This window comes from Polistes fuscatus, unplaced genomic scaffold (assembly GCF_010416935.1).
Source record: "Polistes fuscatus isolate 324 unplaced genomic scaffold, CU_Pfus_HIC Scaffold2, whole genome shotgun sequence".
Classification (NCBI taxonomy): domain Eukaryota; kingdom Metazoa; phylum Arthropoda; class Insecta; order Hymenoptera; family Vespidae; genus Polistes; species Polistes fuscatus.
In genome coordinates this window covers 17,914,694-18,049,117 of record NW_025113096.1, presented here as the reverse complement: position 1 = coordinate 18,049,117, position 134,424 = coordinate 17,914,694, and the positions used below count along the sequence as shown (strand labels likewise).

The 134,424-nt window shown below is 33.7% G+C and overlaps 3 protein-coding genes, 1 long non-coding RNA gene, 57 other non-coding genes and 1 pseudogene across 61 annotated transcripts; 60 read left to right on the top strand and 2 right to left on the bottom strand.

Annotated features, from left to right (window-relative positions):
* Window positions 1-29,467: 29,467 nt before the first annotated feature.
* On the bottom strand, window positions 29,468-29,758 carry LOC122516538. Its single transcript, XR_006303595.1, has 2 exons — window positions 29,622-29,758; window positions 29,468-29,542 (listed from the first exon to the last, which is right to left on the bottom strand). It is a non-coding gene; the product is annotated as an uncharacterized LOC122516538 (long non-coding RNA).
* Window positions 29,759-43,155: 13,397 nt separating this feature from the next.
* LOC122517246 lies at window positions 43,156-43,274 on the top strand. The gene has a single exon (XR_006303753.1). It is a non-coding gene; the product is annotated as a 5S ribosomal RNA (ribosomal RNA).
* A 299-nt stretch (window positions 43,275-43,573) lies between these two features.
* Window positions 43,574-43,692, top strand: LOC122517244. The gene has a single exon (XR_006303751.1). It is a non-coding gene; the product is annotated as a 5S ribosomal RNA (ribosomal RNA).
* Window positions 43,693-43,990: 298 nt separating this feature from the next.
* On the top strand, window positions 43,991-44,109 carry LOC122517243. The gene has a single exon (XR_006303750.1). It is a non-coding gene; the product is annotated as a 5S ribosomal RNA (ribosomal RNA).
* A 298-nt stretch (window positions 44,110-44,407) lies between these two features.
* LOC122517242 lies at window positions 44,408-44,526 on the top strand. The gene has a single exon (XR_006303749.1). It is a non-coding gene; the product is annotated as a 5S ribosomal RNA (ribosomal RNA).
* Window positions 44,527-44,825: 299 nt separating this feature from the next.
* LOC122517241 lies at window positions 44,826-44,944 on the top strand. Its single transcript, XR_006303748.1, has one exon. It is a non-coding gene; the product is annotated as a 5S ribosomal RNA (ribosomal RNA).
* A 299-nt stretch (window positions 44,945-45,243) lies between these two features.
* On the top strand, window positions 45,244-45,362 carry LOC122517240. Its single transcript, XR_006303747.1, has one exon. It is a non-coding gene; the product is annotated as a 5S ribosomal RNA (ribosomal RNA).
* A 299-nt stretch (window positions 45,363-45,661) lies between these two features.
* LOC122517309 lies at window positions 45,662-45,780 on the top strand. The gene has a single exon (XR_006303810.1). It is a non-coding gene; the product is annotated as a 5S ribosomal RNA (ribosomal RNA).
* A 298-nt stretch (window positions 45,781-46,078) lies between these two features.
* Window positions 46,079-46,197, top strand: LOC122517308. Its single transcript, XR_006303809.1, has one exon. It is a non-coding gene; the product is annotated as a 5S ribosomal RNA (ribosomal RNA).
* A 299-nt stretch (window positions 46,198-46,496) lies between these two features.
* LOC122517307 lies at window positions 46,497-46,615 on the top strand. Its single transcript, XR_006303808.1, has one exon. It is a non-coding gene; the product is annotated as a 5S ribosomal RNA (ribosomal RNA).
* Window positions 46,616-46,914: 299 nt separating this feature from the next.
* On the top strand, window positions 46,915-47,033 carry LOC122517305. The gene has a single exon (XR_006303807.1). It is a non-coding gene; the product is annotated as a 5S ribosomal RNA (ribosomal RNA).
* A 299-nt stretch (window positions 47,034-47,332) lies between these two features.
* On the top strand, window positions 47,333-47,451 carry LOC122517304. The gene has a single exon (XR_006303806.1). It is a non-coding gene; the product is annotated as a 5S ribosomal RNA (ribosomal RNA).
* Window positions 47,452-47,750: 299 nt separating this feature from the next.
* LOC122517302 lies at window positions 47,751-47,869 on the top strand. The gene has a single exon (XR_006303804.1). It is a non-coding gene; the product is annotated as a 5S ribosomal RNA (ribosomal RNA).
* A 298-nt stretch (window positions 47,870-48,167) lies between these two features.
* LOC122517301 lies at window positions 48,168-48,286 on the top strand. The gene has a single exon (XR_006303803.1). It is a non-coding gene; the product is annotated as a 5S ribosomal RNA (ribosomal RNA).
* A 299-nt stretch (window positions 48,287-48,585) lies between these two features.
* LOC122517300 lies at window positions 48,586-48,704 on the top strand. The gene has a single exon (XR_006303802.1). It is a non-coding gene; the product is annotated as a 5S ribosomal RNA (ribosomal RNA).
* Window positions 48,705-49,003: 299 nt separating this feature from the next.
* Window positions 49,004-49,122, top strand: LOC122517299. Its single transcript, XR_006303801.1, has one exon. It is a non-coding gene; the product is annotated as a 5S ribosomal RNA (ribosomal RNA).
* Window positions 49,123-49,420: 298 nt separating this feature from the next.
* LOC122517298 lies at window positions 49,421-49,539 on the top strand. The gene has a single exon (XR_006303800.1). It is a non-coding gene; the product is annotated as a 5S ribosomal RNA (ribosomal RNA).
* Window positions 49,540-49,837: 298 nt separating this feature from the next.
* On the top strand, window positions 49,838-49,956 carry LOC122517297. Its single transcript, XR_006303799.1, has one exon. It is a non-coding gene; the product is annotated as a 5S ribosomal RNA (ribosomal RNA).
* A 299-nt stretch (window positions 49,957-50,255) lies between these two features.
* Window positions 50,256-50,374, top strand: LOC122517296. Its single transcript, XR_006303798.1, has one exon. It is a non-coding gene; the product is annotated as a 5S ribosomal RNA (ribosomal RNA).
* A 299-nt stretch (window positions 50,375-50,673) lies between these two features.
* LOC122517295 lies at window positions 50,674-50,792 on the top strand. Its single transcript, XR_006303797.1, has one exon. It is a non-coding gene; the product is annotated as a 5S ribosomal RNA (ribosomal RNA).
* A 299-nt stretch (window positions 50,793-51,091) lies between these two features.
* On the top strand, window positions 51,092-51,210 carry LOC122517294. The gene has a single exon (XR_006303796.1). It is a non-coding gene; the product is annotated as a 5S ribosomal RNA (ribosomal RNA).
* Window positions 51,211-51,509: 299 nt separating this feature from the next.
* Window positions 51,510-51,628, top strand: LOC122517293. Its single transcript, XR_006303795.1, has one exon. It is a non-coding gene; the product is annotated as a 5S ribosomal RNA (ribosomal RNA).
* Window positions 51,629-51,927: 299 nt separating this feature from the next.
* On the top strand, window positions 51,928-52,046 carry LOC122517291. The gene has a single exon (XR_006303793.1). It is a non-coding gene; the product is annotated as a 5S ribosomal RNA (ribosomal RNA).
* A 299-nt stretch (window positions 52,047-52,345) lies between these two features.
* LOC122517290 lies at window positions 52,346-52,464 on the top strand. Its single transcript, XR_006303792.1, has one exon. It is a non-coding gene; the product is annotated as a 5S ribosomal RNA (ribosomal RNA).
* A 299-nt stretch (window positions 52,465-52,763) lies between these two features.
* LOC122517289 lies at window positions 52,764-52,882 on the top strand. The gene has a single exon (XR_006303791.1). It is a non-coding gene; the product is annotated as a 5S ribosomal RNA (ribosomal RNA).
* Window positions 52,883-53,181: 299 nt separating this feature from the next.
* LOC122517288 lies at window positions 53,182-53,300 on the top strand. The gene has a single exon (XR_006303790.1). It is a non-coding gene; the product is annotated as a 5S ribosomal RNA (ribosomal RNA).
* A 299-nt stretch (window positions 53,301-53,599) lies between these two features.
* LOC122517287 lies at window positions 53,600-53,718 on the top strand. The gene has a single exon (XR_006303789.1). It is a non-coding gene; the product is annotated as a 5S ribosomal RNA (ribosomal RNA).
* A 299-nt stretch (window positions 53,719-54,017) lies between these two features.
* LOC122517286 lies at window positions 54,018-54,136 on the top strand. The gene has a single exon (XR_006303788.1). It is a non-coding gene; the product is annotated as a 5S ribosomal RNA (ribosomal RNA).
* Window positions 54,137-54,433: 297 nt separating this feature from the next.
* On the top strand, window positions 54,434-54,552 carry LOC122517285. The gene has a single exon (XR_006303787.1). It is a non-coding gene; the product is annotated as a 5S ribosomal RNA (ribosomal RNA).
* Window positions 54,553-54,851: 299 nt separating this feature from the next.
* Window positions 54,852-54,970, top strand: LOC122517284. The gene has a single exon (XR_006303786.1). It is a non-coding gene; the product is annotated as a 5S ribosomal RNA (ribosomal RNA).
* A 299-nt stretch (window positions 54,971-55,269) lies between these two features.
* On the top strand, window positions 55,270-55,388 carry LOC122517283. Its single transcript, XR_006303785.1, has one exon. It is a non-coding gene; the product is annotated as a 5S ribosomal RNA (ribosomal RNA).
* A 299-nt stretch (window positions 55,389-55,687) lies between these two features.
* LOC122517282 lies at window positions 55,688-55,806 on the top strand. The gene has a single exon (XR_006303784.1). It is a non-coding gene; the product is annotated as a 5S ribosomal RNA (ribosomal RNA).
* A 299-nt stretch (window positions 55,807-56,105) lies between these two features.
* On the top strand, window positions 56,106-56,224 carry LOC122517279. Its single transcript, XR_006303782.1, has one exon. It is a non-coding gene; the product is annotated as a 5S ribosomal RNA (ribosomal RNA).
* Window positions 56,225-56,523: 299 nt separating this feature from the next.
* LOC122517278 lies at window positions 56,524-56,642 on the top strand. The gene has a single exon (XR_006303781.1). It is a non-coding gene; the product is annotated as a 5S ribosomal RNA (ribosomal RNA).
* A 299-nt stretch (window positions 56,643-56,941) lies between these two features.
* On the top strand, window positions 56,942-57,060 carry LOC122517277. The gene has a single exon (XR_006303780.1). It is a non-coding gene; the product is annotated as a 5S ribosomal RNA (ribosomal RNA).
* A 297-nt stretch (window positions 57,061-57,357) lies between these two features.
* Window positions 57,358-57,476, top strand: LOC122517276. The gene has a single exon (XR_006303779.1). It is a non-coding gene; the product is annotated as a 5S ribosomal RNA (ribosomal RNA).
* A 299-nt stretch (window positions 57,477-57,775) lies between these two features.
* Window positions 57,776-57,894, top strand: LOC122517275. Its single transcript, XR_006303778.1, has one exon. It is a non-coding gene; the product is annotated as a 5S ribosomal RNA (ribosomal RNA).
* Window positions 57,895-58,193: 299 nt separating this feature from the next.
* LOC122517274 lies at window positions 58,194-58,312 on the top strand. The gene has a single exon (XR_006303777.1). It is a non-coding gene; the product is annotated as a 5S ribosomal RNA (ribosomal RNA).
* Window positions 58,313-58,611: 299 nt separating this feature from the next.
* LOC122517273 lies at window positions 58,612-58,730 on the top strand. The gene has a single exon (XR_006303776.1). It is a non-coding gene; the product is annotated as a 5S ribosomal RNA (ribosomal RNA).
* Window positions 58,731-59,029: 299 nt separating this feature from the next.
* On the top strand, window positions 59,030-59,148 carry LOC122517272. Its single transcript, XR_006303775.1, has one exon. It is a non-coding gene; the product is annotated as a 5S ribosomal RNA (ribosomal RNA).
* Window positions 59,149-59,447: 299 nt separating this feature from the next.
* Window positions 59,448-59,566, top strand: LOC122517271. Its single transcript, XR_006303774.1, has one exon. It is a non-coding gene; the product is annotated as a 5S ribosomal RNA (ribosomal RNA).
* Window positions 59,567-59,865: 299 nt separating this feature from the next.
* On the top strand, window positions 59,866-59,984 carry LOC122517270. Its single transcript, XR_006303773.1, has one exon. It is a non-coding gene; the product is annotated as a 5S ribosomal RNA (ribosomal RNA).
* A 299-nt stretch (window positions 59,985-60,283) lies between these two features.
* LOC122517268 lies at window positions 60,284-60,402 on the top strand. Its single transcript, XR_006303771.1, has one exon. It is a non-coding gene; the product is annotated as a 5S ribosomal RNA (ribosomal RNA).
* Window positions 60,403-60,701: 299 nt separating this feature from the next.
* Window positions 60,702-60,820, top strand: LOC122517267. The gene has a single exon (XR_006303770.1). It is a non-coding gene; the product is annotated as a 5S ribosomal RNA (ribosomal RNA).
* A 299-nt stretch (window positions 60,821-61,119) lies between these two features.
* LOC122517266 lies at window positions 61,120-61,238 on the top strand. Its single transcript, XR_006303769.1, has one exon. It is a non-coding gene; the product is annotated as a 5S ribosomal RNA (ribosomal RNA).
* A 299-nt stretch (window positions 61,239-61,537) lies between these two features.
* LOC122517265 lies at window positions 61,538-61,656 on the top strand. Its single transcript, XR_006303768.1, has one exon. It is a non-coding gene; the product is annotated as a 5S ribosomal RNA (ribosomal RNA).
* A 299-nt stretch (window positions 61,657-61,955) lies between these two features.
* LOC122517263 lies at window positions 61,956-62,074 on the top strand. Its single transcript, XR_006303767.1, has one exon. It is a non-coding gene; the product is annotated as a 5S ribosomal RNA (ribosomal RNA).
* A 299-nt stretch (window positions 62,075-62,373) lies between these two features.
* On the top strand, window positions 62,374-62,492 carry LOC122517262. The gene has a single exon (XR_006303766.1). It is a non-coding gene; the product is annotated as a 5S ribosomal RNA (ribosomal RNA).
* Window positions 62,493-62,791: 299 nt separating this feature from the next.
* LOC122517259 lies at window positions 62,792-62,910 on the top strand. The gene has a single exon (XR_006303763.1). It is a non-coding gene; the product is annotated as a 5S ribosomal RNA (ribosomal RNA).
* A 299-nt stretch (window positions 62,911-63,209) lies between these two features.
* On the top strand, window positions 63,210-63,328 carry LOC122517251. Its single transcript, XR_006303756.1, has one exon. It is a non-coding gene; the product is annotated as a 5S ribosomal RNA (ribosomal RNA).
* A 297-nt stretch (window positions 63,329-63,625) lies between these two features.
* Window positions 63,626-63,744, top strand: LOC122517250. Its single transcript, XR_006303755.1, has one exon. It is a non-coding gene; the product is annotated as a 5S ribosomal RNA (ribosomal RNA).
* Window positions 63,745-64,043: 299 nt separating this feature from the next.
* LOC122517245 lies at window positions 64,044-64,162 on the top strand. The gene has a single exon (XR_006303752.1). It is a non-coding gene; the product is annotated as a 5S ribosomal RNA (ribosomal RNA).
* Window positions 64,163-64,461: 299 nt separating this feature from the next.
* On the top strand, window positions 64,462-64,580 carry LOC122517303. Its single transcript, XR_006303805.1, has one exon. It is a non-coding gene; the product is annotated as a 5S ribosomal RNA (ribosomal RNA).
* Window positions 64,581-64,879: 299 nt separating this feature from the next.
* On the top strand, window positions 64,880-64,998 carry LOC122517292. The gene has a single exon (XR_006303794.1). It is a non-coding gene; the product is annotated as a 5S ribosomal RNA (ribosomal RNA).
* Window positions 64,999-65,297: 299 nt separating this feature from the next.
* On the top strand, window positions 65,298-65,416 carry LOC122517281. Its single transcript, XR_006303783.1, has one exon. It is a non-coding gene; the product is annotated as a 5S ribosomal RNA (ribosomal RNA).
* A 293-nt stretch (window positions 65,417-65,709) lies between these two features.
* On the top strand, window positions 65,710-65,828 carry LOC122517247. The gene has a single exon (XR_006303754.1). It is a non-coding gene; the product is annotated as a 5S ribosomal RNA (ribosomal RNA).
* Window positions 65,829-66,127: 299 nt separating this feature from the next.
* LOC122517269 lies at window positions 66,128-66,246 on the top strand. The gene has a single exon (XR_006303772.1). It is a non-coding gene; the product is annotated as a 5S ribosomal RNA (ribosomal RNA).
* Window positions 66,247-66,542: 296 nt separating this feature from the next.
* Window positions 66,543-66,661, top strand: LOC122517239. Its single transcript, XR_006303746.1, has one exon. It is a non-coding gene; the product is annotated as a 5S ribosomal RNA (ribosomal RNA).
* Window positions 66,662-73,273: 6,612 nt separating this feature from the next.
* LOC122516416 lies at window positions 73,274-91,450 on the bottom strand. Its single transcript, XM_043634203.1, has 6 exons — window positions 91,337-91,450; window positions 87,107-87,363; window positions 86,437-86,706; window positions 80,954-81,084; window positions 79,977-80,142; window positions 73,274-73,691 (listed from the first exon to the last, which is right to left on the bottom strand). Exons 2-6 carry the CDS (start codon window positions 87,359-87,361, stop codon window positions 73,290-73,292), a joined length of 1,224 nt encoding a protein of 407 aa, XP_043490138.1. The 5' UTR covers window positions 87,362-87,363; window positions 91,337-91,450; the 3' UTR covers window positions 73,274-73,289.
* Window positions 91,451-98,381: 6,931 nt separating this feature from the next.
* On the top strand, window positions 98,382-99,675 carry LOC122516144 (annotated as a pseudogene).
* Window positions 99,676-108,942: 9,267 nt separating this feature from the next.
* LOC122516418 (cytochrome P450 4C1-like) lies at window positions 108,943-109,745 on the top strand. The gene is made up of 3 exons (XM_043634205.1): window positions 108,943-109,045; window positions 109,153-109,243; window positions 109,479-109,745. Exons 1-3 carry the CDS (start codon window positions 108,953-108,955, stop codon window positions 109,712-109,714), a joined length of 420 nt encoding a protein of 139 aa, XP_043490140.1. The 5' UTR covers window positions 108,943-108,952; the 3' UTR covers window positions 109,715-109,745.
* Window positions 109,746-110,337: 592 nt separating this feature from the next.
* LOC122516417 (cytochrome P450 4C1-like) lies at window positions 110,338-111,502 on the top strand. Its single transcript, XM_043634204.1, has 5 exons — window positions 110,338-110,418; window positions 110,498-110,566; window positions 110,684-110,858; window positions 110,957-111,133; window positions 111,221-111,502. Exons 1-5 carry the CDS (start codon window positions 110,407-110,409, stop codon window positions 111,382-111,384), a joined length of 597 nt encoding a protein of 198 aa, XP_043490139.1. The 5' UTR covers window positions 110,338-110,406; the 3' UTR covers window positions 111,385-111,502.
* The last annotated feature ends 22,922 nt before the right edge of the window (window positions 111,503-134,424 follow it).

The following is a 134,424-nucleotide window of genomic DNA, read 5'->3' as shown; positions in this document are numbered from 1 at the left end:
GTCAACGCGTGTTTGCTGTGGGGAATAAAGGATACTGTAATCACTTGTACGCCCCGCGTCAAGAACTTGTGTCGTCTGTCTCTGTAGTACTATTTAAAATATACGTGATTCCGTTAGGTTGTTTATTTCGTCAGCTGTTTCATTGAGGACGTTTGTATTGTCCCTAGTGATGTCAAGGTCACTGTCTTCGTATCGGTCAGACTGTCTCCGGTTTCGAATTGCAACCCGGCAGTCGCTAGAGTTATTCGCACCTACGGGTAGCACCTTGCTAACATCCGAGGGATTTCTTGAAAGAGCGTCCGCGTTTACATTAGAGGAACAGGTCGATAGACAATTTTGTAGTAATAGTCCGTTAATTTGAGACTCCACTTTACGAGCCGTGAGATGGGTCTTTAACCGATTTAAGCCATACTAAAGGTCAATGGTCGGTTACCAATGTGAATTCTCTACCATATCGTCCCCAATGGTCTTCTCGTTTAAATTACGATAATATATTACCATTCGCCATTTGGGATTACCCTTTGAATCGATTTTTTTTTGTAGCGATCCATATTGGAGGGTTATAGGTGAAAGAGAAGGCCGAATTATACCGTCTTTAAGCAATTCCGAAGTTTGTCTTTTTACTTCTTCCTTGTGAACCGGAGGAAATCTGTACTGTTTGGTATGAACGGGAGCATTGTCGCTCGTAATGATTTTGTGCATTAATATGTCAGTACACCCGAGTGGTTCGCTCGGTAAAGAGAAATGTCTGCATTCTCTTTTATTAATTTGCAAACATACCGTGCCTCTTCTAAATTCAAGTGATCGAGGCGGAGAAGAGCCTTGACGGATTCGGCTCGAGAGGAGGTAAGGGAAGGTTTGGCCTCAAGAGTATTTAACTTGGGAATCTCTTCTCCATTCTTTTTGGTAAAAATGGTATGGATAAGAAGAGGACCTCGGACGTGTCAGGATTGTCAGTTTCATTACTGGTATTGGATCCTGAATTTAGAAGGGTATCTTCTTTAAAGTCCGAAAGTTCTAAACACGGGATTTCAAACATACATGGTTCCGACGTAGTGTTTGAAATCTTGAAAAATCCTTTACCGTTATTTTTTTAATTAAAGCCTCGCCAGCATAAATACCAGCTGGAAGCTGTAAGCGGGGCATGTAACCTTCTGAAATTTCCGTATTTTTAACGTAGCAGTAGGAAATTTTGGACGAACGTGACGGAATGCAAATACTTTCGTTTTTCAAAAAGGGTACTGACATATTCTTAAAATTTAAACATCCGAGGGTATTGTCGATAATAGCGGATCTGGATCCTAAGAAATCCATCCCTAAGATACCGTCGAAATGAATGGGGAAGTTCTCGTCGACTACGTGAAATAAAACGTCTTCCCCGAATATGCGAATAACTGAAGTACCCAATGTACTCTGTTTCTCAAGAGTTATTCCTGTCAATTGTAATATGTCCGTCTTGTCAATTTCTGTCAAAGGTTCAATACAATTTTTTTAAGCAAATTTATTTCAGCGCCAGTGTCAATCATAAGTGTCACTTGTCCAGTCAGTCGAGGTGAGACCCCTGTGACACAAGGGGATTCCCACCTTGGGTTATACCTTACTTGCTTGAGAGACGGTCCCGCTTTCGGACTCGGGCTCCGTGGACGCTGTTTCGGTGTCGGGGAACGACGAGCGTCGTCCGTCGCTCCCTTCACCCCGTTTCCCGGATTCCGTTTGTCTAATTGATATTTTAATTTCCGACAATCAAATATTATGTGTCCTAAGTTTTTACAATAAGAACATTTCTTTGGACTTTTGTATCCCGTCTTTGTTTGGGATGTAGGACGATTTGGGGAGGTACGACCCGACTTATTTGAATTATCCTGTCTTTTTTTTAACATCTATCTTCCGTGTGTCCTTGTCTTTGACGTAGTTACATACCGCCTTTTTAAAACAGTCATCTTTTTTATGACCCGGCCTGTGACAGTGCTCGCAGACTATGTTTTCTTTAATTTGTCGTATATTAGCCACGCGATTTCTAGATGTAGGTGAGGCGTTTCTTTTTGCATCGTCTTTAAATTGCCTGTCGATTTTTAAAACACTCATCAAAGCTGCACGGAAATCTGTAAGCTTCTCGAAACGTATCGCGGTACGATAATTGTCTGGTAACCCGCGAATGAAGGCGTCGAGGCCTTCTTCTTCGATTCTTCTTTCCACTCTCCTTTCAAGACGACCGACTTGTTTCGCTTCTTCTTCTATTATCGATTGTGTTAACTCCCTAATTCGACTAAAATAATCTAGGACGTGTTCTTCCGATCTTTTAAATTCTGTAGCTAGTTGTCCCCTAAAATAATTGGAACTGTGTGTAGGCGAGAATGCGTCTTTAAGTATTTCAATTAATTGTTCGACTCTTGTAAATTTAAGACCTTCTACCACTATGTACGCGTGTCCGATTAATTTAGATACGATCAAACTGGTTAATGATGTCTCTGTTTCGTCAGTATAGTCGGACGAAGAGAATCCAATACCCTTCTACAGGCTCTTATGAATTTCGAAACTGGAATATTATTGCCGTCGAATTTTGGTACAGCTTCTGCTATTTCCCGTAATTTTAAGGATGTATTCACCGTTCGTGGTGCGGGTAGGGGTGGAGAATTCTGATTAACTCTCCTTAAAGATTCCAATTCGCGTCTTAAATACTCGATTTCTGCTTGTTGGTCGTTATTAGTTTCTACCCTGGTTGAATTTAAATTTTGTCTCACGGATGGGTGTGGAGAGTCTGGTCGTGATATGTTAGGTTCGGGAGAGTGTGACGTACGGATCTACCGGCGTTGGTACCCTTTTTAGCACGAAACCCACCAACGTCCGCACCTAAGGATCCCTGTAATCATTCTCCCTAAGTTCGAGTTGGCGAGCCCTTAATTATCTATCTTTTTCTTTGAGATCTTAGTTCTTCATGCTGTTTGCTTAAATCGATCTGCATCCTAAAAAGTTTCTCTTGGTATTGTACGATTTCGTCAATTTTTTTATTTAGTATAAACTCTTTTTCCATAATCCCTCCTTCAATACCTGCTAAGTCTTCGAGGGATAATTGTGTGTCAGATCTGACGTGTCCCTGTTCAGGTTCCATTTTAAGTATAATTATTGTGAAGTTAAACTTAAAATTTTTATGTTACTATGAATTAAAATTCCTTTTAAAACGAAAAATTAATATCCGTATGATTTTAAATATGTATATATATTAATTTCTATTAGTCGTTCGAAAAGTTGAAATGGCAAATACTCTTCTTCCTGGCTATCTCAAGAGTTTAAATTTTATAATAGAATTTTAATATTTTGAATCTATCAGTTACTCATGATTCTGAAGTGTTAATTAATCAAGCAAACAAGCAAAGTTCCTCGCTTTGGCGATCCCACCGCTGCCACCAGTTTTTCACATGTGAAGTCCCCGTCGTTTAAACGAGTAACCCCACAAAAAAAAACAAAAATGCGTTCCTTATCCCGGTCAATTTCTTTTAAATTTAGAAAATCTACACGGTTTAGAACTATGTTACCCTATTTTGGTCAGTCCGTTCAGCCGGTACTCTACCAGGGATCTGGGCTAGAGGAACCCTTACCCAAAATAAGTAAAATCTTTTACTTACCTTGGCGTTGCCGCTGCTTGATAGGTGTTGAAGATGGTTGATAGATGTTAGTTCTGTCAGTAATTTGGATTGACTTCTCTGAATATGATTTAGGATTTTGGCCAACAGGAGTTTAATTCCAATTCACAACACACGATATTAGGTAAAACAAAATATATTCTAAATAACAGTAATATTCAAAATTATACACTGAGTTTACACAAAATTATGTTCACAATATTAAAAAGAAAACGACGTGTCACAAAGCAAACGTAAACTAAACGTAGTATTATAAAGATGCAAGAACGTACCCTTATATTATACTTGTACAATTAAGTAAAATTATAAGTTGTGTAAATTATTAACTATTAGTCAATAATTTACGATAACTAGTGAAAAAGTCTGTCTTCCAAGTTAACTGAATAATAATAAAGAAGAGTATTTATTTATTTATTTATTTAATAATATTTTATTGACCCTAGAGCCTAGGTTCCCTAAAGGCCATTAATTACAGTAAAGTACAATATAATGTATAGATAAAACAAAACAAAAATTAAAATTATGTAGTTATTATTAAACTTATCATTATATTAGTAGTAACGCACAGTAAGTAGATAAATGTAAAAAGAAAAAAAAAAGAAAATAGTAAATAATACATAAATAAAAGTATAAAAAAGAAAATAGTAAATAAAAGAAAATAGTAAATAATACATAAATAAAAGTATAACAGTTCTATATAGTGGTATAGTAATATTGGTTCAAAGCAATAAACATATGGTTTTAAAGAAAAAAGAAATTAAATTAAATTAAATCGTAATTCACAAAACACGCTGAATATCTCTATCAATAAAGTAGGTATAACATCTTAATCTGAATTCTTTATAGTCACTTAGAGCTACGATATCTTCCGGTAGTTGATTCCACATACGAACAGCAGTAACCAAAAATGATTTGTCATAAGTCCTGGTTCTTGCATAAGGTAAACATAATACATCCAATTGCCTGACAGCACGACCACGAACAGAAGTAAGAATACTAAAGTACGTTCTTAATATTTTGTCGTGCTGAAGACGCAACAGTATCTTGAAAAAGACTGCTCTTTTGTTGAGGTTCGTTGACGTATAATGAAGACTGTCTTGAAAAAGACTTGTCTTAAACGAGAAGTTGTTGTATTGGAAGAGAGACTTTCTAGTAAAATTTTATAAGTACAAAATATTCAAGATTTATATGTTAAGAGTAGAGTTTATGTGTTATAAGTATAAGGGTTGCCGAATAGACTGACTGTGAGGAGTCTCTAAGCTCCCTACGTTGGGTCCCGTACGGCTGGGTGGGAGGTACCCCACTCGCGCTAGGTGCTTCCTCCACTACCGACCCTTACCATCCCGTGGGAAAAGAATGTGCTGATTTTTTAGTTTTGCACGTGCGAAATATTAGTTATCATTAAGCGCTAAACCGCTGTCGTCAGCTGGGAATGGAATTGCCTCAGAAAAATATCAGTTGCTATCAACCGCCAATTCTCCGTAGCGACTAAGGTGTCAAGTTACTATCAGGCAGAAATTCTCGGAACTGCACGTGCGCCTTATTACGACGGTAGAAATTTTATGTGCAAGCTAGCATTCACCACTTTATATAAATGTTACTAACTATTTGTTTTATTAATTATTAATAATTGTCGGAGTTTATTCCTAATTAGAAGAAATCTTAATTAGAAGAAAGATGAAATATAATAATGTTATTTGCAGCAATCATTTAAATAAAGTTAAATGCTAGTAGTAATTGTTATATTATCTGAGTGTTAAATAATAAGTGTCGGTAAAGCAGGTTTTCATATGAACGTCAATTGACATATATTTTATTATTACTGTTAAAATGATAATTATCGATGGTCGTTCATAAGAGTGCCTAATACAAAATAGGATTACAGTGAATATAACATATTATCGTGCGGTTAAGAGTACTTAATACAAAATAGGATTTATAGTGAATATAATATAAGTTATTGTGTGCGGTTATTTGTTATACAGAGGTAAATTATCAGTAATCGTATCGTAATTATGCGCAAATCCAAATAAATATATAAAATGACAAGAATTTTTAAAATTTTTCGTATATATGACAGGAGGACAAATCACAGCCGTTGGATAGTACAAATCGTCACTAGGACGTGACATGTGCAAGGAACTATGCGTACAAACCTGAGAACTTACACTGGAGCAATTAAAATAAAGGAAAACCTTATTTCTCTAAAAGGTCACGTTTGTTGCACCTTTTCTAAAGGTTCCTACCCCACCGACGAAAACGGGTCTGCTTTTTGGACGGTTTTTCCGTCTTCATCGTGCAATTTCGATCAGTATACAGCATTGTACTAAGGTCTGGCGACAAACATCACATCAATAACGGAAAATAAACACTCAGCTAATATGTACACCGTTACGGAGGGAGAAAGGGTATTTGCGTTAATTAGAAAGGACGAACATCATCTGTGTGGGTAGTTGTTCATTCAATATATATATAGTATTCGTACTATAATCAAATAATTCCAATCTCTAAATTGCTAAAGAGACGGATTTCGAAGTCATGTTTATAACCTTAAAATATGCTTTCCCGTTTTCATTTCTAACTAAAGCTTCACCTGCATAGACTCCAGGTGGGAGCTGTAACCGAGGGATATATCCCTCTCTTACCTCAGTGTTCGCGACGTAGCAGTAGTAAATTTGTGGCATTCTCGAAGGAATGCAAACACTCTCGTCTGCGACAAACGGTATTACCTTTTTGCGAAATTTGAGACATCCACTAGTATAATCAAAGGAAGCAGACTTTGATTGTAGGAACTCGGTTCCCAAAATACCATTTGATTGAATAGGGAAATTTTCCTCTACTAAGTGAAATTTAACGTCCTCCTCAAATATGCGAACCTTGGCAGTGCCAAGCGTGCTGTGTCTGTCTTTGGAGATACCCGTTAACTGTACTGTCTCTGTAGCGTCTGTTTCCGTCGTTTTACGTGTAATACATTAGACTTTATCAGATTAATTTCCGCACCAGTGTCGATCATCAATGTCACGGTGCCAGTCAGTTCTTAAGAGGTACCAGTGACACATGGAGCCCTATTAACCGGTTCGTATTTTATTTGCCTGATTGCGACTGTCCCGGTTTTGGTTGCGGAGTTCTTGGACGCGGCTTGGGAGAGGGGGAACGGCGTGCGTCCGCCGCCGGACACTTCCCGTCATTTCCCTTGTTCCGATTATTTTGTTTATCATTGTTATATTTTAGTGATCGACATTCGTACTTCCAATGTCCCAATTTTTTGCAATAATTACAATGCCCTTCCCTGCGTTTCCCCGATTTACTAGATGAATTTGATGGACTTGGTGAACCTCTTCCTGACTTTCTTTTTAGCCAGGAATTATTTTCTTTATGACCCTGCTTTTTGCAGTGCTTGCAGACTATTATCCTTTATTTGCCTGATATTCGCGACGCGGCTCCTAAAAGTAGGAGAAGCCGTTCTCTTTGCGTCTTCTTGAATTTGTTTGTCAATTCGCAGCAAACAAATTAGGGCTGAACTAAAAGTGGTGTACCGTTCTTCGAACGCAATGCAGTTCGGTAATCCGATGGAAGACCGCGAACGAAGGCGTCAAGGCCTTCCTCTTCTATTTTGCGCTCCACGGATCGTTCCAAATGCCCAATCTGCTTTGATTCCTCATCAATTATTGACTGAGTTTAATCACGGACGGGGCTAAAGTAATCAAGAACGTGCTCCTTTGGCTTTTTAAACTCGGTGGCTAGTTGTCCGCGATAGTAATTCGACCCATGTGCTGGCAAGAAAGCATCCTTCAGCCGATCTAATAGTTGTTCTACCTTAGTTATTTTCAGATTTTCTACGACCACGTACGCGTGTCCGTTTAACTTTGAGATAAAAGCCTGGTTAGTGAAGTTTCTGTTTCGGCAGAATGCGGGCAAAGAATAGAGCTTTGTTGGCAAGCTCTCGCCTGAGCCGAGATTTGTGACCATCGAACCTCGGTACCGCTTCCGTTATCTCACGCAATTTAATCGAAGCATTCGTTGTACGCGGAAGAGGAGAGGGCGGACGAGGTGCAGCAACTGCCCCCTCAAGTAATCTAATTCACGCTTTAGTCGTTCATTTTCCGTTTTTAAATCGTTAATATTTTGCAAAGGAGTAATGGTAGTTTGACGCGGTGGAACAGGCCGCGGAGAACTAAATCGCGACAAATTTGGCGTTTTCGATACGGTGATAAATGAGTCTACTGGAGTTCGCGAACTTCAAATCCTCGAAAACCGCCAAAATCTTCGCCCATAGACCTACGAATTTCTTCTTCCTTTTAATTCTAGTCTACGCTCTCTATGTGCTAACTCTTTTCTTCGATTTTCAATCTCGCTCTCTTTTCTATCTAGTTCCTCCTGTCTTTTATGTTTCCAACTGTAAATTACTTAACTGTTCTTGGAACAAAATAATTTCTTCCATTCTTTTCTTACTAATAATTCTATTTCCGCTATTTCGTCATCGAATCCACCCATCGCCCCGTCAGATATGGGAGAATAAGCCCTAACGCGTGTACGGTCTGACGCCATTTTAGTTTCTATAAAATTTTTCCTTTTATATGTGAATTATTGTAACGATCCCACACTGAGGATTCGAGCTAAACTAAGTTAAGACTCTCACTTTCTTTTTTCTATCCCACCGCTGCCACCAGTTTTTCCCTTCCTGTGACGTCCAAGAACAGGACTGCCAAGAAACAAGAACAAATTTAGATAATTCTCTGATCCGACACAGACTTTCTTGCTGTCTTCTCGGCAAAGAGAATAAATGCCCTATTTTGGGTCAGCCTGTAGAGCCAGTACTTTACCCAGGATCTGGGCCAGAAGTGGAACTTAACCCCTGTAATGAGAAAGAGATGACAACTTACCTTGATGTTAATATTGCTCTATGATTTTAGGGAATCCTCGGAATGTGGTCCCCTGTGCTGATTTCCGGAGTTCCTTAATTCCAATTGTGCTAGCGTTGAATTTTGAAGATAGGTACAAGGAATCAGGTGTGAAAAGGAGCTTAGTTGTTTGGTTCGAAAACAATTCCAAAAACTTTCGGTAAAATAACAGTATATTCTTAAGTAAACTTTAACAAATAAACAACACAAGTTATGCACAGTATAAACTCACGATACGAACACGGATAGTAGCAAATGTAGAAACTTTTAAAATGTAGAGATTAAGAAACAAATATCGAAAAACTCGGTTACAAACGTAACAAACTTAGTAATAGATGTCGAACTCAATAACAGATGTCGAACCTAATAGCAATTGTCATACTCAGAAACAAATATCGAACTCAGTCGACGCGGAAATAGTAGACAAAGGTTCGACGCGAAATACTCGACTTACGGTGTTGGGTCTTACTGATCGACCCACGGTAATAGATATTAAATTGTAAAAACCGTCAAAAACTAAGGTTTATGATACGAATGTATGCAATAGACTAATCTATGACGCGAACTAATCAAATTGTTACAGTAGACAAATTTGACGCGAACTAATCAAGGTGTTGCAGTAGACTTATTTATGACGCGAACTAATCAAGGTGTTGCAGTAGACTAACTTATGACGCGAACTAATCAAGGTGTTGCAGTAGACTGATTTATGACGCGAACTAATCGAGGTGTTGCAGTAGACTAATTTATGACGAACTAATAAAGGTGTTGCAGTAGACTAATTTATGTCGCGAACTAATCAATATGTAGAGAAAAATATTGAGTACTAAAATATTTAGTATAAATATAATATAAATACAAATTTTGTTAATGTAGAAAAAGCAAATATTAACGCTAAATATATAGAAATATGGCAAAATTCGGATTTACGATATATACTTGAATTTCGAAATTAGTTGTCACTATGACGTGACACCTCCCCCCTTTAAGAGAAGCACGTGGGAATTCATTTTCTAGTGCTTCGTAAAGAGCGAAATTTCTGAAGGATTTGGTCGTCTGCGTAAGACCGCAATTGCTTACCAGATGATTCTTCGGTTTGCGAGCTGATTGTAGCCCTAGTTGGTTGACTGTTATTGGCTACACTACTTACTGTTTCGGACTGCTCCGCGGTGATTTCACGGAGTTCAGTTTCCTCTGCTGACCTTGATGCAGTCCGGCGATCCTTGCTGTTCCTTAACTGGAGGAGTAGGCACGTTATTGAGCTCCAAATAGCACCCAATAGATGGATGCTCCACCCATATACCGTGTGTAGGGCGTAATCACGCAAGATAGAATCAACGACTATTTTTATTATTTTAAATATAAATATAACCCCTAATATTGCCGCACTGACTAACCCAAATTTCAAAATTCCGTTCCAAACTCTCGAAGTAACACTTTCCGCAAATTTGTTAAATTCGTTCTTACTCACAAAGTTCATAAAGTTTAGTGATTCTGTTTGCACTTTTTGACAGGTTGCCCCCCTGGCAATACTGTTCAGTATTGAAGGCTGTTCTATAGGGAACATTACGTGGTCCCTAAGGTTATCCAGATCTGCTTGTGAGTAAATACCACTCGTTGCCAAGGATCCTGCGTCGGTATACTTCCACAACACTTTCGTGTCTGGTTCCAAAATTTGTGCATCCTTTACGTAAGTCGGCTTTGGCAGCAACTGGTACCAAACACCTTCGACCAGATATTCCTGCGGTAGTAGTGCGTTGCAAAATTCTTCGGTACCTTACTTACCAAAATTCTGGATTTTGGTTTAAGGTACATGCTGGTGTTTTGATATGTTACTGGGAGTTCACGGTAACATTCTCCCGCGTGTCTCACCCTTACAGGAACCGGGGTGCATTTGATAATATGTGCAACTTCACCGCCTATCACTGCCATGTATCCGGTTTTTTTATTATCGTATACGCAAAGACATCAGGAAGGATTGTTGCCAAAGCTAACGCATTTCTAATGACTTGCTGTTCCAGATTGCATCTTTGTTGTAGTACACTGTGGTATAGAATTTCTAACTGGTCACAAAGATGTTTTTCTACGTACACAAATTTCGAGTTCACGTAGGCGAACAAATCCATATTGTTGGGTGTTATTTTCGCCTTTGATGTGAACGTTCTTCTTCGCTGTGTCTCTAAAATAAATAGCTTCGGATGTTCCGTCGTGATCAAACTATACCCACAGAAATGGTGTTCTTCCTTGCTAATCAATGCGAAAGTCGTATCCCCCTCTGTCACCGTATACATTGTTGACAATAGTGAAATGGTGACAGGTGAAACTATTTTCGTTGCTGTGCCTTCGTACAAGGCTGTGTACTGTTCAAAGTTGCACGCCGATTTAGGAATTATTTTCCAAAAAGCACTCCCGTTTTCGTCCGTGAGGCACGTTCCTTCTGAAAAGGTGCACCGCACATTTCCCCTTAGTGAGATCACATCATCTTTCACTCTCACTGTTCCCGTATATGTTCTAATATTTGTTCGTACAACACTTTGCACAACTACACCGTCCCATGTTCCGTCAGTATGTGCATATTGTGTGCCGAGGCACTTACCGTCAGTGGCTATAGAGCCTGATAATGTAACACTCCGAAAATCGGTCGTATTTACGCGAAGTCTGGTTAACTGAGTGAACGAATTTAAGGAAAGCGTACTGGTATTAATGATTGATTTGCAAACGTCGTCAGACACGTCCATCAGATATACGCGGCGCCCGTTATGAACAGCTGATATGTGTGAGCTCATGCCGCAGTAGTAAATGACACGGTCAACTTCAATCTGACACTGGTATACCGGTGTTGTATCGTAGTCAGTCAGCTGCAACAGCTGTATGTACGTCTTTGTCTTATTGGGTGTTGTGGTGGCGAGATTGCAGTCCCCTGTCTCCAGCAGTGACACAGATGTTATATTCGCAGCTGTCCCGCCGCAATCGTATCCCAACAATGCCGAAGCTATGGTGACGTAACCGATGATGATGCAGTAAAGTTCGGAATGCATCCTTTCTGTCGCAGATGTACAAGTTTTTACAAAAACTTCTTATAATAGATTCATACGAAAGGACATTTACATAAATATATGTGATAATTTTGCAAGGATTTTCCGAATTTTTATTTCTAGTTAATTTTACTTTGTCTCGATGGACAGTCTTACTTCTATTTTATAACTAATTTTTATGTTATTATTAGGTAGAATCTCTAGAATCTGGAGGGGGCCAGTGTATTGGTTTCCAAACTTAGAAGTTGGTTGCTTCAACAGATAAACGTTATTTCCGACCTCAAGTTTTTGGCCGCGAGCATTTCGAACATAATAAAATTTGGATTTTATTTTCGCGCCCACCAGGTTCCTTCTTGCTATTTTCTGGGCTGACCTAATTTTATGAACTAAATCTAAATAGTAACTCCGCCTGCATGATCGCTGGACGGATCAAGGTCAGCGATCATGTTGCCGGTCCTAAGCCCGGGAAAAGGAGGAAGGTTGTTGGATCAGGTTAGCTCCCTACCCAACGTAAAAAAATTTGCGGCTCATAGAAACGACACTCTGTCTATTAGCAGAATGGACAACAAGAATCGGCAGAATTGCACGGAATAAATCACCGATTGGCCGCAGAAGTGCGGGGCGCCCACGAAAACGATGGTGCGACAATTTAACAGTGCAATAGGCAGAAAAACGTCGTTACGAAACAGGCAACTTGCCTAAATTAAAGAATGAAGAAGAAGAAGAAGAAATCTAAATAGTATTCTAAATAGGTATTTTCCAGGGCAACGTTAGTAAGCACCTCTCCCGAAGGAGCATTCGCTTGTCTTCCGAATACCAATTCATGAGGTGTGAACCTAGTTCCCTCATGTGTGCTAGTATTATGCGAACATAGCGTGAGTGAGCAATTTATCCCACTCGCTCTTCTTACTAATAAATTGTTTTAAATACTCTATTAAGACAATGTGCGAACGCTCAAGTGATCCATTTGACTGTGGATGAAATGCTGTGGTTTTTATTTGCTTACAACAGTATTGTTTAGCAATTGCCCTTAGTAGGGAGCCTGTGAAATTTTTTCCTTATTTAGTCAGAATTGAGCGTGGCGCTCCGAATATATTACAAAAATTATGGACCATGCCTTCCGCAATATCAACTGATGTAGCTGTCTTCAGAGCTACTGCAATGAAAAATTTTGTTAATGAATCTTGTATAGTGAGAATATATTTATTGCCCTTTTTTGTTTCCGGAAGTGGTCCAACAATGTCCATGGCAATTTTGTCGAATGCCGCTCCTGGCATATCGGTTAGTATCATTGGCTCCTTAGACTTTATTCGAACTAATTTCTTTAATTGACAACCTTCGCAATTTCTAATGCATTCTTGTATGTCTCCTTTCATATTTGACCAATGATACTTTTGCCTAATTCTGTTATATGTTTTTGTTACGCCTTTGTGTCCACCGATAGCCGAAGAGTGGCATTCTGCAAGAATGTCATCACGCTTTTCCTGTTCTGGGATTAGAATTTCATTAAGACAGATTATAATTTTGCAAATTTCAGATTCGAAGGTATTTTGAAGTTTCTTTTGGACGTGCGACCATGGGATGCCATCGATATTATTTGTCTTAGAAATACTTACAGATTTAAGGCCCAATTCACGGGTAACAGAAAGTAAAGCGCCAATTGCTTCTACTAGAGTTTCAAATTTTGTAGAGTTCTCAGCTTGTTCTTTTATAGGTATTATTATTAGTATATATTTTCCGATGTTAGTTACCCTAGCGCGAGCTAACACTAATTGTTCTTATTTCGGGAGCCGTTTGGCTTTATTCAAAAGTTTGGCGCCCTCGTCACAAGGTGTACTGCTAAGATCCATAAAAACTATCAAGTTATCTCGCCTTAAATTCAGGGAGTCCCTTGTCTCGCCCACATTTTCCGTTATCATTCTGAAACGCATGTCTATTCTCGTCGGTGTGTACGGAGAGAATAATTTATCGTAATCAGCTGAGTCACTGGCACTCTCGACGTCAGAGTATTCATTGTCTGTTTTCGTTATCTTTGCGTCAGCTGTTGAAGGTGACGTCACGTCGAGATCGTCCGTCCCATCAGCTGTTTCGTCGAGGTCATAGTCTTCGTTTTCTGTCATTGCGCGTCTAACATTGAACCCAATCGGGCTGTCGTCCGAATCGTCCGCATATACAGGGAGTACGCCCCTCGTCTCCGTTGGATTTCGGGATAAGGCATCTGCATTGGCATTAGCAATTCCAGGTTTATGCACGATTTTAAACTAATAGTCAGCTAACTTCAAACTCCATTTTACGAGTCTCAAAGTCGGATCTTTAATTGACTTCAGCCAAACAAACGGTTTGTGATCAGTTATCAGAGTAAACTCTCGGCCGTATAAATAAGTCCTAAAATAGTTTGTTGCATATACTACTGCCAGAAGTTCTCTTTCAATTGTGGAGTAATTTATTTCTGCTTTATTCAAAATTCACGAGCGGTATGAGACAGGCAGATCCTTCCCGACAGGACCTTGACTCAAGACGGCACCAATTGCATAACTGGATGCGTCCGTTGTTACGTTAAAGGGCAAGTTAAAATTTGGAAACTGCAGTATCGGTTCCTTGACCAATGAATCCCGTAACGAGCAAAATGCATTTTCTTGGGTACTTTCCCAGCGAAATAAAACATCCTTTTTTAATAAATCTGTTAACGGCTTAGCAACCTTAGAGAAGGCAGGAATAAACCTTCTATAATATCCGGCAAGTCCTAAAAATTGCCGAACAGATTTAGCATTTTTCGGTCGCGGAAATTCTCTGACAGCGTCTAATTTTTTTGGATCAGGTTAAACACCGTTCTCTCCGATGATGTGTCCCAAATAGATTACCTCCCGCCTTAAAAATTCACACTTATCAGGTTGTAACCTCAAATTGGCCTTACGGAGTCTTTGCGCGAGCTTATCAAATTTCGCCTCATGCTCGCTAAGTGACCTTTCGTAAAGAACGATATCATCCAAATAAACAAACATTTCTTCGCCCTGTAAACCGGTCAAGACATGATCCATCAACCTTTGGAAAATTGCTGGAGCGTTTTTTAAGCCAAATGGCATTCTACTAAATTCAAAATGACCGTACGGGGTCGAGAACGCTGTCTTTTCGCGGTCATACGGATGCATTTTAATTTGGTGAAATCCAGATTTCAAATCAAATGTCGAAAAATATCTTGCCGCACCGAGTTGGTCTAATATTTCGGTTACATTGGGTATAGGATACACATCCCCTACTGTTTTTTCATTTATGTTCCGATAATCGATCACCATCCGCCATTTGAGATTTCCTTTGGAATCCGCCTTTTTAGGTATAATCCATATTGGAGAATAGTACGGTGAGAGAGATGGCCTAATTATTCCGTCTCTCAGCAACTCAGATGTCTGTTTCCTGTCACGTCCTAGTGACGATTTGTACTATCCAACGGCTGTGATTTGTCCTCCTGTCATATATAAGAAAAATTTTAAAAAATTCTTGTCATTTATATATATTTATTTGGATTTGCGCATAATTACGATACGATTACTGTTAATTTACCTCTGTATAACAAATAACCGCACAATAACTTATATTATATTCACTATAAATCCTATTTTGTATTAAGTACTCTTAACCGCACGATAACTTATGTTATATTCACTGTAATCCTATTTTGTATTAGGCACTCTTATGAACGACCATCGATAATTATCATTTTTAACAGTAATAATAAAATATATGTCAATTGTCGTTCATATGAAAACCTGCTTTACCGACACTTATTATTTAACACTCAGATAATATAACAATTACTACTAGCATTTAACTTTATTTAAATGATTGCTGCAAATAACATTGTTATATTTTCATCTTTCTTCTAATTAAGATTTCTTCTAATTAGGAGTAAACTCCGACAATTATTAATAATTAATAAAACAAATAGTTAGTAACATTTATATAAAGTGGTGAATGCTAGCTTGCACATAAAATTTCTACCGTCGTAATAAGGCGCACGTGCAGTTCCGAGAATTTCTGCCTGATAGTAACTTGACACCTTAGTCGCTACGGAGAATTGGCGGTTGATAGCAACTGATATTTTTCTGAGGCAAATTCCATTCCCAGCTGACGACAGCGGTTTAGCGCTTAATGATAACTAATATTTTCGCACGTGCAAAACTAAAAAATCAGCACATTCTTTTCCCACGGGATGGTAAGGGTCGGTAGTGGAGGAAGCACCTAGCGCGAGTGGGGTACCTCCCACCCAGCCGTACGGGACCCAACGTAGGGAGCTTAGAGACTCCTCACAGTCAGTCTATTCGGCAACCCTTATACTTATAACACATAAACTCTACTCTTAACATATAAATCTTGAATATTTTGTACTTATAAAATTTACTAGAAAGTCTCTCTTCCAATACAACAACTTCTCGTTTAAGACAAGTCTTTTTCAAGACAGTCTTCATTATACGTCAACGAACCTCAACAAAAGAGCAGTCTTTTTCAAGATACTCTTCTTTATTATTATGAACAGGGACACGTCAGATCTGACACACAATTATCCCTCGAAGACTTAGCAGGTATTGAAGGAGGGATTATGGAAAAAGAGTTTATACTAAATAAAAAAATTGACGAAATCGTACAATACTAAGAGAAACTTTTTAGGATGCAGATCGATTTAAGCAAACAGCATGAAGAACTAAGATCTCAAAGAAAAGAGATAGAGTTAAGGGCTCGCCAACTCGAACTTAGGGAGAATGAATTACAGGGATCCTTAGGTGCGGACGTTGGTGAGTTTCGTGGCTACAAAAGGGTACCAACGCCGGTAGATCCGTACGTCACACTCTCCCGAAAACCTAACATATCACGACCAGACTCTCCACACCCATCCGTGAGACAAAATTTAAATTCAACCAGGGTAGAAACTAATAACGACCAACAAGCAGAAATCGAGTATTTAAGACGCGAATTGGAATCTTTAAGGAGAGTTAATCAGAATTCTCCACCCCTACCCGCACCACGAACGGTGAATACATCCTTAAAATTACGGGAAATAGCAGAAGCTGTACCAAAATTCGACGGCAATAATATTCCAGTTTCGAAATTCATAAGAGCCTGTAGAAGGGTATTGGATTCTCTTCCGTCCGACTATACTGACGAAACAGAGACATCATTAACCAGTTTGATCGTATCTAAATTAATCGGACACGCGTACATAGTGGTAGAAGGTCTTAAATTTACAAGAGTCGAACAATTAATTGAAATACTTAAAGACGCATTCTCGCCTACACACAGTTCCAATTATTTTAGGGGACAACTAGCTACAGAATTTAAAAGATCGGAAGAACACGTCCTAGATTATTTTAGTCGAATTAGGGAGTTAACACAATCGATAATAGAAGAAGAAGCGAAACAAGTCGGTCGTCTTAAAAGGAGAGTGGAAAGAAGAATCGAAGAAGAAGGCCTCGACGCCTTCATTCGCGGGTTACCAGACAATTATCGTACCGCGATACGTTTCGAGAAGCTTACAGATTTCCGTGCAGCTTTGATGAGTGTTTTAAAAATCGACAGGCAATTTAAAGACGATGCAAAAAGAAACGCCTCACCTACATCTAGAAATCGCGTGGCTAATATACGACAAATTAAAGAAAACATAGTCTGCGAGCACTGTCACAGGCCGGGTCATAAAAAAGATGACTGTTTTAAAAAGGCGGTATGTAACTACTGTCAAAGACAAGGACACACGGAAGATAGATGTATAAAAAAAAGACAGGATAATTCAAATAAGTCGGGTCGTACCTCCCCAAATCGTCCTACATCCCAAACAAAGACGGGATACAAAAGTCCAAAGAAATGTTCTTATTGTAAAAACTTAGGACACATAATATTTGATTGTCGGAAATTAAAATATCAATTAGACAAACGGAATCCGGGAAACGGGGTGAAGGGAGCGACGGACGACGCTCGTCGTTCCCCGACACCGAAACAGCGTCCACAGAGCCCGAGTCCGAAAGCGGGACCGTCTCAATCAAGCAAGTAAGGTATAACCCAAGGTGGGAATCCCCTTGTGTCACAGGGGTCTCACCTCGACTGACTGGACAAGTGACACTTATGATTGACACTGGCGCTGAAATAAATTTGCTTAAGAAAAATTGTATTGAACCTTTGACAGAAATTGACAAGACGGACATATTACAATTGACAGGAATAACTCTTGAGAAACAGAGTACTTTGGGTACTTCAGTTATTCGCATATTCGGGGAAGACGTTTTATTTCACGTAGTCGACGAGAACTTCCCCATTCATTTCGACGGTATCTTAGGGATGGATTTCTTAGGATCCAGATCCGCTATTATCGACAATACCCTCGGATGTTTAAATTTTACGAATATGTCAGTACCCTTTTTGAAAAACGAAAGTATTTGCATTCCGTCACGTTCGTCCAAAATTTCCTACTGCTACGTTAAAAATACGGAAATTTCAGAAGGTTACATGCCCCGCTTACAGCTTCCAGCTGGTATTTATGCTGGCGAGGCTTTAATTAAAAATAATAACGGTAAAGGATTTTTCAAGATTTCAAACACTACGTCGGAACCATGTATGTTTGAAATCCCGTGTTTAGAACTTTCGGACTTTAAAGAAGATACCCTTCTAAATTCAGGATCCAATACCAGTAATGAAACTGACAATCCTGACACGTCCGAGGTCCTATTCTTTATCCATACCATTTTTACCAAAAAGAATGGAGAAAAGATTCCCAAGTTAAATACTCTTGAGGCCAAACCTTCCCTTACCTCCTCTCGAGCCGAATCCGTCAAGGCTCTTCTCCGCCTCGATCACTTGAATTTAGAAGAGGCACGGTCTGTTTGCAAATTAATAAAAGAGAATGCAGACATTTTCTATTTACCGGGCGAACCACTCGGGTGTACTGACATATTAATGCACAAAATCATTACTAGCGACAATGCTCCCGTTCATACCAAACAGTACAGATTTCCTCCGGTTCACAAGGAAGAAGTAAAAAGACAAACTTTGGAATTGCTTAAAGACGGTATAATTCGGCCTTCTCTTTCACCATATAACTCTCCGATATGGATCGTACCAAAAAAATCGGATTCAAAGGGTAATCCCAAATGGCGAATGTTAATAGATTATCGTAATTTAAACGAGAAGACCATTGGGGACGCTTACCCAATTCCAAATATAACGGAAATTTTAGATCAGCTCGAAGCATGCACCTCCTTGGCGCCATTTGGGGATGATTGACTAACTTATTATTACATCTGAAAAACAGAAACGAGCGTCAAGGTACACCAAAAGATGTAAAAGAAATAGAATTAGGAGAAATCGTATCAGAACAACCGGGAGTTCAAATCACAAGCGACTCGCAACCTCAAAATTCGGGTAAGCATGTACGTTTTAATTTAGAAGACGATCTCCCAAATAGTTCTGATCCTTTACGAAGCACCAGAAAATAGTTTTCCTGGTTGCTTCTTCTTTAAGGGGGGAGGTGTCACGTCCTAGTGACGATTTGTACTATCCAACGGCTGTGATTTGTCCTCCTGTCATATATACGAAAAATTTTTAAAAATTCTTGTCATTTATATATATTTATTTGGATTTGCGCATAATTACGATACGATTACTGATAATTTACCTCTGTATAACAAATAACCGCACAATAACTTATATTATATTCACTATAAATCCTATTTTGTATTAAGTACTCTTAACCGCACGATAACTTATGTTATATTCACTGTAATCCTATTTTGTATTAAGCACTCTTATGAACGACCATCGAAAATTATCATTTTTAACAGTAATAATAAAATATATGTCAATTGTCGTTCATATGAGAACCTGCTTTACCGACACTTATTATTTAACACTCAGATAATATAACAATTACTACTAGCATTTAACTTTATTTAAATGATTGCTGCAAATAACATTATTATATATTTCATCTTTTTTCTAATTAAGATTTCTTCTAATTAGGAATAAACTCCGACAATTATTAATAATTAATAAAACAAATAGTTAGTAACATTTATATAAAGTGGTCAATGCTAGCTTGCACATAAAATTTCTACCGTCGTAATAAGGCGCACGTGCAGTTCCGAGAATTTCTGCCTGATAGTAACTTGACACCTTAGTTGCTACGGAGAATTGGCGGTTGATAGCAACTGATATTTTTCTGAGGCAAATTCCATTCCCAGCTGACGACAGCGGTTTAGCGCTTAATGATAACTAATATTTTCGCACGTGCAAAACTAAAAGATCAGCACATTCTTTTCCCACGGGATGGTAAGGGTCGGTAGTGGAGGAAGCACCTAGCGCGAGTGGGGTACCTCTCACTCGGCCGTACGGGACCCAACGTAGGGAGCTTAGAGACTCCTCTCAGGCAGTCTATTCGGCAACCCTTATACTTATAACACATAAACTCTACTCTTAACATATAAATCTTGAATATTTTGTACTTATAAAATTTTACTAGAAAGTCTCTCTTCCAATACAACAACTTCTCGTTTAAGACAAGTCTTTTTCAAGACAGTCTTCATTATACGTCAACGAACCTCAACAAAAGAGCAGTCTTTTTCAAGATACTCTTCTTTATTATTTTTCAGTTAACTTGGAAGACAGACTTTTTCGCTAGTTATCGTAAATTATAAACTCATAGTTAATAATTTACTCAACTTATAATTTTACTTAATTGTACAAGTATAATATAAGGGTACGTTCTTGCATCTTTATAATACAACGTTTAGTTTACGTTTGCTTTGTGACACGTCGTTTTCTTTTTAATATTGTGAACATAATTTTGAGTAAACTCAGTGTATAATTTTGAATATTAACTGTTATTTAGAATATACTTTGTTTTACCTAATATCGTGTGTTGTGACTTCCCTGCAGTTTAAACGAGTAACCCCACAAAAAAAAATAAAAATGCGTTCCTTATCCCGGTCAATTTCTTTTAAATTTAGAAAATCTACACGGTTTAGAACTATGTTGCCCTATTTTTGGTCAGTCCGTTCAGCCGGTACTCTACCAGGGATCTGGGCTAGAGGAACCCTTACCCAAAATAAGTAAAATCTTTTACTTACCTTGGCGTTGCCGCTGCTTGATAGGAGTTGAAGATAGTTGATAGATGTTAGTTCCGTCAGTAATTTGGATTGACTTCTCTGAATATGATTGAGGATTTTGGCCAACAGGAGTTTAATTCCAATTCACAACACACGATATTAGGTAAAACAAAGTATATTCTAAATAACAGTTAATATTCAAAATTATACACTGAGTTTACACAAAATTATGTTCACAATATTAAAAAGAAAACGACGTGTCACAAAGCAAACGTAAACTAAACGTAGTATTATAAAGATGCAAGAACGTACCCTTATATTATACTTGTACAATTAAGTAAAATTATAAGTTGAGTAAATTATTAACTATTAGTTAATAATTTACGATAACTAGCGAAAAAGTCTGTCTTCCAAGTTAACTGAATAATAATAAAGAAGAGTATCTTGAAAAAGACTGCTCTTTTGTTGAGGTTCGTTGACGTATTATGAAGACTGTCTTGAAAAAGACTTGTCTTAAACGAGAAGTTGTTGTATTGGAAGAGAGACTTTCTAGTAAAATTTTATAAGTACAAAATATTCAAGATTTATATGTTAAGAGTAGAGTTTATGTGTTATAAGTATAAGGGTTGCCGAATAGACTGCCTGAGAGGAGTCTCTAAGCTCCCTACGTTGGGTCCCGTACGGCCGAGTGAGAGGTACCCCACTCGCGCTAGGTGCTTCCTCCACTACCGACCCTTACCATCCCGTGGGAAAAGAATGTGCTGATCTTTTAGTTTTGCACGTGCGAAAATATTAGTTATCATTAAGCGCTAAACCGCTGTCGTCAGCTGGGAATGGAATTTGCCTCAGAAAAATATCAGTTGCTATCAACCGCCAATTCTCCGTAGCAACTAAGGTGTCAAGTTACTATCAGGCAGAAATTCTCGGAACTGCACGTGCGCCTTATTACGACGGTAGAAATTTTATGTGCAAGCTAGCATTCACCACTTTATATAAATGTTACTAACTATTTGTTTTATTAATTATTAATAATTGTCGGAGTTTATTCCTAATTAGAAGAAATCTTAATTAGAAAAAAGATGAAATATATAATAATGTTATTTGCAGCAATCATTTAAATAAAGTTAAATGCTAGTAGTAATTGTTATATTATCTGAGTGTTAAATAATAAGTGTCGGTAAAGCAGGTTCTCATATGAACGACAATTGACATATATTTTATTATTACTGTTAAAAATGATAATTTTCGATGGTCGTTCATAAGAGTGCTTAATACAAAATAGGATTACAGTGAATATAACATAAGTTATCGTGCGGTTATTTGTTATACAGAGGTAAATTATCAGTAATCGTATCATAATTATGCGCAAATCCAAATAAATATATATAAATGACAAGAATTTTTAAAAATTTTTCGTATATATGACAGGAGGACAAATCACAGCCGTTGGATAGTACAAATCGTCACTAGGACGTGACACCTATATATGACAGGAGAACAAATCACAGCTGTTGGATAGTACGAATCGTCACTAGGACGTGACAACGCGAACTAATCGAGGTGTTGCAGTAGACTAATTTATGACGCGAACTAATCAAGGTGTTGCAGTAGACTAATTTATGTCGCGAACTAATCAATATGTAGAGAAAAATATTGAGTACTAAAATATTAGAGTATAAAAATATAATATAAATACAAAATTTGTTAATGTAGAAAAAGCAAATATTAACGCTAAATATATAGAAATATGGCAAAATTCGGTTTTACGATATATACTTGAATTTCGAAATTAGTTGTCACTATGACGTGACAATACACAAATAATCAAACAATAGCAACAAAATGTCAATGTCAGATTGCTGCTTCATACCCAAAGTGATGATTACTAGAAAAATGCTTATTTATTAATCGGATTAAAAAAATAATTAAAAATATTGTTCCAATTATAACATGAATTCTATGAAATCCTGTGGTTAAAAAAAAAATTAAGCTAATAATTGAATCGGCAATTGTAAAAGAAGTTTTAAAATATTCATGAGTTTTGAATAGAGTGAAAAATATACCAAGAATAACGGCTTGTATAAAAGTTAAAATTAAAATAAAATTTTTATTATTTAATAATCTATGATGAAATCTTGTAATTGTAATCCCAGAAGAAATTAAATTAATTGATTTAACAAAGGAATTCTATAAGGGTTTAACATAATAATATTTTTAAGAGGTCATATAAGGAACCAATTTCAATTCTTGGAGATAAAGTCGAAGACAAAAGTCGAAATTTCGTCCGTTATAGTGGGCTTACTACCTTAAACCACATAGGTTTATAGATAAAATAATGATAATTCTAAAAACCAAAGTAAATATAATTCGGTGACAAAATCTGAACTATTGTAAATATATTTGACTGCGTATAAAAATATGACAAAGTGTGATCAAGAAATAGTTTAAAAAATTGTAAGGATAAAAAAAATTCAGAAATGAACAATAAGCAGTTTTTCGTGTCTCGTGTGAATGTTATAATATAGAAAACAACAAAAGAAAAAGAGAAGAGGAAAGAAAAAAAAAAAGAAAAGAAAAAGAAATTTAAGTCGTATATAACAGAGGATAATTGCTATTGGCAGTGCGTATATATATATTTTTAGAATAACTAAAGACAATTTTTCTTGAAAATAAAGCTACAGGAAATGTTTTTTCATTTGTCCGTGTTGTATATTATATAATTATGACTGTATGAAAAAAGTGTGTGTGTGTACTTATCGCGTACGAAACCGAAAACAGAGCGTAATAAAATATCGATTGTCATCTGCGATGGAGCGGAGTAGGGATTTCAAAGAACGGGAAGATTAAGGAAAGACGCCGAAAAGATATGACGATAGAGGGGGGAAAAAAGATAGTTAAGGTTGGAAATCGATTAGAATTTTAATACAATGTTAACATATTGCGTATAACTCGTCAGGTTTTATCGATTCATTATTTCAGGAATAAATAAATTTTCTTGTTACGTTACCATGGCAACGAAGTCTTGTATATTCTCCTAACAAATGATTAGCGAAAAAAATTGTCGACATTCCGAGAGTGTAAAAATCCATCGGTTATTATAGCCATTATATCGGTAGTTCTTTATCATACCTTATAAAGTTGCAAAGTATTTTGTTATTTCAAAAGTCGTGTTTTAATTTGTAAGGAAAATAGCTTTTTAAAAATCAATTATATTTTCAGTCTCTTTTATGATAATTTATAATATGAATTATTAGTATATAAAATGACGTACATAGAACAAATGAAAATGAAAGTCAAAGTAAATTTTTGATTGATAATTTATTGGATGCACTAAATAATACAATAGACGAAAATGAACTTACTATTAGTGATAATTGCAAAATTTTTTAATTGATTTTGAATTGTTATTAAACATAAAATAGCACCCAAAAATATAGGATTTCTGAAAGAACAAAGCTGCGCACATAATAGTTAGGAATTAAAATAAAATTCTTACCTATTTCTGTAGTGGCTCGTGGAATTTGGCCTCTGACACACCTTCGTTCAACACTAACAAAATAATACTAGTCGCAGATAGAAATAACTAATTTTACTAAAATATATTCTTTCAAATTCGATTATCTTCAAATTTATTCTTTCACGTTAACGATCAATTATAAAAAAGACAATTCACTGACTTTACAATAAAGCAGATGTATACTTAATAACGAAAAACAAGTACAAGAACCAACAAGACAAACGAAAATGACTCCTTAAGCTCCCTGATCCTTTTTATAAGTCTATTCCTGTCCCCTCTTCCTTGACCAGTTACTTTCTTTCCACAACGAATCAGTTTTCAGGATATGCTAACTTATTTCCTCATTGGATAGTCATACTGACGCCCACGAGGCTCATTGGTTTAGGAAATTAACAAAGAACTGACAATTGCCTTCGCGACGAAACTTTCGAGCGTAGCAGATAAAAATAACAAACGATCTAGAACGTTACAATAGATATAATTTTTCGCGTAAAAAAAAATTCGTGTATAAAAAGGGTCGCGTAAATTGTAAACATAAGCGTATATTACCGTGATAAATTTAATTTCTGCTACTTGCTACTATGATACAAGGAACCAGTTTCAAAGCTAGTAGGTTTCGACTGTAAAGTCGAGCGTCTTTTGAAATGTATATGTTACTGCATAAGTGCAGAAATAAATTATTTTGCAAATTACTTAGGTATATGCAGATTAACCAGGGTGATCCGTTAGAGTATCGAAAATTATTTCATTATTCAAATTATCTAGGTAATCTGCTAATTATTCAATTAATCAAATTAATACAATCTAACAATTAATAAATTAGTTGATATAATTAATCATCAATCAATTAAAAAACTATAAGAGAAAGAATCAAACGGTTTAAAATATTGTTACAATTAACGAAATGAATTTGCAAAACATATGATAAATTTGTGAAATATTGAATTTATTTTGTCAAATGAGAGAGTGAATAGTGTTTATATATATGAGAAAAGGTTGCTAGGAAACTAAATATGACTCTTTTGTTGTATACGAGTGTGTTTGTTTGTCAGGTGACGTCTCTTGAGATAATCGTCTGAAGTTTAGTCGTACCGAAACCTCCCGAATATTCTCGATCCGGAAGTAAGGAAGAATCTCGAATTAATATGTACGGGAATAGTCGGGAAACTTTGATTAAGAATGCGAGAAAATAACAAAAGATGATGGAGGGGAAAATGAGTATATATAAGTGACGAAAATTTTATATTGTTTTTATGATGAGTGTATGCGTGTGTTTGTGATTTATATAGAAGAAATAAATAAGATGATATCCTCATTAACATTAGCAAACAGCACACTTACTTTAATGTGTATATTACCTATATAAAATGCGGAAAACTCTTGTTCCGCACGTTAACGGAACAAATCAATTATACTGTAGATTAACAAGATAATGTGTACATTAACGACTTTCGAGCTTTAACGGTAACATATACATTGTTGAAAGGGATTCAGTCTTAACGGGTTGGATTTCTTAATATTCTGTTTAAACGCTTTTAAAAGAGTTATTTTGACGTGAAAGACAAAGAACGTCTCGGATAACTGAAAAAATTAAAAAATTTTGAATTACAAAAATTACTCAATAAAAATTCAGTTCAAACGATTTTAGAGTTTTTGAAAGCATAAAATGTTACTTTAATGACTGTTTCAAAACGTTTGCATGTAATGAGAAAAATTCATAACGAAGAAAAATGGCAATCACACCTACAACGTAGGATCTAAATTTACCACATAATATATTTGCAAAAAAATTAAAAAGAAAATATAAAAAAATATTTATTTACATATCTTTTAACTTCTATTTAATGTCAAGTTAAAAATATTTTTATAAAAATGCATAATTAATATTATAAATATTTATACTGTAAAAAAAATTAATAATAGAGACTCACTTCATTTGAACTAATATTTTTGACTGCTATATAAATTTAATTAAAATTAAAATAACTAAATAATATTAAATACAAACTTTTTAATAATATTTGTTTAAGTATCTATTCAATGTCAATTCAGATTTAACAAAATATTGTTAAAAATATACCTACAATTAAACATATTTATATGAAAAAAAATAAACAGATAATAGAAACTAGCTTTACTTGAACCAGTAAATTCGACTAACTTAGTTCGTGTAGTTGTAGTATTAATGCTGTAAGCACAATCTCAAAAGTTATGGATATTAAACTACTAACTGTGATTGTGAGCACTTGTTACATTACTCGCTATTTGATATACATATTTTAGATTACATTGTTAGGGGCTACGTCGTTTGTACCAGTAGCTGCACTGTGACTACGTGAGATGTGACCTAAAACTAATTGTGAGTTATAATTTCTATATTAAAATTAATAATTTATATAAATTAGAACAAGAGAAAGGAAAAAGTATGCAGAAAAAATCGTAGCTCAGAAAATGATGAGAAAAGAGAAGAAATAATCCCTAATTGATTGGACGTGTTAGGTTGTCAAATTGTTCACCACGAATATATTTAAATAAATTATAAAACTATAATCCCCCTTATATACGTTGCTTAATTCAACCGATTTATTTTAATTTCGTACACGTTTGTAATATTACATAAATATTATCAAGCATCTCTCTGTTTAATTTATAATAAGCGTTTCGAACATATTCAACCATTTCATTAATTGTATTAGACGAAGCTGATTATTGCATAAGCTATATACAATTGAAAAATCCTAGATTTTGATCGTATAGTTCGTATTCTATGTTGAAACAGATTTATTGATATAATATGCGAACTTAAAATCCTTTCTCTGCTTAGGGATATAAAAAAATGAAAATTTAGAAATTTAGAAATTTAGAAATGTAGATAGCGCAACGTTACAAGTCTTTCTTCGACGAGTCAAAGGAACACTTTTAATTTTAGTCAAACTTTCAGACTAATCCTTGCATTTTTTCTGGAGGGAATTTTTTTTTTATCTTTAAAGAAAACTTACAAATACTTTATCTTTCTATTGTGATGATAAGAGAAATTTGAGAGAGAACAAAAAAGCAGTATTTCCTGTCTCGAAAGAACTATACCAGTCAACGCGGGCCAAACATCGACTTTTTTATCTGACAGCTTCAAAATTTGACCTAAGGGTAAGTTGACGACGCTTAATCGAATGGTGCTAATTATAATAAAATCAGCAACCGGCATCTTGGGGAAAATAGGAGAAAAAAGGGTAAAATATAGACTTATCTTAGAATCTAGGCATTTAATCGAAAAAAGTTTCAAACAGAAGTTGTGGAAAATTGAAAAATACATAAAAAATGTTCTAAGATTTATCTTCGTATCTTTATTATTTATCGGATTATCATCGTAAAAAAAAAAATAATTCATTTTAACAGGAACTATTATTATTTAGTGGAGAGTAAAAATAATGAATTAATTTTGTGTCTCGCTATAAAATTAATTAGAATAATTAATTGATATAAATTCTTTGCCTCACAAAAATTTATTTGTATATAAAAATTGAATACGTATTCTCTTTAAGACGAAATTTAAAATTTAAATATTTTTCCTATTAAATTATGTATTTTATAAAATTTTAAATTACTGACTTTTTGTCTCGTAAAAATTTATTAGTTTATCAAATTAAATACATATTTGAAAAAGAAGAATTTTATATCCACACATAAAATTAATTCAAGATATATATGAAAGGATATTCTAAAAACGTGGAATTTATTTTTTGTCTATACATAATTTTAATTCATTTTTATTATGTTATAAAAAACAGTAATGCATTCTGATTCATCTTCGAAGTATTAAGAATTGTACGAAATAAATTGAGCTACTATCAAGTGGTGCGTTAGCGTAAGTAGTAATGTCTTCGCTTCTCGCGCTGGTTTTTAACGTTCGATTCTTTATGGGGGAATTATTTGATATTTGAATACAAGATTGTTGTATAAGATATTCATCGAATAGTTTCTACTATCAGAAGACAATTATTTTTATATATAAATTACCGTTAAAGTAAAGAGATCAATTATTCTGCAGATTATCCAGGTAATGTGCAAATTAACCAAGATGATTCGTTAAAATATGAAAGATTGTTGTATACGATAGTCATCGAATAGTTTCTACTGCTATTGGGCAGCAAAACCTAGAGAAGGAATGTCAATCATCTTTCGTTGTCCTTTCATGGGCCTTTTTAGTTTCAGGAACAAAAAAAAAGTCACAGATGATAAGATCTGGAGAATACGGTGGCTGCGGCATCATTATTGTGTTGTTTTTAGCCAAAAATTCGATCACAAACAATGATGTGTGAGCAGGGGCGTTACCATGGTGCAAAAGCCGAAAAATAGACAACATCAAAGACGAGCCAAAACAAGCAAAATAGCTGTCAAAAATTAATTAAACATTCAAAGTATCCGAACTTGTCAGCATAAGTGAGGGACATGAGTACCAACATAACGCCACAAAAAAATTCAAAAACCCGCGGGAATTCAAAATTCGCGATACTTTTGGAACAGACCTCGTATGCAAACCTGCGAAAAGTATTGAACGTTTCTTTCCGATTATTTAATATTTTTTCCTTTTCGTTTATTTTATTATCGGTAACAAATAACGCGAGAAACGTTATATGTCCTCTGAGAAAGTTCTTTTTGAAATGTTGTTTATATAACTTTCCTAACATTGCGCATGTGTGCAACGGTAATAATATACGTAATAAATAGAATTTAATATTGTAACGTTCTGATTTTAATTATTTTTTCATTTTTATGCAATTATTTTAACGTTTCTGTGCAGTGATGATTTCGTTGTGGTAGGGTAAAATTTTCATTTAATAAAATATCAGATCGAAATTCTTTAATATTCAAAGTATGTTAATAATTATGTATTGTTCAAAATGATATGAATGTTTCTAAACAATTTGAAATATAAGTAGAGTGTGTTAGAATATTAAAATAATTGTTAATTAATCAATAGAAGTATCTATTGTTGTTTAAAAGTTCGGAGTATATGATCTATTTACCGTCCTTCTCGAAATCCACTTTTAAACTGATGGGGAAGATGTGATAGTGCTTGTAGAAGTTGGAATGAATTCAGCAGGACTAGAAGTAGTCGCATTTGCTATAGTTGAGTCACGACATGCGGGAAGTGATTTTGATGTTTCTAATTGGAAAAGTGTATCTTGGATCCACTTTATATGATTGGATATACGTGTGTGAAGAGAATACGAATTACAATCACAAATCGTTGTACCACCCGTTAATGTTTTACCAAGAGAGAGACTAACGATTCCTCTTAAAAACCATACATTTCCAGTTTGAAATACCAATCCTCCACCGCTATCACCATCGCAAACAGATGTTCCTGAAATTCAAATAATAATTGGTAGGTACAGTTTTTAAATATGTTCATTTTCCTATATTAATTTTGATTTTATATTCACCATTTGTATAACCAGCACAAAATTTATCCATCGTTATAAGATTTTCAGATTCTACATAATTTTCTGAAGATTTGCATTGACTAAGAGGAACGTAGGACAATGATACAGATTGCAGAACATAACTGGAGTATCCTTCATGGGTTCTTCCAAAATCTGAAGCTACCCCTAATCCAGATTCAATGAAATCACCATTTAAACAAGCCAATCTTAAAGAAGATGACAGTACAAATGGCCTTCCGATTTCCAAAATAGCTATGTCATTAGCATAATTTCCTTCGTAGCCCACATAATTACAAGGAACATAAATGCCTTTCACCTTTAAAAAAAAGAATATTATTAACTTTGTTACAATTGATGTATAAGCAGCATATATATGTATAGCATTTCCAAGTTTAGTATCTGATTTTTTTTTAATAAAAATTCTTTTCTATTTTTCATACTCTGGCTTTTTTTAAAGAATCTCTCATCGTGCAGGTTAGAATCATAGTCACGAAAAATATTTCCAGTTGCTATATAATATTTATTTTGGTTCTCTATCCTTCGATACGTTTCATCATAGATGCAATGTGCTGCGGTAAGAAGGAATTTTTCTTTTATTATAATAATAATATAAGAATATATAGCAATAGCTCCGCAAACAAAATGTTTCAATCCGTTTGAAATTTTTTCTTTATACAAAGTAGCGTGCTAGGGAACTTGTGAGAGTTTAGATAAATAGCCGATTACAGCTGCTGTGATAGCAATGGATCTTTTTATTGAATGAACAACCACCCCGCATTCTAAAACATGTAAGGAAACGAACATTAAAATATATGATTATAATTAATGTTACTAAATTATTAAGTAGAAATTCATTTTATTATTATACAGGTTTATTCAATTATTCTATAGAAAATCTATCACTTTTCAATAATATATTTTAGTATATATTACAAAGTCAAATATTTAACAAAAGATAATTCACAATTGTAAACCTGAAATTACACACAATTAATAAGTTTAAATATCCAATTTTTTAATTATCAAGTTTTTAATTTTAATTTTTGTTTAAGTGACATAAGAAATTAGCGTTAGGGTTAATAAATTAATTTAAAGAGTTAATGCTGCATTAAATATGGCATAAATAAATAACTCTTTACACTATTTCAATGAAATTTGCTACACATTGTACTAGAACCCTTGTAATTATAATTATAGGTAATATTTGTATGTTTTTTATCTGAAATTGTTAGATAATTAAAATTTAAGATATATTATCTAGCATGCTATATTCTAATAATATGTTTATAAAAAATTTTCCTTTAATATACTATGATATTATAAAAGAATAAGTACCGGTCTAGGTTTTTCAAATTGTTTCAAAGCTTTCAACGTGTTAAGTCACTTAACATAGATATCAGGATATTTCTAATTACAAGTATTTGTACATATTATAATTTTGGTTACAAAAAAACGGTTATTTTTCCTCATAAAAGTTAGAAAAATTTTGCTGACACCCCTAACATAAACTACATACTTGGTAAACATCGTATTGGTTGGGGTTCCCAATGACCAGTGTCGTTACATTTAACTTGATTTTTTTGTTTCAATTGAACTTTTCCAAATTCTTGATAATTGCTGCGACAGCTGAGTTCTGCGATGGTTCCAGGCAAAACAGGATATTCACAAGATCCCCATTTACCATTCAATGTACATTGAGCGTTAGTCGATGCTGAAGTCAATGACTGGCAACGTATTTCTAAAATAATATGAGAATCATTAAGAAAATGATTAGTAAAGAATTGTCGTTATAAAACAAACGTATGTAATCTTACCTGTACAAACTGGATTATTTAACCAGTTTCCTTCTGGATCACAAAATACATCACCGGAATTGCTTATTTTGTATCCAGGATTGCAGGTATAAATTAAAATAGATGAAGTTGGTAATTTTGTACCCTCCTGCACGTCGCAATTGCTTTGTTGTGATTGGCATTGCAAATTACATGATTGTCGATAGCAATTTGCTAACTTGGGAGACACCGTATAAACATTTGTTTCTACTGCAACGATTGAAAGAGTTATGAATGTTAAGAAGACTGTGAAATAAAACTAATTGTTAAACTACTCGATCATTCGTCAACTAAATTTTCTACAAGAATCATACAAAGTCAAAAATAAAAACATTTTTTAAATAACAAGATTCTTTTACTATCAGGTAGTTGATTAACGTGTGAATTACATGTTTACGAATACTATTTATAATTGATATTACCAATACTCTTGTTTTCTTAGTTCAATATAAATAATATTGTTCTTTGAGTTCAACGGTATTCTGTAATTTTACACAAATCTGATTTCTGATTTCTTGGAATGAGATGCGTCGTATATTCGTTTATTGAATAATTGATTATACCATAATATATATAATATTTGTTTTTCCTACTAAAAATATTTTCAATTTTCATGCTAAATTTTCGGGTTATTTAATCCATGAGATGAATTTGTATTTCGCGCCGAATTGGTTTGGTTGATGCGGCGCTAGTGGAGTTGCGAGGGCGTTCAAGGGCTCGAGAAGGTGGGGGTAACGTACCTTTGGCCACGTATATGGGAAGAACATCTGACCACTTCCGTTCAGGACAAGGTACCTGCATAAATTTTTTGTGCATAGGTACAGTTACGCCATATTGGCTTTGTTCTAAGTTTTTCGACTAGCGTGCGGCTCTTCTTGTGCGAATTACAAATAATTCCTGATTTCCTGATTTTTGGGTTTGATATTCAGGTATCATAAACATTGTATACAAAATCATTCCTGCTATAAAACAATTACATAGTTAGCATTTTCACTGCTAATTAGTGCTATTAATAACGATTACTTCTATCGAATCAAATCTACACAACAGTACGAACTATTTATATTTATTCCGATTGGTCTACAATCGCAACAAATTACGACCAGACTGATATATTATAATCAACGTTAAACATTCATATTCATATGTTTTTAGTGGTAATTATTGAAGGTGAAACAAAGGACACAAAAAATAAATTCTAACAAGTTTTCAAATTACCTGTTATAAAAATACAGAAACCTTAGTTGTTATTTAAACAATAAACGCAATGGAATCAATGGAAAATATGGAAGAAACTGAAACAACGGAAACAATGGAAACAACTGAAACAATAGAAACAACAAATTCAACGGAAACAACGGAAAAAACAACGGAAACAACGGAAAAAACAACGGAAACAACGGAAACAACAGAAAAACCGAAAAAAAAGGAAAGAATGACAAAGTTAAGTCTCGATGAAGTAGTAAAACTTGCCAAACTTAGGAATTTCATGAGCTTTGGTCTATAATTCAAGAATTTCTTTAGAAAACGAAACTAATTGGACTACATATTACTAGAATATAAATAAACACAGGAGGAAATAAATTTGTATATATATAACAATAGTTTTAATCACATTCATTTTATGAAGATAATCGATTAATCGAAAAACACCGTATCATCACAACATTCTTTACAAGAGAACAAGAAGTTTTTATTTCTAGTGTGTATTGTTAGATACGTATTGTTAGCCAGCGTATTTTTTGGTAAAATAGATCTTGAAAATTATTTCGAAGATTACAAATAGAAATTCTGATTCTTATTTGTTTATAACACCCCATTGAGATATTGAAGATGTAAAATTTTGTATTAATTGTCAATGTTCGATAGACGAAAACGAGTATTGTTTATTATTCTTCGAAAAAAATGATTATTACTTATAATAGCTTTCCTAAAAATAAAAAAACAGGGATTATTTATGAATTCAAAACATTGAAATATTATAGCAAAACTAATCACTATTGAACTACTAATCACAATTGAACGATGATAATGTAAAAGATTTTTGTCATTTTATAAAAGCATCACATTGTAAAAAAAGAATATTAATCAAATCCGAGACAGTAACCATTTTATTTGGGTGACGTTCAATTTCATAATACTTTACTTATTGATTATAATTATCATTTATATTATTATTTTAAATAAGAATTTAGGTAGGACGATAAGTCCTATCTTTTACACACCTCTCCTGTTTAAACAAAATAGTTTAATTTAGATATTAAGTTGTTCAGCGTCCGTTAAACAATTATTATATCAGTAGATTTTTATACCTGCCGACAATATACTTTTTTTAAAAAAATTCTGTATCTTTAATACGACCCTGCAACCCTATACTAGCATGTAATTGTAAACCAAATATTTTTACGAATTGAGTATATGTAACTATTATAATTAGATACGGATAGGCAGTTACACAACGACGTAACGATAAATTAAGCATTATGCAGGAAATATTATATTTTATTAATTATAATAAGTGTATTACAGAACATTTACGGACATATTATTAACATTGGATGGAGGTTTGACTCTTTAGATTATACAGATATAGTTTCAAGCAAATCGAAATATATATAAAATATATATGATTTATTTCTTACAAATGTAACGATTGCTAATTCCACAAAAGTATTTGGAATATCGAAATTTAAAATATTACTAATAATAAAAAATATTACTTTATTCCAGAAGGATACATCTTTGCTAGTAAATTCTTTGGCGAATATTAATCTTTTCTTCTTATTAATATCACTAATGTATGGCTTCTTTCTGGGCACCCTAGCATAATAATCATTTTTACGTAGCACTCTTCTACATAATTATGGATGTACATCTTTCTTAAAGTACAAGTTAACTACTGTTGCAAGTTTTGCAGCAGTAATTTTTGGATTTTTTCTTATTTCAGGGATCAAAGTTCTTTCTTTTCGTTCCGCTACCTTCTTTGGTCGACCTAAATGGTATTTATTATATTTTTTATAATTCCTTCAGATTTCGATTTTTTAATAATGTAATGTATCATAGATCTATTCATATTTAAAAATTTACTTATTTCATCGTATGTTTTTCCTTCTTTGCGCTACATAACAATTAATATTCTATTAACTTCAGAAAATTCAGATCTTTTCGGACTCATGATCAATATCGTAATGTTTCACCACGAATACTGAACTGTGACTGAGACAAATGTACATAAGGCAACAATTAACGACCTTTCATGTATCCATTTAGTTATGGAAAAACTTTTATTTCCATTATTTCTTGATCTTATTGTAAGTGCTAAGGTGTGCAATACGAAAGTGTAGCGCTGTGCAGGTTTTTTCGTAAGGTATAGTTCAATGAGAATATATAAGGGAAGATTATGGTAGGGCCCACTCAAATTTTTTTTAAATTTTGCACACTTCTAGTAGTCTGTAAGAATATTTTTCGTTCCTTTAAACAAGTTATATATATTCAGTTGTTTGATTGAAATTACATAGACTCCTTAAATTTTCACGTTCTCCAACCCGGAACGTAGCACTCACCACCTTACGAGCGAACACGTAACAGGAGCACTAAAATATTTGATGTTCTAAAATTTGTGATTTACTCGAAAAGTCAAGGCGATCTGAGACGAGGGAAAGTGTGTCCCTAAATTAGATTGCTAACCGAACTACACCTAGTGGCTTCCACAGGTGTCTGTTTCTTCGAATAAATTTTAATCCGAAACGAAAAACTGATCTACTTCGAATGTTAAACAACATTTCCCTAAATTTATGAGAACTTCTGGCAACAGTAGAAATTCCTATAACGTTGTGTTGGTATTTGATTAAAAAATTATCTTCTCAAAAATAAATGATTTGTTTAAAACTACTACTAGGTTCTTCTGAATCCTTCGATAGATTTGTTTGTCCAATTTGTATTTCATTGATTTATGATGTTTTATAATTCACTTTTGTCTATTGTATTGTCGAATAAAAAACACACATATTTTCGTAAAGTTCAATGTCCTGAGAGATCATTATTGCGTCGAAGAAATCTAAATTTTGTATTGTAAATAAATGATTTTGTATTCGATAACTTATTAGCCCATATATAAATCGGTTAACCAAATAAAAACTATCCATATATTCATAATTGCATTGTCGAATTAGTTGATTTAAAGTAAATCCATAGTGTCGTATGCTTTTACCTTCGATTTGATCACGATAATATAAACGATACCTAGCTGCACTCTCGTTCCTGAATTTGGAGTATAAATTCTCTAATATGAATATAAGTTGGTCGTACGTTAGTTCAAAAAGATCGGTAGGAAATAAAACCATCCACATTATGCCATAAGCCGAGGATTCTAACATATTTAATAAAAAAGGCACTTTTTGGTCATTTGTTAATTCGAGTTCATCGATTGCATACTCAATGTAATTTTGCCATATAAGAAAGTCTGTAAATTTCGTATTGAACTTATCAATCATAAGAAGACCTCATGATACTAATTGCACCATTCTATCCATTGCAATAAATATATTTCAAAAACAAATAAAAATTATAGATTTATTTTATTGTATGAAAAGTTACGATCCGTTGGAAGTTGCTCGATCTTTGTTGTTTTTGTTTTCACTTTAACTGATTAGTTTCATGTATTTAGTGTATGTATTTCGCAAAGTTATTAGACAAGTAAATCTCTCTGGTGAATTAACATTTACGCGTGTTATGCTAGTTGTGTTTTCTCTTACGGAAGAGAAATGGGAATAAGAGGAGAAAATACAGACTTGTCACGCTCTTCTATTGTTCATCCCCAGTTTCTTACAGCAGATTGCTTACAGCGCACGAGGGTTAAAATTTTCGAAACGTGGCACAAATGTCGGAAATAATAGACATTCATTTATAACTTTTAACGAATAAAAAATGTTATGTGGACCCAGTGGTGCTGTTTCCAACTATTTATACTAAACAATTAGTTATGCACGAGTGAAAAATACAATTTAAATGTGTCCGTCAAGCTTATCGCGTGTGTGAATAACGTTAATTTAAAAAACACATTGTAAAGTTACTATTTTACCGATTTTAAAGTACAAATAAGTTATTTATTTTGAAAGTGACATAAGTTCATTTTCCCAAAAAATCGAGTTAGCTACTCTAATAGTTACATTTTTTCATGATATTTTCATAATGAAGCCACTTATTACTAATATATTTAAAATTATTAAAATTTTGTAGAACGAAAAATTGCTGATTAATGTTTAAAGTTTATTTTAAAAGTTAAAGTAAAGTTTAAAATTTATTTAATGCTAAATAATGTTAAATTATACACTTTGCGATCGGAAGGCGCCTTCCCGGCCACAGCTATTCGGTCCACAGGTCGGATTGCGAGTAAGCGACGACAACGGTGTTTATGTTAGATTACGTTATATCCAAGAAATAGGAATGCCGTATTGGTACTTGAAGAGGTTCCTAAAATGTTGATATCCATTCGTATGAAATGTAAAATAACACATCTTAACGAAGATAAGATTAGAATTAGTAAACGGTCCTTCTAAAACATGGACAATGTTTTGTAAATTATATTAACAAAAAAAAATACAGAGATAAGAACAAAAAAAATATATTGTTAATAATATAAATATAGATAAACTATGAAAATATAACATTTTTCTAAGATAATTTTTGTAGAAGGTAATTTTCATGTACCTATAACGTGCCTAATACATTCACGAATATAGCGTAGACTAAACCACCTTAATCGGCAAAAAATGTAATCGACCACAAAAACTATCGTCAACGGCCATACCGCGATTAAAGTACTAGTTCTCGTCACTTCTCCTCGAACCATCGAGGCGAGTGGATCGTGCCGGAGTTCATACGTGAGTGAAATCCGATGTGAATTTTCACGGTTAGGGCAAAAACTGGATCGACCAGTGCTATAATAAGAAAGAAATTATTAGAAAAAGCAAAGAAAATATTAATCTAACCATCGATAATTACTTTCGATTAACATGTCAGCCTCCTACAGAGGAGGTGGCAGTAACGGATGTATATATAAATACTAGTAATATGGACAGTGACAAAACTGATATGGAAACACAGGGAAATACAATGGCCAAAAAACGCGCTCGCTTGAATCCGAAACCTAAAATACCCGCGAAGAGGAACAGAAAGGGGGAAAAACATTTGAAGACACTGATGAAGAAAAATCTCGGAGTGTAAATGAAGAAAGTACTGACCTTTAGCGTTCAATAATGCAAAAGAAAATTGACAATCTCTCGGAGACCATCGAAGACCTAAGAAAAATGAACAAAGAATTAAAGGACGAGAACGAAAAATTGAAGAAAACTGAAAAGAGAAGAACAAGCTCCACGGCGGCTTCAAATATAATCTCTGAATCGAACAGCGTAAAATCATTTGAAGATAATATAAAGCTTAGTAACAGATTCGCTCCGTTAACCCCCAAGGACGATGTAAAAGCGAAGCAAAAACAAACCGAAGTAAGAAAACAAAACACCGATACACCGAAACAACCGCGGCTTACCGCACAAGAACGAACTACGGAAAAATAATGTAAACTACCTCCGATAAACATCGTTGGAAAAAACGCGCAAACGATAACGACAGCTCTGAAGAAAGAACTTAAAATCGAGAAATTCTATGTGAGAGACAATGGAGAAAACAAACTGACGGTGAGCGTATCCAGTTACGAAGACTACGATAAAGTCAAGGCGGCCTTAGACCAATCAAATACAAGGTATTTAGCATACACCCCAAAAACTGAAAAGAGTCAAACGTTCATCCTTAAAGGAATGAACAACAGCTTCGAACCAGAAGAAATTATCAATGAGCTAAAAGAAATGAATATTAAAGACCTTGAATTCATCAAAGTATCGAGATTCACAACAGCTCATGCATTGAAAATGAACAAGAAACTTCCAATGTTCATTGTGCAGATATCGGCAGCTAGCGTATCGTCAAAATTGCGTAGCATTAAATATGTCAACCATCAAGTCATAAGATGGGAAAAATTGCGAAAAACCGAAATCATCCAATGCAAAAAATGCCAAAGTCTCGGACATGTAGCATCCAATTGTAACATGGGGTACCGATGGGTCAAATGTGACGAGAACCACGAGCCAGGTCAATGTAAAATCAACAAACAAGACAAAGAGATAAACAGAGAAATCCTCTTCTGTGTATTGTGCAACAATCATGGACACCCTGCATCGTACAAAGGCTGCCCGAAGAGACTAGCATTGCTAAAAAAAATCAAAGAAAAGAAACGAGTAGAACAAGAAAGGAGGCAACATAAAATCATACAAATAAATATCAATGTTAGACCTAACCTCCGATACTCTGAAGTCGTAAAAAACAACCTGACAAACAACAGAGTGGGTCGCAGAGAAGCATTCGCCACTAACGTTATCCAAAACCACCAACCGATAACAGAAACACAAAAAATCTCAGAAATAGCCGAAGACGTTAAGAAGACTCTCATAGAGGTCTTCCAAAAGCAATTTGACTGGCTTAAAGAGAGAGTCATCGAAAATTCAAAACGTATGGACGTTTTTTTTTATATCATCGAACAAAATGACAATGGACACGCATATTAATAAAAAAATAAAAAACCGACAGCAAAGACTCAACATAGTCAGCATAAATGTAAACTCGCTCATACAAAACTACAGAAGAGCAACTCTTCTTAATTTATGAAAACACATAAACCCGACATCATTCTCATAAGTGAAACCAAGCTTAATAGCATCCATAAAATATCATTCCAAAACTACGACATCATAAGAACAGACAGACCAAACTCCATTCAAGGTGGGGGTACCGCTATAGCAATAAAGAGAAACATCAAGTACACCAATATAAATCTGCAAGCACTTACGAACTCGAAAATAATAGAAACAACTGTGATAAAACTCAACCTCACCGATGGCGTTTCGATATACATAATTGCAGCTCACGCGGCAGGTAACCACAAAAAAGAATTCCATCTCGAATTCGCGAAAATGTTCCGATACCTGAAACTGGAAGCATCGAATAACTACTACGTAATAGCAGGTGACTTGAACGCGAAACACCAATACTGGAAAAATAACACATGCAATCCAAGAGGAACATTCTCTTCAATTGGCTGCAAATAACGACATAGAGTATAAAGCTTGTCTAAGGAGCACAGATATCCCCTCATTTCCCAGAGGAAACTCATACATAGATATCTGTATAGCGGACTGTAGATTAGAGTTCCACAACACCGACAAAGACGGAAACTTGAGATGTTTACCCTACGATAGCGACCACAATGCGGTATCGATGACGATCTCCAAAAAAAAGATACTCTTTTTACTCTAGAAGAGCAGGACATTTCACATTCTTTAAACTACAGACAAACCGACTGGGACAAATTTCGGAGATTTTAAATAACTATTGCAGAATAAAGATACCCAGAGATATAGAAACCTATCGAACAACGAAATAATAGTTATCTGGCAGTGATGAACGAGGCTATAAAAAAAGCAATAAACTCAACGGTACCGAAAATAAAACACCGAGACTCAATGGAAGTATACTCTAATGAACGCATAAGAAAGATACAGAAGACAAAAAGCTATCTCATAACGAGAATAAATCGGGCGTACAGGAGGTTCGAATATCATGTAATCCAGAACTTACGATGCTGAAAGACACATTATCGGAGGTTAAACAACAACTCAAACAAAATACTCAATATCTATAAATAAATATTGGCGAAAGAAAATCCGTGATATTCCAAAAAACGATCCAGAAAATATGTTCCCAATAATAAACCGGATATTTAGACCACGTGGGAAAGCAGCGATCGCGAATCTACAGATACCAGAAAATAATACAGACTTGCTGGAGAGAGCGGGCATCGATATAGAAACATTAAGCAAGAACCAATCGAACAACTACATCATAGCCGAACCGAAAGATAAGCTCAATGTAATAGGGGCACATTTTGAAAATATTCATACCCAAAATAGCGAGATGGGTAAGGAACGTCTATGTAGACTGATTGAAGGGACAGTAAATAATCTCAAAAATGAAATTGTTGAAGAAGAACGCAATAAGACTACAGTGACAGAGTTCTCGGTGAACAACCGTTCCGATAAACCCTCGAACGAAACTTGTAATTACTTCACCAACAAGGGAGAACTAATAAAAATATTCAGAAAGCTAAATAATAAAAAATCAGCAGGCATAGACAACATACCAAACATCGCTCTGAAAAACCTACCGGTAAAAATGATTGACCTATACGGAGTGCTCTTTAATAACGCACTGAACAACAAATATTTTCCGGACAGCTGGAAAAAAGCAAAGGTAGTAGCAATACCAAAACCAGGAAAAGACGCTACGGAACCATCGAGCTACAGGCCTATCAGCTTATTACCTAACATAGGAAAAGTTTTCGAAATCCTCGTTAACAGAGCACTAACTAATTTCTGTAACGAGAACGATATTATACCGGAAAGACAATTTGGTTTCAAACACAAACACTCTACTCTACACGCAGTCAATAAACTCACCTCGGACATCTGCTGGGCACTTAATAATAACGAATGTGTAGGAGCTTGTTTAATAGATCTTGAAAAAGCCTTCGATACAGTATGGACAGACGGACTTATATACAAAATGATCAAGAAAAAATTTCCAGACCATTTGATCAAATTAACGTACAACATGATACAAGAAAAAAGTTTCGTGACGACCGATGGTAACGAGATAACAAATACTGTGTTCGAAGTGAAGAATGGTCTCCAACAAGGAACAGTCAACTCACCAATACTCTTCAACATCTACAACAGCGACATACTGAGACTTTTTGGTTTTAACTCGAACAATAATAAATCTGCAATAGCATTCGCCGACGATTTGATCATCTATAACAAAGGGAAAAAAGCCACGATTATCCAAGAGCAATTAGAGAAAGCCTTTCACGAAGTATTATTCTACTGCGATTCCTGGAAGCTGAAAATAAACACAAGTAAATGCGAAACGATACTATTCAGACCACGACTCGACAAAGCGAACCGAGATGTGAAGAAAAATTGGAAGAGCTTTGGAATCAAAAAAGCGAAAGACTCGGATGATAAAATACCACACAAAACCACGGTAAAATACCTAGGAGTGTACATAGATACACATTTAACCTATAGATATCATATGTATGAGAAACTTGAGAAAGCAAAGAAAGGATTCCAGAAATTGGGGAGACTAATGCATAATGCTCACTTAAACCCAAAAATTAAAGTTAACTGCTACCTGACGATAATCCGCCCAATATTGACATATGGAAGCCCGATTTGGTTCAACCAAAATGCGGCAACGATGGAAAAAATCAGGTCATTCGAACGAAAATGTCTACGTGCCTGCCTGGGAAAATATAGAACAGCTGACTCGAACTACCAAAAATACATAAGCAACGAAAAATTATACGATTTAGCAAATACAAGCAGAATAGATACGCATATTCTCAAACTGAATAGAGATCATTTCGCCAACACGAGGAAGGTACCTGGCAATAGTCTAATCTCAGCAATAACATATCCAAACGACTCTTACTTCAAGAAAACGCTAATGACGGGATATATACCACCCGAAGCATTCATCTACCTGGATAAAATGGGATACATCCAGGACAATAATAACGTCCCTATAATATACCACATAAGTAGAAAAGCGAGGAAAACGACAATTGAATATGACCAATTCTTGGACAGCAGGAATCAATCCAACTGCTGGACATACAAAATGACGCTATCTAAGAAAGATCGTAAGGACCAGCATCGGCGGAATGTAAAGAAATATTGGTGGTTAAGCGATTGAAGGGAAAAGACAGAATAGATGAACTTTGATACAAAAGTGCCATAAGAAGAATCGACTAGTCAAGTCCAAAGACTGATAATAAAAATTGTAAATAGTGTATATAAATATAGAAATAAGTAAGTTAGGTTAAGTAAAAAATAAATAGAACAAGCGAACAGTTTTGAAGCCTTTCTGTTCGATGAATGAAAGAAACGGAACAAAAGCGTAAACGTAAACCTTGTGAACGCTAAAAATATATATATATATATAAGGATCACGGATAGCCGTATAGCACTAAGTGTACCATGACTGTTCATGACATTGCGAGCCGCGTAACCGGCCTTTATGTCTCAACAACAACAAAATTATTATTTTATCTTTTGTTTATTATGAATCAATCAAACAATATTGTACTCTGTGGCTTAAAAAGAAACAAATAAACGTTTTAAAAAAATAAAAAAAAAAAGTACTAGTTCTCGTCCGATCACTAAAGTCAAGCATCGCTGGGCACGGTTAGTACTTGGATGGGTGACCGCTTGGGAACACCGTGTGCTGTTGACATTCTTCTTTTTTTTTCTATTTTTATTAGAAGAGATTGTCAAGATTAAACAAAAAGTAATATATCTCTATAATATAAATTTTATTTTTTTCTTCAGGAAACAATTTACTGAACGATTCCTTACCATCTCACCTACCATATTAATTGTGTCTGAACTTTTTCACGATCGAAAATTTCCATATAAACCGTGTTTTCCGAGACTCGTACGTATCAGGCGTCTTGTAGTATTTTCTTTTGTTTTTTCCATAGTAGTGCTACGAATTAATGGTTAAGAGCAATTAATAGATGTGTTGTTCTCGTCAACGGCCATACCGCGATTTAAGTACTAGTTCTCGTCCGATCACTAAAGTCAAGCATCGCTGGGCACGGTTAGTACTTGGATGGGTGACCGCTTGGGAACACCGTGTGCTGTTGACATTCTTCTTTTTTTTTTCTATTTTTATTAGAAGAGATTGTCAAGATTAAACAAAAAGTAATATATCTCTATAATATAAATTTTATTTTTTTTCTTCAGGAAACAATTTACTGAACGATTCCTTACCATCTCACCTACCATATTAATTGTGTCTGAACTTTTTCACGATCGAAAATTTCCATATAAACCGTGTTTTCCGAGACTCGTACGTATCAGGCGTCTTGTAGTATTTTCTTTTGTTTTTTCCATAGTAGTGCTACGAATTCAATGGTTAAGAGCAATTAATAGATGTGTTGTTCTCGTCAACGGCCATACCGCGATTTAAGTACTAGTTCTCGTCCGATCACTAAAGTCAAGCATCGCTGGGCACGGTTAGTACTTGGATGGGTGACCGCTTGGGAACACCGTGTGCTGTTGACATTCTTCTTTTTTTTTTCTATTTTTATTAGAAGAGATTGTCAAGATTAAACAAAAAGTAATATATTCTATAATATAAATTTTATTTTTTTTCTTCAGGAAACAATTTACTGAACGATTCCTTACCATCTCACCTACCATATTAATTGTGTCTGAACTTTTTCACGATCGAAAATTTCCATATAAACCGTGTTTTCCGAGACTCGTACGTATCAGGCGTCTTGTAGTATTTTCTTTTGTTTTTTCCATAGTAGTGCTACGAATTCAATGGTTAAGAGCAATTAATAGATGTGTTGTTCTCGTCAACGGCCATACCGCGATTTAAGTACTAGTTCTCGTCCGATCACTAAAGTCAAGCATCGCTGGGCACGGTTAGTACTTGGATGGGTGACCGCTTGGGAACACCGTGTGCTGTTGACATTCTTCTTTTTTTTTTCTATTTTTATTAGAAGAGATTGTCAAGATTAAACAAAAAGTAATATATTCTATAATATAAATTTTATTTTTTTTCTTCAGGAAACAATTTACTGAACGATTCCTTACCATCTCACCTACCATATTAATTGTGTCTGAACTTTTTCACGATCGAAAATTTCCATATAAACCGTGTTTTCCGAGACTCGTACGTATCAGGCGTCTTGTAGTATTTTCTTTTGTTTTTTCCATAGTAGTGCTACGAATTCAATGGTTAAGAGCAATTAATAGATGTGTTGTTCTCGTCAACGGCCATACCGCGATTTAAGTACTAGTTCTCGTCCGATCACTAAAGTCAAGCATCGCTGGGCACGGTTAGTACTTGGATGGGTGACCGCTTGGGAACACCGTGTGCTGTTGACATTCTTCTTTTTTTTTTCTATTTTTATTAGAAGAGATTGTCAAGATTAAACAAAAAGTAATATATCTCTATAATATAAATTTTATTTTTTTTCTTCAGGAAACAATTTACTGAACGATTCCTTACCATCTCACCTACCATATTAATTGTGTCTGAACTTTTTCACGATCGAAAATTTCCATATAAACCGTGTTTTCCGAGACTCGTACGTATCAGGCGTCTTGTAGTATTTTCTTTTGTTTTTTCCATAGTAGTGCTACGAATTCAATGGTTAAGAGCAATTAATAGATGTGTTGTTCTCGTCAACGGCCATACCGCGATTTAAGTACTAGTTCTCGTCCGATCACTAAAGTCAAGCATCGCTGGGCACGGTTAGTACTTGGATGGGTGACCGCTTGGGAACACCGTGTGCTGTTGACATTCTTCTTTTTTTTTTCTATTTTTATTAGAAGAGATTGTCAAGATTAAACAAAAAGTAATATATCTCTATAATATAAATTTTATTTTTTTTCTTCAGGAAACAATTTACTGAACGATTCCTTACCATCTCACCTACCATATTAATTGTGTCTGAACTTTTTCACGATCGAAAATTTCCATATAAACCGTGTTTTCCGAGACTCGTACGTATCAGGCGTCTTGTAGTATTTTCTTTTGTTTTTTCCATAGTAGTGCTACGAATTCAATGGTTAAGAGCAATTAATAGATGTGTTGTTCTCGTCAACGGCCATACCGCGATTTAAGTACTAGTTCTCGTCCGATCACTAAAGTCAAGCATCGCTGGGCACGGTTAGTACTTGGATGGGTGACCGCTTGGGAACACCGTGTGCTGTTGACATTCTTCTTTTTTTTTTCTATTTTTATTAGAAGAGATTGTCAAGATTAAACAAAAAGTAATATATCTCTATAATATAAATTTTATTTTTTTTCTTCAGGAAACAATTTACTGAACGATTCCTTACCATCTCACCTACCATATTAATTGTGTCTGAACTTTTTCACGATCGAAAATTTCCATATAAACCGTGTTTTCCGAGACTCGTACGTATCAGGCGTCTTGTAGTATTTTCTTTTGTTTTTTCCATAGTAGTGCTACGAATTCAATGGTTAAGAGCAATTAATAGATGTGTTGTTCTCGTCAACGGCCATACCGCGATTTAAGTACTAGTTCTCGTCCGATCACTAAAGTCAAGCATCGCTGGGCACGGTTAGTACTTGGATGGGTGACCGCTTGGGAACACCGTGTGCTGTTGACATTCTTCTTTTTTTTTTCTATTTTTATTAGAAGAGATTGTCAAGATTAAACAAAAAGTAATATATTTCTATAATATAAATTTTATTTTTTTCTTCAGGAAACAATTTACTGAACGATTCCTTACCATCTCACCTACCATATTAATTGTGTCTGAACTTTTTCACGATCGAAAATTTCCATATAAACCGTGTTTTCCGAGACTCGTACGTATCAGGCGTCTTGTAGTATTTTCTTTTGTTTTTTCCATAGTAGTGCTACGAATTCAATGGTTAAGAGCAATTAATAGATGTGTTGTTCTCGTCAACGGCCATACCGCGATTTAAGTACTAGTTCTCGTCCGATCACTAAAGTCAAGCATCGCTGGGCACGGTTAGTACTTGGATGGGTGACCGCTTGGGAACACCGTGTGCTGTTGACATTCTTCTTTTTTTTTTCTATTTTTATTAGAAGAGATTGTCAAGATTAAACAAAAAGTAATATATCTCTATAATATAAATTTTATTTTTTTTCTTCAGGAAACAATTTACTGAACGATTCCTTACCATCTCACCTACCATATTAATTGTGTCTGAACTTTTTCACGATCGAAAATTTCCATATAAACCGTGTTTTCCGAGACTCGTACGTATCAGGCGTCTTGTAGTATTTTCTTTTGTTTTTTCCATAGTAGTGCTACGAATTCAATGGTTAAGAGCAATTAATAGATGTGTTGTTCTCGTCAACGGCCATACCGCGATTTAAGTACTAGTTCTCGTCCGATCACTAAAGTCAAGCATCGCTGGGCACGGTTAGTACTTGGATGGGTGACCGCTTGGGAACACCGTGTGCTGTTGACATTCTTCTTTTTTTTTTCTATTTTTATTAGAAGAGATTGTCAAGATTAAACAAAAAGTAATATATCTCTATAATATAAATTTTATTTTTTTTCTTCAGGAAACAATTTACTGAACGATTCCTTACCATCTCACCTACCATATTAATTGTGTCTGAACTTTTTCACGATCGAAAATTTCCATATAAACCGTGTTTTCCGAGACTCGTACGTATCAGGCGTCTTGTAGTATTTTCTTTTGTTTTTTCCATAGTAGTGCTACGAATTCAATGGTTAAGAGCAATTAATAGATGTGTTGTTCTCGTCAACGGCCATACCGCGATTTAAGTACTAGTTCTCGTCCGATCACTAAAGTCAAGCATCGCTGGGCACGGTTAGTACTTGGATGGGTGACCGCTTGGGAACACCGTGTGCTGTTGACATTCTTCTTTTTTTTTTCTATTTTTATTAGAAGAGATTGTCAAGATTAAACAAAAAGTAATATATCTCTATAATATAAATTTTATTTTTTTTCTTCAGGAAACAATTTACTGAACGATTCCTTACCATCTCACCTACCATATTAATTGTGTCTGAACTTTTTCACGATCGAAAATTTCCATATAAACCGTGTTTTCCGAGACTCGTACGTATCAGGCGTCTTGTAGTATTTTCTTTTGTTTTTTCCATAGTAGTGCTACGAATTCAATGGTTAAGAGCAATTAATAGATGTGTTGTTCTCGTCAACGGCCATACCGCGATTTAAGTACTAGTTCTCGTCCGATCACTAAAGTCAAGCATCGCTGGGCACGGTTAGTACTTGGATGGGTGACCGCTTGGGAACACCGTGTGCTGTTGACATTCTTCTTTTTTTTTTCTATTTTTATTAGAAGAGATTGTCAAGATTAAACAAAAAGTAATATATCTCTATAATATAAATTTTATTTTTTTTCTTCAGGAAACAATTTACTGAACGATTCCTTACCATCTCACCTACCATATTAATTGTGTCTGAACTTTTTCACGATCGAAAATTTCCATATAAACCGTGTTTTCCGAGACTCGTACGTATCAGGCGTCTTGTAGTATTTTCTTTTGTTTTTTCCATAGTAGTGCTACGAATTCAATGGTTAAGAGCAATTAATAGATGTGTTGTTCTCGTCAACGGCCATACCGCGATTTAAGTACTAGTTCTCGTCCGATCACTAAAGTCAAGCATCGCTGGGCACGGTTAGTACTTGGATGGGTGACCGCTTGGGAACACCGTGTGCTGTTGACATTCTTCTTTTTTTTTTCTATTTTATTAGAAGAGATTGTCAAGATTAAACAAAAAGTAATATATCTCTATAATATAAATTTTATTTTTTTTCTTCAGGAAACAATTTACTGAACGATTCCTTACCATCTCACCTACCATATTAATTGTGTCTGAACTTTTTCACGATCGAAAATTTCCATATAAACCGTGTTTTCCGAGACTCGTACGTATCAGGCGTCTTGTAGTATTTTCTTTTGTTTTTTCCATAGTAGTGCTACGAATTCAATGGTTAAGAGCAATTAATAGATGTGTTGTTCTCGTCAACGGCCATACCGCGATTTAAGTACTAGTTCTCGTCCGATCACTAAAGTCAAGCATCGCTGGGCACGGTTAGTACTTGGATGGGTGACCGCTTGGGAACACCGTGTGCTGTTGACATTCTTCTTTTTTTTTTCTATTTTTATTAGAAGAGATTGTCAAGATTAAACAAAAAGTAATATATCTCTATAATATAAATTTTATTTTTTTTCTTCAGGAAACAATTTACTGAACGATTCCTTACCATCTCACCTACCATATTAATTGTGTCTGAACTTTTTCACGATCGAAAATTTCCATATAAACCGTGTTTTCCGAGACTCGTACGTATCAGGCGTCTTGTAGTATTTTCTTTTGTTTTTTCCATAGTAGTGCTACGAATTCAATGGTTAAGAGCAATTAATAGATGTGTTGTTCTCGTCAACGGCCATACCGCGATTTAAGTACTAGTTCTCGTCCGATCACTAAAGTCAAGCATCGCTGGGCACGGTTAGTACTTGGATGGGTGACCGCTTGGGAACACCGTGTGCTGTTGACATTCTTCTTTTTTTTTTCTATTTTTATTAGAAGAGATTGTCAAGATTAAACAAAAAGTAATATATCTCTATAATATAAATTTTATTTTTTTTCTTCAGGAAACAATTTACTGAACGATTCCTTACCATCTCACCTACCATATTAATTGTGTCTGAACTTTTTCACGATCGAAAATTTCCATATAAACCGTGTTTTCCGAGACTCGTACGTATCAGGCGTCTTGTAGTATTTTCTTTTGTTTTTTCCATAGTAGTGCTACGAATTCAATGGTTAAGAGCAATTAATAGATGTGTTGTTCTCGTCAACGGCCATACCGCGATTTAAGTACTAGTTCTCGTCCGATCACTAAAGTCAAGCATCGCTGGGCACGGTTAGTACTTGGATGGGTGACCGCTTGGGAACACCGTGTGCTGTTGACATTCTTCTTTTTTTTTTCTATTTTTATTAGAAGAGATTGTCAAGATTAAACAAAAAGTAATATATCTCTATAATATAAATTTTATTTTTTTCTTCAGGAAACAATTTACTGAACGATTCCTTACCATCTCACCTACCATATTAATTGTGTCTGAACTTTTTCACGATCGAAAATTTCCATATAAACCGTGTTTTCCGAGACTCGTACGTATCAGGCGTCTTGTAGTATTTTCTTTTGTTTTTTCCATAGTAGTGCTACGAATTCAATGGTTAAGAGCAATTAATAGATGTGTTGTTCTCGTCAACGGCCATACCGCGATTTAAGTACTAGTTCTCGTCCGATCACTAAAGTCAAGCATCGCTGGGCACGGTTAGTACTTGGATGGGTGACCGCTTGGGAACACCGTGTGCTGTTGACATTCTTCTTTTTTTTTCTATTTTTATTAGAAGAGATTGTCAAGATTAAACAAAAAGTAATATATCTCTATAATATAAATTTTATTTTTTTTCTTCAGGAAACAATTTACTGAACGATTCCTTACCATCTCACCTACCATATTAATTGTGTCTGAACTTTTTCACGATCGAAAATTTCCATATAAACCGTGTTTTCCGAGACTCGTACGTATCAGGCGTCTTGTAGTATTTTCTTTTGTTTTTTCCATAGTAGTGCTACGAATTCAATGGTTAAGAGCAATTAATAGATGTGTTGTTCTCGTCAACGGCCATACCGCGATTTAAGTACTAGTTCTCGTCCGATCACTAAAGTCAAGCATCGCTGGGCACGGTTAGTACTTGGATGGGTGACCGCTTGGGAACACCGTGTGCTGTTGACATTCTTCTTTTTTTTTTCTATTTTTATTAGAAGAGATTGTCAAGATTAAACAAAAAGTAATATATCTCTATAATATAAATTTTATTTTTTTTCTTCAGGAAACAATTTACTGAACGATTCCTTACCATCTCACCTACCATATTAATTGTGTCTGAACTTTTTCACGATCGAAAATTTCCATATAAACCGTGTTTTCCGAGACTCGTACGTATCAGGCGTCTTGTAGTATTTTCTTTTGTTTTTTCCATAGTAGTGCTACGAATTCAATGGTTAAGAGCAATTAATAGATGTGTTGTTCTCGTCAACGGCCATACCGCGATTTAAGTACTAGTTCTCGTCCGATCACTAAAGTCAAGCATCGCTGGGCACGGTTAGTACTTGGATGGGTGACCGCTTGGGAACACCGTGTGCTGTTGACATTCTTCTTTTTTTTTTCTATTTTTATTAGAAGAGATTGTCAAGATTAAACAAAAAGTAATATATCTCTATAATATAAATTTTATTTTTTTTCTTCAGGAAACAATTTACTGAACGATTCCTTACCATCTCACCTACCATATTAATTGTGTCTGAACTTTTTCACGATCGAAAATTTCCATATAAACCGTGTTTTCCGAGACTCGTACGTATCAGGCGTCTTGTAGTATTTTCTTTTGTTTTTTCCATAGTAGTGCTACGAATTCAATGGTTAAGAGCAATTAATAGATGTGTTGTTCTCGTCAACGGCCATACCGCGATTTAAGTACTAGTTCTCGTCCGATCACTAAAGTCAAGCATCGCTGGGCACGGTTAGTACTTGGATGGGTGACCGCTTGGGAACACCGTGTGCTGTTGACATTCTTCTTTTTTTTTTCTATTTTTATTAGAAGAGATTGTCAAGATTAAACAAAAAGTAATATATCTCTATAATATAAATTTTATTTTTTTTCTTCAGGAAACAATTTACTGAACGATTCCTTACCATCTCACCTACCATATTAATTGTGTCTGAACTTTTTCACGATCGAAAATTTCCATATAAACCGTGTTTTCCGAGACTCGTACGTATCAGGCGTCTTGTAGTATTTTCTTTTGTTTTTTCCATAGTAGTGCTACGAATTCAATGGTTAAGAGCAATTAATAGATGTGTTGTTCTCGTCAACGGCCATACCGCGATTTAAGTACTAGTTCTCGTCCGATCACTAAAGTCAAGCATCGCTGGGCACGGTTAGTACTTGGATGGGTGACCGCTTGGGAACACCGTGTGCTGTTGACATTCTTCTTTTTTTTTTCTATTTTTATTAGAAGAGATTGTCAAGATTAAACAAAAAGTAATATATCTCTATAATATAAATTTTATTTTTTTTCTTCAGGAAACAATTTACTGAACGATTCCTTACCATCTCACCTACCATATTAATTGTGTCTGAACTTTTTCACGATCGAAAATTTCCATATAAACCGTGTTTTCCGAGACTCGTACGTATCAGGCGTCTTGTAGTATTTTCTTTTGTTTTTTCCATAGTAGTGCTACGAATTCAATGGTTAAGAGCAATTAATAGATGTGTTGTTCTCGTCAACGGCCATACCGCGATTTAAGTACTAGTTCTCGTCCGATCACTAAAGTCAAGCATCGCTGGGCACGGTTAGTACTTGGATGGGTGACCGCTTGGGAACACCGTGTGCTGTTGACATTCTTCTTTTTTTTTTCTATTTTTATTAGAAGAGATTGTCAAGATTAAACAAAAAGTAATATATCTCTATAATATAAATTTTATTTTTTTTCTTCAGGAAACAATTTACTGAACGATTCCTTACCATCTCACCTACCATATTAATTGTGTCTGAACTTTTTCACGATCGAAAATTTCCATATAAACCGTGTTTTCCGAGACTCGTACGTATCAGGCGTCTTGTAGTATTTTCTTTTGTTTTTTCCATAGTAGTGCTACGAATTCAATGGTTAAGAGCAATTAATAGATGTGTTGTTCTCGTCAACGGCCATACCGCGATTTAAGTACTAGTTCTCGTCCGATCACTAAAGTCAAGCATCGCTGGGCACGGTTAGTACTTGGATGGGTGACCGCTTGGGAACACCGTGTGCTGTTGACATTCTTCTTTTTTTTTTCTATTTTTATTAGAAGAGATTGTCAAGATTAAACAAAAAGTAATATATCTCTATAATATAAATTTTATTTTTTTTCTTCAGGAAACAATTTACTGAACGATTCCTTACCATCTCACCTACCATATTAATTGTGTCTGAACTTTTTCACGATCGAAAATTTCCATATAAACCGTGTTTTCCGAGACTCGTACGTATCAGGCGTCTTGTAGTATTTTCTTTTGTTTTTTCCATAGTAGTGCTACGAATTCAATGGTTAAGAGCAATTAATAGATGTGTTGTTCTCGTCAACGGCCATACCGCGATTTAAGTACTAGTTCTCGTCCGATCACTAAAGTCAAGCATCGCTGGGCACGGTTAGTACTTGGATGGGTGACCGCTTGGGAACACCGTGTGCTGTTGACATTCTTCTTTTTTTTTTCTATTTTTATTAGAAGAGATTGTCAAGATTAAACAAAAAGTAATATATCTCTATAATATAAATTTTATTTTTTTTCTTCAGGAAACAATTTACTGAACGATTCCTTACCATCTCACCTACCATATTAATTGTGTCTGAACTTTTTCACGATCGAAAATTTCCATATAAACCGTGTTTTCCGAGACTCGTACGTATCAGGCGTCTTGTAGTATTTTCTTTTGTTTTTTCCATAGTAGTGCTACGAATTCAATGGTTAAGAGCAATTAATAGATGTGTTGTTCTCGTCAACGGCCATACCGCGATTTAAGTACTAGTTCTCGTCCGATCACTAAAGTCAAGCATCGCTGGGCACGGTTAGTACTTGGATGGGTGACCGCTTGGGAACACCGTGTGCTGTTGACATTCTTCTTTTTTTTTTCTATTTTTATTAGAAGAGATTGTCAAGATTAAACAAAAAGTAATATATCTCTATAATATAAATTTTATTTTTTTTCTTCAGGAAACAATTTACTGAACGATTCCTTACCATCTCACCTACCATATTAATTGTGTCTGAACTTTTTCACGATCGAAAATTTCCATATAAACCGTGTTTTCCGAGACTCGTACGTATCAGGCGTCTTGTAGTATTTTCTTTTGTTTTTTCCATAGTAGTGCTACGAATTCAATGGTTAAGAGCAATTAATAGATGTGTTGTTCTCGTCAACGGCCATACCGCGATTTAAGTACTAGTTCTCGTCCGATCACTAAAGTCAAGCATCGCTGGGCACGGTTAGTACTTGGATGGGTGACCGCTTGGGAACACCGTGTGCTGTTGACATTCTTCTTTTTTTTTTCTATTTTTATTAGAAGAGATTGTCAAGATTAAACAAAAAGTAATATATCTCTATAATATAAATTTTATTTTTTTTCTTCAGGAAACAATTTACTGAACGATTCCTTACCATCTCACCTACCATATTAATTGTGTCTGAACTTTTTCACGATCGAAAATTTCCATATAAACCGTGTTTTCCGAGACTCGTACGTATCAGGCGTCTTGTAGTATTTTCTTTTGTTTTTTCCATAGTAGTGCTACGAATTCAATGGTTAAGAGCAATTAATAGATGTGTTGTTCTCGTCAACGGCCATACCGCGATTTAAGTACTAGTTCTCGTCCGATCACTAAAGTCAAGCATCGCTGGGCACGGTTAGTACTTGGATGGGTGACCGCTTGGGAACACCGTGTGCTGTTGACATTCTTCTTTTTTTTTTCTATTTTTATTAGAAGAGATTGTCAAGATTAAACAAAAAGTAATATATCTCTATAATATAAATTTTATTTTTTTTCTTCAGGAAACAATTTACTGAACGATTCCTTACCATCTCACCTACCATATTAATTGTGTCTGAACTTTTTCACGATCGAAAATTTCCATATAAACCGTGTTTTCCGAGACTCGTACGTATCAGGCGTCTTGTAGTATTTTCTTTTGTTTTTTCCATAGTAGTGCTACGAATTCAATGGTTAAGAGCAATTAATAGATGTGTTGTTCTCGTCAACGGCCATACCGCGATTTAAGTACTAGTTCTCGTCCGATCACTAAAGTCAAGCATCGCTGGGCACGGTTAGTACTTGGATGGGTGACCGCTTGGGAACACCGTGTGCTGTTGACATTCTTCTTTTTTTTTTCTATTTTTATTAGAAGAGATTGTCAAGATTAAACAAAAAGTAATATATCTCTAATATAAATTTTATTTTTTTTCTTCAGGAAACAATTTACTGAACGATTCCTTACCATCTCACCTACCATATTAATTGTGTCTGAACTTTTTCACGATCGAAAATTTCCATATAAACCGTGTTTTCCGAGACTCGTACGTATCAGGCGTCTTGTAGTATTTTCTTTTGTTTTTTCCATAGTAGTGCTACGAATTCAATGGTTAAGAGCAATTAATAGATGTGTTGTTCTCGTCAACGGCCATACCGCGATTTAAGTACTAGTTCTCGTCCGATCACTAAAGTCAAGCATCGCTGGGCACGGTTAGTACTTGGATGGGTGACCGCTTGGGAACACCGTGTGCTGTTGACATTCTTCTTTTTTTTTTCTATTTTTATTAGAAGAGATTGTCAAGATTAAACAAAAAGTAATATATCTCTATAATATAAATTTTATTTTTTTTCTTCAGGAAACAATTTACTGAACGATTCCTTACCATCTCACCTACCATATTAATTGTGTCTGAACTTTTTCACGATCGAAAATTTCCATATAAACCGTGTTTTCCGAGACTCGTACGTATCAGGCGTCTTGTAGTATTTTCTTTTGTTTTTTCCATAGTAGTGCTACGAATTCAATGGTTAAGAGCAATTAATAGATGTGTTGTTCTCGTCAACGGCCATACCGCGATTTAAGTACTAGTTCTCGTCCGATCACTAAAGTCAAGCATCGCTGGGCACGGTTAGTACTTGGATGGGTGACCGCTTGGGAACACCGTGTGCTGTTGACATTCTTCTTTTTTTTTTCTATTTTTATTAGAAGAGATTGTCAAGATTAAACAAAAAGTAATATATCTCTATAATATAAATTTTATTTTTTTTCTTCAGGAAACAATTTACTGAACGATTCCTTACCATCTCACCTACCATATTAATTGTGTCTGAACTTTTTCACGATCGAAAATTTCCATATAAACCGTGTTTTCCGAGACTCGTACGTATCAGGCGTCTTGTAGTATTTTCTTTTGTTTTTTCCATAGTAGTGCTACGAATTCAATGGTTAAGAGCAATTAATAGATGTGTTGTTCTCGTCAACGGCCATACCGCGATTTAAGTACTAGTTCTCGTCCGATCACTAAAGTCAAGCATCGCTGGGCACGGTTAGTACTTGGATGGGTGACCGCTTGGGAACACCGTGTGCTGTTGACATTCTTCTTTTTTTTTTCTATTTTTATTAGAAGAGATTGTCAAGATTAAACAAAAAGTAATATATCTCTATAATATAAATTTTATTTTTTTTCTTCAGGAAACAATTTACTGAACGATTCCTTACCATCTCACCTACCATATTAATTGTGTCTGAACTTTTTCACGATCGAAAATTTCCATATAAACCGTGTTTTCCGAGACTCGTACGTATCAGGCGTCTTGTAGTATTTTCTTTTGTTTTTTCCATAGTAGTGCTACGAATTCAATGGTTAAGAGCAATTAATAGATGTGTTGTTCTCGTCAACGGCCATACCGCGATTTAAGTACTAGTTCTCGTCCGATCACTAAAGTCAAGCATCGCTGGGCACGGTTAGTACTTGGATGGGTGACCGCTTGGGAACACCGTGTGCTGTTGACATTCTTCTTTTTTTTTTCTATTTTTATTAGAAGAGATTGTCAAGATTAAACAAAAAGTAATATATCTCTATAATATAAATTTTATTTTTTTTCTTCAGGAAACAATTTACTGAACGATTCCTTACCATCTCACCTACCATATTAATTGTGTCTGAACTTTTTCACGATCGAAAATTTCCATATAAACCGTGTTTTCCGAGACTCGTACGTATCAGGCGTCTTGTAGTATTTTCTTTTGTTTTTTCCATAGTAGTGCTACGAATTCAATGGTTAAGAGCAATTAATAGATGTGTTGTTCTCGTCAACGGCCATACCGCGATTTAAGTACTAGTTCTCGTCCGATCACTAAAGTCAAGCATCGCTGGGCACGGTTAGTACTTGGATGGGTGACCGCTTGGGAACACCGTGTGCTGTTGACATTCTTCTTTTTTTTTTCTATTTTTATTAGAAGAGATTGTCAAGATTAAACAAAAAGTAATATATCTCTATAATATAAATTTTATTTTTTTTCTTCAGGAAACAATTTACTGAACGATTCCTTACCATCTCACCTACCATATTAATTGTGTCTGAACTTTTTCACGATCGAAAATTTCCATATAAACCGTGTTTTCCGAGACTCGTACGTATCAGGCGTCTTGTAGTATTTTCTTTTGTTTTTTCCATAGTAGTGCTACGAATTCAATGGTTAAGAGCAATTAATAGATGTGTTGTTCTCGTCAACGGCCATACCGCGATTTAAGTACTAGTTCTCGTCCGATCACTAAAGTCAAGCATCGCTGGGCACGGTTAGTACTTGGATGGGTGACCGCTTGGGAACACCGTGTGCTGTTGACATTCTTCTTTTTTTTTTCTATTTTTATTAGAAGAGATTGTCAAGATTAAACAAAAAGTAATATATCTCTATAATATAAATTTTATTTTTTTTCTTCAGGAAACAATTTACTGAACGATTCCTTACCATCTCACCTACCATATTAATTGTGTCTGAACTTTTTCACGATCGAAAATTTCCATATAAACCGTGTTTTCCGAGACTCGTACGTATCAGGCGTCTTGTAGTATTTTCTTTTGTTTTTTCCATAGTAGTGCTACGAATTCAATGGTTAAGAGCAATTAATAGATGTGTTGTTCTCGTCAACGGCCATACCGCGATTTAAGTACTAGTTCTCGTCCGATCACTAAAGTCAAGCATCGCTGGGCACGGTTAGTACTTGGATGGGTGACCGCTTGGGAACACCGTGTGCTGTTGACATTCTTCTTTTTTTTTTATTTTTATTAGAAGAGATTGTCAAGATTAAACAAAAAGTAATATATCTCTATAATATAAATTTTATTTTTTTTCTTCAGGAAACAATTTACTGAACGATTCCTTACCATCTCACCTACCATATTAATTGTGTCTGAACTTTTTCACGATCGAAAATTTCCATATAAACCGTGTTTTCCGAGACTCGTACGTATCAGGCGTCTTGTAGTATTTTCTTTTGTTTTTTCCATAGTAGTGCTACGAATTCAATGGTTAAGAGCAATTAATAGATGTGTTGTTCTCGTCAACGGCCATACCGCGATTTAAGTACTAGTTCTCGTCCGATCACTAAAGTCAAGCATCGCTGGGCACGGTTAGTACTTGGATGGGTGACCGCTTGGGAACACCGTGTGCTGTTGACATTCTTCTTTTTTTTTTCTATTTTTATTAGAAGAGATTGTCAAGATTAAACAAAAAGTAATATATCTCTATAATATAAATTTTATTTTTTTTCTTCAGGAAACAATTTACTGAACGATTCCTTACCATCTCACCTACCATATTAATTGTGTCTGAACTTTTTCACGATCGAAAATTTCCATATAAACCGTGTTTTCCGAGACTCGTACGTATCAGGCGTCTTGTAGTATTTTCTTTTGTTTTTTCCATAGTAGTGCTACGAATTCAATGGTTAAGAGCAATTAATAGATGTGTTGTTCTCGTCAACGGCCATACCGCGATTTAAGTACTAGTTCTCGTCCGATCACTAAAGTCAAGCATCGCTGGGCACGGTTAGTACTTGGATGGGTGACCGCTTGGGAACACCGTGTGCTGTTGACATTCTTCTTTTTTTTTTCTATTTTTATTAGAAGAGATTGTCAAGATTAAACAAAAAGTAATATATCTCTATAATATAAATTTTATTTTTTTTCTTCAGGAAACAATTTACTGAACGATTCCTTACCATCTCACCTACCATATTAATTGTGTCTGAACTTTTTCACGATCGAAAATTTCCATATAAACCGTGTTTTCCGAGACTCGTACGTATCAGGCGTCTTGTAGTATTTTCTTTTGTTTTTTCCATAGTAGTGCTACGAATTCAATGGTTAAGAGCAATTAATAGATGTGTTGTTCTCGTCAACGGCCATACCGCGATTTAAGTACTAGTTCTCGTCCGATCACTAAAGTCAAGCATCGCTGGGCACGGTTAGTACTTGGATGGGTGACCGCTTGGGAACACCGTGTGCTGTTGACATTCTTCTTTTTTTTTTCTATTTTTATTAGAAGAGATTGTCAAGATTAAACAAAAAGTAATATATCTCTATAATATAAATTTTATTTTTTTTCTTCAGGAAACAATTTACTGAACGATTCCTTACCATCTCACCTACCATATTAATTGTGTCTGAACTTTTTCACGATCGAAAATTTCCATATAAACCGTGTTTTCCGAGACTCGTACGTATCAGGCGTCTTGTAGTATTTTCTTTTGTTTTTTCCATAGTAGTGCTACGAATTCAATGGTTAAGAGCAATTAATAGATGTGTTGTTCTCGTCAACGGCCATACCGCGATTTAAGTACTAGTTCTCGTCCGATCACTAAAGTCAAGCATCGCTGGGCACGGTTAGTACTTGGATGGGTGACCGCTTGGGAACACCGTGTGCTGTTGACATTCTTCTTTTTTTTTTCTATTTTTATTAGAAGAGATTGTCAAGATTAAACAAAAAGTAATATATCTCTATAATATAAATTTTATTTTTTTTCTTCAGGAAACAATTTACTGAACGATTCCTTACCATCTCACCTACCATATTAATTGTGTCTGAACTTTTTCACGATCGAAAATTTCCATATAAACCGTGTTTTCCGAGACTCGTACGTATCAGGCGTCTTGTAGTATTTTCTTTTGTTTTTTCCATAGTAGTGCTACGAATTCAATGGTTAAGAGCAATTAATAGATGTGTTGTTCTCGTCAACGGCCATACCGCGATTTAAGTACTAGTTCTCGTCCGATCACTAAAGTCAAGCATCGCTGGGCACGGTTAGTACTTGGATGGGTGACCGCTTGGGAACACCGTGTGCTGTTGACATTCTTCTTTTTTTTTTCTATTTTTATTAGAAGAGATTGTCAAGATTAAACAAAAAGTAATATATCTCTATAATATAAATTTTATTTTTTTTCTTCAGGAAACAATTTACTGAACGATTCCTTACCATCTCACCTACCATATTAATTGTGTCTGAACTTTTTCACGATCGAAAATTTCCATATAAACCGTGTTTTCCGAGACTCGTACGTATCAGGCGTCTTGTAGTATTTTCTTTTGTTTTTTCCATAGTAGTGCTACGAATTCAATGGTTAAGAGCAATTAATAGATGTGTTGTTCTCGTCAACGGCCATACCGCGATTTAAGTACTAGTTCTCGTCCGATCACTAAAGTCAAGCATCGCTGGGCACGGTTAGTACTTGGATGGGTGACCGCTTGGGAACACCGTGTGCTGTTGACATTCTTCTTTTTTTTTTCTATTTTTATTAGAAGAGATTGTCAAGATTAAACAAAAAGTAATATATCTCTATAATATAAATTTTATTTTTTTTCTTCAGGAAACAATTTACTGAACGATTCCTTACCATCTCACCTACCATATTAATTGTGTCTGAACTTTTTCACGATCGAAAATTTCCATATAAACCGTGTTTTCCGAGACTCGTACGTATCAGGCGTCTTGTAGTATTTTCTTTTGTTTTTTCCATAGTAGTGCTACGAATTCAATGGTTAAGAGCAATTAATAGATGTGTTGTTCTCGTCAACGGCCATACCGCGATTTAAGTACTAGTTCTCGTCCGATCACTAAAGTCAAGCATCGCTGGGCACGGTTAGTACTTGGATGGGTGACCGCTTGGGAACACCGTGTGCTGTTGACATTCTTCTTTTTTTTTTCTATTTTTATTAGAAGAGATTGTCAAGATTAAACAAAAAGTAATATATCTCTATAATATAAATTTTATTTTTTTTCTTCAGGAAACAATTTACTGAACGATTCCTTACCATCTCACCTACCATATTAATTGTGTCTGAACTTTTTCACGATCGAAAATTTCCATATAAACCGTGTTTTCCGAGACTCGTACGTATCAGGCGTCTTGTAGTATTTTCTTTTGTTTTTTCCATAGTAGTGCTACGAATTCAATGGTTAAGAGCAATTAATAGATGTGTTGTTCTCGTCAACGGCCATACCGCGATTTAAGTACTAGTTCTCGTCCGATCACTAAAGTCAAGCATCGCTGGGCACGGTTAGTACTTGGATGGGTGACCGCTTGGGAACACCGTGTGCTGTTGACATTCTTCTTTTTTTTTTCTATTTTTATTAGAAGAGATTGTCAAGATTAAACAAAAAGTAATATATCTCTATAATATAAATTTTATTTTTTTTCTTCAGGAAACAATTTACTGAACGATTCCTTACCATCTCACCTACCATATTAATTGTGTCTGAACTTTTTCACGATCGAAAATTTCCATATAAACCGTGTTTTCCGAGACTCGTACGTATCAGGCGTCTTGTAGTATTTTCTTTTGTTTTTTCCATAGTAGTGCTACGAATTCAATGGTTAAGAGCAATTAATAGATGTGTTGTTCTCGTCAACGGCCATACCGCGATTTAAGTACTAGTTCTCGTCCGATCACTAAAGTCAAGCATCGCTGGGCACGGTTAGTACTTGGATGGGTGACCGCTTGGGAACACCGTGTGCTGTTGACATTCTTCTTTTTTTTTTCTATTTTTATTAGAAGAGATTGTCAAGATTAAACAAAAAGTAATATATCTCTATAATATAAATTTTATTTTTTTTCTTCAGGAAACAATTTACTGAACGATTCCTTACCATCTCACCTACCATATTAATTGTGTCTGAACTTTTTCACGATCGAAAATTTCCATATAAACCGTGTTTTCCGAGACTCGTACGTATCAGGCGTCTTGTAGTATTTTCTTTTGTTTTTTCCATAGTAGTGCTACGAATTCAATGGTTAAGAGCAATTAATAGATGTGTTGTTCTCGTCAACGGCCATACCGCGATTTAAGTACTAGTTCTCGTCCGATCACTAAAGTCAAGCATCGCTGGGCACGGTTAGTACTTGGATGGGTGACCGCTTGGGAACACCGTGTGCTGTTGACATTCTTCTTTTTTTTTTCTATTTTTATTAGAAGAGATTGTCAAGATTAAACAAAAAGTAATATATCTCTATAATATAAATTTTATTTTTTTTCTTCAGGAAACAATTTACTGAACGATTCCTTACCATCTCACCTACCATATTAATTGTGTCTGAACTTTTTCACGATCGAAAATTTCCATATAAACCGTGTTTTCCGAGACTCGTACGTATCAGGCGTCTTGTAGTATTTTCTTTTGTTTTTTCCATAGTAGTGCTACGAATTCAATGGTTAAGAGCAATTAATAGATGTGTTGTTCTCGTCAACGGCCATACCGCGATTTAAGTACTAGTTCTCGTCCGATCACTAAAGTCAAGCATCGCTGGGCACGGTTAGTACTTGGATGGGTGACCGCTTGGGAACACCGTGTGCTGTTGACATTCTTCTTTTTTTTTTCTATTTTTATTAGAAGAGATTGTCAAGATTAAACAAAAAGTAATATATCTCTATAATATAAATTTTATTTTTTTTCTTCAGGAAACAATTTACTGAACGATTCCTTACCATCTCACCTACCATATTAATTGTGTCTGAACTTTTTCACGATCGAAAATTTCCATATAAACCGTGTTTTCCGAGACTCGTACGTATCAGGCGTCTTGTAGTATTTTCTTTTGTTTTTTCCATAGTAGTGCTACGAATTCAATGGTTAAGAGCAATTAATAGATGTGTTGTTCTCGTCAACGGCCATACCGCGATTTAAGTACTAGTTCTCGTCCGATCACTAAAGTCAAGCATCGCTGGGCACGGTTAGTACTTGGATGGGTGACCGCTTGGGAACACCGTGTGCTGTTGACATTCTTCTTTTTTTTTTCTATTTTTATTAGAAGAGATTGTCAAGATTAAACAAAAAGTAATATATCTCTATAATATAAATTTTATTTTTTTTCTTCAGGAAACAATTTACTGAACGATTCCTTACCATCTCACCTACCATATTAATTGTGTCTGAACTTTTTCACGATCGAAAATTTCCATATAAACCGTGTTTTCCGAGACTCGTACGTATCAGGCGTCTTGTAGTATTTTCTTTTGTTTTTTCCATAGTAGTGCTACGAATTCAATGGTTAAGAGCAATTAATAGATGTGTTGTTCTCGTCAACGGCCATACCGCGATTTAAGTACTAGTTCTCGTCCGATCACTAAAGTCAAGCATCGCTGGGCACGGTTAGTACTTGGATGGGTGACCGCTTGGGAACACCGTGTGCTGTTGACATTCTTCTTTTTTTTTTCTATTTTTATTAGAAGAGATTGTCAAGATTAAACAAAAAGTAATATATCTCTATAATATAAATTTTATTTTTTTTCTTCAGGAAACAATTTACTGAACGATTCCTTACCATCTCACCTACCATATTAATTGTGTCTGAACTTTTTCACGATCGAAAATTTCCATATAAACCGTGTTTTCCGAGACTCGTACGTATCAGGCGTCTTGTAGTATTTTCTTTTGTTTTTTCCATAGTAGTGCTACGAATTCAATGGTTAAGAGCAATTAATAGATGTGTTGTTCTCGTCAACGGCCATACCGCGATTTAAGTACTAGTTCTCGTCCGATCACTAAAGTCAAGCATCGCTGGGCACGGTTAGTACTTGGATGGGTGACCGCTTGGGAACACCGTGTGCTGTTGACATTCTTCTTTTTTTTTTCTATTTTTATTAGAAGAGATTGTCAAGATTAAACAAAAAGTAATATATCTCTATAATATAAATTTTATTTTTTTTCTTCAGGAAACAATTTACTGAACGATTCCTTACCATCTCACCTACCATATTAATTGTGTCTGAACTTTTTCACGATCGAAAATTTCCATATAAACCGTGTTTTCCGAGACTCGTACGTATCAGGCGTCTTGTAGTATTTTCTTTTGTTTTTTCCATAGTAGTGCTACGAATTCAATGGTTAAGAGCAATTAATAGATGTGTTGTTCTCGTCAACGGCCATACCGCGATTTAAGTACTAGTTCTCGTCCGATCACTAAAGTCAAGCATCGCTGGGCACGGTTAGTACTTGGATGGGTGACCGCTTGGGAACACCGTGTGCTGTTGACATTCTTCTTTTTTTTTTATTTTTATTAGAAGAGATTGTCAAGATTAAACAAAAAGTAATATATCTCTATAATATAAATTTTATTTTTTTTCTTCAGGAAACAATTTACTGAACGATTCCTTACCATCTCACCTACCATATTAATTGTGTCTGAACTTTTTCACGATCGAAAATTTCCATATAAACCGTGTTTTCCGAGACTCGTACGTATCAGGCGTCTTGTAGTATTTTCTTTTGTTTTTTCCATAGTAGTGCTACGAATTCAATGGTTAAGAGCAATTAATAGATGTGTTGTTCTCGTCAACGGCCATACCGCGATTTAAGTACTAGTTCTCGTCCGATCACTAAAGTCAAGCATCGCTGGGCACGGTTAGTACTTGGATGGGTGACCGCTTGGGAACACCGTGTGCTGTTGACATTCTTCTTTTTTTTTTCTATTTTTATTAGAAGAGATTGTCAAGATTAAACAAAAAGTAATATATCTCTATAATATAAATTTTATTTTTTTTCTTCAGGAAACAATTTACTGAACGATTCCTTACCATCTCACCTACCATATTAATTGTGTCTGAACTTTTTCACGATCGAAAATTTCCATATAAACCGTGTTTTCCGAGACTCGTACGTATCAGGCGTCTTGTAGTATTTTCTTTTGTTTTTTCCATAGTAGTGCTACGAATTCAATGGTTAAGAGCAATTAATAGATGTGTTGTTCTCGTCAACGGCCATACCGCGATTTAAGTACTAGTTCTCGTCCGATCACTAAAGTCAAGCATCGCTGGGCACGGTTAGTACTTGGATGGGTGACCGCTTGGGAACACCGTGTGCTGTTGACATTCTTCTTTTTTTTTTCTATTTTTATTAGAAGAGATTGTCAAGATTAAACAAAAAGTAATATATCTCTATAATATAAATTTTATTTTTTTTCTTCAGGAAACAATTTACTGAACGATTCCTTACCATCTCACCTACCATATTAATTGTGTCTGAACTTTTTCACGATCGAAAATTTCCATATAAACCGTGTTTTCCGAGACTCGTACGTATCAGGCGTCTTGTAGTATTTTCTTTTGTTTTTTCCATAGTAGTGCTACGAATTCAATGGTTAAGAGCAATTAATAGATGTGTTGTTCTCGTCAACGGCCATACCGCGATTTAAGTACTAGTTCTCGTCCGATCACTAAAGTCAAGCATCGCTGGGCACGGTTAGTACTTGGATGGGTGACCGCTTGGGAACACCGTGTGCTGTTGACATTCTTCTTTTTTTTTTCTATTTTTATTAGAAGAGATTGTCAAGATTAAACAAAAAGTAATATATCTCTATAATATAAATTTTATTTTTTTTCTTCAGGAAACAATTTACTGAACGATTCCTTACCATCTCACCTACCATATTAATTGTGTCTGAACTTTTTCACGATCGAAAATTTCCATATAAACCGTGTTTTCCGAGACTCGTACGTATCAGGCGTCTTGTAGTATTTTCTTTTGTTTTTTCCATAGTAGTGCTACGAATTCAATGGTTAAGAGCAATTAATAGATGTGTTGTTCTCGTCAACGGCCATACCGCGATTTAAGTACTAGTTCTCGTCCGATCACTAAAGTCAAGCATCGCTGGGCACGGTTAGTACTTGGATGGGTGACCGCTTGGGAACACCGTGTGCTGTTGACATTCTTCTTTTTTTTTTCTATTTTTATTAGAAGAGATTGTCAAGATTAAACAAAAAGTAATATATCTCTATAATATAAATTTTATTTTTTTTCTTCAGGAAACAATTTACTGAACGATTCCTTACCATCTCACCTACCATATTAATTGTGTCTGAACTTTTTCACGATCGAAAATTTCCATATAAACCGTGTTTTCCGAGACTCGTACGTATCAGGCGTCTTGTAGTATTTTCTTTTGTTTTTTCCATAGTAGTGCTACGAATTCAATGGTTAAGAGCAATTAATAGATGTGTTGTTCTCGTCAACGGCCATACCGCGATTTAAGTACTAGTTCTCGTCCGATCACTAAAGTCAAGCATCGCTGGGCACGGTTAGTACTTGGATGGGTGACCGCTTGGGAACACCGTGTGCTGTTGACATTCTTCTTTTTTTTTTCTATTTTTATTAGAAGAGATTGTCAAGATTAAACAAAAAGTAATATATTCTATAATATAAATTTTTTTTTTTTCTTCAGGAAACAATTTACTGAACGATTCCTTACCATCTCACCTACCATATTAATTGTGTCTGAACTTTTCACGATCGAAATTTCCATATAAACCGTGTTTTCCGAGACTCGTACGTATCAGGCGTCTTGTAGTATTTTCTTTTGTTTTTTCCATAGTAGTGCTACGAATTCAATGGTTAAGAGCAATTAAGATGTGTTGTTCTCGTCAACGGCCATACCGCGATTTAAGTACTAGTTCTCGTCCGATCACTAAAGTCAAGCATCGCTGGGCACGGTTAGTACTTGGATCGGTGACCGCTTGGGAACACCGTGTGCTGTTGACATTCTTCTTTTTTTTTTCTATTTTTATTAGAAGAGATTGTCAAGATTAAACAAAAAGTAATATATCTCTATAATATAAATTTTATTTTTTTTCTTCAGGAAACAATTTACTGAACGATTCCTTACCATCTCACCTACCATATTAATTGTGTCTGAACTTTTTCACGATCGAAAATTTCCATATAAACCGTGTTTTCCGAGACTCGTACGTATCAGGCGTCTTGTAGTATTTTCTTTTGTTTTTTCCATAGTAGTGCTACGAATTCAATGGTTAAGAGCAATTAATAGATGTGTTGTTCTCGTCAACGGCCATACCGCGATTTAAGTACTAGTTCTCGTCCGATCACTAAAGTCAAGCATCGCTGGGCACGGTTAGTACTTGGATGGGTGACCGCTTGGGAACACCGTGTGCTGTTGACATTCTTCTTTTTTTTTTCTATTTTTATTAGAAGAGATTGTCAAGATTAAACAAAAAGTAATATATTCTATAATATAAATTTTTTTTTTTCTACAGGAAACAATTTACTGAACGATTCCTTACCATCTCACCTACCATATTAATTGTGTCTGAACTTTTTCACGATCGAAAATTTCCATATAAACCGTGTTTTCCGAGACTCGTACGTATCAGGCGTCTTGTAGTATTTTCTTTTGTTTTTTCCATAGTAGTGCTACGAATTCAATGGTTAAGAGCAATTAATAGATGTGTTGTTCTCGTCAACGGCCATACCGCGATTTAAGTACTAGTTCTCGTCCGATCACTAAAGTCAAGCATCGCTGGGCACGGTTAGTACTTGGATGGGTGACCGCTTGGGAACACCGTGTGCTGTTGACATTCTTCTTTTTTTTTCTATTTTTATTAGAAATATCGTCAAGATGAAACCAAATATAACATATTTCTAGATGTAAACGAACGATTGATGATCGATCGTTCTTCTTCTGATCTGGATGCAAGGGTTAAAGGGCGTTATTATTTAGATAACAGTTTGTCAGGATTAATAGTTAAGAGTACATGTACGATCGGAATCGATCATAACCAAAAATCCATAGTAACTAAAAATCGATAGTTACTATGCGCCCACTAATCGACAGAGAGTTACTAGTAACTAGCATCTATAACCCCCACCACTCGACCGTCGAGTGCGAGCACCCCGCAGGGCTCATTACAAAAAGACATTCGGTCTATTCAACCGCTGGACGCCTACGAGGGCACAATACGAAAGACACGCATACTATTCAACCGCTGGACGCCTACGAGGGCACAATACGAAAGACACGCATACTATTCAACCGCTGGACGCCTACGAGGGCACAATACGAAAGACACGCATACTATTCAACCGCTGGACGCCTACGAGGACACTTGGAGACAAATTAATCGGAGGCAAAGAGCGAGAGGAGCATAGAAAGACAAGGAGTTTATCTATTAAACGAAAGTATCTTACAGATACTACAAATACGATCGTGAGAAGTAGAGGCGATAATTAACGGTGAGAGATATAAGTTCTATTTCTTTCAACTTGATTACTCATCCGGGTAATCGTGACGAGAAGTGATCACGGACTATGTCCGTTATCCATCGTCGTCCATTGTACTGATAACAACAGGGTTTTTTGCCGCAAGGCCTTTTCCCTGACGAGCCAATAAAGCATTGCACTTATTGGCTCAACCACGTGTTTTATTTTATTCTAATACACCTTTTCACCTCCTTATAATAAGCTTAATCCAATCGCCGGAGGACTCCGTGTTGGAGGAATTTTGGCAAATACAGTACACATATATTTAATCATACATAAAATCACTTAAACATAAGGCTTCAAAATAACATAATCATAAACGTAAGAAAACATAAAGCATAAAAGACGTAACACATAAGACGTAAGATATAATAATCACTCAATAAGAACACATATCACTTCAACATAATACGACCACTTAATATCTCGACATAATACCATAAGACTTCTTAATACTTAATCATAATACATAACTCCACTGCAATCATAAGACTAACTCTCTTTCTTATGCATCGGTCCTACCGCCGTCGGAGGGTAAGGGGTACGCAAGGCGGTCCTAGTCCCCCTTCCGACCCATTATTGGTCATCAACCGTCTTTCTTCCAAATCTACGTAACACCCTAGAGTGGGAGTGTGTACTAAGCGTTCTCGTAATCTCCACAGTCTAGACCACCAGACGTTACTTGATCGGAAATAAATATTATATTCCTCTCTTAAAAGGACCCTTTCTTACGAATTCTATAGTTCCATAAGTTCTCTATTCTATCGTAAAACAAACTAAGATTAGATTATCCTATATCCTATCCTAAACTAATATTACTCCGTTACATATAATATAAATTTTTTTTTTTTTCTACAGGAAACAATTTACCGAACGATTCCTTACCATCTCACTACCATATTAATTGTGTCTGAACTTTTTCACGATCGAAAATATCTATATAAACCGTGTTTCCGAGACTCGTACGTATCAGGAGTCTTGTAGAATTTTCTTTTAATTTTTAAGAAAATTTATTAAGCTTACTTCACAATAACGAAAAAAAGAAATAAGAAAGCACAGAAAAAGAAAGTTACATAATACTATAATTAAATTTTGTTTATTTATTTTACTTACACACATATATTTATACTTTATTACTATTTATATTATTACTTACACACATATATTACTTGCACAATTATATATATTGTATTACAGTTAATAATACAAAAAATACAAATCGTTTTCTTTTAGACATATTTACTGTTCGAATACTTTTGTTCCTTACTGTATTTATTTGATGAAGTTATTTTCAAAGATCGTCAACTGGATCCTAATCGACAATAACATGCATCCCTTCCTAACGAAGCTTGGAAATTTTATGACCGTTCTTGAGATCGCATGTTTTCTATTGATCTAACGCAGTGGTACGCAAATCGAGGGTCGCGAGAACGTTTTCCGGTCACCAAATTTAGAGAAATTGTTGTTAAATAAAAAATATAGATATTCTTCAATAAGTGTCATGTAGCAATAAAAAATAGTAAAATAAGATAATGTTATTAAAAAAAAAAAAAAAAACGTCTACTGTGTCTATCCAGAGAAAGGGACAAAATTTTACACGAAGTGTGGAGAGGATGGTCTTGTATCAAAATAATTTGAGCACCACTGATATGAGGAATTAGAAAAAAGTTTACAAAAACCCCTTAGTCCTTAGAAGAATTTAGTAAGTTGATTCAAATCTATTCAGTTCAGTTGATTCAGTTGGGTCGTATTCAGTCACTTGATTAACTGTATTTAAATGAATAATTTCTGAACAGATTTTATTTTATCCCTAAAATGATGAAAAATAACAGAAAAAGACGCATTGACGTAAATAAGAATTATTTGGATGACGAGATAAATTCAAATTTGACACGAAAGAAAAGTAATAGAAATATGATAAATGATTTTGAGAAATCAAATCCGGCACATTCGAATACGAAGAAGATATTTCATCTGAATCTAGAAAAAATATCACAGAAATTACACCGATTAATGAATGAATTTTTTCCCGGCCAACTATTCATAAATTAAATTCCAAGGATTCGGGAATAAAAACACCGATTAACTCTATTTGGTACCAGTTTTAGATTATTTTCAATTATTATGCTTTGAAAAGTTTCTAAATTTCATTGACGGGGCACGGCAAACAGTTATCGCAGTAGTCTTGATAAGAATGATAATATGAACAATTCCCAAAATACTTCAAAATAAATCTTACAATTTATATGTAAGATTAATAAATAAAAGTAAAAAGTAAAAGATAAACAAATTATATAAAATAAAAGAAAATTGCGATAAGCTCCGACACCGTTTTCTAATGTTATTACATCCTTTTGAAAATCTATTTATTGACGAAAGTTTACTTTATTATAAAAGAAGATTGTCGTTCAAATAGTACATTCCTTCCAAAAATAACAGATTTGGGATTAAATCGTTTATTTTGTGTGATACCCAATCTGGGTTCGTGCAGGATTTCATTATTTATAACGGATTATTTATAGAGTCTCCTCCTATGTATTAAAAAGACATACATTATATTGTTTTAATAATGAACTACACTTAGCATATATAAATCGTTTATTTTTATAGTAAAATAACGAAGCTATATCAGGGTTGTATCTATTTAGGCTTCGTGAGTAAAATCATAAATCGTTAAATTTAAACATGTAATTAACCAATACTAATTTAATCTAGACTAGTGTATAATAGTCTAGGTATCGTCAATATTGTAGTGCCTTCTATAATTGCTGCTCAAAAAAGGAATACGTCAACATAGAAATGATTAAACCAATTGAAAACAATTGGTTCAAAAGAAATATAAGCGAAATATTCCACATGGTCAATAACAACACAGTTAATTACAAAACAGACATAAGTAACCTGAGTAGCATTTATAATGAAATTTTAAAGTTCAACTATCATTAATAGGACGCAGTAATTATAGATGACACTACAATATTAATGATACCTAGCCTATTATATACTAGTCTAGATTAAATTAGTATTGTTTAATTACATGTTTGAATTTAACGATTTATGATTTCACTCACGAAGCCTAGATACAGCCCTGATATAACATCGTTATTTTACTATAAAAAACCAAGAAAACGATTTATACATGCAAAGTGTAGTTTATTATTAAAACCAAATAATGTATATCTCTTTTTAATACATAGGAGACTCTGAACATTGATGATCGGGGTAATATTTAATAACTATTTATTAAATGTTTTGATAAACTATGTATTTTTAAGGTTATGTAATATATTTTATAGTTGCTGAAGAAGTTCCAATAAAGGGACGAAACGTTCAACAAGATCAAAACATAACGTTCTGATTTATTTTTTACCTTGTCCAACTTTTCCGTGATACAGTTATTCATATTTAAGAATAACATTGTAAATAAATCAGAACAAATAAATCTACTTTGCTTTACTAGAAGACACTTCCCCCTTCAATATATACAAATAAAAAGGCAAAACGAAAGAACCCGTTGCGAAAGTGCGTCGTATGTTCAAAAAATGACAGGAGGAGCGCGAATCGCGATACCAGTGCTAGATTTGCGATGTTTTTTTATGTATTATACCATACTTTAAAAAATATCATACGCAATTCCATCACTAAAGGCCTTTATAATCATACAATTATATTATATTATATTATATAATATTATTATATTGTGTAATGTTATTTTTTCTCAAACTATAATTAAAAGTGTGCATGTAAAGACGTTATAAATACCCTGTTTCCAGGAAAGTTGTTTTCTTCGAAAATTATTTAGTAGATTATTGGATTATTAAGTCAAATTTTGATAGAAAGTATATTAGGAATTAAAACGTTGTAAAAACTGCATTGTGCGAATGTGTATTAATAATTGTAATTAAACTTTATACATATCCAAATTTAAATTATATTATTATAATACAATTTTTACAAAAATATAACTCGCTAATCGTGCGATTATACTCGTAACGATGAAAGATCTGATTTTGTCAGATCTGTTTTTGTTGTAATCAAATAGATTACAACAGATAGAGATCAGAATAGATCAAACAGGTCTTCGTGATACACTTTCTCAAATGCTTTCTCTGTGTCTAGAAAAAGAGCAGTGCAGTATTCCTTACTCTCGATAGCTGATGTTTTTATGTTAGTCATTCTATGAATTTGTTCGATTGCAGCAAATTTGTTTCTAAAGCCAAATTGTTAGAGAGGTTATACCTTTTTTTCGTTGATTAATAATTTTATTCTGGGTAGGATTATCTTTTCTAAAAGTTTCGACATTAGAGGAAGAAGTGAAATGGGCCTATATATGTAAGATTTTTATTTATTTATTTAAGAAAGTAGTTTAATTTATTTATTTAATAACGTTTAACAGTAATTATTAAAAGATTTAAGAATATAATGAGATAGAACGGTAAGCATCCCCTGTTGTCTTCCGTCTTCCTCATTTTCTTTCACACCCAACACTCGACGTATAAACAATGAGCTGTAACAAAATGCACCTACCGGTCCTTTCCGTCGCCCATATATGCTTAACATCTCCTCCATCGTCACTCGTCATTTCCTAGCATTCCTTCTAGAAACTTCCCGATAAATCCTGATCACGAATAAAGACTCTTCCTGCACTTTTGGATCGGGAACGTTCGAGAGACTTCGATGGGGCCACACAAAGGTGACAAGTCCAGACGGTGTAATCCTACAGCCTAAACAAACACTCTTATCTAACGAAACGGTTTCTTTCTCTTTCGTCGACCGATACATTCTCTCACCCACCTATACTCATACCATCACACATATGACAAATAAAGAATAACATTTATTTGGTGATACTTATAAAGAAATCGTCTATTAACCCTTTGCACTCGCCCGGCAGATTTCAAGTGTCAACTCAACCAAAACTAATTACAGAGTGTAGTATTTATCAAAGTTTGTTTTTTTCGACATATAAATGAATAAACTGATGATATTTTATTATTTCTATACGCTTGTTTGTTTATAAATGTTTTTAAAGTACCTGTAAAATGTTTACTTAATTTGGTCGAAATCGTCTCGAGTTGCTGGTTCGCGCAAGCGAAAAAGGCCTCGAGTGCAAAGGGTTAATAATTCTAGGAACATCAACATACGCATATTTTTCGAATTTCCCCAACCCCACACTCGGCCGTTCTGACAAAATATATCTGTCCTCAGATATCCAACCAATCATACCACCACCATCAAAAAATCTTACATATATGAAGCCCGTAAGTGGAATTTTTTGTTGTCTTTGTAAGCATTAGAAACTGAACTCTTTTCGAGAAAGCTGGGAAAAATTTCATTCTTAAGGCAGCATTAAAGATTATGGTGAGCATCCTTATTGTATTTGGTGGTTTCCTTGAGTATCTTGCCGCTGATTGAGTCGACTCAAGGCGACTTATTGCATGTCGCCTGTGTTTCATTAATAAGTTTAGCGATCTTCTTGGCTATGGTTGGTGCTAAGTTTTCGATGCAGTTTGATTCATTTGTTGACGATAATGATTGGTCAGGAGTAGCTACAGAGGAGATAGTTACATTTGGTTTTAATGTATCGTGGAGGTAGTTTGCGAAAATTGAGTTAATATTAATAGAATTAGGTTTCAGTGTCTCCTGGATTAAAGAATATACGTAAGTTTACTCAATTACCTTCCTTTTTTGCCTAATTGATTTACTGATATTTCGCAATTCAGTCTGTGTTTGTCTCAATTCAACTAACGTTAGTCGTAATTATACGAGTGAGCAATTGTAATTGGTAAGTTATGAATTAAATTTCAATTATTAAGAATAAAACTGGAGTATTGGCAGCCTCTGACACCCCGGCCAGGCTAGGTAAAAAGTATATAGATAATAAGGAAATATATCTCTGTTTCAATTTACATAAAAAACACACACACACATTCTGCTATAGATTTATTACAGATCCAGTAATCCTAATTGATCGTAATGAGGAATTCTCTTGCTTACTTTTTTACGATAAAGGTCATTTTTATGAGCGAAACCATTATAACCGCCATCCGCGGTAATGATCTCGTTGAAACCCCGTACTTCATTTTTATCTACGATAACATACGGAAGAACCGTAAAAGAACTTATCATCTCTATTATCTCGCGTTCCTTGATAGACTTTCGAAGCTCTTTCATGCTCGGTGGAGGAGTTTTGCAGTCCAATTGTTTCATCGTCTTACACAATGTATTATAATATTCATCTATTAGTCTGTCCTTGTAATTATCGTACACCTCGTTGTTCGTACTGGTGCTAAGAAAATACAGCAAATCAAACGCCGGGGATCCATAAACACACATTTGGAAATCCACCTGCAACAACACAATCAGAAGATTCGGTCAATTGATTTTATCGATAATTAAAAATGAAATCGGTGCGACATTGAAAAGAAGAGGTATTCGTATTTGAGAAATCGTTTGTAGGTCGAAAGATCGATGTTCACATATCTGTGTGGCCTATCTCTTTCTCTTTCTTTCTTTCTTTTTTCATTTTAACACTAGATCTAGTAAATGGGGTAAAAATCACTTGTTTGACATTTCTTATAATCATTATTTAATTTTTACATATTTGGTTTTCTAAAATTTTGTATGATTTTTCCTGAAATATGTAAATAATTAATTCTTTCTTTTTTTGTCCTTTTGAATATAAAATCTTATGTAATATATCAACATATACCGAAATGAGTAATTTCGACCCCTACGGAACGTAGATAAACTTTTGACATCTGACACTTGAATATAGCGATATACTTTTTTACTTTTGAAAATTTTTCTCTAAAACAATGAGCAGAATAAAATTCGCCCAAGTTCTTCGGCTAATTCGTTTCCGTAACTATAATGAAAGAAGTCAACGATTGCAAATAGATAAATTTGCATTAGTTCCAGAAATGTGGAATAAATTCATTGAAAATAGTCAAATGTGTTATAAACCAAGTGCTGCAATTACAATCGATGAACAATTAATCCCGACCAAGGCCAGATTTACGCATTATATGCCAAATAAGCCAAATAAGTTTGATATCAAATTCTAATTGATGTCGAATATAAAAAGAAATATCTTGCAAATGTATTTCCTTACTACTAGGAAAAGATAGGATAAGATTATTCGTACCTTTGGGTTAATTTGTCGTCCTAAAACCTATGGAACCATATATTGGTTGCGGGAGAACAGTGACGACAGATAATTTCATTACAAATTTGTCATTAGCAACGAAACTGATAATTAAGAATCTTCCTTAGTTGACACCATCAGAAAAAATAAGAGAAAATTACGTAAACTTGCAAAATCAAAAAAGGATAACATGCCTCGCTATTTGACAATTTTTCACAAAATGATGAATAATTGTACTCTTATATACAAGAGTAAACCCAATAAAAAACATAAGTCTGTTGAAATTGAAAAAGATAGTAAATTTTTATTTGAAATTGATATGACGGATCAAATGGCCCGAAAATATACCGTGAATAGTGGATCCCGAAGATGGCAATCATAAGTGTTTTATAATATCTTAGATCTTGCCGGAATAAATGGCTGGATATGAATATGAGCCGTCTATTTTGAAAATGGCTAAATCCATTTATGTTCGAATCGAGATATTGAAGGGTTTGCGTTGAGTTAAATTTAAAAATGTAGATAACAGGCACATAGTAGAATAATATTCTTGAGTTTCTAAGGATGTTAAATTTAACATCCCAATTAGCATAATTAACATTATTTAAGAAATAATATGTTTGGATATGATTGGACTTACCCCACTTTCAAAATCAATGAAATAAAGTTTTCAATTCTTCAGAAAATACAAGTCCGTAGGAAAAGTAAATTTCCATTGAAATAAAAATAAATGTATACACTTTAATGTTATTAAATCAAAAACATATTCAACATTTATTTTTTGTAAAATAATTTTTATGTTAAAATTAAGATTGTCTTATTAATTACTAACAAAGCTAACTCATTTTTGAAAAAATGGGGTTGTGGTTTATCTTACGTTATCTTAATTGTTTTTTTTTTTTACTGTAGAAAACCTCAATAAATAACATCTCTTAAAAAAATTTCAAAGAAAATAAATGGATGTTATAAAAACGTATGTGCTACAAAAAATCGAGCTTGGCGTGCTTGAACATGTTTTATTTAACTTTGGTGTGCTAAATGTTAACTTTTATATTTCTTTCTTTTTTCAAAAACTGGGGACAAAGAATAAAAGTTGAATATTTGTTTTGATTTTATAACATAAAAGTGTAGAGATTTAACGGAACACAGACTGCGCGAGAACAATGCGCTTCTCTTTGTGGACAGGCGCTATTCTGCGTTTATAACAAATTCATTGCACATTGATAATTAAACTGCTGCTTTGATAACAGTATGCAACAAAATAAAAAAAATTAGAATCTCATAAAATTTTATTGAATAATATTTTCTATATCCATTTGAAACTCTCACGATGTGACTTACGCCACTTTTAGAATAAAATTTTTCATCACTTCATTAAACAGCGAATTTTCGTGTTACAAAATATTACAATTAATGATTTCAAATATATTGGTAACAAGTTGCTTCAGAATGAAAAGATCATGTCAAAATAACTATTAAAGTAGCTAACTCGTTTTTTTTAAGAAAATAAATTTACGTCACTTTCAAAATAAACGACTCATGTGAAGAAACAACAAGAGAAAATATTTCAAGTAAAAGACTTCTTATTCAAGTAAGTCGAAGAACTTACAGGTGACTACAAAGATTGGTGACTACAAAGAAGGTTGATCTTACGTAGGATCGATACAAACGATCTCTGATAGGAGAAGAAGACATATTTTCACGTACACTGTCACGAAACCAAACGCATATTTCGATGAAACGTAAACGGTAACAAACAGCATATTGTACTAATAACAAAACGACGAATAGTTGTCGTACGTGCTCTGCTTAAAGAGGGAGATGAAGTCAGAATTTTCAATAAATGGATTTGTTTTCTGGTGCATTTTCTTGAAGTATGATGTTTCGAAAATATTATCGACAAATTTTAAATTAATCCGGTGAATAGTTTCCGAGACATTCTACAATTGATAGGTAGCGGACGGAAGCAGCAAGCAACCGTTTTCGATCCGTCTATTATATTTTATGAATAGTCTTGTGGAAGCAACAACAAAAGAAGAAACATCGAAAGCTGAAAATAAAGAAACGAATAAATTGACTGTATAGTCACGTACCGTTAAAAGGCAAAATGTTTTCAATTCGAAAACTGCGGAAGTGATGAAAGTGTTACAAGTTAATCAGCTAAAAAATTAAAATGTGACATAGAAAATAATGTACCTGAAGATAGTTGTGTTGAATACAGAATAATAAACTTTATTTCTGTATTACGACCATTTCGAATCTTGTAAGGGGAAAATAGTGTAATGGGGATGTGAAATTTCAGACAGTCAACACATGTGGTCTGGGATTTAAAATTGTGGTATCACATGATGATTGTATTAACGATAACATTCCTTGTACAATAATGAAAGTAATTATTTAATTAGTATTTCTATTAGTACATAAAATTAAGTGTAAGATGGGAAAACTCTTTTAAAAATTTTCATAAATTTATGACTCAAAAACTATAAGCTTTAGCAAGATTTTGTATACAATACTTTCGTTTCGAAATTGCCCAAAATATGAAAAGAAAATAAATTCATCTCGAAAAACTATTCATTTTTGAAAAATTGTTTAAACAATTGGCTGTCAAAAATTGAATGCTCGACTTTTCGGCAAAAAATTGTGATAATCGGATTCAACGGATTAAAATACATAAAAAAAGTTTAGTTTTATCCATCGAGCTCAAAATTTTACGAAAATATAATATTATATGCAAATCAAATATCTTTAAATGCGTTTTTCTCGAAACTATGTTTGTCAAGTCGGTAACCACTATAATTCAATAACAACTCGATGGATTTTGATGAAATTTTGACTGTTTAATAATAGCACTAAGAACTAGTTCTTCATTGAAGGATTTTTATTTACGTGAAAAACTTCGATTTTTTTTTAACAAGAAACTCATGACTTTTTGGTGAAAAATCGAAAAATTATGCCAGAAGCCGCAATTTTGTTAATTTTTAAAGAAAATAAAAAAGCTTTGATGAAGAACAAGATTTATTATTAAACTAATGATTTATATTTTTTTTTTTTTGAATGATCCAGTAAGATGTTCTGATGATCACCGCGAAGCACTACTTGCGAAACGGGGTCCAACAAAAATGGCGATATTTTTATAAATAATTAATATTTGTTTTTGAAATTTTGTAGAAATTAAGTTGAAACCGAATTTAAAAACTCTGTTTAATCAGTTTTATAAATCAAACTTAATTATTACAAAAAAAAATTATTAAAAATTCTCCTTTTTTCACGTCTCTGACTGCATATTACGCCTTAAATAATTGTAACTTGTAAAGAGAATGTCTTTGAATTTTACGCGTAATTCTTTTTAAAATTGTTGTTATTATATTATTATTCTTATTCAGGTAATATTTACTTTTCGTTTATAAAATAGGAAAATATACAAAAACGTAAAAATTGCTGCGTCTTTTCTTAAATAACTTAATAATTTAAAAAAACAAATATTTGAACTCTTTTGATAGAAGTAGGTATACGTCAGTCGTCAGTTTTTCTAGTTTAAATAAAACATTAATCGATAAAAAAAAACATTAATCGCGACAAGTACAGACAGGTCCCTTTTTGGTACACTTTTACGCGATCGAATCGAATTTATTCCATTATTCATAACGCGTATCAATACGAGGGGTCGCCGTACCTTCGACTTTATATTTCCGACCATTTTTATCTTTTGTTATAAAGAATTCGCTCTCCTGTGAACGTAGAAAAAAATCGTGAATATCATCGATCAAAATTTACCCTAAAATCTATTCCGGGTATGTTCTCTTTTAATAAACATACGATAGAATTTGTTAGAATTACCGAGCTGCATATTTGTGCCCATAATTATGAAAGTGGTCTAAGTCAAAATTAAAAAAAAATGAGTTTATCACTTATTTCACACCACATTATTTCAAACTAAATTTATTCATTGTAATTTTTACGATATCGTCAAAAATGAACCTTTAGATAGTGGTTGTAATTTCAACACGTTATGCGGAATTTATTTAGTGTTAATTATGAAAGTGGTCTAACTCAAAAATTTAAAGAAATTATATAAACATAACTTGAAAATAGCGCTTGGTTTTCATAATTTCCATGATGACAATATCAAGATGTATGTATGGGATGAGACTATAGCTTCAAGAGGTGCACAGGAAGTAGCATCATGCATTTTAGCGCATATGAAGAATATTACAACTACTCAAAAACACGTAATAGCTTACAGTGATACTTGTTCAGGCCAAAATCGTAACATTAAAGTAGCATCGACATGGATGAAAATTGCTCAGTCATCAAATAATAATATTGAAACGGTAGACCACAAATTATTAGTATCAGGTCATTCCTTTCTATCGAATGACCGTGATTTTGGTTTGATAAAAATGAAAATAAAAAAAGGAAATTACTTATACAACCCTGAGCATTATTAGGAATTGATAGAAAAGTGTAGAAGAAGAAATACATTTTCGATAAAAAGAATGTCGCAGCCGGATTTTATTTCAACGAAATCACTAGAAGAATCAATAACAAGAAGAGTAAAAAATACCGCGGGCGAATTTGTCTCTTGGCTGCAAATTCAATGGATGAGATTCTTGAAAAATGAACCTTAAAAAATGTTCTATAGAACTTCTTTAAATGATTCTAAATTCCACGTTTTGGATCTTTCATCTAAAAGAGAAAGACCAAAAATATACGGAAATATTACATTAATTCCATTATACACTACCATTAGACCAGTAACGGAAGAAAAACTTAAAGATATTATGTGCTTACTACCATACATTCCTTCAGTTTTTCAGGAACATTTTAAGAATCTTAAAACCTCGAAATGAAAAAAATGAATTACTTTTTAAAAATAATTTATAAATGTTCTCGAATTATTTCATTAAAGTTATTTTTTCAAATAAAAATTATAGTTTTTTATTGCTTTAAGTCATTTATAGGACATTCAGTTAATTTTGAAAATGGTCAATGTCAATTCAAGATTTAAAAATAACATTTTCGTATGAAATTAAGACAAAAATCCATATTCATAAAAAATTTCCATTAATTAAGACTAAGAAAATTATAAATTAAAATGTCGTTTCATGTAAAAATATTTCTTAATTCGTTCAAATGCAATTCATTAAATATCTCGAAATAAGAAATATATGACTTATTGTTAAACCATTTCCATAATTATGGGCAAATTTATGTATACCTGCAGTCCTATAAGAAATTCTTTTCAGCTTTCTTTCCCTCGTTATTAAATCTTACAAACGGATTAACCGATTATCTATTACATGTCGAATCAATTATGAGATTCAGAAATATCTTGAATCGTTTGCCTTTGAAAAACTAAACTTTTATCGATGGTTGTTTTTACTTTGAACATTTTCCCTCGAGAAACGACATAGCTTTAAAATCTCTTCAATGATCAAAGAAAAATTGAAAATGACTAATAGAAATCGTATTTTTATACTCACAAAGATATGATCGATCGGTTTTCCTTCATCATTATAACGAAACATCATATTGTTCACCCAGAAGTCACCATGATTTATAACATTAAATTCGTCATCTCGGTATTTTATTAACTTGCTAGTCTCATGATAAATTTTATCCGATATTTTGTCAATTTTCTCTCCATATCTATGAATATATTTAATCAAATTAGTTACACATATAAAATTTATACGTACGAGAATTGGTTGAAAAGTTTTGAGCCTATTCTTATCCATGAATTTTTTAGATTATCAAAAAGACATTACCAGATGTTAATTTTAGATCGGTATAAGATTTGGTATATTAGTAGAGCATACCTTTAAATTACTTTCGCATTAAAATATTTAAGTAAGCTGGCTAGCTTTGTTTTTGCTATGTTTTTGTATTTATTTTCTGATAACGGCTGTCGTTGCATAATTTGTGTACATAATTATTAATATTTACTATTGAAGTTTTATATATAATTCTTTAATTGCAATTCAAGTATCATATCGATTAACAGTAATTTTATAGATAAAATTAAATTATTTCTATTTAATTTGATAATATTTGTAATTATTAATTTATTTAAAATCATAAATTGTAATAATTATTAAACAAAAAATCTCCGTACAAGGAATCGAATTTTAATCCACTCATGGGATAGGCAAATACGTTAGTATTTATGTTACCGTTTAACTTGATAATTTAATGAATTTACAGGTTGATATAAACATATCAAAACCTGAAGGCTTTTTTCTCGGAATTGGTTAGCCATCTTGTTTTAATATTTCAATGCGGGAACACCTTAAAGGAATACTTTTGATATACCAAGTCTTACATCGATCTAAAGTTAACATCTGGTAGTGCCTCCGTACATATGGAAAAATTTAAATAAATTTGACCAACAACAAAATTGTTTCTATTATATATTAGACTGAAAATTTTTTCAACTTACTGAAGTATTTATAGAACTCACTTCTCAAAATTAGGCCATTTTTTTACTTCTTCGGCTAACGATTTTGTTCCATACGTGAAGAACTGCGTTATTTCGGAACTTTGTTCACAGTAGTATATTCCTCTGGTGTAAAGCGTTTTGAGATTGGGTTCCTAAAAACATATTGTATCGTCTATTTATTGATATATATATATATGTAAGATTAATATTTATAAATGGTAGTAGTAAAGTATTTATTTATTAATAAATAATAGATATAATGTTTTTAAGAGATAGAATAGTAAGTATCTATAATCTAATGCTACGATATACTAGGTGTAACTCTCTACGTCCGAAGACAACAGTCTTAACACTATTCCTACCGACACTTCACGTATACCTATTCCTACCGCGGCTGGTCAAATGACCGGTCTTTCACAACTTATATTTTTCAATATTGAATGCAGACCAATGGCCAGCTTACCAGTATAAAAATATATTTTCTTTTATTCAAGAGTACATAATCTACATTTTATTCGTTTTCGTCGCATTTTTTACAAATGGGCTTCTCAACTGTACATTTTCCGCATACGTACTTTTTACATTTTAGACAGATTTTGTTCGTCTTATTATCTTTACAATACCTTATCTGACATGTTTTCCGTTCACGAGAACCTGTACTTGTACTTGCGATAGGTATTGGTTGATTTCTTTTGCCGAGCTCTTGTTGGTATTCGATGGCAAGTTCTTCTGCCAATTGAAATACAAATTCCTGTCTTGTAATTTCTCCTCCCGTAGTTTCTTTATATAACACCCATGCATTTATCCCGGCTAAATCCAAGATATTAAAAAATACTTGCAAAGGCCATCTCCGAGATTTAGATTTTACCGAATAATTTCTGGCCATTCGGTCGGTCATATCTACGCCAAACTTGGTGCTATTATATAATTGAATTGTCTCCGGTGTTCGGGTGTCATTTTTTTCAATTTGTACGGAGTTGTGCATTGAACTGAGAATTAGAACTTTCTTTCTTGGTTTGGCTTTGTAAACTGTCAACATACAATTATTTGAGCGATAGAGTTTGGTTGAAAAAAGTGACATGTCGTCATTTTTCAGTTTTGCCAGTCTTGGTAGCTCTTTTCTATTTGCTCTAATTGTCCCAACAATCGTAGTTTTTTTTGCTAAAAGTTTTGTTGCTAAAGGTAGGCTTGTAAAAAAGTTGTCCGTGGTTATATTTCTTCCACATCCTACATACGGTTTTGCTAATTTCATAGTGACAAACTCTCCAAGAGCAACTGAGGGTTCTCTACTTTCATCTTTTCCCAAATATGGAAAGCCGTTTATTATATATTTGCTACGCACATCGAATGCTAACCAGAATTTTATACCAAATTTGTCCGGTTTATTGGGCATGTATTGAGTAAATCTACACCTTGCTTTCGTTGGAAACAATTGTTCGTCAATAGTAATATATGGTCCTGGTTTATAACAATTCTGACTGTTGTCAATAAACTTGTACCAAACTTCGGAAATCATAGCAAATTTATCGGTTTGTAACCGTTGGTTTCGTTGATTTCTGTCGTCAAATCGAATAAATCTCATAATCTCCGTAAAGTCATGTCTACTCATAGTATTTGAGAAAAAAGGCGGGCCCCACTTTTTATTCCATAGAAGTGCTATATCTATATTCTTAGCCTCATATGCGCCGCGTGCATACAGAATTGCAAAAAATGCATATAACTTTGCAGTAGATAGTTCCCATTTATATCCCAACACTCTAAATGCCTCTGCCTCTGTGCACTTTCTTATAAGTTCGATTATATTCTTATCAATTATCACAGAAAATGCCGTCCTAACTTCGCCTTTCATAATATTACGTTTATTGTACCCAGTCGGGCCTGATGTTTCCCTAAAAATATTATGACCAGGTGCTCTTCCAGGATTAGACCCTATTTTTACTTCGTGCCAAACAGTTCCGTCCATCGCAATTTCGCTTACTTCTTCCTCATTCTCACTATCGGAACTAACTAAGAATCTCCTTCTCTTTCGTCGTCTACGTACGTTCGAAATATTCTCTTCGTTCTCATCGGTGTTCGAATCTGTTTCAAGTGGATCATAATTTTCCGTATTGTTATTTTCCATATCCAGAATTTCCTGATCATCTTCAGAACATTCTGCATCGATATCATTTATTCTCTCTAATAATACATTCGCACTCCTCAAACGTCTTGCCATTTTGGGGACAAATATTCTACAAAAATAGAAACTAAAATATGAAAATGTAAATCAAAATAGATAAAAAAAGAATAAAAGATAAAATGTTAAACTTACTGCGAAGTATTGTTAGTCTTGTTCACTATTTTGAAAATGGCACTTATAACACGTAATACGATATAAAATATTACAAAATAATAATAAAAGACTGCCAAGTATGCTCTTTGTGACTTTCACGTTCGATGCACTCTGTTCGTGTCGCAAGACTACACTGATTTGAATTCGTGAGAAGACGTCTATACACTTCCTTCAGTTACAAGTTTATTTATTTTACGTCATAGTAGATGAGATGGCGTAGAACATTCGAGGATCTTGACCGTATCGGATATCAATCAAGCAAATAAACACCGTTAGCCCGATAGTCGAGTGAGAACTGTAAACACTTGGAAGTGCCGTAAACCATTTTCTGGAAGGCACTTATCGGATAAAATGTGTCATAACTACATTACCTTTCGTTTGTAATGACTTTATAGTTTTGGCATTGAGTCTTAGAGAGAAACTCTTACATAAATGTATAAATCGTACTACCGGTCAAATGACCGGTCGTGGTAGGTAAGACAGACTACAAATTTTTCTCGGAAAATAAACAATAGAAAAGTAAGTGAATATTGAAAAATATATCATACATATATATGAGGAAAAGTGGTAAAGTTTAAAGGCGATTCACATACGTTGAATGTAGGAAATTCCAAATGAAAATTTAAAAACGGTCATTTGACCGGTCCTGGTAGGAATAGTGTTAATTAGCAAGGAACACCCGAACCCGACTCGTCGTCGCCTATCGTCGTCTTTTGTCCCTTCACCGCCCCCCCCCCCCCCGTTGTTTTCCGTACTTTCCGTTACACTTTTCCCTCGTCGTCTCAACCAAAAGACTACTACAAAACGCACCCGTCTCAACCCAAAAACTATTACAGAACGTCCGGGGAGTCCTATCCGTCGCCTACTTATATCCTAAATCCCCTCCATTGTCTCCCGTTGTTTCTCGTCATTCCTTCTGGAAACTTCCTGATAATTCCCGATCACGAATAAAAGCCCTTTCTTCATTTTAAAATCGAGAACTCTCGAGAGGCTTCGACGTGGCCACTCGAAGGCGACAAAGTCCAGACGGTGTAACCCTAAACCTAAACAAATATCTTTATCTAAAGCAACGGTCCCTTTCTTTATCCTCGACCGATGCATTCTTTCATTCCTTTCAATCATTCTCACACTCATACCATTATACACATTCGTATTTATATTTCTTAAATAATTCCCAACCCCACATATATATTTAATTTTAAATAAATGATTTACGAAATAATTATTATTACATCATGTCCGTTTACAAACAAATCCACGCCTAAAACCCTTTTTAAATTTTCTAAAGAAAAAGCCTGCCTAACATTGGAACGATAAAGGATATTATTATTATATAATTATAAGGGATATTGAACTTTAGTTATCCTCCAGGTAGATATTTCGCATGTAAGCATTTTGATTTCAGCCACGCGAGTTTCGAATTCCCATTTGAGGGCACAAAATTTGCAGCTTATGATAAGCATTATAATCCCGAAGCTTTTTTCTACTAGCAAGGAGACATTACGGTTGTACACCAACGGATTTTTTCGAGCTTTGGTTTATTAGTAGTACACTTTTAAGGTATTCTCGTGGTAAAATATTTCTAAGCTGGCCAACCAATTTTGAGAAAAAAGCTTTCAAAATTTGCTTTTTTTGTATACGCGTACTTATCTTTCTGTAAATTCAATTTTTTATCAATTGGCGCAATAGCGTAGGTAGTAGCGTTTTCAGCTGCCGATCCGATGGGTTTGTGTTCAATTCTTCTAGGGAAAATCTTTTTTTTTTATAAGTTATTTCTATATATAAGTTTAAAACCATTTGTTTTCACATTTATTAATATTTATTACATATTTTTATTGAAATAATTTAAATTTTTTGCATGAAATTTTTAATGATTAGAGTATATATATATATATATAACTGTTATTTATTACTTTTAAAATTGTATATGTCACATTACGCCGAACCGAGAAGCCTACCGCACGAGATAAAAATTATTTGTATAGGAATTCTATGGGAATAAAGAATTCTAAAGGTGTTGATAATCTAAAGAAAAACCAAAATAAATAGGTAATATTTTCTAAAAGCTTAGGTTACAGGCAATAGAAATAATTCTAAGATATTCGGTCTCCTCAAAAGAAAGGGTCTCATGCTCGTTCCCCCTTATGTAAACAAATGCAAGTTTAAACGGGTAAAATTCCGATAGCTGTGAAAGATACTCTCTCGCTAAGGCGTTACAGGCGTTAAAAGAAAGAAATATCGATGACCAATAGGGAATCTGTGATTTAATAAGAAACGCTCTGTAGGAAAAAGAGAGTCCTTCCCCTCCCACTATGTGCGGGGTATAAGAGACGGACACCTGACCGGAATAGAAGGAGTAATATTGAAAGTTATATAGGCTTATATAGAGAGTTACATAAAGAGTGATATACAGAGATAGATGCATAAGTACGAATAATTTATAAGCCTGAAGTCAGTAAGTGTTTAAACCTTAAGTGCGACGATATATATATAAAAGGAGTTTTTTACTTGTATTTTGTTCTATTTTCTTGTGTTTTGTTAAAATATATGATCTATAGTTTGTACTACTTCGTCAAAACTGTTATTCACCCCGACCTTTAATCGAACAGTATATATTTTTATGATGTTTACTGGTTAAAGAATAAAATGATAACTGTAATTCAACAAAATAATCGTCTCTTATTATTTGCGCAAGATTTTAAACAACTTATTATTATATTTCCAATTTTTTGGTGATAATTTTTATTCTCTTTCCTGTATATAATTAAAAATTAATAAATGTAAAAAAAATTTTTTTAAATTTTTTAATAATTTTTTTAAATATAATAATATTAATAAACTTATATAATAAATAAACTAATATAATAAATCTAATAAACTTATTTAAATAACTTAAAAAAAAAGACTCCTTCACAAAGAGAACCGAACACTTGCTATTGTACCAATTGATAAAAAATGGAATTTACAAGAACATAAGCACGTGTATAAAAAAAAGCAAATTTTGAAAGCTTTTCTCTCAAAATTGGCTGGCCAGTTCACCGAAATATTTTACCACGAGAATACCTTAAAGGTATACTACCAATATATCAAAGCTTGTAAAAATCCGTTGGTGTACAACCGTAATGTCTCCTGTAGGTGAAAAATCCCTTTTTTCGATAAAATAGATTCTTACCTTTTCACATACGGCCACATTACTCGCATGAAATCTAGCCAGTCCTTGCATCGCACACAAGCAGTGAGGAAGGTCAAGACCAGCTTGACGGTCAGCCATACGAAATCCAAGTGGAACTAAATCCTCTATCACTAGAAAACTCGGATATTCTTTCTTACTGTAGAAGATTTGTGCACTGAGAATATGAGCTGGTCCAACTAGATCGTTCATTTTCTTCAACAGGTTCTCCATTATCGATATTTCCGTATCGAAGACCTTTGATTGCTCGATCTAGACGAACAATTCGACGTATTATATTATTGATCGTATTTTTTCAATTTTACCATTCGCACTCGGCTGTCAGTGCAGTCGTGACACAACGTAAGTTTAGCATATAACTGTACAAAATAATAAGAAATAAATTCTGATTTGTTTGCAAATATATGTTCATCGATGCCGACAAATTTAGACAAATCAAACCTCGTCAAAATACCTTACTTATAATAGTTTAAAAGTTATGCTATTTAATATGATGACTCAAGAATAGCGTCGAATTGTCGGTAGGTTACTTCCGAAACGGAGCCGAGTGCAAAAGATTAATTACACGCTTCATCGTACATTCAGATTGTCTTTCTTTATCCTTACTCTCAATCGTGAATCTAATTTCAAAACAAAAGACTGTAATACCTACCATTTTTCTTTGTGTAGTATCTGCCGATGGTGCGACTTTAACAATGAAAGATATTTTGTTCATAACTTCTCGGTCATCTTGTTTGGACGAAAATTCAACTGAAACTCTGTACATATCGCTACTATAGTTGTCCCCCTTAGCCGTAGCCGGTTTTGAAAATACATCGATCACACGGATCGAATTGTCATTTTTCGTCTCCCGCAATATATTTTGCAAAAACTCGATGCTCAGCCATAACGGTGTCTCTTCGGCCATTTCTGAAATTGGAATTAAAATCGGAGAATTTCATCGACAAATCATTGTTCGTTTCGTTGTATTAGGAAATGTGGAAACGATTCTTTATAATAAGTTATTATCAGCAGCGGAATATATAATTTTCTTTCAACGTTTTTGCCCCTAAACGAAGTACGCGAACCAATCCATTTTTTCGATATCATTTTTTGTATGTTACGGTCAATGTATATATTCCGGTAAATCTATAGAATGCGCAGAAGGTTTTGATTAATCTATGAAATGAGCTTTAATTTGCTATTTTTAGAGCTAATGGAAGGGAGAGAGAGAGGAGGAAATGAAACAAACCACGATAGGTGTATGTTCGTATGGTCATCAAATAATCTTCACTTTCCGTACTGTGCACGCGTTTTTTCAACTGTCTGATTACAAGAACTTAATCTTCCATACTTCCACATTGTAAGGGTAGAAGAAGGTAGTATAGAAAAAGATACGAATTCAATTATTATTATAATAAATAAAGTTATTATTGTGTTAAAATAAAGTTATTATTTAATATATTAAATATATATTATATATAATATAATTATATTTTATATAAATATAATTATTTTTATATTCCGTTACTATAAAGATCAGCGTAGTGCTTAGTTTATTTTAAGTGGTGAGACTCAGTCAAGATTTTCAAAAAATAGATTTGTTTTTTTTTACATTTGCTTGAAGTACGTTTCGAAAATATTCTCTGAAAATTTCAAGTTAATCTCATGAATAGTTTCCGAGACATTCTACAATTGATAGGTAATGGATGGAAGCTGCAAGCAACCGTTTTCGACCTACCTATTATATTTTATGAATAGTCTTGTGGAAATAACAACAAAAGAAACATCGAAAGCTGAAAATAAAGAAACAAATTAATTGACTTTATAGTCACGTACCGTTAAAAAACAAAATGTTTTCAATCCGAAAACTGCGGAACGTGATGAAAGTGTTACAAGTTCATAAGCTAATAGTAATTTATGTCATATGGCCGCAAAGTGGTGATTTTCTGACAACGACAATGTTGCGATATGAGCTTAAGGTTCGTGGCGGGAATGACATACATTATTTTTTGTCATTATTGCTTCGTAATTTAAACTTTCGAGGAATACCCATTTTAAAAATGAAAAAATTTATAATCAATCAGAATACAATATCGCAATATTTTTATAAACTTATTCAACTTATTATGTATTTTTATATTTCTATTCAACTTGTTATGTATTTATGTAGTAAAATGGCGTTGTTGTTATTTTATTAAGATTAGGTTCTCTTCGCAATGAACTGTCAACAGAGAAATAATCAGCGCCACTAAATAGTAACTAAGAATAAAATTTACTAAAAATCTACGGTCGGTACACTAGAATTTGATTTATTTCGTTCTTAATTTCATCCGATTATACAAGGACAGTACGGAAAAAAAAGGGGAAGTAAACTTTGCGGCCTAGGCTGCGGAAAAAAGGCAGTATGGTAGAGTCTCTAAAAATGAGTATCTTTTCCGACCCCACCCAGCGCTCGAAAGTTGAACTTTCGAAGCAAGTATGACAAAAAAAATTAAAATGTGATATAGAAGATGATGTACCTAAAGATTGTCGTGTTGAATATATAATAATAAACTTTATTTCTATATTATAGTCATTTCGAATCTTGTAAAGGGAAAATAGTTTAATAGGGATGTGAAATTTCAGACAGTTAGCACATGTGGTCTGGGATTTAAAATCGTGGTATCACATGATGATTGTATTAACGATAACATTCCTTGTATAATAATGTAAGTAATTAATTAATTAGTATTTCTATAAGTATATAAAATTAAGTGTAAGATGGGAAAACTCTTTTAGAAATTTACAAAAATTTATAACTAAAAAACTATGAACTTTAGCAAAATTTTGTATACAATACTTTCGTTGTGAAATTGCCAAAAATATGAAAAGAAAAATAAATTATCCAAAAAACTATAACTTTTTGAAAACTTGTTTAAACAATCGGCTATAAAGAATTGAATGCTTCACTTTTCGACAAAATAATGTGATATTCGGATTCAGCGGATAAAAATACATAAAAAAAGTTTAGTTTTATCCATCGAGCTCAAAATTTTACAAAAATATAATACCGTATCCAAATCGAAAATCTTTAAATGCGTTTTTCTCAAAACTATGTTTGTCAAGTCGATGACCACTATAATTCAATAACCATTCGATGGATTTTGATGAAATTTCTACTAATTATTAATAGAACTATAAAATAGTCCTTCTTTGAATATTTATTATAATAATATAATATAATATATTATATTATAATAATATAATAATAATAACATTAATAAAAAAATAAATAAGGAAAATTAAAAAGTTATAAGAAAAATTAATAATGATAATAATAATAATAATAATAATAATAATAATAATAATAATAATAATAAATTTTTTTTTTAAGTTATCTTTTTTTCTTTGAAGTTTTTTTTTAAAGTTATTTTTAAGGTTATTGAGGTTATATTTGTTTTGGTACGCAAAAGAAGTATAACTTCTTACGTGCGTACATAAGTACACACACTAGTTTTTTTGAAATTTTGTAGAAGTCAAGTTGAAACATCGTACAAAAATTCTGTGTAATCAGTTTTCTAAAACAAATTTAATTATTATAAAAAAAAATTATAAAAAATTCTTCTTTTTTCACGCCTATTACTGCATCTTCCCCTTTAATTCTGTTTGATTCACACATATCCAATTAGTCTCACTGATAGCTGAGTCACCGTTCTGTTAGCGTTATATTTACGCGCCAATTGTATTCATTTATAGTGTACATCTAGGTCAGATTAATAAGGTCGACATCGCGTATTAGAAAAGGCCAGTGAAGAAGAATATGAAATGAAAAGTCCGAGAACTTGTAGCTACGTAAGGAGCTTTATTGCTAGATGTACAATAGTTGCCGGTGATAGTAAGGTGAGCAATTACAGCGAGATGATAATACTAATTTAATTATAGTATATGAGTCGCGTAGATTTAGTTACAAGAATGATGATTTATAAGTTAGAGAATAAATAGGTAAACGAAAAGATGAGTGAATGGATCAATGACTGATAATGAACCAGGAGCCAATGAGCGATTTGCTAGTTGGCAATGTTCCGCTAATAACGTGGTAGCAAATTATTGATTTCTGCTACAACTGTCACTAGATGGTGCTTGACTTCGTACCAAATGTGTTATAGACTAACCTAAGAAATGCTTATAAATGCCGTTTTAAAAATAGAAACTAAAATGTGTTGAAACCCGAATGGATTTAGATCTATAATACCTTCGAACTTGAAATGGTTCAACGTGGTAAAATGTTGGTAACGTCCAACATTTAACGTGAATATTAAAAAGATAAATATAGAAATTTTATAATAATGTCAGTGACATAAAATCGTACTCTGTTAATCTCGGATACACTTTTGCCTTCACGTAATTTCGACGATATTTTCTTTGGTTTTACATAAACAAAAAATTGCAAATTATCAAAATACTTGGTAATAATTTTAAAAAAACATAATACTTTAACATGTAACGTTCAATTCATCATTTAACATTGATGACGATTTCTGATCTAACTGAATTGATATTAAACGGAAATGTGTGAATGTTTGCATTTAAATTATATACAATAATGTTAATATCTATATAGTTACTGATCACACTATCAAACAAACACTAAAATAAAAAAAATCGAACTAATTTATTTAAGTTGACATTTAAAGAAGTCGTACGTTAGTCGAATCACTGTTTAATAGGACGTTTTGGCCCAAAAACGTTGATCTTTTTATTTAACAATTCGAATTGAATACGTTAAGCAATAAGGAAAAGAGCTTGAAGGTTTGTTAAATATAAAATTTCGAAGCAACCTTAATGCGTTTAAATGATTAATCGATGAAAAAATCTTTCAAATGTTACTTTACGAGTTACGGTAAATTACATTTATACTCACGTTCACAAATATCAACAAACGTACGGTCAGATTTACAATTAAGAACTCTTACAAATCAAGGAGAACTTGAACACTCTCCTTGAACGAGCAACGGACGAATGAGCCATAGAAAAACGGCGACCAACTACTTGAGGCAATGTCTCATCGAGGAATCTCAATTAACTTGAGATCTCGAATCGTTCATCCCAAAGATACACTATATGATTGCTTTTGAATGAATAATTATTCTTACAAAAAAATATGCACGAACAAATGTTCAAGCTTTTTTTATCAACATCTATTGTTACATTATTTTTTTAATTTATAGTAAATTATTAATATTAATATCGTATTATTTCACCAACCAACCTGCGATAGATCGTATCCTCTGAAAGTAATCTCTTCACTACACTTCTTTGTTAGAGTATCTTATCTATAGAAAATAAAGTAGTTTTTGGCTCGATATTTATATTCTCGTGAGAATTCCACTAAATTGTAAGCAAACAGGCAGCGCTGTTAGTAGATGTTTAAATAACTACAGATTAGAATGTTTGATTTTTGATAAAATATGCTTATTCATTTAGATAAGGAGTGTTATTATTACTTTTAAATTATCTCCTAATCATACCTCTTCATTTTCTGATTTTTTTTTTCCATTTTTATTACTTAATAGTAAAAAATAGTAACGAGGTAAGGTAACTTTTTTCTCGTTCTTCTGTTATTGCACCTTTTTTTTTCGAACAAAAACTCAACTAATGATGTTACAAACAAATATTACGACAATTAATATTATTAATAAGATTTCTTATTAGTCTTAAAAGCTATATGTATAGGCCAGTCAACGAGGGCCAAACATCGACTTTTTTTACTAACAGCTTCAAAATTTGATCTAAGGGTAAATTGACGACGCTGAATCGAATGGTGCTAATTATAATAAAATTAGCAACCGGCATCTTGGAGAAAAAGGGTAAAAAAGGGTAAAATATAGCCTTATCTTAGAATCTAGGCATTAAATCGAAAAAAGTTTTAAACAAAAGTTGTAGAAAATTGAAAAATACATAAAAAATGTTGTATGGTTTATCTTCGTATCTGCAAAAATAAACGAGAAAAAGTGGTCAAAGTAATTGTAAGAGTGAGGAAGCAAGTATCGCCCCTCTGTCGCTTTTTACACGCGAGCGTGCTAGTGTGCGTGCGAGCGTCCGTGTGCACTAATTACACAAACGAAGGATCTTCGGCAATCTTCGGGACTCTAGATCTTGAATGAAAGTGCGAGTGAGAGAACAAACCGATATTTCTCCCTTTCTATTTGTTTAGGCGATAACGAGTATTATTGTCTTGGCCATCGAGTGTCGAGCGTTCTGTATACGAGTGCGAGTGAGAAAGAAAACCGATATTTCTCTCTTTTTATTTTTTCATTTAGTAGCCAGAATTTTACATCTTGGCCATCGAGCGTCGAGCGGTCTGTATATCTATATATATCGGCGTATAAGCGCGGCATTTTTAAATCGAATCTTGATGCTTATGGCACGCCGTTTCTTTATTTATTGTCAAAAATAATGAACCTTGAATAAAAAAAAATAATTCATTTTAACAGAAACTATTATTATTTAGTAGAGAGTAAAAATAATGAATTAATTTTGTGTCTCGCCATAAAATTAATTAGAATAATTATTTGATATAAATTCTTTGCCTCACAAAAATTTATTTGTATATCAAATTAAATACATATTTGAAAAAGAAGAATTTTATATCCACACATAAAATTAATTCAAGATATATATGAAAGGATATTCTAAAAACGTGGAATTTATTTTTTGTCTATACATAATTTTAATTTATTTTTATTATGTTATAAGAAAAAAACAGTAATGCATTCCGATTCATCTTCGAAGTCTTAAGAATTGTACGAAATAAATTGAGCTATTATCAAGTGGTGCGCTAGCGTAAGTAGTATCGTCTTCGCTTCTCGCATTGGTTATAAACGTTCGATTCTTCGTGGGGGAAAGTTTTTTTTATAAGTTTTTCTATTATAATAAGAAAATAAATATAAAAAAATTAAAACTAACTCTCTCTTATCATACTGCTCATATTATGTATTTTAAATATAAACATATATTTATGCAATATATGATGAAACAAGTAAAATTGAAAAATAAAAGAAATTAAAGGAATGGAAAAAGTAAAAAAAAATGATATTTTAAAGAATTATTAAAAAAAATTTATGTTATTTGTGTGTTTGTGTGTGTATTTCATTAATTATGAAGAAATAAATTTTATTACGAGATAAGAATATAATAATTAGCTGATCTTTATAAATAAAAAACTAGTATAAAAGTACTTATAGCAATATATTTAACGTATTTTTCTTGCATTTGATTTTCTTTTAAAAAGAAGATATATTATAACGTTCACATCGCAGTGTGGGATTTCTAAATTGTACGAACATAATCCAATAGTTTTCGTCTAGTTTAGTTAAACGTTAACAACGAAAATAAGAATCGTGAGCTTAAAATGCGAACTAAGCATTATTTTCATTTCATATAATATCGATTAATCTAAAAATATCTTCGTTATCGCGTTCAATAAAACATCATATATTAAAACGTCTCTTACTGTTATCATGATAATGCTATCAATTTAATTATCGTTCATTTCTAATTAAGTAGATAATCTTATCGATTACATAAAAAAATGTAATTTCTTTTACTATAGAATGGTGAGGTTTTTCTTAAGTTTCTGGATAAAATTCCAATCTAGAATTATTTTCAATAAATATCAAATCTATTCTAAATTTTGTATATATGTACATGTAAAGAAAATGTACTTTTTAGAATTTTCAAAAAATCGATCTTTTTTTTGCATTTCCGGAATGTATATATATTTAAGTATATTCTCTAAAAATTTCTAGTTGATTAGGGAAATATTCTTCACTCCATGTAAGCTGTAAACAAAAATTTTTAATTAGATGTAAACGTCTCTTTGAAACTTTAAACGCGTTTTTCTCGAAACTGTGTTTTCAAAATCGGTGAGCAAGATTTCTCCGAAACGGCTCAACCGATCAGATTTGAATTTTTTTACAATCTTCTTAAATATATTACTCAGGTATTGAATGGAGAAATAAGATTTAAAAAAATTATTACTATTTTTTTTTAACAATTTCAATCAAAAACGAAACATTTTTTTCAAATAGACGCCATTTTGTCAAAAATCAAAATATTTATTATTTTTTCGTGTGAATACCTATATATTTTTTAAATCGAACAACGAGATCTTAAAATTTAAGAAATTTGCTATATGTACATGTTTTTTATATAAATGTTAAATAAAAGGTCTTTCCAAAAAAAAATTCATAAAAAAACGTGTTTTCTGCGCTCGCAACTGGACAAAACCTCTTAAACTGAATTTGCCACGCTATCGCGGTTGGTAATGAACTTGGCAACGCTGATTGATGGATAGAGAGGAACACAGATACGTACAAAGAAACCAGGAAGCACGTGTGTGATTTTTAGTGCCATAATAAAGATAAGGAGTTTAATCAAAGAAAGAGTAAATAAAAGTGTAACGGGGAAAAAGAACTTTAATCGTCGTTTTTCTGTTCCAGAACAACCCATTGAGTTTTACTTTCCTTAAAAATCTCAACAGTATAGGAATTAAGATTATTTGTCTTATATACATATACATAGATCACAATGATATAGTGTATATGATTTAATCACGTTTAAAAGATGACATTAACTTTATGAGAGAATAAAAGTGATTTTGTCACGCACACTAGAAACGTTATACTGTATTATTCACGTTATATTGAATGCATTACGTAATTTGTTAAGCCATGACGATTTACGTCCATTCATGTTAACAGAAGTCAATTATAAAATATTATGAAATTTCTTTAACCGTTTGAGTGCCACGTGTCTTTGTTGTTTTCCCGTCCAAAAATGCCAAGCGGCGCGACAGCGCTTGTCTCATTCCCTCTCCAAGAATGCCAAGGAGCGCTATTGCGCTGTTTTCAGCTTTATACGGTAGCTGTAATTGTTTCAATTCAGTGCTGTTCTGTCATCTTTCTGAGCGTAAGTACAGATTCATCAGCGTCTTTAAATAATAGAAGAATATAATTTAAATATTTATTGCATATGTAAAAGGTATGTACAGTAAAATTTTCACTAATTTTTTTGTATTCTACAGTATAATTTGTTTATATTTTTATTTGATGCCCTTCAGCAATTAAATGCCTTCTAAACGTAAGACGAGCAATATAATAGAGGATTCGAATTACGAAAGCGATGATGGTGAAGTTATTATTTTTAAAAGAAGAAGGATTAAGTCAAGGATTAGTGTCAATTTATGCACCCGAAGATAATAAACCGAAGGAAGAAAGAGAAGCCTTCTACGACCAACTACAAAATTTAGTCGGATCATTACCAAGTAACCAACAAATGATAATCCTTGGAGATTTTAACGCCCGCATCGGAAACGAAATAATACCTGGAATAAAACAAAGGTTCAACGAAAACGTGTTAAATGACAATAGAGAACTAATGACACAGCTATGCACATTTAACGAGCTAAGGATTAATAATACATTTTACAATCATAAGGAAAACTATAAATTTACATACAGCAACACCAGAGGCTTCAGGTCTACAATTGATTACATTGTTACCAACAGATACGTCCAACCAAACCAAATATTAGATATCAGGACGTTAAATTCCGCGGATGTAGGAAGCGATCATAGCCTGCTATTAGCAAAGATAAGAATGAAGTTTAAACCCCAAAGAAATCTTGCACGAGTAACTCAAGAATTGAAAATAAACATCGAGTCACTATGGAACTTACCAACCAAACAACTATACGAGAACAGGTTGAAAGAAAAAATCGAAAAAAGCCCAATAAAAGAAGAAGATAACATAAACATAGCCTGGAAGAAACTAAGAACCAACATTTTAGAAGCTGCATATGAAGCCCTGGGAACACGAACTGTAAAAAACCGGGCTAGAATGATCAAAACTCCTTGGTTCCGCCCAGAGATTAAGGAAATATGCAAAAAAAAGAAAATAGCATACCTTAACTATAGGAAATTAAGAACACCTGAGTCATACGAAACGTATAGACGAATCCGGAATCAAACAGCGACATTAGTAAGGCAAACAAAGCAAAATTATTGGGAGATTTTTTCGAAAAGAATGGAGAGTGACTTCTATGGACTCCAAAAACAAATCTGGCGATTTATTAGAAATCAAAGAAAGGAGGTCAATGAAATGATCGAAACAAACCAGATCACAAAAGAAAATTGGATTAACTATCTAACAGAGCTCTATAAATCAGAAGAACCTCAAACGGAACTAAATACGCCAGAAATAATAACTAGAAGCGACATACAAATTGAGTCCAGTGATGTAGAAACAGCTATTCGAAGACTAAAGAATAGGAAGAGCTCAGGGCAAGATGGCATCCAAAACGAATTACTAAAATATGGTGGCCAACGTCTCACACAACAGTTAACATTCCTAATCCAAAAAATACTATGCCAACACAAAATACCTGATGAATGGCGAACCAGCACAACTATAGTTATGTTTAAAAAAGGAGACAAAAAACTACCTACAAATTACAGGGGAATAAATCTTTTAAACACTTCATTGAAACTAACAACAAAAGTTATAACGAATAAAATTAACAGCTTAACGAATCTAGAAGACGAACAACAGGGATTCAGATCAGGTAGATCATGCACAGACGCGGTTTTCATCATAAGACAGATAACAGAAAAATCAATTGAATACAACAGACCAGCATATATGTGTTTCATTGATCTGGAAAAAGCATTCGACCGTGTGCAATTAAAGGATGTTATTCACCTCCTTTATAACCGGCAAATTCCGAATAATCTTATTAAGACCATAGAGAACATCTATAGAAACAACAAGATCCAAGCAAAGATAAATGGCGCCTTGACTGAACCGATTGATGCAGGTCGTGTTATCCGACAAGGGGATTCCCTAAGTCCCCTGCTTTTTAACATCATTATGGACGAAATAATAAGAAACGTAAGACTGCTAAAAGGATATAAAATGGGCAGTGAAGAAATAACCATCCTATGCTATGCTGATGACGCTGTATTAGTGACCGAAAATGAGGATGATCTACAACGTCTACTACACCGATTTAACTGCATAGCCAAATCATTCAACATGAAAATATCGGCCCAGAAAACTAAATGCATGACAACATCAAAGACGCCGTTAAGATGCAAACTGGAAATTGAAGGGAAGGTTATTCAGCAGGAAATGAGATTTAAGTACCTAGGAATAGAAATCTCAGGATATGGTGATGTTGAAGCAGAGGTAAGAGAACAGACAATGAAGGCATCCAGAATAGCGGGTTGTTTGAATGACACAATATGGCGAAACAAAAACATTGACATAGAGACCAAAGCAAGAATCTACAAGGCAATGGTAAGACCTATTATGTCACATACCGCAGAAACTCGACCAGACACGGCGAAAACGAAACAGTTACTAGAGACAACCGAAATGAGAATTCTTCGCAGAATAGCTGGAAAAACACTACTGGATCGAGAGAGAAGTGAACATATAAGAAGAACATGCAAAGTGGAAAACATTAACGAATGGATACTAAAAAGAAAAAAAGAATGGAACGAACATATTAACAGAATGGACAACGGAAGAATTGTCAGAATTGCACGGGATAAGTCACCGGTAGGCCGCAGAAGCACGGGACGCCCACGAAAACGATGGTGCGACAATTTAACAGTGCAATAGGCAGAAAAACGTCGTTACGAAACAGGCAATTTGCCTAAACTAAAGAAAGAAGAAGAAGAAGAAGAAGAAAGATTAATGTTATCGACGATTCTGTTTCTGACATTAATATTCTTAATACTGGTGACATTTCAAAATATATCATGGTTACGGAAAATGAATACATTGACCAAGGCAATTCATTTCAATTCATTGAAATGTCGGGACCGCGATGCCGTTTATCTAATAGAACCAAACCGATTGAATATTTTAATCTTTTTTTCACGAATTCTCTTTGGGCAATAATGGTTGAGGAAACAAACAAATATGCAGAAGAAATGTTATTAAAATCCACAAGAACTGATAACTCTAGAATGGTAAATTGGTATCCTGTCACTATTCTGGAACTGAAGGCATTTGTAGCCGTACTATTGGAAATGGGGATAACAAATAGACCAACAATATATTAATATTGGACTGAAAGTTCTAGAGCAATTCCTTGGTTTAAGAAGATGTTCTCAAGGAACAGATTTAAAAATATTTTAAGATGTTTTCATATCGTTGATAATAAAAAATGTTTTCCACCGGGACACGAAAAATATGATCCATGTGCTAAATTCAATCCGATTGTTGAGCACGCTAATCGGATCTTTCAAACATATTACACTCCACACAAAATGTTACACAATATTTACCCAACAAGAAGCATCATAAATAGGGTATTAAGTTTTGGATATTGTGTGATGCAATATCAAAATATTGTGTAGCATTTTATTGTTATCAATGTGCACAATCAAAGAATTCGCAAAATGGGCTTGTTTATGACGTTGTAACAAAATTATTGCAAGATGCTGATTGTTTAGATAAAGGATATCACGTATATGTTGACAATTATTTTACAAGCACTGCGTTAGCCAAATTTTTACATTCAAGAAATACTTATATAACGGGAACAATCAGGAGAAATAGGAAAGATATCCCCAAGGAAGCTAAGGAATTAAAAGTTGGAGAAACGAAATATTTTCGCGATGCCGAGGTGCTTCTATGTGCACATCGTGAAAAAAAGAGTTCAAAGAACCCCGTTTTGTTAATTTCTACGGAGGCATTGGCAGCGAATGTAACATTAACTCAAAATCGCTATGGAAGAGAAAGACAAAAAACAAAACCACAGATTATCAATTCATATAATAATTATATGGGTGGTGTAGACGAGTCGGAAAAAATGTTATATACCTATCTGGACGAACGTCGTACAGTGAAGTATTGGAAAAAGTGACCTTCGATATATTTACAAGAATGGTATTAAATTCGTATTTGTTGTACAAGGAAACTGTGGGAAGAGAAGCAATGTCACGGCTTCGATATATATCGAATATTATTTCGGAAATAGAACATGAATGGTTAGGAACAAGGGAAAATGAATTAAACATAAGGGGGAAAAAGGTATACGGACTAGAAAAACTACCAAGACGCAATTTGAGGCGTTGCGTAGTTTGCAGTACTAAAAACAGTACTATAAAAAGGTCTAGATTAATTTGTGTAGAATGTAGAAAAGGTTTTCATGCATTATGCTTTGACAAGCATATTTGTGCATTTTAATTATATATTATATTATATATTATATATTATATATGTAGGATTCGTGAAAAAATTGGGCCGTTGGACAGACTGGACCGGGACTCGAACCCGGATCTTCCGCTTTCCGGGCGACTGCTCTTTAACCAATTGAGCTATCCAGGGCCCACCGTCCAATCTCCTCACGAATGCCTATTTAAGTGTTTGGCTTGAAGGTGCTCGCATCCCACATATATTATAATTGAAATTAAAATTTGTTCTTTTACTAGCTGTATCATTCTTTTACTTTTACCTAAAATAAAGTGGTAACCGTAAAGTCGCGCATCGACAGAAACCGAGCGTGTCGCGGTTATCGGTTTCGCAGCCTAGAGCGTTGGCATTGTTCGAGGGACAGGGGAGAAGCGCAAAATCGCTCCGTGGCACTCAAACGGTTAACCCCTTGCATTATTTTGACGAGTCTGACTCGTGATGAAATTTTTAGGCCAAACATGGATGTCACGAGTCGGGCTCGTTGTTCAGTTCCAGATCAAACATGAATACCACGAGCTTGACTCGTACTCGACATTTCAGGCCGAACATGAATATTACGAGTCCGACTCGTACTCGACATCTTGCGGTCGGTCGTAAAAATAGGTTTCAAATTTCGGCACGCGTGCTCCACCGCTCGCCTTTCACCGCGATGATCGAGGCAGCCACGTTTGGCCTGGCGTTTCCTGAGGTTCCGAATAGTGCAAGGGGTTAAGAGGTGAGATGCAGTCAGGATTTTCAAAAAATAGATTTGTTTTTTTTTTTACATTTTCTTGAAGTACGTTTCGAAAATATTCTCTGAAAATTTCAAGGTAATCCGATGAATAGTTTCCGAGATATTCTACAATTGATAGGTAGTGAACGGAAGCAGCAAGCAACCGTTTTCAACTCGCTTATTATATTTTATTAATAGTCTCGTGGAAACAATAAAAGAAGAAGAATCATCAATAGCTGAAAATAAAGAAAAGAATTAATTGACTGTATAATCTTGTTATGTATCACTATATTTGTGTTCAAAAACTTATTCGATTATTTTATTATGAATCGTAGCGAAGGTTCTAGAGAACTTCAGAGATTTAGTAATTTTCGAAAGTCACGTACCGTTAAGGCCTTACATACGTCTAGTAGCGTAAAAATGCGCTAAAAAAAATTTTTTTAGTAGGGATAACAGTAGAAATTAATAAAAATAAATAGTACACATTGTTTATTTGTATTTAAACTTTATAAAACATTTTATTCTACTTTATTTTTATAAAAATTACTGTATAAAAAATCACGTGATCAACAACACTAAAAAAAAAAAGTTGCTCCACGGTCGGCATCATATTTCCAGTAAATGTTGATCGATGTACAAAATTTTAAAAAATTCTTGTAAAATAATATTGTAATAGTAGAGTAATTGCAGTAGTAGTGCAGTTGTCGAGCTGGAATTTTGAATTTTGGAAAATTTAGCAATTTACGACAGTTTAAAAAAGTATGCGTTTACGTCATAAATTTTACACTTAAATTATTTTTATAAGATGTATAATCAAAATATCAAAAATCCGTCTTGACAACTATAAAGTAAGTGATTTTGAATATTTAAAAAAAATCGCATTAAAAAATATTAAAAACTCTATGAGTTATCATGCTGACCATGGTGGAAAAAGTTGTTTCGAGAAATACCCGTTTAAAGTTTTAAGTGTGTCAAACAAAAGACGGCTATCCGTGCGCACCAAACTCTCTTCGAGCAGTCACATTTTCTATCATAACTTTGGATCTATGGGGAAATTTTGCAATCGACTTTCACAGAAATAAGACTAAAATTATAGAGAACAACAATCTGTTAAAAAAAATTGATTCTAGGAAAATTCTGGACGTATTTAAGGCCTTAAAAGACAAAATGTTTTAAATCTGAAAACAACGGAACGAGATGAACGTATTACAAGTTCATTAGCTAAAAAAATGAAAATGTGACATAAAAGATGATGTACCTAATGATAGTCGGGTTAAATATAAAATAATAAACTTTATTTCTGTATTACGGCCATTTCGAATCTTGTAAAGTGCAAAAAGTGTAATGTGATGTGAAATTTCAGACAGTCAGCACACGTAGTCTGGGATTTAAAATTACGGTATCATGTGATGATTGTGTTAACGATAACATTCCTTGTATATAATAATGTAAGTAATTATTTAATTAGTATTTCTATAAGTACATAAATTCAGTGTAAGATTGGAAAACTCTTTTAGAAATTTACACAATACTATCTGTCAGTACAAAAAAAGCATATTTTAATTAACTTATATTTATACAAATAATTGAAACATTTAAGAATTTCAAAAGCTTACCATATATTATATCTTAAGTACATAGATGAACATAATGCATTATATCTACATTTTCTCCGTTAGTAGTTTCTAAAATTGTTGCTAGTCTGTTTAAATTTTTTAATATCGAGTCTATATAGGTTGAATGAAACTTTTCTTTGAATACTGGACTTAAGATTTTTCGATGAATTTTCCAATTTCATGCTTGAAATAAAAGAATATTTCTTACTTAAATTTCTTACGTTGTTTCTCTTTTATATATTCATTAGTTAAAAATTAGGAAAAAAAAATTCATTTTATACGTATATATTTTTGAGAGACTGTAAACATTCTATGCTCAGATAAAGATAAGTACTACTTTTACCAGTATTCCTTTGTAAGACATTTAAAATATTCTTTTGGATTATTATATATATATTATAACATATGAACGTGTTGATTACCTTTAATAGTAAACAACCCATTACCCAGAGCAGGTTTGAAAAAATCATATATCAGATTTTTCTCATAACTGTTAGACCTTTTTGTTATAATCTAAAAAGAAAACAAAAAATTAAACAAAAATAAAAAGCAAAGAATAACATAAATTAAACTCGCGTTTACTCAATAAACGGCATTACAGTAAATCTGATGAATTTTACCTCAATATATTTAGGATCATCAAATAATATAAATAATTTTAGACCTATCCAGAATTGCCATGGCGATGTATATTTGATAGATAGTTTTAACATTTTATTGGTAACATCTAAAATAAATATCTTTAACAGCGTTAACATAAGTATAGATATTACAAATATAAAATAAAACCATACCTTCCATATCCCCAAGAAGCAAATACAGGTTTCCAATGAGAGGAAAAGCTTTTGGTCCCGAGAATCCTTTGACCATATTAAATTCAAAAAACTTATTTATTAAATATTTAATTATATAGTATAATATAATTGTTATTGCTGTTTTATCAATAAGTGTATCGATATACTCCATGATGAGTTAAGCAAACTAAAAATTACAGAAGAAGTAAAATTTGTTTAAATATAACACTAGGACCACCTCTCGTAACTTTGGAAAGAATATTTTTTAAGAACAATGCATAAAATTCTAGTACACTTCGCGTCTTAACAACATGTCTTAACAACAATCCTTAGATGCTTCACTTGGATATGTCTTTAACACTATCACTTTCTTCGTCGGCTTCGTCGGAATTCGGTTCTACCCATGGCTTCATGAAATCGACCACCGTGGTCGTTTGCTGAGGGCCTTTATGATTCCCTACTCTTTCCACTACGTATCGGTTATTGCGCAATGTTTTTGTAATGCGATTTGGGCTAAAGTATTTCGCCACTAACTTCAAACCCGGGCCTGATTGCGTCTATGCCAGTCAAAAAGGGCAAAATTTCGTTAATTTTAGGCTGGAATTCGAAAATTTGATCTAAGGGTAACTCGACGACGGTAAATTGAAAAGTGCTAATTTTTTGCAATCGGACAGCGCGTTTTTAAGGAAATGGGTTAAAAAGGATAAAAAATGGATTTATCTTTGAATCTAGGCATTAAATCGAGAAAAGCTTCAAACAAAAGTTTTAGAGAATAAAAAATGTTCTACGGTTTATCTTCGTATGTGCAAAAATAAGCGAGAGACAGATGGTAAAAGTAAATGTAAGAGTGTGGAAGCAAGTCCCGCCTTTTCATCGGTTTTTACACGCGAGAGGGCTAGTTGCGTGCTAGCGTTCGTGTGTACTAATACACGAACGAAGGATCTTGATCAATCTTTGGGCCTCTCGGTCTTGAATGCAAGTGCGAGTGAGAGTAGAAATCGATATTTCTCCCTTTCAATTTGTTTATGATATCGCATAAACAAATTGTTTGGCAACTTCCGGAGTTAGCTCATTCTCGTGAAATAATAACTTTAGCACAATGATGAACACCTTTTATGAAGGGATTTACAAATTGGAACAGTAATAACTTTATAACGTTTACATAAAAAGACGATTACTTAATTATAATGACAAGCAAGAAAAAGCAAATGATGAATACTTAAAATTATGAATAAACCTAAAACTGTTAACTGATAATTGTGACTGTAACTATTAAGAGAAAAAACTACGCAGGGCTGAAAAAGAGCTTCTTATATGTACTAACATTACCCCTGATGGGAGTTTACTTGCACCTATTCCCACGAGCGCATTGCGCTGTCATAATCAGTTCCATGAGCATTTCAAGAAGTCGTATATGCGGAGGCTGCATTTGCCATATAATGCAGTGGCAGTAATTAATATGATTTAATATATATTTTTGATCGCTCTGGCACCTACGGTTTCTAACTTTATTCCGTCGCAGATATTTAGTTTCTGCTGATAGATTTAACGTTTCTCTAACGCTCATCCGTTCTTCTTATTCTAACGCATAGCGGATGTACGTCTAGGCATACGTAGGGATTTCACTTTTGGAAGGCGCGTGTACCGCCGTAGAGGACAAATAGGTCGAATAGATGCCAGAAGTAGGGAGGAGTCTTCCCGGTATGCTACGTAGTGGAAAAGTACTAAGAGAGATTGAATATTAGAAAGGCAAAAAAATAATGTTAAGAAATTATGTTCGTAGCAAGACGTCACATTTTGTTATACGCCAAAGAAGTATAACTTCTTACGTTCGTATATAAGTACATACACCTGTGTTGTTTTATAAATCGCTTGTAAAACTATTCAAAAATACACTTTCAAGTAAAAATTCCAATTCGTTCAAAAGTTATAAGCGATTAAGTGAGTGTCCTACATTCAAATGTCGGAGCACGTTGTATGTAATAATACGGAGCGGTTGAGTTTATTTTCAAACGCGTTTCTCTCGAAAAAACTTTTTCCAATTTGTATACATTCTAGCTCAAAAGTTTCCCACTGATCATTTTGAAATTTGATATATAACTTTTTCATATAAACGCGCTCTGTCTGAACTAAAATCTTAACAATATCTTTGTTCAAAGTATTTTTTTATTCTAAAAAAAGAGGAAAAATGGAAAAAATCATGCTTTATGTTCATACCTTTCTAAAAATACTTATTTTCAGTTTTTTTTTACGGAAAATGAAGTTTACGTATTATAGACACATATAAAAAAGTGTATGCGTACAATGTACACATGTCAGACGTGAAACTTCTTTGGCAAACTAACTTTTAAATCTCGTTTATATTTATACTAATCTAAAGCTTTAGATTTCCGAGGCTTAGAGGGAGGGAAAAAGGAAGGTATGTAAGGAACTTAATGAATTTAATTGTAATTATAATAATAAAAGTGTGCGCGAAAATTAATACAAATTATAAATTTAATATTTTTAATTTATTTCTTCGATATTTACATTAATTGATGCGATTTCTATTGGAATTGTTGTGACCAAAGCATTACGATAACTAAAATATGCAAAATATAAGTTCGTGTTTCAACATTATCTAAATATCTTTTAAAAATAGCATCTGTTGTCGTTCCTGAATTTGTAGTTGGTATGTTTGGATTATTATTTAACTGTAAAGTTAATTATTATTCTAGAAAGTTAATTGAAAAAATTTAATTACATAAAAAATGCTACGTTCGCCCTTTCTCACTCTTTCTCAATCGGTCTGAATCGCTCGCTCTCTCACTCTTCTCGGACAAAAACGTCTCACATTTTCTTGTCACTAATATTAATATTATTGCCTTTCATCCGTAAAAATTGTACCCTCATGCGTGCAAAGAAGTTTCACTTCAAAAAAAAGTTCTCTGTGCGATTAATTTAAAATAAAAATTGCGGCCTCCAAGATGTACACAACAAACTGCTATGTCGGATGGTGTCACATTACGTCGAACCGAGCAGCCTACCGCACGAGATGGAGATTATTTGTATAGGAATTCTATGGGAATAAAGAATTCTAAAGGTGTTAATAATCTAAAGAAAAACCAAAATAAATAGGTAATATTTTCTAAAAGCTTAAGTTACAGGCGATAGAAATAATTCTAAGATATTAGGTCTCCTCAAAAGAAAGGATCTCATGCTCGTTCCCCCTTATGTAAACAAATGCAAGTTTAAATGGGTAAAATTCCGATAGCTGTGAAAGATACTCTCTCGCTAAGGCGTTACAGGCGTTAAAAGAAAGAAATATCGACGACCAATAGGGAATCTGTGATTTAATAAGAAATGCTCTGTAGGAAATGGAGAGTCCTTCCCCTCCCACTATGTGCGGGGTATAAGAGACGGACACCTGACCGGAATAGAAGGAGTAATATTGAAAGTTATATAGGCTTATATAGAGAGTTACATACAGAGTGATATACAGAGATAGATGCATATATATATAAGTACGAATAATTTATAATAAGCCTGAAATCTGTAAGTGTTTAAGTCTTAAGTGCGACTATATATATATAAAGGGAGTTTTTTACTTGTATTTTGTTCTATTTTCTTGTGTTTTGTTAGAATATATGATCCATATTTTGTACTACTTCGTCTCAACTGTTATTCACCCCGACCTTTAATCGAACAGATGGCGACATTCAATGCGCGGCAGCTGATATCTCCGTTACTTTTCCAGGAAAATTTTTGAAAATTTCAGAATATATTCTCAAATATATGTTTAAAATGATCTTACGATATCAATAAAAATTCCATATGTGTAAAAAAAATTCATGATAATCACAGTAAAAACGCCGTCTTACACTTTTCTTCCCACTTAAATAAAAATAGAATGGATACGTATAATAAATGGATTTTATTTTATTTTGAATAATTGAAATAAAAGCTACGTACAAAAGTGAATATACGAAATAGAAAGTATGTCCTATACTTGTCTTATATTTTCATATAGCGATGAATTTTCTTAAAACAATGAATGCATAAGTATCGCTTATGAAGGCAATCATTACAAAAAGTTGTCACATTGTTTGTGGTATTTCGCGCGGTTTTACTTTTATAATTAGACTGAAATTTACACATAACTTCCTTCCTTCCTTTCTTCCTGAGTAAAGTAATTCTGCTTGTACCTTTTCCATCTTACACCTCCTCCATTACTATCTCTATCTCTCTCTCTCCACACGTTCTTTTTCGTCGTCATCGTCTACCCCCTTCTATCATAAATAACCACCCCCCTCTCTCCTATTACTTATTTTTCTTATGTACGTACAAACGATACACGGCCTTGCGTTATTGTATTTAATTACATACTCTTTCTTTCTTACTTTTATCTATACATCCGCGCGCACACGAATCGAATGCTGTTTCAAAGTTCGTTTAGTAAAAACCTGTAACATTGCATAGAATTTCTGCTTATAGATAGAAGCAAATCACGTTACATTTTTATCTAAAACTTATTAAGTATCTTACATTCGTTGAATAATTATTTATTTAGAAAATCGACCATCATAGTAAAGTAATAACAAAATGTTTAATGTATATGTCTAGAATAAATGTGACATCGTGAATAAATTAAAAGTTATAAATTATTTACGTCTACTATGTAGAATTGTATAATCAACATCATTAGCATAATTTTTATTATTATCAACATCTAATAGAGCAATTGTAATAAAGAGGGAAAAGAGAAAAAAAAAGAATAAAAAACGATTAGAGATAAAAGTATTCTTTCCTCGTAAGCATATACGAATTCTTACGGAGTCTATCACAGACACAAGTGAAATAACATTACAAAAAATTATAATTCTTTTCTATTCTTGAATATAACTATCCTTGCCTAATATAAAAACCAATATTTTTAATATCAAAATATCATGCATGAATCGTGAAAATAATCGTACGTCATAAAATATAAATATATCAATTAGTTTTTTTTAGTCGATATAAATTAGTTTTATTTTGTTTGAATATAATTAATAATTTGACGTTATCGTATGTGAATTAAAAGTTTAGGAATTTGCGAATAAGATTGGGATATATAAAAAGGATCTGTATTCAAATGTGTCTCCACCGAGAAGTACTCTCCCATTATTTCTCGATTATCGCAAGGGACATTATCGAAAACTATAAATATCAATTCAATCGCATCTGTACTGGTAGATAAATGTATATATTCGTGTAAAAGTTGCTGGGAGCTAAATATTCGTTTCATTCTGACAAAACTCTGAGAAAACGCTAATAAATCCCCGAAAAACTTTGACGCATTCTTTAAAAAATGCTGAGGTGCGACCAGATGTAAAAATGTCTCTACAATATTAGTGTATTATTTCATAAGATAGGAAAAACTATGTGTTACATCTCGAATAACTAAAACTAATCCTCAATCTTATACAACGATGCAAAACGAAGTTATTTTAATCTGATCATAATCAATATACTTCTTGCTATTCGTTAGATTTTCTTGATTACCTCGTAGTTATTTATAAGTATAATACGAAATCAAATAAAAAAAAGGGAAAAAAACAAGATTTTTTTTAAAATAGATGATTTATATTCTATTAATTATTTTGCTCTAAACTTGGAAACTACATTGCCATACGTATATGCAAATTAGTATTCCTACATGCAGTCTTTGACGTGTGAATAAATTATGTTCTTAGTCTTATATAAATAGGCTTTCCGTTTGCTTATACATTGTCACTTATTGTTAAAACGCGAAGTGTACTAGAATTTTATGCACCGTTCTTACATAATATTCGATCCAAAGTTACAAAAGGTGTTCATAGTGTTATATTTAAACAAATTTTACTTCTTCTGTAATTTTTAGTTTGCTTAATTCATCATGGAGTATATCGATACACTTATTGATAAAACAGCAATAGCAATTATATTATACTATATAATTAAATATTTAATAAATAAGTTTTTTGAATTTAATATGGTCAAAGGATTCTCGGGACCAAAAGCTTTTCCTCTCATTGGAAACCTGTATTTGTTTCTTGGGGATATGGAAGGTATGGTTGTATTTCATATGTGTCATATCTATACTTATGTTAACGCTGTTAAAGATATTTATTTTAGATGTTACCAATAAAATGTTAAAACTATCTACCAAATATGCATCACCATGGCGATTCTGGATAGGTCCAAAATTATTTATAATATTTGATGATCCTAAATATATTGAGGTAAAATTCATCAGATTTACCGTAATGCCGTTTACTGACTAAACGCGAGTTTAATTTATGTTATTCTTTGCTTTTTATTTTTGTTTAATTTTTTGTTTTCTTTTTAGATTATAACAAAAAGGTCTAACAGTTATGAGAAAAATCTGATATATGATTTTTTCAAACCGGCTCTGGGTAATGGGTTGTTTACTATTAAAGGTAATCAACACGTTCATATGTTATAATATATATATAATAATCCAAAAGAATATTTTAAATGTCTTACAAAGGAATACTGGTAAAAGTAGTACTTTTCTTTATCTGAGCATATGTTTACAGTCTCAAAAAAATACATGCGTATAGGATAAATTTTTTTTTCTCATTTTTTAACTAATGAATATAAAAAAAGAAACAACGTAAGAAATTTTAGTAAGAAATATTCTTTTATTTGAAGCATTAAAGTGGGAAATTCATCGAAAAATCTTAAGTCCAGTATTCAAAGAAAAGTTTCATTCAACCTATATAGACTCGATAATTAAAAATTCAAACAGACTAGCAACAATTTTAGAAACTACTAACGGAGAAAATGTAGATATCATGCATTATGTTCATCTATGTACTTTAGATATAATATATGGTAAGCTTATGAAATTCTTAAATGTTTCAATTATTTGTATAAATATAAGTTAAATAAAATATGCTTTTTTTGTACTGACAGATAGCTTTTTAGGTCGTGATCTTGATTTGCAGAACAATCCCGAATGCAAACTTGATGAATATATGTCAGAGTAATAAAATAAAAAGAATATTTTAATATTTATAATGTAATAGCAATTTTAGTCTATATATGTTTTCTCTTATTTTTTAAACTTATTCAGACTCATGGATACGGCTTTTCAAAGGACCGTCAAAGTCTGGTTACATCCTAATATTATTTTTAACAATTCATCTCTGGGAAAGAGAGTACAGAAACTTTTATCTCACTTTAATAAAATCACGAACGAGGTATAAATAAAAAGATTATTCTTATTTTAAATTATTTAATTTTATCGAAATATTCCATAGCCTAAACAAAATAATATTTTACTAATGTATATAAATTTCATTCGTCAAGATTATACGAGAAAAAAAAAGTCATTGCAAAAAGATAAAATCACTCCAGAATTGGAAGCGTCAGATGCAAGTAAGTGTAACAGTTTAAAAACAAGTTTTATTGTTGATCAATTTACGAATAGAAAACTTTTATAATAATGCTAAATAATAAATTATATATTTTTCTGAATAAAGGACAAAATACAAGTACATTTCTTGATTTGCTATTTAAATCATTTTACGAGACAGGAGAATATTCGGAACAAGATATTCGTGATGAAATTCATACAATGGTTTTTGCAGTAAGTTTAATTTATTTTAGATTGTTTACCAATTTTTTTTATTTAATAAAGGTGAAATATAATTTGTAATACGTTTTAGGGAAGCGACACTACATCTGGAACACTTACTTTTCTATTCTTAATGCTTGCCACATTTCCGGAAGTTCAAGTATGCACAAATAGCATTTGAATAGTATATAAAAAATCAAATATATTTTTATACTAACATTTTATTATATTTTTCTCTTTATTATATTTCTTTCTTTATTATATTTTCTGATTGCAGCAACGAGTATACGAAGAGTTGTACCAAATGTACGGCTCAAGCGATCCCAAAAATGTTCCTATTACACTTGAAGATATTAAAAAAATGAAGTATTTGGAGCGTGTTATCAAGGAGACATTACGACTCTTTCCTCCTGCTCCTGTCCTTGGTCGAGTTTTACAAAAAGATGTGAAAGGTATTCCTACATATACTACATGACTACATGTATATATTTTTTACCATTCGCATTATTGTTTTATGTAGTAATTATATGTGTTTATTTAATTTATTTAGTGGACGAGAATGTAGTAATACCGAAAGATTGTGATCTACTGCTTATTATACTTACACTTCATCGAAACGATAAATATTGGAAGGACCCTTTAACATTTAATCCTGATCGGTTTTTACCAGGCAATTACGATCGTAAATGTTTTTTACCATTCAGTGCTGGAAGAAGAGACTGCATAGGTAATACCACATTTTTATAGATACTTGAATTTATATTCGAAACAGTTATTTTGCGAAATACATATATATTTAATATCACTTTTACAGGTCAGACATTAGCAATGATCGAAATGAAGGGAATAGTTGCTACATTATTAAGAAAATTTGTTGTACGAATAGATAATCCAGTAATAGTTAAAGATATTGACCTGAAATGCATCGTTACCTTGAAACCAGCGAAATCTGTATTATTAAGATTCTACAAAAGATAATATCTGACATTTTTGTCAATACTCTGTTCAAAAGTGCGATAGAAATATTTGCCGGGAGACAACTCTCGACGTAACACGGCTCAACTATCTAAAATAAGATATAAAAATTATAAACTGACGTCTACGTTTTCATAGGTTGTGCCTTGTTCGTAGCTCCTACATAACGGCAAACTTGATAGCTGACGACGAAGAGAGGCTAACGAAGTCGAAACTAGAAAATAAGAGCAAGCGAGTCGTCGAGTAGGCAAAAATTGCGATAGCAACTTCGAACATTGTTTCCAAAAATGGAAATCTCCTCGCCATAGAGGAAAAGATCGACATTCTTTCGCCAACTCTCTGATAGCTACGTTCAATAAAATCTTATATTGCTTTTATTTTATTTAACATATATATAGTAATATCTTTTTATTTTATTGCTTTACTTGTTAACTTTATATTTCTTTATTTGTTACAAGCGATATCGTTCAGTGTTTTAATATTAGAGTATCTATCAATCTACTCTATGTTCCACTTTTGTTCATAAAATTCTTTATTTTACTTTATAATTTTACTTTTTTATTATATTGCATAGTATAAATTTAATTTCGTCTATTACGTCCTTATTATTATAATTAATCGTATGTATTTTAACTTATTATTCTTTAATATATCATTTCCTATTGTAGTTATATTTCTTTTGGTGCGTCTGGGAAAAAATGTTTTGATTGAATTTTTACAATGCGTACGCATTCCGACCAAAACAAACTTCCGAAAGTGATCGATGTCTTCCGGTTTTTACGATGGGCGGGAAAAGAGATTTCAAATTTACAGTATGAAATAATTCGATTTATCTCCCTTACATTTAGTGTGGACTGATATCTATATTCTGATATTTTTTCAATACTAAATAACGTGCGTGGAATGACAAGGATTTTCTTTAGGATTTCGTGTAGCACTCAACGTGTTAACGATTTATGTACGATCCATAAAGATTATAGAATCTTAGCATATATTCGAAATACGCGTCTCAATTATTTTGTGAATATCGTAGAAAGAATATTCTTTCTTTCTGAGAATATTGAGAATATTGAAATGTTATCGCGCCTAAATAATCAATAATAAATTTATTGAAATATGTTTTCCTTTTGTAATTACATATGACCTGTTAGAAAGCGATTTAGATTTGCATAATAATCCGAAATGTTAACTTGATGAATATATGTCAGAGTAATAATAAAGAGAGTATTTTAGTATTTATAATATAATGCAGCGTTATTCTATATTTGTTTTTTTATTGACTATTATTCTTATTCAGATCGATGGAAATAATTATGAAAAGGGCTTTCCAATTCTAGTAACATTTAGATATTATATTTTACAATTCATATTTTGGAAAAAGACTAAAGGAACTGGCTTCACACATAGATAAAATCACGAGCGAGGTATAAATAAACAGAACAATCCTATTTCAAATAAGTCATAATAAAAATTTCAGTTGCTGAGATGAAGACCCAATGAAAGGGACGAAACGTTCAACAAGATCAAAATAACGTTCGAAAAGATTTTTAACCCGTCCAATCTTCCTACGACACCTATTTTAATAATTTTATTTTCTGGACAAGATAAAAATCAATTAGTTACTAATAATTTTTTCTTAGTGAATAAATGAGTCTTTATGATAATTTGTGTTGAAGATTCGGCAATTATACGCATCAGTATGTTGTATTCATGTGTGTATATGATTGTTCATACGAATATGCGCGAGGGGATAAAGGACAGTAGCAGACTATGTTTGGATTGTTCCACATTTGTGCCGTTTGTTTTGCCTATTTTTACGTTTGTCGTTTGTAGTTGAATAAACGGTTTGCCTTTTATCATCTATAATAAAACAAGCTGAGTTCAGCGTAGTTCTGTAAGCAAGTGTACAGACGCACGGTTCTGCGTGTAACTGTACAAGCATGAAATATACTCGGCGATGCTCGTGCATAGAAGCGAGCCGAGAGACAACCGTGCTGAGTTCGGTGGTCGAAAAGTGAATTGCATTGAAGCACGCTCGCGAAATCTAAAACTCTCATATATATTCTGTTAAAATAAAGTAACACGTTTCATCCAAACTAACAAATATTTAATTATTTACTCTGTTCTCCTAACAATGTTTTAACAACCTATGTCCTTTCTATTTTATTTCCCTTAACCCTTTCCCGTACTTTAGCGAGTCTGACTCGCGACCAGATACTTGAGCATAACGTAAACATAATAAGCCGAGCTCGCGGACTGACTTTTGCCCGTTACGGTCGTGACTGAATTTAGTTTCTATCAGTACTTCATGACAGTCAGTCACGATTCTTATCGTGTCTGTTACTAAGCAGTTCAGATATTAAAATTTAAGAAACCTCTTCAAAATGCAAGATACAAAAGTTTTAAATGAAGGTAGTGATAACGAATCCTCCGATAGTGACGCAATTATGCCAGTCGCAAAGCGTATAAGGCGTATGATTATAGATGAGCGTAGTGAAGAGGAAAGTGCGACACAACAATCATAGATTTGGCAGGTACCGGTTTCTGTCATAATATATATACCGGCCAGGACAGAATTAATTGAAACGATAATGCATCGGAGAACGTTGTGATGGAGTTGTCAAAATCTATAATAAACGAAGGATATAATTTATTCCTGGAAAACTGGTACTCTTCACCCAACCTGTTACTAAAATTAAACCAGCAATAGACAAACGTTATCGGGACGGTACGCAAGAACAGAAAAAATATGCCACGAGACATGCAAAAGCATATTTAGAAGAAAGGAGAATTTGTGTGGAGATGTTGCAATAATTTGACAGCTCTGCGATGGAAAGAGAAATGTGACGTTTATATGCTCTCACAAAACACAAAACTGTAGAGATGGTCGAGCAATCAAACAAACAATTACAGAAATAATGAAGCCGAAATGTATCGTAGAATATAACAAGGATATGGGTGCAGTTGATCATCAAGATCAGAAATTAGCTTGTTTCCTAATAATGAGAAAAGTCATGAAAGGATACTAAAAGCTTTTCATTTACATATCAGATATGGCTCTGTTCAATACCTATATTATGCAGAAAACAATTTAAAGTCGAAAACGGGAGACTTATGGTCATTACCGTACATCCAGCAGAGTAAATTTTACAAATTGTTAAATTACCGGACTACAAAATGCGTGGGAAATCATTATTTAAAACACCCCTTTGACTCAAAGCTCAATATTAGGCTCACTTCCCCCAAAATATAGATCCGTCACCTCGGAAAAAGCATCCAACAAGGATGTGCAAAATTTGTTATAAACATAAAATTCGAAGCGCAACGAAGTGGGAATGCGCAAAATATAAAGTGGCTTTACATCTGTCAAATGTTTTAAGAAGTAACATACCCTGGAGTATTTGTAGAGTTGTATGTATTTTCTTTTTAGATATTCATTCAGTTTTATGATTTATTCATTATTCTTCTCATCAGATTCAACGGGAATAACGGCCACTAACGATTATTGTCTACCTACTCGTGGTTTCGATAACACGTGCTTTGGTTTTATCTCAATTATTATAGTTTTTTTTTCTAGTGTGTGAACTCAAGGGTCATTGTAATTCTCAGATAAATCTTACGGTCTTCTCATCTAGCGATTGAAGCAACGGTGCGTCAATCAGCTTAAGGGGCATTTAGTGCATCAACTTTTACACTCATCTCTTCTCGTGGTGTGCCGACCACGTGTGATCGGTCGCTGACCGTTAGGCGATCTCAACATCTCACCTCGCAGTGCATCAATAAAATCGCTGTGCGAAAACACTCAAATTGTGTGCAATTCAGTGGACTGTTCTCATCTATCTTTTTGACTCAATCTTCTTTCTTCTTTAATCCGTTTGCGCCCAGTATTGAGCATAGGTTTCCTTTAACATTCTCCATCTATTCCTATCCTGTGCGATTCTTATCCATGGTAGTCCTGCTGATCTCTTGATATCGTCATACCATCGAGTTATTGGTCGACCTCTATTTCTTTTTCCCGCCCATGGTCTCCATTTGAGCATCTTAGCGTTCCATCTATTGTCTTTGATGCGAAATATGTGTCCGGCATAGTCCTATGTCAACTGTGTTATTCTTGTTGTTATGTTAGTTACTTTAGTTCTCTGCCTGATCCATTCGTTTCTTCTCCTTTGTCTTAACGAGATACGATCATTGCCCTTTCCATAGCCCTTTGTGTCACTTCCATTTTGTTATTATTTGTTTTGTGAGGGTCCAGGTTTGAGCTTCATAGGTTATGACAGGAAGAATACAGTGGTCAAATACTTTGGATCGCAAGTGCTGGGGTATCTTTTTGTTTTTCAGAATGAAAGCTAGTTTTCCGAATGCTACCAATCCCAGTCGTTGTCTTCTCTCTATTTCCATATCTTTATTTTGCTTTCCCAGTGTTACACTTTGTACAAGATATATATATTCTCTGACGTTGTCTATCCGTGTTCCATTTACAGTTATTTGTGGATCTTGTCGACACATTGTCTTTGTTTTACTTAGGTTGATTTTAAGTCCTATTTCCTTTGATGTTTGCTCTAATTCTGTTATCATATTTTTTAGGTCTTCCTCATTTCCGCGAACAGAACAATGTCGCCTGCAAATTTTAGATGATTTAATCTTTCGTCATTGATATTTATTTCTTTACCCGACCAGTCCATCCTTTTAAAGACGCCTTCGAGTGCCAAAGTAAATAGTTAGGCGAGATTGTATCTCCCTGTCTAATATCTCTCTCGATCGTGAAGCTGTTAGTACATTCGTGCATTTTAATGGTTGCTCTAGCATGTTGGTATATGCTTCTAATCAGTTTAGTATATCGAGAGTAAATTCGTGCATGGTTGAGTTCTTCTATTAGTGCCCAGTGTTCAATAGAGTCGAATGCCTTCTCATAATCAATGAAGGCCATGTACAGAGGGAAATTGTATTCGACTGATTTCTCTATTAGAATTATCACTGTGAGGAGATGGTCGCAAGTACTAAACCCCTTCCGGAAGGCCGCTTGTTTTACTGGTTGATAATTGACCAATAAAGACGACAATTGCGTATTTCCACGCACTTAATTTGTGTAATTATTTAAGACGGTTGTAGCGAGTCCCTTTGTTTCCAGCGAACCAACGACAGGGCAATTTTTCAAACAGTCGCATTAAAAAGCAAATTAACGATTTTTAAAAAGCTCTTTAACGGTTTAGACAACCCTAATCGAGAGGATATAGCAAATGGCAAGTTAAGATTAAACGATATCAATTCGGATATGGTGATATTTGAACTTATTTAAGACGATCTATTAAATAAAGCTTCCGACTTTGAAGCTCCGACTTGAAGCACATATCCAAGAGAGTGATGATTATCGCGAGGCCGTTTACAGCGTGATAATAAAGCAAAAGAAATATTAACGAAATTCAATTCATTAACAACTCGAGCCACCGATTCGCCTGTATCACTATCAGCCGTGAATGCCCCATTAGACGCGAACAATCTTCAAACAAACGTAATAACTAAAATTACCAGGTGCGTTTGCCGCAATTTGACGGGCGGTTCGAAGACTGATCAAACTTCGCGAATCAATTTCAATCGATCATCGGCAAAAAGTCCGACTACCAGATATACAAAAATTTTCGTATTTGAAGGCTTACTTATCGGGAAAAACAGAAGATAAAATCCGCGTGGTAGAAACTACGGGAAATAACTACCAAATAGCATGGAAGTAACTAGAAGAGTATTATGATAATCCTCTAATGGTAATCAATAAGCATATAAATGCGATACAGGAATCAAAAAACACGGAAAGATTTAAAATGAGCAATTCATCCAAGTCATTCGTGCGGTGTGGCAATTCTCGAAACGTAATACAAAACAACGCGCGCTACACGATTCCGCAAAGGTATTCACAAAGTGGACTGCGTCAAAATGAAATGCAAGTATACTCGTCGCAAATACGTCGGCGGTGTTCATTATGCAAGAATAATCATTATACGTCCGAGTGTGAGCAATTATTAAAAATTAAACCCGAGAAACGAAGAAAGATCATTGAGCATACGGGTTTGTGCACTGATTGTTCACGCAGCAATCACAAGGTAGATACGTGCCGTGCAAGAACTTGCAAAAAATATAAGGTAAACATAACACGTTACTACACCTAGACGAAAAGCGCGACGGTACGATGCGCACACTTAAAACTCGATCGCGTACCCTTACCGACATAACTATTGGTTAATAGTTATTTTTGACTGCGGCGCGCTCTCGGACGAATCCATCAATATGGACGGTGCGTTTTTCGCTTGTCGGTCGCTGCGACTAGTTGTCCACTGACTGATGGACACTGACAGTGACCAAAACAGTACCCGGAAATTTGATGCTATTCTTATGGTTTAAAAATAATAATGGCAAAAAAATTAAAAATATCAATTTTTTTTATTTATATTAAGTAACTTTTTAAGCTATTTTAATTTACTTAACTTTTGTACATTCCTTCAATAATAATCGGTAAATAAATATAAAAGAAAAAATCCAAAATGTATAATGTAACACAGGATATGACAACTTTAACAGGATATTTTGATAATTTTAATATAATAATAATAAAAATAATAAAACCATAATGAACGAATAAAGATAAAATTTTAATAGAAAAAGTTAATAATCAATTTGTCTATGCTATATTTGAAAGCATGGATCAACGCATAAACCTACATCGCATTTTTACATTCATATCTGCTTTTTCGTCGGATTTTATGTTTAGTGCATACCACACATTTTCGCATTTGATTTTTTTTTTCGCAGACGGATTGACACAAGTACTTGGAAAATGCCTTTCAATAAGACGTAAGGGATCGTCGGTATTTCTTTTCCTTTGGTATGTATTTGAAATTCGTATAAAAATTTTCCAAATATTTGTTTTAACACTAGTAAATGAAATGTCACGAATTTTAACTCTTCACCTGATACGTATTTATATAAAACATATGCGTTCCAAATACTTATATCTAATAAATGAAAAAAAAATTTTTTTGTACCATTTATAACTTTTCCTAATACACTCAATAGTACTAATTACCATATCGGTCTTATCTACAACACCCATATTACGATTGTAATCCTGTATACATGTTGGTTTTTTTTATTGGTGTTTTTGTAAGGTAATGAAACTTTCTTGTTGCTACGATATCAGCGTGATGTAAACTTGTCAACATCCAAACTTCTCTTTTATCCAGCCATTTCATACATAATAAAGTTTCAGTTGATCGAAATGATATTTCTCCTTTTTGCAGTTTGTTTGAAATAATTGGTACATATTTGCGATTTTTTCTTACGGTACCACAACTATTTGTCTGTTTCAAGTGTAATGTGTTAAATAAAAGTGGACTCGTGTACCAGTTATCCACATATAAACTGTGACCTTCCCCGAATAATCTTTCATGAGAGTCATGACTATATTACCGGATTTACCCAAATTTTCTTGGAACACAGAAATTTCTGTGTGTTTCCAAACCTGAATATACTATCATGTCAAAAATATACCCCGTTTTACAGTCACAAGCAATGAAAGACTTTATGCCAAATCGATTGCGTTTAGATGGTATAAATCGTTTGAAGGATAAGCGACCTTTGAACAATAATAAATTTCGTCTATACAAATATTTTGAAACGGGTAGAAATTTTGTTTTAAAATCAATCGAAATCTATCATTTAGTTCAAGAATTTTGAACAATTTATCTCTACAGTTTAGTACCTCGGGATTGCTAAAATGTAAGCACTGTATTAAGTTTAAAAATCTATCTCGAGACATAATATCATGAAAATGTCAGTTTTCATAAATTTGTCTTTCGACCAATATTCCGGGTAAGAAAGTTTTTTTACGCGTGACATTAGTAATACGGTACCTAAAAAACAGTATATTTCATCTACATTAGTATCGTACTATGAATTTATTCGCGAATTAGCCTTCCATGTACGCTTTTTTTTTAAATAATTATGGTATTTATTAGTTTCATTTACAATACAATTTACTAATGATTCTGGGAAAAATAATTGAAAATAATCTAACGGTTTTGATTTTTTGTTTAGGGCTGCTTTTCATCCAAAATCTTTATCATCAAAGTTGTGTACTTTTGGAATTAAATTTTCATGCGACCAACAGATGTTTACAAATGGATCTGGCGATGTAAATTCATTGGCATTATTTTCTTGCAATTGTGAAATATCTTGCTCTCCAGTTTCTGATTCGGAGCTTGAACTTAATGAGCGCAAAACGCGTCTTGATTTTTGAACAATTAAATTCTCTTCTTCAGACGAGGAAAATATGTCGTCAAGAAGCTCTATTTTTTCCTCTTAACTACTACTTAGGTACATACGTTTTCTTTTCTTCTGGCCAAACATTTTTAGGGTGTACTATATTATTTAAAAAAAATAACGAATGGATAAATTCAAAAACTAATCACAAAATAAAATAAATAAATAAATACTTAGATATTCTGTGAAGAAACAGGTTTACAGGAATCAATGCACTAAGAGATTATACGAGAGCGTAACGTAGAAGAGCAGTGTAATATGAAGGCAATTGATTGAACGATATTGAAACAATTGCCGATATTTAGTTGCTATGTTACATAAGACAACAAATTCCATGTTGAATCAACTGGTAAAACAGTAATAAAAGTGTTATGGCTAAAAAATACAGAGGGCGCATATATACGCCTTTCGTATATATTGATGGACTTGCGAGGGCGTATATATACGCCTTTAGCATTCAAAGGGTTAACCGCGGTGATAGATCGCGACAGGATTCCACACAAATGTCGTGTACTTTTGGATTCGGGTGCCGAGGCTAATTTTCTAACGGTAGAATTTGCAAATAAACTTCATATTCCCAAACAAGTCGTAGACATACTAATAGCAGGAATAAATAAGACTGAAACTAACGCTAGCAAGATCATGATGACCACAAAGCTGTCACGAACAGAAGATTATACCGCGAAACTAAAATTTTTACTTTTGCCTAATATAACAAATACTTCGCCATAGCATCAAGTACCGTCGGAAGATTTAGTTATTCCCTCGAATATTCAATTAACTGATCCTGACTTCGCTAAACCATCAGAAATCGATGCAATTATCGGGATGGAAATATTCTGTAGCTTATAGCGTGTCGGTTAAATCGTCCAACTTAACGAATCATTAGCCGTACAAAACAAGCGACTAGATTGGATAGTAGTAACGAATGGAAACATGCCTGTTCCACAAACCGTTAAGTGCCATACCGCTATTGTTAAATTGCACGATCAAGTAGAAAAATTTTGGCGCATCGAACGAACCCCAGAAAAAAGTAGCAGGTCTCACGAAGAGGAATGCTGCGAAAATAATTACAAAACCAACACTTTGCGCGACAAATCGGGTAGGTATGTCGTGAGATTGCCATTTAAGGAAGACATAAATCAATTAAACGATTCATATATCAATGCGTTAAGAAGATTACATACATTAGAACGATATTTAGAATGCAAACCGGAGATTCGAAAGGAATATGCGGAATTCTTATCTGAATGCGAAAATTTAAGTCACATGGAAAGAATCCACTCCCCCCGCCGTAATGACGGCTATTATTTACCCCACCACGCAGTAATAAAACAATCTAGCCTAACCACGAAACTTCGGGTAGTGTTCGACGCGTCTGCAAAATCGAATAACGGTCTATCTTTAAACGATATATTAATGGTCGATCCAACCATTCAAGAAGATCTGTTCACAATTTTGGTTCAAGATTTCGATCACACACGTTCGCACTCACGGCGGACATAGCAAAGATGTACAGACAAATAATAATGGATTCGCGTGACCGCAAGTATTAAAATATTCTTTGGCGTCAACATGAAAATGAGCCGATGAAAACCTACAGACTAAACACGGTAATAAACGGAACGGCATCTGCATCTTTTCTAGCAACTCGCACCCTGCATAAGCTTGCCAACGAAGAGTTCGAACAATATCCAAGGGCTTCCGTCATCTTAAAGGAAGATTTATATGTAGACGACCTTTGACGGGAGCTCATACTGTATCCGAAGCGAAGCAAATCCGCGACGAGCTTATTAACCTAACAAATAAAGCAGGAATGCAATTGAGACAATGGGATTCTAATAACGCGGAAATTTTGAGAGGTCTTAATAACACAACCAATAACAAGCTCGTAAGTTTAGATGTTTCGAACACTATTAAAACGCTGGGAGTAAATTGGAACGCCGTGGAGAATACCATAGATTATACGGTAAAACAATAGAGCAATCCATACAAGATAAGCAAACAAAATATAGTTCTAGAAATCGCGCAAGTTTTTGACCCATTAGGCTTGTTCGGGCCAGTCATAATCAACGCAAAACTAATAATGGTAGAGGATGTCCACTTAAAGCGTCGACATGGATCATTTTACTATCTGGCCGGTGTTCAAAAACTAACTTACTGGGCCGGTGATAAAACATGTTTTCGAATCTCTCCATCAGATCGTTCAGGTTGGTTTCCAGAAATTCAGGTCACGAATGCATCCATTCTAGCGTTTTACCACGAAGTCGCATTCGGACATTACAAAAATTCATAAAGGGGCAGCATTACTAGTGTAACCTCCTGAAAAAGGTTTTTTTGGGGAATTTTTTTGAAGAAAATTACTGCATGAAATGTTTTAATATTTGAAGGAAATATTTGTGAATTTATAATAAGTACATAATAAAATTTTTGGATCAAAAAATTAAAAATTCAGCAAGTTATTTGCAATCTTCCAAGGGTTCAAAAACAGTACCGAAACTACTGACGAAAATTTGATGATTTTTGGCCTGTTAAATTACATTTTATATTCGATCGAAAAACTGGAGGTTCTTGGTATGGAGAAACATATATAAAAGAAGCTACAAAAAGAATCAAATCGATCGGATGATTTGTCTTCAAATTATAACTGCATTAAATTTGAAAAATGTCATTTCGAGAAAAACGCGTTTAAAGTTTAAGTTACTGATATTGTACGGTAAGAGTATGTTGTTCTTCAGATAGATGTAACTCAAAAACTATTTGAGATAGACATTTGAAATTTTTGTATGTTATTTTAAAGGTATAGACTATCGAAATATGCAACAACAACAAAATCGACTTTTCAAAATTTCGCACTAGTGATTTCCCTTAAGCGGGCTGCAACAAGACTGTATGTTTTACAAATAGAGCAATCATAGATTCATGAACGTTCATAAATTATGTATTTCTCGATAACTTTAGGTAGTAGGTCGGTGTAACGGGTTTAAAAAATTGATTAATTTTTTTACATTTTTTGCAAGTAAAACATCTTGAAAATATTTTCTAAAGGTTTCTGATCAAAATGTAGAATATTTTCAAAATTATAGCCAAAAGAAACAAGCGCGCTGTAGTTTGTATGAAAGTATAAAAAAACTTTGAACGCGTTTTTCTGGAAATAACGTTTACGGAATTTCGGGAAAGCACTGATTTAAAACTATTCACCGATTAGGCTAAAAATTGAACCTGTTATTTTAAACACACATAGCTAAGTACATAACTTTTAAAACATTACATTTTTTCTGATAAATTAACTTTTTTACAAAATTTATCAAGAGAAAAATTCAATTTTTAAAACCTTTTTTTTAAAAGTCCGCTATTTTTATTTTTTTTTTAATATGCATATTATTAAATAGTTCATTAGAATAGAGCCTTTAGAAAAATAATCTCTGTAATTTTTTATTTCAAATGACTACGGAAGATTGTGTGCTTCTCCGAAACAACTCAACTATTTTTCGAGGGCTCAACTTAGACGGAAAAAAATTGACGAATTAATATAAAATTAATTAAAAAAAATTTATTTTGTACATTTCAAGACACCTATGAAAACATGTAAGAATTTCGAAACGATCGCATTTTATTTTCAAATGTAAAAAAATTCATGAGGAAAACGTCGAAATTTCGACCGTCATACCGAGCTACTACTTCCGAGAACGGCCAATCGTAAGAGAAGTAATCCGAAGTAACGCAGCCGGCACCAAGCGAAGAAATTTTTTCGGAACGCCGAAAAATGTGGAAACGATTCTTTATAACTTATTATCAGCAGCGGAATATATAATTTTCTTTCAACGTTTTTGCCCTAAACGAAGTACGCGAACCAATCCATTTTTTCGATATCATTTTTGTATGTTATGGTCAATGTAATATTCCGGTAAATCTATAGAATGCGCAGAAGGTTTTGATTAATCTATGAAATGTGCTTTAATTTGCTATTTTTAAAGCTAATGGAGGGAGAGAGAGTAGGAAATGAAACAAACAACGATAGGTGTATGTTCGTATGATCATCAAATAATCTTCACTTTCCGTACTGTGCACGCGTTTTCTCAACTCTGTCTAACTTTAAAAACTTAATCTTCCATACTTCCACATTGTAAAGGTAGAAGAAGGTAATATAGAAAAAAATACGAATTCAATTATTATTATAATAAATAAAGTTATTATTGTGTTAAAATAAAGTTATTATTTAAACTTATTAGAATTGTAAATAATTTAATTGATTTAAATAACTTATTTAAAGTTATTAATTATCTTAAAAATAAAGTTATTATTTAATATATTAAATATATATTATATAATATAATTATATTTTATATAAATAATTATTTTATATTCCGTTACTATAAAGATCAGCGTAGTGCTTAGTTTCTTTTAAGTGGTGAGATTCAGTCAAGATTTCAAAAAATAGATTTGTTTTTTTTACATTTCTTGAAGTACGTTTCGAAAATATTCTCTGAAAATTTCAAGTTAATCTCATGAATAGTTTCCGAGACATTCTACAATTGATAGGTAGCGGACAGAAGAAGCAAGCAACCGTTTTCGATACGCCTATTATATTTTATGAATAGTCTTGTGGAAACAACAAAAAAGAACATCGGAAGCTGAAAATAAAGAAAGAATTAATTGACTGTATAATCTTGTTATGTATCACTATATTTGTGTTCAAAAACTTATTCGATTATTTTATTATGAATCGTAACTAAGGTTTTGGAAACTTCAGAGATCTATTAATCTTCTTAAATCGCGTACTGTTAAAAGGCAAGTGTTTTCAATTCGAAACAGCGAAAGTGAGGAAAGTGTTACAAGTTCATTAGCTAAAAAAAAAATGTGACATAGAAGATGATGTACCTGAAGATAGTTGTGTTGAATATAAAATAATAAACTTTGTTTCTGTATTACGACCATTTCGAATCTTATTATAGGAAAATAGTGTAATGTGGATGTGAAATTTCAGACAGTAAGCAAACGTGGTTCGAGATTTGAAAATTGTAATATCACGTGATGATTGTATTAACGATAACATTTCTTGTATATAATAATGTAAGTAATTATTTAATTAGTATTTCTATAAGTACATAAATTAAGTGTAAGATAGGAAAACTTTTCTAGAAATTTCAAAAATTTATGATTCAAAAACTATAAGCTTTAGCAAGATTTTTTATAGAATACTTTCGTTGTGCAATTGTCCAAAATATGAAAAGAAAATAATTCATCTCGATAAACTATAACTTTTTGAAAACTTGTTTAAACAATCGGCTATAAAGAATTGAATGCTTCACTTTTCGCCAAAAAATGGTGAAATTTGAATTCAGCGGATCAAAATAGATAAAAAAGTTTAGCTTCATCCATATAGCGCCAAATGTTACGAAAATATAATACGTATCCACATCAAAAATCTTTAAATGCCTTTTTCTCCAAACTATGTTTGTCAAGTTGGTGACCACTATAATTCAATAACAACTCAAAGGATTTTAATGAAATTTTGACTCTTTATTAATAGCACTAAAAACTGATTCTTCATCGAAGGATTTTCATTTAGGTGAAAAACTTCAATTTATTTTTACAATAGACTCAATTTTTCTGCCGAAAATCGAAAACAATAACAAAACCGTCATTTTATTAATTTTCAAAAAAAAGACCTTTAAAAAAGAACTAGATTTATTAAAACTAATAATTTATATTTTTTTTTTTTTTTTTATGATCCAGTAAGATGTTCTGATGGTCACCGCAAAGCACTCCTTGCGAAACGGAGTCTAACAAAGATGGGATATTTTTATATAAATAATTAATATTTATTTTTGAAATATTGTAGAAGTTAAGTTGAATCATAATAAAAAACTCTGTTTAATCAGTTTTATAAAGCAAACTAATTATTATAAAAAAACAATTATTACAAATTTCACTCCTCTAACTGTATCTCCTCCCTAAAGAGAGCTCCAACAAGACTATTGTTTTACAAATAGAGGAATCATAGATATTCATAAACGTTCATAAATTTTGAAAAAATGTATCGAATGCGCACGGTAATTTCTTTTAAAAGCTTCTATTAGTCGATTGCCACTTATTACACAAAAGTACGAAAGTATTGCCTATCGCCAGGCGCTGAATAATGTAAATGAAACTTCTAAGAACGTTCGGGCGTATAGCATTGTGGTAATTTGTTGCGTTTGTTGTGTGAAGAGAGAATTTTACTCTATTATCGTGAGTGTTTTGATTTCGGTAGTTTTAATTGATTGCTTTAATAATTCTTTAATGTTCGATGTCTCATCAGTGTTAAAGTCTTTTTATGTGTGTGTGCTCGTTTGGTCACTTTAGCGTAGCTTCTTCTTGATTCAGTGTGTTCATATTGGTACTTTATCTCTGTTGTGCATTTTTTTTTGTTATAGTAAGGAATTTCCTGTAAGTATCGTCTAGAATAGGTTTTACCAATACTTTTTTTCTTAACGTTGAAAACAATTTTTGTTGTAGTAGTTTTTTCGTCTGACATCCTTTATAATTTGCTGGGTGATTACCGTTGCAGTTTACACATATGAGTTTTCGATTTGCCCTCTTGAGGACAGAGTGTTGTTAAATGTTTTTTTGCACATTAAACAGGCAGGATTTCTGTTGCAATAATTTTTTGTGTTTCCATAAGCTTGGCATCGTCTGCATTGACGTATTTCTCTTTTAGTTTTAGGTGGTTCGACTTTAATTATTGTATTAAGCAGGGTATTAATGTCGTATATGTTTTTATTATTCTGAGGGCCTGTTCGATAAAAAAAAAGGTAGCGGCTGTTTGGTATTGAATTTTGATATATTATTTATTCATCTTACCTTGTGACCAAGTTTGTGTAATTCATTTGTTATTTAACTGTTTTGACTTGGAATGAAGTCCTTAATTACGATTTTATAGCTCTTCTCGTTTTTTTCTTGATACTTGTGGTATCCAAGTTTTAAGTTTTGCATTTATTACCTTTCTGATCGTATCTGATGGAGTAGTTTGAACTTTAACTTTGTTCTCTATAAGTTGTTTTATTACATAGCATTTTGTTCAGCTGTCTATTCAATAACTCGAGCAGAGGGTCGATGATTTCCGCGTCATTTATATTGGTGGTGGTTTTACTGCATTTTTACCTCCCAATTTTTCGGTAATTTTGGTTTGTTTGTTGACTGGACGAGTAGATCATAAGAGTTGCTTATGGGTATGTTTTTGAAGCCATTTTGTAGGTAATAATGCGGAAGAGTTATTATTACTGTTTTTTGGTTCACCATCTTGCGCTTTTTTGAACTCTGTAAGCGGGAATCTAGATTTGCGAATCTTCGGAGTCTGTATCCATCACTTTCCATACACGGGTTTATTATCTATTTTGATTATTCTCATTTCGGTACGAGCAAGTTTGAGGATTGTTTTGTTTCCATCGATGGTTGACCTATTTCAATATAGCTTTTATTCTAAAATATACCTGCTCTCCTTATTAACTATTTAAGAGGTGGGATGTTATTAATTTTCATGGTCAAAGCTTTTTGCCATAGGATTAAACATGCGGTTACCCGCGTGGGTGCAGTGTTACCTCGCTACAACACTGGTCACTTTACTCTTGAAGTTGCCATGTAAACCTAACTTATTTATACTGGTGTATCTCAACGTATTTATATTTAAATACTTATATTTCGGGAGCGGTAGATAAGCACGTCCGTATTTACTAACTATTGAACGAAGAATTCCTCTTATTAATAGATAATTAATGTGCTAGAAAAATTTTACATCTAATCGCACATCAGCGTTTTTCAAGATTGCATCGAGTTTTGCGTCAGAGAAACATCAGCGTTTTTTCACAGTTTTGCCGGAATGAAGCGAATATTACGCTCCTAACATCTTTCACACAAATTTATATATTTATTACCCCACGCAGGCCAGATGGAATTGAAAATTTCTTTTCGATATTGTCGATTGCGATAATCAAGAAATAATGGGAGTTTACTTTTCGCTGAGACACATTTGATTACATATTATTTTTTTTATTTATCTCAATCTTTTGTAGCACATACGCTCGTATAGCATCCGTTTTTTTTCCTATAATTTTTCAAACAGATATTATTTATTTTTTTAGGATTTTTGCAATTAAAAGAACCAGTAAAGAACCATAACCAGAACCAGTACTAGTAAAGAACATAAATAAAACGCAACCTCATCTTTTCAAAAATGAGCTTGCTTTATATTGTTAAAGGTGTAAAAAAAAATCACACAGCGTGCTACCACTTTATACATTTTCAACCTAATTTGATGATCACTACAGAGGAGAAATAAAACAAAATAAAACTATTAAATAATAAACATACCTCCATTAACCTCAAAAAAGATTTTATTACTAATATTATCAAATAATCAATGTTTTTCCAGATATTTTTGAAGATATTCACAGTTTTTTTAATATCAATCACCACCATATGTAATAATATAATAAACCAGTCTAAGAATAGGACGATATCTTTGTTAATGGACCCCAGCAGCGTGTGCTTAGCAACGGTTTGAAGAGAGAGGAGGCGCGATAACATTTTGATATTCTCAATATTCTTACAAAGAAAGAATATCTTACTATGATATTTTCAAAATAATTGAGACGCGTATTTCGAATATATGCTAAGATTCTATAATCTTTATGGATCATACATAGATCGTTAACACGTTGAGTGCCACACAAAACTTAAATAAAATCCTTGTCTTTACACGCTCGTTATTTAGTATTGAAAAATATCAGAATATAGATAGTCCACACTACATGTAAGGGAGATAAATCAAATTAGTTTTATGCTGTAAATTTGAAATCTCTTTGCAAACGGATCGCAAAAACCGGAAGACATTGATCACTTTCGGAAGTTGTTTTTTGGTCGGAATGCGTACGCATTGTAAAAATTCAATCTAAACATTTTTTTCCCAACCGCGCCAAAATAAATATAACTTTAATAAAAAATGGTATATTAAAGAATAGTAAGTTAAAATACATACGATTAAATGAATAATAAGGACGTAATAGAAGCAATAAAATCTATACAATGCAATGTAATACAAAGTAAAATTAAAGAAGTAAAATAAAGAATATTATGAACAAAAGTCGAATATAGAGTAGGGTAATAGATACTCTAATATCAAAACTTAACTCTATCGCTTCTAACGAGTAAAGAAATATACAGTTAAAAAGTAAGGCATGTATGTATAAGATATATATTGAACTGAGCTATCAGACAGCTGACGGAAGAGTGTCGATCTTTTCCTCCATGTGAGGAGGTTTCCATTTTTGGCAAAAATGTTCGACGTTGCCATCGCAATTTTTGCCTACTCGACGAATCGCTTGCTCTTATTTTCTAGTTTCGACTTCGTTAGCCTTTCCTAGTCGTCAGCTATCAAGTTTGCCGTTATGTAGGGTCTACGAACAAGGCAATACCTATGACACCGTAGACGTAAGTTGTAATGTTTTTTTATATATCTTATTTTACGTAGTTGAGCCGTGTTACGTCGAGAGGTGTCTGCCGACAAATATTACTGTCGCACTTTGAAACAGAGTATTGGGAAAAATGTCAGATATTATTTTTGTAAAATCTCAATAATATAGGTTTCGCTGGTTTCAAGGTAAGGCTGTATTTCAGGTCAATATCTTTAACTATTACTGGATTAGCTAGTACAAAAAAGCAATTTTCTTAATATTGTAGCAACTATGCCTTCATTTCGAACATTGCAAATGTCTGACCTGCAAAAGTGACATAAAATGCATATGTATCTTGAAAAATAACTCTTTCGAATATGAATTCAAGAATCTATAAAAATGTGGTATTACCTATGCAGTCTCTTTTTCCAGCACTGAATGGTAAAAAACATTTGGGATCGTAATTGCCTGGTAAAAAACCGATCGGGATTAAATGTTAAAGGGTCCTTCCAATATTTACGTTTCTAGAAGTGTAAATATAGTAAGCATTAGATCACAAATCTTTCGGTATACCACATTCTCGTCCACTAAATAAATTAAATAAACACATAAATTAGTACATAAAGAAATAATGCGAATGGTAAAAAATGTAGGAGACGGTAAGCGTCGCCGTCTTATCTGTGGGTCTGCTGACAAAGAGCTAGTTTGCTAGCAGAGGGCGATGGGTATCGGTTAGATTATAAGTAACCTGATACAAACGGACGAAATAAAGGACGGTGTGAATGCGACGAATGAATGCACGAGCGACAAAGAGTAGTGAGTGTTGAGCGTTGTAAGAGAGAGGATCTGCGTTTTGTAATAACGATTAGAAATTGTAATAAAACTGTTTTTTTTCCCATTAAAGATCCTACAAAATTGGGGGCTCGTCCGGGATTGAAGAGCTACAGCGTGCGAAGAGTAGGATTGCGGAAAAACAACAGCGAATACTGCGATAGCGAAATTGTGTGAAGTTTTGCGATAGTGAATTGATGTGAACTTTGCGATAGTGAATTGGTGTGAACCTTTGTGATAGTGAAGAATTAGCGTTGAACAGCGTGACAGAGAGTCGTGTGGGCGAAACAGTATAGAAGAAGAAAAAATCATGAGCGACGTACGTAAAGCGCCTTCGGAATTTTTGGTATCGGAATTGAAGGAGAAGTTGGCAACTTTGGGACTTGCCACGACAGGTGTTAAAAGCGAGTTGATAGCCCGCCTTATGGAAGCTGATCCATCGGGAAATTGGGTAATAGGAGACAGTATTGCGAGGAGGGATGTCGAAGAAACGCGGAACACAACCGTAGCCGCGTGAGTGAGAGTTATAGATGAGCTTGCGCTTTTAAGACGAGAGATGGAAATCTTTTGAAAAGAGAAAGAGATAGCGGAACGAGAAGTAGAACTAGCGCGGAAGGAAATAGAGAGCCTGCGAAGGACACAAAGTCCTGCTATTGGTCAGTCGTACGGGTTGGAAGAGGCGAACCGGCCACCTGCGCAAACGGAGATAAATAATTATCTTTAAAAACGTTACTGAATTGATTGGATACTTTGAAGGGGAGGCAGATGAGTTACAATATGGGAAGACCACGTAAACTACCTGCGTGACATGTATCATTTGACCGAAGACCAGGCGAAAGTGATGATCGTACAGCGTTTAAAGGGGCGAGCGTTAGAGTGGTTTAGATCGCGGAGAGAATACCTGCATCTCACAGTGGATGAACTTTTAGTTGAGTTGCGAAAAATGTTCCATCAGCGAAGCAGCAAGATGACCTTACGAACGAGGTTCCAGGAACGTGTTTGGAAGCGTGACGAGTCTTTTAGCGATTACTTCCATGAGAAGATCATATTAGCGAACCGGATAGAGATCACGAGGAAGAAATGATCGAATTCGTCATCGCTGGGATACCAGATCAATCGCTACGAGATCAAGCAAGGGTGCATGGTCATAAAAGGAAGGAATCCCTTCTGAGCGCGTTCGAGCATATATCGCTACAAGGACGCCCGCAACAGGCGAAGATGGATAACTCGACGACACGTCGAAGCAACAGAGACGCTAGCGTTAGAAGAAAGATAAATAACGTATCAGATAACCGTTGAGGTGCAAAAATTGCGGTGCGATGAGTCATTTTAGCGAGGAATGCCCATATAAGAGTAGAGGTACGAAGTGCTTCGAATGTAGAGAATTTGGTCATATCGCGGTTATTGCCCTAGAAACCGTAGTACTAACAAAGATTCATGTAAGATCTCGCGATCGGTGCGTGGTAAGTATTACAAAGAGTAGTAATAATGGTCAGAAAATCGACGCGCTAATCGATACGGGAAGCGATATATCTCTAATGCGAGCCGCACAATACATACAAATAGGATCGCCTAGATTGAAAACCGAATGAGATCAGATTTCGTGGAATAGGCTCGGAGGACAAAAAACGTTAGGGGAATTCTTTGCGGGTGTTGAGATTGATGGTAATCAATATACCATTGAAATTTCCGTGGTACCCGATACATTAATGTAGCATGCTGTTTTGATAGAACGGATTTCTTGGATACGGTGGAGATTAATATTAGAGAGGGAAAAATTGCAATTAGCAAACCGTCGGGAAGCGGGGAGAACAGCGAGGAAGTAGTCGAAATCTTAAAGATAGACTGTGTATATGATACGAATGAGATAGAGCATAGACCAGGTAAAAGTATTTCATGTCGATGCGTTGAGGTCGGAATCCATGCCGACGCAGCATGGTAATAGATGAAAGCGATGAGAGTGTGAATGTGAGGATTGGTAGGGCGCAGCGTAGCGATAACGAACTTAGGAAGTGCTTCGAATTGGCGCAGCGAGATGAGGCTTAATATTTATAAGATTAGGTATGGCCTATTGTTTAAACAAGACGAAGGGGAAATGCGATTAATTGTACGAAATCAATGATACCGAATAATTAGGCGTGGTTCAGAAAAATGGGCATTTCTCAGCGGCAAAAACGGAAACGTTAGTGAAACGGAATTATTGGTTCCAGAATATGCGCTCAAAAATTAAAAAGGTTGTACGTACTTGTGTGTTGTTTTTAGTGGAACGAAAACAGGGGTAAACAGGAAGGATACCTTAATCCTATGAAAAGGCAGCATACCGCTGGACGTCATCACATAGATCATCTGGGACCGCTAAATCGACGAAGAAAAATTATAGACATATCTTAGTGGGTCGTAGATGCTTTTTCTAACGTTTTGTGGTTGTACGCGGTTCGGTCAACAAAACCAGCCGAAACTCGAGATAGGCTTCGAAAGCAGGCGGCGATATTCGGAAACCCGAGCAGGATCTATCGGACCGCGGCACCGTCTTCTGCGCTGGTGAGTTTTGAGGAGTATTGTAAGAGGAAGGTATTGAGCACGTAAAAATTACAACCGGTGTGGCCTAGGGGAAATGGGCAAGTTGAAGGATAAACAGAACCCTTATCAGGTTTCTTACCAAGTTAGCGGGCGCCAAAACCCCCAAGACTGGTACAAAATATTTGGAAAGGGCCAACAGGCTTAATGCCGTTCCAATCGCAGCACCGGGGACGTCCCGCTTTCAACGTCCTTTTGGAGTGCATATGGAGAGTAGAAATGATCCACAAATTCAGAGAAATTATAGAGACCGAGTGGCTACGGGAGTTTCAAAAAGATCGCGATGAACTCAGAGATGCTGTTCGAGACCAGTTGCAGAAAGTGCAGGCGGGAAAATATTGAAAAACATATAAAAACGACGTAAGAAGCAAAACGATATAACGAGGATGATTGGTGGCATCATGCAACGCAATTGGCACCAGGCTTGAAGCTGCATCGAAATACTTGGGTCCGTTCAGATAATAAAAGCCTTGCGTAATGATCGATATGTGGTGCGTAGTAGGCGAATCGGAGGGCCCTTTACAAACTACATCGGCGGATCACATGAAACCGTGGGTCGAAAGTATAAACGTCGGATTGAGTGATAGTGCTTCGAGTGACGATTAGTGATTATTGTTGCAAAGACGTGAATGGATATGAGTAAATGGAATTGATGCGAATGAATGAATGTGAACGAAACGGTATTTGAGGACAGATACCGCTGCAGAATAACCGAGTGTAGGATACGGTAAGCGTCGCCGTCTTATCTTTTGGGCTCTGCCGACAAAGACGCTATATATTAATATCGGTTGATTTTTTAGTAACCTAATACAACGGACGAAATAAAGGACGGGTGTGAATGCGACGAATGAATGCACGGGCGACAAAGAGTAGTGAGTATTTAGTCCATTCAAGCGGGCCATCCTCCTTCGAATCTCAGGAAGAAGGTGGAAACGTGATATAAGGGTAAATAGACGACACTGAATCGAATGGTGCTAATTTTTTTTTGAGGGTAGAAAGTGCCCGTTTTTTGAGAAAAAGGGTAAAAAAGGGTCAAAAATAACTTTATCTTAGAATCTAGGCATTTAATCCGAAACCAGTTTCAAACAAAAGTTGTAGAGAATTGAAAATAACATAAAAATGTTCTATGAGTTATCTTCGTATTTTCAAAAGCGAAAATGGATGAAGATGGGAAAAAATTGTAAGAGTGGGAGAAGCAAGCTTACCCTCCGTCGCGTTTTACACGCGAGCGAGCTAGTGTGCGTGCGAGCGTCCCGTGTGCACTAATACACAAACGAAGGATCTTCGGCAATCTTCGGGACTCTCGGTCTTGAATGCAAGTGGGAGAGTGAGAGAACAACCATATTTCTCTTTTTATTTATCATGCGATAACGAGTATTATGTCCTTGGCCATCGATTGTTGAGCGTGCTATTTCTCTTTTTATTTTTTCTTTCGGTAGCAAGAATTTTACGCTTGGCCATCGAGCGTCGTGCGTTTTTGTATACGAGTGCGAGTGAGAAAGAAACCGATATTCTCTCTTTCATTTTTCTTTCGGTAGCCAGAATTTTTCGTTTTGGCCATCGTCGCGCGTGCGTTCTATATATCTATATATATCGGCGTATAAGCGCGGCACTTTTAAATCGTATCTTGATGCTTATGGCACGCCGTTTCTTTATTTTGTCAAAATAATGAACCTTGAGTAAAAAAAATAATTATTTTAACAAACTATTATTATTTAGTTGGAGTAAAAATAATGAATTAATTTTGTGCCTCGCCAAAATTAATTAGAAATTATTGATATAAATTCTTTGCCTCACAAAAAATTTATTTGTATATCAAATTGATACGTATTCTCTTTAAGACGAAATTTAAAATTTAAATATTTTTCTATTAAATTATGTATTTTATAAA

Coding starts and splice junctions, on each gene's coding strand:
- LOC122516418 (XM_043634205.1), top strand. CDS start 108,953: ATGTTAAAACTATCTACCAAATATGCATCACCATGGCGATTCTGGATA. Junction 109,046..109,152: donor ATGATCCTAAATATATTGAG/GTAAAATTCATC, acceptor TTTTCTTTTTAG/ATTATAACAAAAAGGTCTAA. Junction 109,244..109,478: donor TGGGTTGTTTACTATTAAAG/GTAATCAACACG, acceptor TTTTATTTGAAG/CATTAAAGTGGGAAATTCAT.
- LOC122516416 (XM_043634203.1), bottom strand. CDS start 87,361: ATGGCCGAAGAGACACCGTTATGGCTGAGCATCGAGTTTTTGCAAAAT. Junction 86,707..87,106: donor ATACTACACAAAGAAAAATG/GTAGGTATTACA, acceptor TTGTTCGTCTAG/ATCGAGCAATCAAAGGTCTT. Junction 80,143..80,953: donor AAATGGCCTAATTTTGAGAA/GTGAGTTCTATA, acceptor ATATATTCATAG/ATATGGAGAGAAAATTGACA.
- LOC122516417 (XM_043634204.1), top strand. Junction 110,567..110,683: donor CCACATTTCCGGAAGTTCAA/GTATGCACAAAT, acceptor TTCTGATTGCAG/CAACGAGTATACGAAGAGTT. Junction 111,134..111,220: donor TGGAAGAAGAGACTGCATAG/GTAATACCACAT, acceptor TCACTTTTACAG/GTCAGACATTAGCAATGATC.